Consider the following 144,179-nt stretch of genomic DNA (forward strand, 5'->3'; position numbering starts at 1 on the left):
ATGGTGCTCCATTGAATGTTCAGAGTTTGGGAAAAAAAATTATAACCCAACCCTGATCTGTACTTCTCCACAACTTTGTCCCTGACCTGTTTGGAGAGCTCCTTGGTCTTCATGGTGCCCCTTGCTTAGTGGCGTTGCAGACTCTGGGGCCTTTCAGAACAGGTGTATATATACTGAGATCATGTGACACTTAGATTGCACGCAAGTGGACTTTATTTAACTAATTATGTGACTTCTGAAGGTAATTGGTTGCACCAGATCTTATTTAGGGGCTTCATAGCAAAGGGGGTGAATAGATATGCACGCACCACTTTTACATAAAAAAATAATAATTAAACAAGTTATTTTTTTCACTTCACCAATTTGGACTATTTTGTGTATGTCCATTACATGAAATCCAAATAAAAATCTGTTTAAATTATAGGTTGTAATGCAACAAAATAGGAAAAACGCCAAGGGGGATAAATACTTTTGCAAGGCACTGTAGCAGCAATTATTGTGTCCACCGCTGATTGCAACTGATGGAAAACAAATGCTGTATTTTTCAATGGGGTTCATTGGAAAATAGTGGCTGGGCCACTCAAGGACATTCAGAGACTTATACCGAAGCCACTCCTGCATTGTCTTGGCTGTGTGCGTAGGGTCCTTGTCCTGTTGGAAGGTGAACCTTCGCCCCAGTCTGAGGTCCTGAGTGCTCTGGAGAACGTTTTCATCAAGGATCTCTCTGTACTTTGCTACGTTCATATTTCCCTCGATCCTGACTAGTCTCCCAGTCCCTGCTGCTGAAAAACATCCCCACAGCATGATGCTGCCACCACAATGCTTCACCGTAGGGATGGTGCCAGGTTTCCTCCAGACGTGACGCTTGGCATTCAGGCCAAAGAGTTCAATCTTAGTTTCATTAGACCAGGGCATCTTGTTTCTCATGGTCTGAGTCCTTTAGGTGCCTCTTTGCAAACCACAAGAGGGCTGTCATGTGCCTTTTACTGATGAGTGGCTTTCGTCTGGCCAATCTTCCATAAAGGCCTGATTGGTGGAGTGCTGCAGAGATGGTTGTCCTTCTGGAAAGTTCTCTCATTTCCAGAGAGGAACTCTGGAGCTCTGTCAAACATTGTTGAATCTTATTCCTTAAAAAGTTAGGCTACAGTATATTCTAGGACTAGCCATTTTTATAGTGTCACTTTCACAAAGTGGGAAAGCAGATACTGGCAAGGAACAACCTTCACGCCACAACCCATCCAAACGTCAAAGGTCCAAAGTCATGCAAGAATAGCGTACAGAAAAGGTTTTTCAAAAGAAAAGCCATGACTATAAGGTATTTTCCCTCCTGTCCCTTCTCTTGTTCCCAAATTAACACAGTACTTTCAGTTATCAGAGCTCACGTTTGCAGCCCATGTTGTAGTGTTTATTGGAATCCTTATCAATCTTGCTTTATCTGACAGCATTGTAAGGCTGTTTGGGTTAATTTTGGAGTTAGGAGTGTAGCTAGAGTGCATATCAGAGTAGGTCTTGTGACTCAGACGTATCATCAGATAGAAATCATGATTCTAATTATTCAACCAGTAAACAACAGTATTTGCTTATCTTTCTGTCTCTGCAGATAGACACAACAAACTTGGGGAGATGGAGGACAGTGCTTTGTCAGATTATCTGCCGAACTATGGGGAAAGTTGCCACAAGGCGTTTTTGGACTGAGTCCACAGTGAGAGATGCCAAAAAACTGTCCTTTTTGAAACACTGAGAAAGATAGTGAACTGGGATCTAAAGGGGTTTAAAGAGGCCACAGCATCAGAGGACACTGTAGAGCCGCGTTCCAAAAGGTCAAGGGCGTACTTGAGGAGCAACAAGCTTACTGAAGAAAAACCAAGAACAATTGAATTAGGGTGGATACACGAGGTGAAACAAGATAGGAAACTGTGTTTTGGGGGGACCAGAGTTATCAATGTTCCAAAAACTTTCAGTAAAAAGGAACTTTTGTGTCAAGCAAAATAACAGTTTTTCCCACAGTGGGAATATAATAAATGTAGGGTGTTGAGATGTTACCTCATCACCAAGGAGCTGAAACAGGAAGTTGTTCATAATGCAAAACAGAACAGAACAGTTACCGTCACTTTAACCAACACTGAAGGGATTGATGTTAGCTGTCTCTCAGACCTATCAGACATATCAGAGATACAGTTTGCACCATACCTGTGAGAACTCCTTCCGTATCAGCTGGATGACACACTGGTATTTACACATAGCCACCTGATCGCTTTTACACTTGATCCTTCTCCAGACAACAGATGTCACACCACATGCCCTGCAGAAGACAGAAGTCACGCCACAACCCCTCCAGACTTCAGAAGTCATACCACAACCCCTCAGGACGTCATAGGTCAACTCCACAACCCTTCCAGAAAACAGAGGTCATGCCACAAGTCCTCCAGATGTCAGAAGTCACTTGACAACCCCTCCTGGACATCAGAGGTCACGCCACATCCCCGCCAGACGTCAGAGTTCATGCCACAACACCCCCAGATGTGAATGGTTATGCCACAACCCCTCCAGGAGACAGAGGTCAAGCCACAACCCCTCCAGAAGACAAAGGTCACTCCACAACCCCTCCAGATGTCAAAGGTCTCACCACAACCCCTTCAGATGTCAAAGGTCACTCCACAACCTTTCCAGACGTCAGAAGTCCCTCCACAAGCCTGCCGGACATCAGAGGTCACACCACAACTCCTCCAGACATTGGAGTTCATGCCACAACCCATCCAGACGTCAAAGGTCAAGCCACAACCCCTCCAGAGATCATGTCAGAAATAAAAATACATGAGTCAATCTACTTAGAGATCAATTCACTATTAAAAAATCCCCAAATTGTCGATCTCCTTGTAAAGTTCACCTTGATTGATGAGAAAGGAGATCATGCACAAGGTGTCTCAAGGGATGTTAACTCTGGATTTTTTGGTGAGTCTGAATTTTTGGGTCTGAATTTTTTGACAGTGCGGCTGATGGCGAGGATATGAGGGTCCCGTCCCTCATCCTGAGATGGCAAGAAGATGAATGGCAATCTATCGGCAGAGTACTGGCAAAGGGATTCCAAAGGAAATGGCTATTTCGCAAACCGACTTGTATCTGCCTTTACTGAGGCACTCATTTTTCATAAAGAACTCATTCAGAAGTATGCTCTTGATAACATATTGGATGCTGCAAGAGAAGTGCTGTCACAAACTCTCCAGAGGAAAGAGGCTATTGAGAATATTTATGCAGAGCAAACGCCGACGGCTAGAACAGTTTTGAAATTACTGCAGGCATCCCCACAAAACCAAGCAGAGATTCAACATTTCCGGTATTTCCAGCAATATATCAGAGGGTTGGATGAGGTTGGACTCAGGAATAAAAGGAGATTCATGACGGGTGCTGATGTAAATGGTGTCAAAGACCGGTATCACTTCTTTATTTATTTTTTTCTCTGACCAACTCTCTCGCTATCTCTCTCAGAACGATCTTCTTGACCCTGACCAGTCAGGCTTCAAGACGGGTCACTCAACCAAGACTGCTCTTCTTTGTGTCACGTATTCTCACTACTAGTGTTCCCCAGGGCTCAGTTCTATCCCCTCTTCTCTCTATACACCAAATCACTCGGGTTCATCATATCCTCACATTGTCTCTCCTTTCATTGCTATGCGGATGACACACAACTACTTTCTCTTTCTCCACGCATTTCTGTGTCACCTGCAGATATCTCAGCTTGGATGTCGGCCCACCACCTCAAGCACAACCTCAACAAGACAGAGCTGCTCTTCCTCCCGGGGATACAACACCCTGTCGTTCTCCCCACACACTCCACTGGCTTCAAGTTGAAGCTCGCATTCACTGCAAGAGCATGGTACTTGCCTGCGGAGCAGCAAGAGGAACTGCCCCTGCCTACCTTCAGGCTCTGCTCAAACCCTACACCCCAACCCGAGTACTTGGTTCTGCCACCTCTGGTCACTTGGTCCTCCCACCCCTTATGGGAGGACAGCTCCCGCTCAGCCCAGTCCAAGCTCTTCTCTTTCCTGGTGCCCCAGTGGTGGAACCAGCTTTCATCTGAGTCCCTGCCCATCTTCCCGAAAAACATCTGAAACCCTACCTCTTCAAAGAGTATCTTAAATAATCCCCCCCCATAAAAAAAACACTCGCACTTGACTCTTTTCGCCCTTACTAGCTCTGACTTTGCTTATAGCTTTGCTGATAGCTACTTTAATGAGGACAATTTTACTTAATTTTATTTTACTTACTGTGATATGTGGTTGTCCCAACTAGTTATCTTATTAAGATGAATGAAGATCTTGATGAATGATGAATGAAGATCTAAGTCGTTCTGGATAAGAGCATCTGCTAAATGACTAAAATATAAAAATGTAAAATAAGTATACCTGAACTTTGAAACATGCTTCTCTTTGTTGGGCTATTGGCTACAGCGCTTTGCAGGGTGCGACCATTTCAGCGACGCAAGCAGTGACACTGAGACAGCTGGGACACTTTTTTCGTATATGAACCCAGCATGAACTGGCAGAAGTTCACCCATTGGTTGATGAAATCCAATGCCTGAGCAGGGGAGCACGGCCCTACTGTTCCAAGCGGGTCCTTAGTGCAGAGCTAACATTGCAGCTTGTTTGGTGAGAGCACATTGCAGTTAGTTGCTTAGTTTGCTTAGTTGAATTAGTTGAATCACGAAACAAAATGTCCACAGGCCTGCTAGACTGTGCCACTTCCTGTGTCCCATTTTGTTTTCTGTGTGTTTTGTACAGTATGTTTGTGATTTTAACCAGAATGATTTTTAAAGTAAAAGCCGAATGGCAATAGAGTAACTGACAAACGTGAAAGCAAAGCAAAGGTTGCAGAATGAAGGAACCAGTGGTGTTCGGAACTTGATTGGAATGTTTCATTAAGACAACCATGTCCTAATTGCCTCTACTTCATGCTGCCCTGCTCAATCCAGATCCAACATTTCACAATGTGTGTTCCCCGTACAGCCCTGTGTTACAGGACCTGAATTACCTTTGACTCTGGAATGGACCCATTTATCTTTAACCATGCAAATAATGTTCATTTTATGTGAACATAGATTTCATGGAACATACTGTACATACTGTATACATGAGGATGTCAAAGTACAGACCTTTCAGCATTCCTGTCAAGTCACCGACTCGGACAGGCTGATAGTGATCAGTACCTCTCATGGAACCAAACACGAGAAGAGCAGGGACCGCCACACAATAATGACATCGTCATTATTTGAGGAATCTTTAAAAGGTATCGGGAACAGAACACCATCTTAGCAGCACAACACTGCAAACAGACATGTATGGGTATCCCTGAACTGCGATGGAGGCTCTGATAAGACAAGACACACTACCAGTGAGTGTTCCAAAGTGGAGATGAGATGGGCGACTTTGTTTCACAGACATTTCACATCATTCAGAGATATAGGGTTTCACAGAGCCCAGTGGGATACAATGAGATAGAGGCAGCTTTTGTCCCTGGTCTGGTGTCCCTTTCTTGTATGTATGAGGACAGAAGGACTGGGGGAAAGTGTCCTAATTGACCCCTCTCCATTCATATTTAGTCAGCTATTATGATGGCCCGTAACATGCTCCTTACAGGGTTTGACATTCCAATTCAATTCTTGAGCTCACTCATGACGTTGAACACATTTTTTATTACCACAATCTTCAAGTTATGACATTTTAATTGAAATTAGACTGTTAGAATTGGAATTTCATTGGATTTGTAAAAACATTTCATATTTTAAATTGAATGGTATTGGAATTCAATATTTATGCATTTCCCAGTTAATGGAATTAATGCATTTAGTATAAAACATGATTTGTTTTAAATAATTTCAACTTGAATTTCTATATTTCCAGCTAGGCTGTCTGAACAGTGACATGATCAGCCTGAAAGGCGGAGGTAATTGAATTTGAATTTGTGAAATTGTTGGGGATAATATTGAATTGGGAATTGAATTATTGGAATTTACTTAACATGACTGACCTGCAATTTGAATTGAATTCAAATGGAATTTAGAGTGAGAGGGAATTTAATTAAAATGGAATTCGTAGAATTAACCCCAACCCTGGTCATAACATTAGGTTTGTCAAATGTTTTGAGACCTCAAAAGCAGTTTAATGTCTACTTGCTAAAGATCCTGAATGGCTCAGTTGATAGAGCACAGTGCTTACAACACCAGCATGGTGGGTTCAAATCCTGGGTCACTCATTTGTAATCTTTGGATAAAAGGGTCTGCTAAATGGCATATAATTTATGATTATATATAATGTGGGATCGAGACATAGCTGGATCCACACAACCGATGGCTTGTGTTGTGGACTTGAAATGAGATGACTACGTGATAAATAATGTCCCTTTTACCCCTGGTAATGAAACGCTATCTCAATTAAAAAATCCTATTCTGAACAACTATCGTCTGGTATGACAGAATAGGCAATTTCCACTAATGAAGTGTAAAATGATAGGAGCGGATCAAGACACTCCTGTCATTCATATACCAGTTTGGGAAACATTACAGTGCTATTGAAGAGGCATCGCTGGCTGCATAGCGTTAGCATTAGCATCAGAATAGAGCATTGGGGAATTCTTGGAGGGGGATTCATGGAAGATACAAATCAGAGGAAGGGTCAGGGGACAGGTAGAGTTACAGCTCTTTAGCCATGCTAACAATGAGAAGCCCCCAGATTCCATCATGTTATGTAAGGTTGGCATCCCACACTTCCAGTCGCAAAAACATGCTAGGTGATCTACAAAGAGCTAAGAAGAGTGACCGCGTGTGTGTGTGTGTGTGTGTGTGTGTGTGTGTGTGTGTGTGTGTGTGTGTGTGTGTGTGTGTGTGTGTGTGTGTGTGTGTGTGTGTGTGTGTGTGTGTGTGTGTGTGTGTGTGTGTGTGTGTGTGTGTGTGTGTGTGTGTGTGTGTGTGTGTGTGTGTGTGTGTGTGTGTGTGTGTGTGTGTGTGTGTGTGTGTGTGTGTGTGAACCTCTCCCTTTCAGAGCATCTAACTTCCATAGAATCTTTAAGGTGAGAACATGCTTAGAATCAACACAATACTGATTCAAATATGTCTCTGGACGCAACACAGTCATGCTCAAGCCTTGATTATCGAATATAAGTTAGAAGTATCAGAATAGAGTAAGACATAAAAGGAATGTTAAAAGACTAACGCAATGTTGAGTGTGCTGCAGTGATCCCCTGAGTAATTTGAAAGTCAATGTCGTTTCCTTCACAGAGAGCTTTTGTGAGTAGCTCAACAATGGGGTTACCAATTTGCCAAGTAGGGGACTTGAGATAGAGGAGAGGTGAGCGGGGTGGGGGAGTTCCTCTTACCGGTAAAGGTATAAAATCCACCCTCTTCGCTGTCTAGCTGTCAGTGGTGGCTAAAGTTCCCAGTCAGTCTATACAGACCACGAAGACCCTCTGACCGAAACCTAGCCAGACTAGAACTAGCCGCCTACCCTTCATGAATCTTCTATGGTAAGGTTAAAGAGATGGTTCACTTAGGTTTAACCTTATTTAGGCCTTACCTAACGTGTTGTCATTTCATTCCATTTTTAAGTCTCTTAACTTGTTTTTTTTTAAACATCCGACATCTCCCTGCGAGCATTTTTAGACCATGTAGAAATCCTAATGGGAACGGACGTTATCAGCTCATGCTAATTAATACTAGAACTATGTATTGGTCATGTCTGTCTGTGACTGTGAAGCGGTTGTGAAGGAGTGGCTGGTTATTAAACCATGATTAAACAAAACAATGGCTTGGGATCTGACTCCCCTGGCTGCTATTGTGATCTCCGCTCAGAGACCAACGATGCTTCATCCCTCCACTCCAGTCCCTAACTTAATTTCACCCTAAAATCTTCTTATTTTTCTTTCCTTTTTGTTTGTACACTGTAATTCAGCTTTTAGCTGTACATGTGTACTAGCTCAAATAAACGTTATTATATATGGGGAGATTATACAATTTTATGTTCTTATTGACTTATCATAGCAATGTGTTACAATTAAATTCTGATATTTATTTTCAGCCTTTGAAAATGGCTGCTGTAAGCGCTCTACTACTGCTACTGCCTGTAGCGTGGACTTGTGCCCCCCAGAAAGCAGGTGAGTATTTTTTCCCTTAAAGAGAGTGGAATCGCTATCCATATGACACTATGGAACAGGTTCTACCAGCATCCTCTAAGATCGGCTTTTCTCTGTGCTTGTTGTTCATCAGACTATGTGATGGTGTCGTGTTTCCCCAATGCCATCATTGCTAACGTCCCGGAGTGTCCATACGGCTGGGAGATCGGCCAGCTGTCCCTCGGAGGGCTGTGTTACAGCGGTGTCAACAGCCCAGGGTACTTTCGCTTCACCATCCCTGACCTGACGCCCAAAAACAACTCGTACTGTGGCACTCACGCCGAGGTGAGACACTGAACGTACTTTTAATGGAGGTGGTAAGCTTGCCTGAGACATGAAGAGTTGCAGGTCTGAGCAAGGTATTCCAGCTAAATGCAAAGCGATGGGCCTAAAGAATCAACAACCCATCCTCATTCTTTGGCATGTCTGCAATTTTTTCCCAGTATATTGGTGGTAAAGACCCCAAGTATGTCTTCTACAACTCCATTGTGTCCAATGACACTTCACTAACAGTCAGAAACCAGCCGGTCAACTACACGTTCAGCTGCACGTACCGGGCCGCCTACTTGGTCAACAACGCCGTCTTCAGCCAAAGGTAAGCACCGATCCTGGCATTTAGGTCACCGCTGGTACCTTCTGGAAAGCGTTTGCATTCTAACCCAATGACTTGCAGCGTTTTTACTAAACCCTTTGCTTCTTCCAGAGTGGCTACAGTTTTTGTCAACAACGGGAGTTTAGGCACTTTTAGTTCACAGTTGTCTATGAACGTGTTCACGGTGAGTACGTCAAGTTTAGGTTCTCATCAACTTCCCGGACACAGATTAAGCCTAGTTTTGGACATTAAATGGAGATTCTCCATAAAGCATGCTTTTTAGTCCAGGACTAGGCTTAGTCTGGCCCCGCAAAACAGGTTCTTAGCTGCTTGAGTGTAAATCGTAATGCTAACATTAGTTTTGTAATATTATGGAGATAATAATTTGTCCATTACTTGTAAGGATCACTCAAGTCGTAAAAGTCACACTTAATGTGAAAATAAATATAATTGACTAACCTGTGTTCATGTCTTTAGAATTCCAAGTTCCTGTATGCCAAAGACGCCCCCTATGTGATTGACACATCAGAGATTGGCTCTGAAGTGTTCATTGGGATTGAAGCCAAAGGACTCAGCAACAGGTACTAAAAATATAGAGTATATACAGTTGAAGTCGGAAGTTTACATAAACTTAGGTTGGAGTCATTAAAACTTGTTTTTCAACCACTCCACAAATTTCTTGTTAACAAACTATAGTTTTGGCAAGTCGGATAGGAAATCTACTTTGCGCATGACACAGGTCATTTTTCAAAAAATTGTTTACAGACAGATTATTTCACTTGTAATTCACTGTATCACAATTCCAGTGGGTCAGAAGTTTACATACACTAAGTTGGCTGTGCCTTTAAACAGCTTGGAAAATTCCAGACAATTATGTCATGGCTTTAGAAGGTTCTGATATGCTAATTTACATCATTTGAATCAATTGGAGGTGTACCTGTGGATGTATTTCAAGGCCTACAGATTACTGATTAAACTCAGTGCCTCTTTTCTTGACATCATGGGAAAATCAAAAGAAATCAGCCTATACCTCAGAAGAAAAAAAAAGTCTGGTTCATCCTTGGGAGAAATGTCCAAATACCTGAAGATACCACGCTCATCTGTACAAACAATAGTACGCAAGTATAAACACCATGGGACCACGCAGCCGTCATACCGCTCAGGAATGAGACATGTTCTGTCTCCTAGAGATGAACGTACTTTGGTGGGAAAAGTGCAAATCAATCCCAGAACAACAGCAAAGGTCCTTGTGAAGATGCTGGAGGAAACAGGTACAAAAGTATCTATATCCACAGTAAAACGAGTCCTATATTGACATAACCTGAAAGGCCGCTCAGCAAGGAAGAAGCCACTGCTCCAAAACAGCCATACAAAAGCCAGACTACGGTTTGCAACTGCACACGGGGACAAAGATCGTACTTTTTGGAGAAATGTCCTCTGGTCTGATGAAACAAAAATAGAACTGTTTGGCCATTATGACCATCGTTATCTTTGGAGGAAAAAGGGGGAGGCTTGCAAGCCAAAGAACACCATCCCAACCGTGAAACACGGGGGTAGCAACATCATGTTATGGGGGTGCTTTGCTGCAGGAGGGACTGGTGCCCTTTACAAAATAGATGGCATCACGAGGAAAGGAAAATGATGTGGATATATTGAAGCAACATCTCAAGACATGAGTCAGGAAGGTAAAGCTTGGTTGCGAATGGGTCTTCCAAATGGACAATGACCCCAAGCATACTTCCAAAGTTGTGGCAAAAAGGCTTAAGGACAACAAAGTCAAGGTATTGAGTGGCCATCACAAATCCCTGACCTCAATCCCATAGAAAATTGGTGGGTAGAACTGAAAAAGCGTGTGTGAGCAAGTAGGCCTACAAACCTGACTCAGTTACACCAGCTCTGTCAGGAGGAATGGGCCAAAATTCACCCAACTTATTGTGGGAAGCTTGTGGAAGGCTACCCAAAACCTTTGACCTAAGTTAAACAATTTAAAGGCAATGCTACCAAATACTAATTGAGAGTATGTAAACTTCTTGTAACGTTATTCGTCGTCGGATGAAGAGTAGTCGGACCAAAGCGCAGCGTGGTAAATGTTCATGTTATATTTTTATTAAAACAGAACACTAAACAAAAATAACAAAGAGAAGGAACGAAAACTAATCAGTCCTGTAAGGTGCAGCAACACAAAACAGAAAACAACTATCCACAAAACACAGGTGGGAAAAGGCTACCTATGTATGGTTCTCAATCAGAGACAACGATAGACAGCTTCCTCTGTTTGAGAACCACACCCGGCCAAACACATAGAAATAGAAAACATAGAACAAAAACATAGAATGCCCATCCCAACTCACGCCCTGACCAACCAAAATAGAGACATAAAAAGGATCTCTAAGGTCAGGGCGTGACACTTCTGACCAACTGGGAATGTGATTAAAGAAATAAAAGCTGAAATAAATTATTCTCTCTACTAGTATTCTGACATTTCACATTATTAAAATAAAACAAATTTTTACTTGGATTAAATGTCAGGAATTGTGAAAAACTGAGTTTAAATGTATTTGGCTGAGGTGTATGGAGACTTCCGACTAACTGTATGTATATATATTTTGCACATTTTTATTTATACTGAACAAAAATCGAAAAGCTTTATGCAAAAATGTCAACAATTTTACTGAGTTACAGTTCAAATAAGGAAATCACCAATTTAAATCAATTCATTAGGCCCTAATCTATGTATTTCAAATGACTGGGCAGGGGCTCAGCCATGGGTGTGCCTGGGAAGGAATATGCCCACCCACTGGGAATGAGTTAAGAATGAGTTTTTCAGAATGAGTTTTTCCGCTCAAAAGGGCTTTATTACACAGAGAAATGCTCCTCAGTTCCATTACCTGTCCGGGGTGGCTGGTCTCAGATGATCCCACAGGTGAAGAAGCCAGATACAGAGGTCCTGAGCTGGAGTGGTTACATGTGGTCTGCAGGTGTGAGGCCGGTTGGAGGTACTGCCAAATTCTCTACAACAACGTTGGAGGCGGCTTATGGTAGAGAAATTATCATTAAATTATCTGGCAACAGCTCTGGTGGACATTCCTGCAGTCAGCATGCCAATTGCAAGCTTTATGTTTTGTGACAAAACTGTACATTTTAGAGTGTCCTTTTATTGTCCCCAGCACAAGGCGCCCCTGTGTAATGATCATGCTTCTTAATAAGCTTCTTGATATGCCACACCTGTCAGGTGGATGGATTATCTTGGCAAAAGAGAAATGCTCACTAACAGGGATGTAATCAAATTTGCGCGCAAAATTGGAGAGAAATAAGCTTTTTGTGCGTATGGAACATTTCTGGGATCTTTTATTTCAACTCATGGGACCAACACTTTTCATGTTGCGTTTATATTTTTGTTCAGTATAGATATTCCTCACCCTGCATAAAGCAAATACACGTGACCAAATACGACAATATGTGAAAGTGGGGGAAAAACATACAGTTGAAGTCGGAAGTTTACATATACCTTAGCCAAATACATTTAAACTCAGTTTTTCACAATTCCTGACATTTAATCCTAGTAAAAATTCCCTGTCTTTGGTCAGTTAGTATCACCACTATATTTTAAGAATGTGAAATGTCAGAATAATAGTAGAGAGAAGAATGTATTTAAGCTTTTATTTCTTTCATCACATTCCCAGTGGGTCAGACATTTACATACACTCAATTAGTATTTGGTAGCATTGCCTTTAAATTGTTTAACTTGGGTCAAACGTTTCAGGTAGCCTTCCACAAGCTTCCCATAATGAGTTGGGTGAATTTTGGCCCATTCCTGCTGACAGAGCATGTGTACCTGAGTCGGGTTAGTACGCCTCCTTGCTCGCACACGCTTTTTCAGTTCTGCCCACAAATTTTCTATAGGATTGAGGTCATGGCTTTGTGATGGCCACTCCAATACCTTGACTGTGTTGTCTTTAAGCAATTTTGCCACAACTTTGGAAGTATGCTTGGGGTCATTGTCCATTTGGAAGACCCATTTACAACCAAGTTTTAACTTCCTGACTGATGCCTTGAGATGTTGCTTCAATATATCCACATCATTTTCCTTTCCTCATGATGCCATCTATTTTGTGAAGTGCACCAGTCCCTCCTGCAGCAAAGCAGCCCCACAACATGATGCTGCCACCCCCGTGCTTCATGGTTGGGATAGTGTTCTTTGGCTTGCAAGCATCCCCCCTTTTTCCTCCAAACATAACGATGGTCATAATGGCCAAACAATGGCTATTTTTGTTTCATCAGACCAGAGGACATTTCTCCAAAAAGTATGATCTTTGTCCCCATGCACAGTTGCTAACCGTAGTCTGGCTTTTTTATGGCAGTTTTGGAGCAGTGGCTTCTTCCTTGCATAGATAGCGGCCTTTCAAGTTATGTCAATATAGGACTCGTTTTACTGTGGATAATGGATACTTTTGTACCTGTTTCCTCGAGCATCTTCACAAGGTCCTTTGTTGTTGTTCTGAGATTGATTTGCACTTTTCCCGCAAAGAGGCACTGAGTTTCAAAGTAGGCCTTGATATACATCCACAGGTACACCTCCAATTGACTCAAATTATGTCAATTAGCCTATCAGAAGCTTCTAAAGCAATGACATAATTTTCTGGAATTTACCAAGCTTTTTAAAGGTACAGTCAACTTAGTGTATGTAAACTTCTGACCCACTGGAATTGTGATACAGTGAAATAATCTGTTTGTCAACAATTGTTGGAAAAATTACTTGTGTCATGCACAAAGTAGATGTCCTAACCGACTTGCCAAACTATAGTTTGTTAACAAGAAATGTGTGGAGTGGTTATAAGACGAGTTTTAATGACTCCAACCTAAGTGTATGTAAACTTCTGACTTCAACTGTAGGTGTTGGAGAGAAACAGTGCCTTCAGAAAGTATTTATACCCTTGACTGATTCCACATTTTGTTGTGCTACAGCCAGAATTCAAAATGTATTAAATTGATTCATTTTCTCTCACCCATTTACACACAATACCCCATAATGGCAAAATTAAAATATGTTTTTAGAAATGTTGCCAAATTTATTGAAAATGCAATACAGAAATATAGTATCTAATTTACATAGGTATTCACACCCCTGAGTCAATACATGCTAGAATCAACTTTGGCAGTGATTACAGCCGTGAGTCTTTATGGGTAAGTCTCTAAGAGCTTTGCACACCTGGATTGTACAATATTTGCACAATATTATTTTAAAACTTCTCCAAGCTTTGTCAAATTGGCTGTTGATCTTTGTTGGACAGCCATTTTCAAGTCCTGCCATAGATTTTCAAGTCGATTTAAGTCAAAACTGTAACCAGGCCACTCAGGAACATTCAACGTTGTCTTGCTAAGCAACTCCAGTGTATATTTGGCCTTGTGTTTTAGGTTATTGTCCTGTTGAAAGGGGAATTATTCTCCCAGTGCCTGGTGGAAAGCAGACTGAACCAGCTTTTCCTCTAGGATTTTGCCTGCGCTTAGCTCCATTCCATTTCTTTTTTTATCCATAAAAATTCCTCAGTCCGTAACAATTACAAGCATACCCATAACATGATGCAGCCACCACTATGCTTGAAAATATGGAGTGAGGTACTCAGTAATGTGTTGTATTGTGTCACACCCTGATCTGTTTCACCTGTCCTTGTGCTTGTCTCCACTCCTCCAGATGTCACCCATCTTCCCCATTATCCCCAGGGTATTTATACCTGTGTTTTCTGTTTGTCCGTGCCAGTTCGTCTTGTTTTGTCAAGTCAACCAGCGTGTTACTCCGTGCTCCTGCTTTTTTCCTTTTCTCAGTCTTTGCTTGTCCTCCCGGTTTTGACCCAAACCTGCCTTGACTCTGAACCTGCCTGCCTGACCATGCTGCCTGCTCTGACCTTGAGCCTGCCTGCCACTCTGTACCTCCTGGACTCTGACCGTGTTGTGATCTTTTGCCTGTCCATGACCATTCTCTTGCCTGCACCTTGGAAACTAAGACATATCAGTGATTTAAACCATCTGCCTCCCATGTCTGCAGCTGTGTCTCGCCCTGTGCCCTTATAGTACAAACTGGCCATGACAGACCCAGCAGACTTGGACCAGCTCCGCCACGCTGTCTCCCTGCAGGTAGCCACCATTGGGAGGCATGAGGAGCTACTGCTGGAACTTTTGGAAGGGCTTCATTCCCTGACTGAATCCCACGACCAAGGGTTCAAGGCTATTATGGAGCAAATCAGTGAGTTAGCTCATAAGCAGCCTGCCACCTCTGAGACCTCCCAACCACCCAGTAACCTGTCTACAATCCGTGGTGGGTTTGTACAGCCTAACCCGGCTCCCCGAGAACCCCGCTTACCTCCTCTGGAGCGATATTCTGGGGATCCTGGAACCTGCCAGGGTTTTCTTTCTCAGTGCTCCCTTATTTTTGAGCTACAGACATCTTCGTTCCCTTCGGACCGGTCGAAGATAGCGTATATTATTATGCTAATAATGGGAAGGGCCCTCTTCTGGGCTACGGAAGTTTGGGAGCAACAATCCGCCATTTGTCATCATCTGGAAGATTTCATGGCAGAGGTGAGGAAGGTGTTTGATTCTCCAGTATCTGGGAGAGAGGTGGCCTGAAAACTACTTGAATTACGTCAAGACTCCCATTAGTGTGGCAGACTACGCAGTAGATTTTCACACATTGGCCGCCAAGAGTGCCTGGGATCCGGAGTCCCAATTCGATACTTTCCTTCACAGACTTTCGGAGGAAATAAAAGATGAGCTAGCAGCTCGGGAGTTAACGCTGGGCCTTGATTCCCTTATTGCCCTTACTCTTAGGATTGATGGGCGTCTACAGGAATGCAGGAGTGAGAGGAGGTCTGGTCTTGGACACACTTGTTCATCCGCTGCTGCTCGTACATATCCGAAGGAATCCGGAAGTCCCCGAAGACCTGAAGCTACCTGAGTTCCCTCAAGAATCATCGGCGACAGGTGAGTCAGATACACCGGAACCTATGCAACTGGACAGAGCTAGATTATTGCCTATGGAACCTTCACATAGGCTAAGTTCCAACAGTTGTCTGTACTGTGGGGCTGCGGAACATTATATAGCCACCTGCCCGGTTATTTCCTACCTATTTCTTTAGTAGGTACAAGTACTCTGGTGAGCCAGACAAGGAATCCTTTATTTTCCATCAACCACATTCCTTTTTTTGTGATACTGCTGTGGGGAAACCAGTCTAAGTCTCTCCGGATGCTCATTGACTCTGGGGCGGATGAGAGTTTATGGACGCTACCCTAGTTTCTGAATTAGCTATCCCAACTCAACTCCTCTGTGTTCCCATGGACGCTAGAGCACTGGACGGCCGCTCCGTTGGTAGTTACCCACAGCACTTTTCCTGTTAATCTGCGGGTTTCAGGAAATCTCCTCGATGAGACCCCCGTGATCCTCTTGTGTTGGAATTTTCTTGGCTCCAAAAACACAACCCCGTTATTGACTGGACCACAAGTTCAATCCTGGTTTGGAGTCCGTTCTGCCATTCCCATTGCCTCAAAGCAACGCAGCCTTCCCCGAGACAGCCTCCTCAGGAGTTAAGTCAAGCCACGGATTTCTCTACTGTCCCCGCAGAATACCATGACCTCCTGGAGGTCTTCAGCAAGGCACGGGCTACTTCTCTTCCCCTGCATCGTCCCTACGATTGTGCCATTGACCTTCTCCCAGGCATCACACCACCTCGTGGTCGGCTATATTCCCTATCCGGCCCGGAGACCAAGGCCATGGAGCAGTATATTGAGGACTCTCTGGCTGCTGGAGGCATCCGTCCTTCTGTATCTCCTGCCAGCGTCCGTGCATTGACTATCGGGGCCTTAATGACATAACGATCAAGAATCGTTACCCCCTACCACTCCTTCTTCGGCTTTCGAACCTCTCCGGGGGCTACCATCTTCTCCAAGCTGGACCTTCAGAATGCCTACCACCTGGTTCGGATACGTGAAGGGGATGAATGGAAGACAGCCTTCAATGTGGACATTATGAGTACCTGGCATTGCCGTTTGGTCTCACCAACACCAGGGTCTTCCAGGCCCTGGTAAACAATGTGCCCCGGGACATGTTAAATCATTTTGTGTTCGTCTACCTCAACAACATCCTGTTTTTTCAAGTTCTGCTCAATAACACATCCTCCATGTTCGACAAGTCCTTTAGCTCCTCCTGGAGAACCAGTTATTTGTGAATGCAGGGATGTGCGATTTCCACAGTTTTACCCTCTCCTTTCTGGGATATGTCATCGCAGAAGGAAATGTCCAGATGGACCCGGAAAAGGTGAAAGCAGTAGTGGATTGGTCGCAACCTATGTTCAGGGTGCAGCTACAACGTTTCCTGGGGTTTGCCAATTTCTACCGGCGTTTCATTCGAGGCTACAGCACCCTGGTGGGCCCCCTCTCGGCACTCACCTCTCCAAAGATAACGTTCACATGGTCCCTAGCGGTTGACAGAGCCTTTGTGGACCTGAAGCATCGGTTCACTACAGCCCCATCCTCGTCCATCCGGACCTGTCCTGTCAGTTTGTGGTTGAGGTTGATGGTTCTGATGTTGGAATGGGGGCTATCCTATCCCAGCGATCCGTCCAGGACCAAAAGCTCCATCCCTGTGCCTTCCTGGCCCATCGTCTCAACTCTGCAGGAAGAAACTATGACGTGGGTAACCGAGACCTCCTGGCGATCAAGATTCAACTGGAGGACTGGAGACGCTGGCTGGAGGGAGCAGAACATCCGTTTTTGGTTCGGACCGACCACAAGAATTTGGAATATCTCCAAACAGCCAAGCGCCTTAACTCCAGGTAGGTCGGGTGGGCTCTGTTATTCACCAGGTTCAACTTCTCCATTTCCTATCACTCAGGGTCCAAGAATGTTAAACCTGACACCTTCTCTCACCGGTACAGTCCCGCTGCCACATCCTCTGACTCAGAGACCATCCTCCGTACCTCATGTGCGTGCGGTTGCTGTGGGCTGGGGTATTGAGACCCTGGTCTGGAAGGCACAACGTTCCCAGCCTGCCCCTGGAGGGGGCCCGGCTAACCGGTTGTTCGTCCCCAATTCAGTCCAGTCCTGGAATGGGCTTATTCCTCCAGGCTTACCTGTCATCCGGGTTCCCGTCGAACCCTGGCCTTCCTCCGACAATGTTTCTGGTGGCTCACAATGGTTCCTGACGCCTCTGCCTTTCGTTGCCGCGTGCACCGTTTATGCTCAGAATAAGACTCAGCGGCAAGCCCCTTCCGGCCTACTTCAACCACTACCTGTCCCTCATCGTCCCTGGTCCCATATCTCCCCACTTTGTTACTGGGTTCCCTCCGTCTGATGGCAACACCATCATTCTGACGGTAGTGGATCGGTTTTCCAAGGCCGCCCATTTCATCCCTCTCCCCAAACTACTCTCTGCCAAAGAGATGGCCCAGCTCATGGTGCAGCACGTCTTCAGGATCCACAGACTCCCGGTGGACATGGTCTCCAACCGGGGTCCTCCGTTCTCGTCTCAGTTCTGGAAGGCGTTCTGCACCCTTATTGGGTCATCGGCCAGCCTGTCCTCCGGATTCCATCCCCAATCCAACGGCCAGCCGGAGCGAGCAAATCAAGACCTGGAAACAACCTTAACCTTTCACGAGTATCTACCCCGGGTCCGGGTGCACCCCCCCCCCCCCCCCCCCCCACACACACTGAGTAGCATAGCCTAGCAGAGCATCACAATTAAATAGTAGCATCTAAATATCATTAAATCACAAGTCCAAGACACCTAATGAAAGATACAGATCTTGTGAATAAAGCCACCATTTCAGATTTTTAAAATGTTTTACAGGGAAGACAAAATATGTAAATCTATTAGCTAACCACGTTAGCAAAAGACACCACTTTTCTAACTCCATCAGTTTCTTACTCCATCAGGTGCTATCACCAATTCGGCTAAACAAAGATATTGATAGCCACTAACCAAGAAAAAACCTCATCAGATGACAGTCTGATAACATATTTATGGTATAGGATAGGTTTTGTTAGAAAAATGTGCATATTTCAGGTAGATATCATAGTTTACAATTGCACCCACCGTCACAAATGGACTAGAATAAATACATAGAGCAACGTGTTTACCTAATTACTAATCATCAAACATTTCGTAAAAATACACAGCATACACTAATCGAAAGACACAGATCCTGTGAATACAGACAATATTTCAGATTTGTCTTACAGCGTGTCTTACAGCGAAAACACAATAAATCGTTATATTAGCATACCACATATGCAAACGTTACCAGAGCATTGATTCTAGCCAAAGAGAGCGATAACGTAAACATCGCCAAAATATATACATTTTTTCACTAACCTTCTCAGAATTCTTCAGATGACACTCCTGTAACATCACATTACAACATACATATACAGTTTGTTCGAAAATGTGCATATTTAGCCACCAAAATCATGGTTAGACAATGACAAAAGTCGCCCAGCTGGTCAGACAATGTCGTGCGCCATATTAGACAGTGATCTAGTCGTATACATAAATACTCATAAACGTGACTAAAAAATATAGGGTGCACAGCGATTGATAGACAATTTAATTCTTAATACAATCGCTGATTTACATTTTTTAAATTATCCTTACTTTTCAATACAGTTTGCGCCAAGCGAAGCTACGTCAAACAAAATGGCGTCATAAGCGATTAACATTTCTCGACAGAAACACGATTTATCATAATAAATTGTTCCTACTTTGAGCTGTTCTTCCATCAGAATCTTGGGCAAAGAATCCTTTCTTGGGTCTAATCGTCTTTTGGTCGAAAGCTGTCCTCTTGCCATGTGGAAATGCCAACTGCGTTCGGCATGAACTGGAAACCTGCCCGGCTCTTCAAAAAGTCTCAGAAATAAATGTCCCAAAATGCGCACTAAACGGATATAAATTGCTATAAAACGGTTTAAATTAACTACCTTATGATGTTTTTAACTCCTATAACGAGTAAAAACATGACCTGAGAAATATTACTGGCTCCACTAATGCTTGGAAAAAGAACGGGTCGTGTCCACCGTGCGTCCGGCGCAGCTGGAAAGGAGTTCCTACCTACACGTGTTTTTGTTTTATAGTGGCTGTGATTGGGCAATCGATACCATTCAAAGCGTCATCACGTAAAGGCATCCAGGGGAAGACGTAAGCAGTGTCCGTATCCTTATAGCATTTACAGTGGCCTTTAAACTGACTCCAGATCAGGGGCCAAAATGTGTGAAATCGGACTCCATGTCAGGGAAATTGCTGTAGAATGAGTTCTGTTCCACTCAGAGACAAAATTCCAACGGCTATAGAAACTAGAGACTGTTTTCTATCCAATAATAGTAATAATATGTATATTGTACGATAAAGTAGGAGAGTAGGAAGCCGTTTAATCTGTAATGCAAATATGCTAATGAGTAAACAGCACCCCCTGTAGTCGCAAGAAGTTAAGATGCCTCATCTCGACCAACCCCACTACCTGAAGCCGACAACTGGTCTCGGCAGGAAGTCAACATACCCTTGGCCCAGATGTTCATCCGCCACTGTCGGCATACCTGGAGAAGAGCCCGGGCGGCGCTTCTCAAGACCAACTCCAGGTATCGTCGACAAGCGGACTGCCGCCGGACCCCAGCTCCTCGCTATCACATTGGGCAGAGGGTATGTCTAGCCACATGGGACCTGCCCCTTCGGGTGGAGTCCCGTAAACTTTCCCCCCGTTTCATTGGCCCTTTCCCCATCTCTAGAGTCCATTGTTCCACTGCTGTTTGTCTTTTGTTACCCTGTACCCTCCATATTCACCACACGTTCCATGTGTCTAGGATTAAGCCCGTGTCTCATAGCCCTTTGTCTTCTGTTTCCAGTTCCATCCCTACGCCCCTTGTCATCGATGGCCATCCGGCGTACACGGTGAGATGCCTCCTGAGTGTTCGACCGCGGGGCAGGGGTTTCCAGTACCTGGTTGACTGGGAGGGTTATGGCCTGGAGGAGAGGTGCTGGGTACCCGCTAGAGACATCCTGGACCCAGCCCTCATCGCTGACTTCCACCGCCGGCACCCCGGTCAACCAGGTATGCGCCCAGGTAGGACACCAGGTGGCACCCCTAGATGGGGTGGGGGGTACTGTCACACCCTGATCTGTTTCACCTATCCTTGTGCTTGTCTCTACCCCCTTCAGGTGTCACCCATCTTCCCCATTATCCCCTGGATATTTATACTTGTGTTTTCTGTCTGTACCAGTTCGTCTTATTTTGTCAAGTCAACCAGCGTGTTACTCCGTGCTCCTGCTTTTTCCTTTTCTCAGTTTTTTGCTAGTCCTCCCAGTTTTGACCCAAGCCTGCCTTGACTCTGAACCCACCTGCCTGACCATACTGCCGGCCTTGACCTAGAGCCTGCCTGCCACTCTGTACCTCCTGGACTCTGACCTTGTTATGATCTTTTGCCTGTCCACGACCATTATCTTGCCTGCCCCTTGGATACTAATAAATGTCAGAGACTCGAACCATCTGCCTCCCGTGTCTGCATCTGGGTCTCGCCCTGTGCCCTTATAGCAGGGGTGTCAAACTCATTCCACGGAGGGCCTAGTGTCTGCAGGTTTTTGGTTTTTCCTTTCAATAAAGCCCTAGACAACCAGGTGTGGGGAGTTCCTAACTAATTAGTGATGTTAATTCATCAATCAAGTACAAGGGAGGAGCGAAAACCCGCAGACACTCGGCCCCCCGTGGAATGAGTTTGACACCTGTGCCTTATAGTATTGTATTTTTCAAAAACAACACTTTGTATTCAGGACAAAAAAGTTAATTTCTTTGACACATTTTTTGCAGTATTACTTTAGTGGCTTGTTGCAAACAGGATGCTTGTTTATGAATATTTTTATTCTGTACAGGCTTCCTCCTTTACACTCCGTCAATTAGGTTAGTGTTGTGGAGTAACTACAATGTAGTTGTTTTATCCTGTCACACTCATTAAACTCTGTAACTGTTTTAAAGTCACCACTGGTGTCAAGGATTCCCCCGGTACTGCTGCTCATTCCGTGCACCAGCTCCAGAGGAGTACGTCATCGGCCTCTAGGCATCACTGAACTGTTTCATTATACACACCTGGTTCCCATTCCCCCTGATTAGTAGTTGTATATGTGCCCTCTGTTCACCATTGTTTTGTCGGTTATTGTTACCATGTCCGTTGGTCCTGTGCGTACCCGTGCTGTTGTATCGGCTTCCATGCTGCGTGTATTATGTACTCGTTATTCCAGGTCTCGTCCCGTGTATTTGCGGTTTAATCTCGCTCTTTTGTTTGGGTTACTTACCTGTTTTGTATACGTGTTTGTTCTGGGCTTTGTCCCCGTGGCTTTCATGGCATGTTGTATTTTTGGGTGGAGTATTAATTAACTGGACAGTAGCGTCCCACCTGGCCAACATCCGGTAAAATTGCAGAGCGCAAAATTCAAACTAGAGAATTATAAATATTTAGCTTACATAAAATCACAAGTGTAATATATAAAAATAAAGCTTAACTTCTTATTAATCCAGTTACTGTGTCAGATTTCAAAAAGGCTTTACGGCGAAAGCACACCATGCGATTATCTGAGGACAGCGCCCCGCATACAAAAGCATGAAAAACATATTTCAACCAGGCAGGTGCGCCACGAAAGTCAGAAATAGTGATATAATAAATGCCTTACCTTTGATGATCTTCTTCCTTTGGCACTCCAAAAGGTCCCAGATACATCACAAATGGTCCTTTTGTTTGATAATGTCCTTTATATCCATAAAAACTCAGTTTAGCTGGCGCACTTCAGTCAATAATTCCCTCCATCAAAATGCATACAAAATTAACCCCAAACGTTACTAAAAACTTTTCCAAACAAGTCAAACAACGTTTATAATCAAACCTTAGGTACTCTAATACGTAAATAAACTATCAAATTTAAGACGGAGAATCGTTATAGTCTTTACCGGAGAAAAACACCAAAGAACGCGCTCTCTTCCACATGCTTGGAAACACTACAGCCAAAATGGGAGCCACCTAGAAAAACTACAATTTCTGGCTCATTTTTCCAAAAACCAGCATGAAACTCTTTCTAAAGACTGTTGACATCTAGTGAAAGTCCTAGGAACTGCAATCTGGGAGGATTTTGCCTTATAATAAAAGTGACAGCTATTGAAAATAGTGGTAGGCTCAAATATATTTTTTGCGTTGGTTTGTCCTCTGGGTTTCGCCTGCCATATCAGTTCTGTTATACTCACAGACATAACAGTTTCAGAAAATGTTGAGTATTTTCTATTCAAATCTACCATTTATATGCATATCCTAGCTTCTGGGCCTGAGTAACAGGCAGTTTACTTTGGGCACGATTTTCATCCGGACGTGAAAATGCTGCCCCCTACCCAAGAGGTTAAAACCCCATATTATGTATTCCTGCGCCTCTCACCATTCCTTTATACAACGTATAAATTGGCCTCATGGTGATTCTCTGAGTGGTTTACTTCATCTCCATTTTTCACATTTAATTGATTTGTAAAAAGTTCTAAACATAATTTCACGTTGACATGGGGTATTGTGGGGTATTGTGGGGGGTATTTGGGGTATCATGGGGTATTGTGGGGTATTATGGGGTATTGTGTGTAGGCCAATGATGTAATCCATCAGTCTGTAACACAACAAAATGTGGAATAAGTCAAGGGGTGTGAATCATTTCTGAAGGCACTGTATTTGTATCATGCAACATTCATTCACCCTTAAAGAGAACACCTCTCTGGATAGAAATTAAGAAAAAGAAGGGGATGATAACACAAAACAGGGGGATGTGCCCCCAGATCCCCCTCTCTTGACTATAATTGTCCAACATTCTTTGCTCCCCCAGATTCAAAGTGGTGATAAGCAACTGCTGGGCGACACCCACTCCTTACTCAATAGACAAGAAGAGGTGGAATCTCATCATCAACAGGTATTTCAGTGGGAACCAACCTAATTCGCACTGCTTGCTGATCAAAACCCAACTTTGTGGAATAGACAAATTCATACTGAATTGCATTGAACTTTCGTACAGGTGATACAGCTTTTCCTATATTTTCCAAACATTTTATCAAACATTCAATCAATTGAGGTCTCTCGTTCACAGCTGCTCGTATGACAAAACTGTGACCGTTTTCGAGAACGCCAAAGACAGCCGCTCCATGTTCAAGTTCAACTCATTCCGCTTCCAGCGCCAGGAGAAGGTGTCCACTGTTTGGCTTCACTGCGAGGTTGGGGTTTGTGACGGGGAAAAACTCTCATGTCTGCCAGTAAGTATGACATTTTACCATTCTACATATGTAACATGGGACATTTGTGATGAATAAGCAAAACTAACGGAGTCATTACATTTGCGTAGTCGCCAGGAAGTCGATACTGGACAAGGGTCTTTCTATAAACTAGGGTACCAGTGAGCGTAGTATGTGGACAACTGTTTAGAGCTGTTACACAGTCATTAAAAATAATTAGCTAAACAAATTCATTTGAATACATTAAGACATAAAGGGGGAACATAGATACATTCAATTTAATTAATGAGTTGAATCAAAACCTTTCTCATGCTTGGCATCTTCACAGATTTGGCAAATATCATGTGATAAAACATGAACTTTCTCTCCTTATATTTATGAAACTATTAGTCGTTATCATATACTAATCATCTAATAATTAAATTACACATTGAACTTGATTCTGTAAAATTCCTGGATAATGCTGTTGGAGTCAGTTTATGGACATATCCAAAATATTTATGCGATTGCAAAATTGAATGGTTCTAACAGAACGAGTAACTTTATCATGACTAATAAAACAAATCTATACTGTCATTAAGGGGGTTCTTCAATAACTACGCATAATAGTTGTTTGATGTCTAGCTGTTTAGTTGTGGGGACATTATTGCGCAATACCAGCTGATTCAGGAAAGGCTTTTATGAATGACAGTCAAGTGATAAAGAGCTTGTGTGATACTGCTCGTGTTTTGAACAACAGCCAAAGTGAGGGAATTCATGTGGATCTTGAGGATTGACAGAACATTGGTGTCTATGTTAGGCGGTCAAGATAGTCTATGTCATAGCCAAAATTAGGTCAAGATTCCTGAGGTATATTTCTGCAAATATGTTATGCACGCCTCTTGGAGGGAACGTAACACCCTGCTACACTCAACTCCCCGTGGAGTGAAAGAGGTATGTGGCTGCAGGTGCGGGTAAGGATGACAAAGACAGAATATATTACCGTTTACAGGGAATATATTTCCTTCACGCGGTAATTTGGGGAAAAGGGGCTGGTCGGAACCAAAGCAAAGAAAGTTAAAGTTAAAGAGCTCCCTCTCCTACCTTACGTACCCACCCACAACTTACCTATCTTGCACCAACTGGTGCACTAACCAAAACACAGGGGATGGTCCGCCCAGGTCTTACCTAGTGTGGATAGACATAGTACGTACTACGGGTATATGTATGCCCCCAGGCCTCTTGCCTAAGCACTCCCAAGGTGCCTTACCATTCCCCCCAGGAACAAATTAAACAAAATAATACACACTTAAAGTGAACAATTTCACTAATCAAAATCACAGTCCTACAGCATACATCAGCAGGACCAGCTACAAAATACTTTACAATAATTCATAAATCCCAACAACACAGGACATACCAAGAAGCTCTCTCCTCCTAACAAAGGAACACTGGCTTTTAAAGCTGCAGAAGGAGTCGGTAATTGAAAACAGCTGTATCTCCTAATGAGAGCTCCGATCATCAATGGGGCTGACCAATCAGTTGCTTAGTACTTCAGGAAGCCATTTCCTGAAATACACACATAAACACATACAAACCCAAAACAACACAGAAACTGGGGAACGTAACAATATAAAACCAAAAAACAACTTGATATGGGGTGGTTGGGGTTAAATTTGAACTGTCTGTCATTGGTCAGGTGCACAGCCAATACTTCCAGTCCTTTCAAAATAGGAGGTAGCCTAGCGGTTAACCTCTTCCAGACAGTTGTACAGAGCAGATGTTGAGGGGCTAGGGGTTGTTTTTGGAAGCCATGGGTATTTTGGTAGCTCAGTCTCTCACTGTCTAAAAATATCTCCAATCTAAAAATATGAATAGCTGTCAACTACTTGCATCCTCTGTCCTTGAGAATCTCAATTGCATGATTCATCGCATCCTCGCTCCTCGTATCCTTCTCAAAATCCATTGGATGAGAAGGTCAGAGGTCCCTCCCCTCAACTTCTTATGTAATGGGTATTGAGAAGGAGAATGGGTATCGAGGGGAGATTATGTGAGGAAATGCAATTGAGATTCTTCCCTTGTTCCCTCCATTCCTCACCTCCCTCTCAAAGTACATTGTGGGAGAGAACTAAGGCTTCCTCCCCTCGGGCTCCAATGCACTTTCAAGGAGAGGCAAGGAGTATTGGAAAAAGACAGAGGAAGCAAGAATTTGATGATTAGGTTTCAGATACAGACTCACTCACACCACACACACACAGACAGGCTTGTACAGCTAACCTTGTGGGAACACACAATTCAGTCCCATTCAAAATCCTGTTTTCTCTAACCGCTAAACCTAACCAGTACACTTACCCTAAACCAAAAACCTAACACTAACCCTAAAACTAACCCTACCCTTAATGTAATTCTAATTTTAACCTTAACCCTAAACCCCCTATAAATAGCATTTGGCCTCATGGGGACTAATAATGTCCCCAGTTGGTCAAATGTTTGTTAGTAAACTATTATTGTGGGGACTTCTGGTCCCCACAAGAATAGTTAAAACACGTCCACACACACACACACACAATATTGAAGAGTTTACTGATTTTGTGGTGTCCATTTTGAATGTGACATTTTTAATATTTTGTTGGTGCTAGGTGGAGTTATGGCATCATTGTGCTTATCTAGAATCTTATTTAAAAAAATATATATTTCACCTTTATTTAACCAGGTAGGCAAGTTGAGAACAAGTTATCATTTACAATTGCGACCTGGCCAAGATAAAGCAAAGCAGTTCGACACATACAACAACACAGAGTTACACATGGAGTAAAACAAACATACAGTCAGTAATACAGTAGAAAAATAAGTATATATACAATGTGAGCAAGTGAGGTGAGATAAGGGAGGTAAAGGCAAAAAAAGGCCATGGTGGCGAAGTAAATACAATATAGCAAGTAAAACACTGGAATGGTAGATTTGCAGTGGAAGAATGTGCAAAGTAGAGATATAAATAATGGGGTGCAAAGGAGCAAAATAAATAAATAAATAAATACAGTAGGGGGAGAGGTAGTTGTTTGGGCTAAATTATAGATGGACTATGTACAGGTGCAGTAATCTGTGAGCTGCTCTGACAGCTGGTGCTTTAAGCTAGTGAGGGAGATAAGTGTTTCCAGTTTCAGAGATTTTTGTAGTTCATTCCAGTCATTGGCAGCAGAGAACTGGAAGGAGAGGCGGCCAAAGGAAGAATTGGTTTTGGGGGTGACCAGAGAGATATACCTGCTGGAGCGCGTGCTACAGGTGGGTGCTGCTATGGTGACCAGCGAGCTGAGATAAGGGGGGACTTTACCTAGCAGGGTCTTGTAGATGACCTGGAGCCAGTGGGTTTGGCGACGAGTATGAAGCGAGGGCCAGCCAACGAGAGCGTACAGGTCGCAGTGGTGGGTAGTATATGGGGCTTTGGTGACAAAACGGATGGCACTGTGATAGACTGCATCCAATTTATTGAGTAGGGTATTGGATGCTATTTTGTAAATGACATTGCCGAAGTCGAGGATCGGTAGGATGGTCAGTTTTACAAGGGTATGTTTGGCAGCATGAGTGAAGGATGCTTTGTTGCGAAATAGGAAGCCAATTCTAGATTTAACTTTGGATTGGAGATGTTTGATGTGAGTCTGGAAGGAGAGTTTACAGTCTAACCAGACACCTAGGTATTTGTAGTTGTACACATATTCTAAGTCAGAACCGTCCAGAGTAGTGATGTTGGACATGCGGGCAGGTGCAGGCAGCAATCGGTTGAAGAGCATGCGTTTAGTTTTACTTGTATTTAAGAGCAATTGGAGGCCACGGAAGGAGAGTTGTATGGCATTGAAGCTCGTCTGGAGGGTTGTTAACACAGTGTCCAAAGAAGGGCCAGAAGTATACAGAATGGTGTCGTCTGCATAGAGGTGGATCAGAGACTCACCAGCAGCAAGAGCGACATCATTGATGTATACAGAGAAGAGAGTCGGTCCAAGAATTGAACCCTGTGGCACCCCCATAGAGACTGCCAGAGGTCCGGACAACAGGCCCTCCGATTTGACACACTGAACTCAATCAGAGAAGTAGTTGGTGAACCAGGCGAGGCAATCATTTGAGAAACCAAGGCTATCGAGTCTGCCGATGAGGATGTGGTGATTGACAGAGTCAAAAGCCATGGCCAGGTCAATGAATACGGCTGCACAGTATTGTTTCTTATCGATGGCGGTTAGGATATCGTTTAGGACCTTGAGCGTGGCTGAGGTGCACCCATGACCAGCTCTGAAACCAGATTGCATTGTGGATGGTGGGATTCGAAATGGTCGGTAATCTGTTTGTTGACTTGGCTTTCAAAGACCTTAGAAAGGCAGGGTAGGATAAATATAGGTCTGTAGCAGTTTGGGTTCAGAGTGTCCCCCCCTTTGAAGAGGGGGATGACCGCAGCTGCTTTCCAATCTTTGGGAATCTCAGACGACACAAAAGTGAGGTTGAACAGGCTAGTAATAGGGGTTGCAACAATTTCGGCAGATAATTTTAGAAAGAAAGGGTCCAGATTGTCTAGCCCGGCTGATTTGTAGGGGTCCAGATTCCTGTAACTACACATGTGAAGCTGCAAGAAAATCATATTTAAATGTTTATCCAACAATTTTGAAATGTTGACGCTGACGTTGGCCCCTTTATTTATAGAATGACCCATAAATGCAAACTCTGTCATTGCACCTAAAAACTGCTGAAGTGCAATGCCTTCCACTCACTGTCCAATTAAAATGCATACTTTTTACTTATCTGCAAATACCAGTTTAGTGCATTCACAACACACCTAACCCATTACATCTATCAGGAGTTGGTTGTATACAGCGCTGATCAGCAAAGAGGTCATTAAACACTATCTTCTAATCTTTTTAAGGGCCCGTGCACTGCCAGAAGCCTCCCTTCTGAAGCAGAGCCAAGTGGCGGTATCCTCACCACAGAGTTCCACTTTAAAGGTATGTCTTTTTCATCTTGACGTAACATTTCCTGACCTATCACTTGTGGTTCCCCTTTTCCTATGTAACAACTACGGGGTGGTATAGTCTATACGTGCAATATAATGTAACATAGCATTAGAGGCTCCTTTTTGTCTTTGTTTCACGTTTTTATTTTTTAATAATTGAAAATCAGTTCATAAATTAGTCATTGTTTTCAATATTCATAACACCAGCAAGGTGCCAAGGTCTTGCTTGTGCTGTACGGTGTAACGTTTAACTTCCATCATAATTTGCTGTCTGCCTTTCTATTATGTCTCACTGTTTCCCACAGCTAATGAATCTTCCAATAATGAACACATCACAGGTAATTATCGAAGAGCCGATCACATGGCATAATTACATAAAAAAATCTATATTGCCTATTTTCAATAAGTTGACATGTAACCTTTGAGTTTAATGTTGTGTTAATAATGCTGCTGCTGAATCCGAAATAGGATGTTTGCTGAAGTGACGCATTTATGCTGAAACAGTACATTTATGCTTGAAAAAAGGCTCCGTAACTTTTTTTATTATCCCAGAAATTAGCACTATTCTAGTGTATTGTAAGTGCATTTATGATGTCCTCCAATTTGTGATTCTCTTATCTCTTTCCTGTTTCTCCCAGGCACGTCTCTATGTATCCTGTGTATAGTCCTGGTAAACACACTGTTGGGATGTGTGAATCTCCCCAAATTGTAGAATATATAAATGGATTAGAACTGTATGTGTGGAAAAACTACTACACTTTCGGAGACGATATGAAACTACATAGACATGCTGGACACATATACTGACAAGGATATAGACTACCGGTCTAAAGTTTGGACACACCTACTCATTCAAGGGTTTTTCTTTATTTTGTACTATTTTCTACATCATATAATAATAGTAAGGACATCAAAACTATTAAATAAGACATATGGAATCATGTAGTAACCAAAAAAGTGTTAAACAAAACCAACTATATTTTATATGAGTTTCTTCAAAAGCCACCCTTTGCCTTGATGACAGCTTTGCACACTCTTGGCATTCTATCAACCAGCTTCACCTGGAATTATTTTCCAACAGTCTTGAAGGAGTTCCCACATATGCAGAGCACTTGTTGGCTGCTTTTCCTTCAGTCTCCCAAACCATCTCAATTTGGTTGAGGTTGGGAGATTGTGGAGGCCAGGTCCTCTGATGCAGCACTTCATCACCCTCCTTCTTGGTAAAATAGCCCTTACACAGCCTGGAGATGTGATGGGTCATTGTCCTGTTGAAAAACAAATGATAGTCCCACAGAGCCCAAACCAGATGGGATGGCGTATCACTGCAGAATGCTGTGGTAGCCATGCTGGTTAAGTGTGCCTTGAATTCTAATTAAATCCCAGAGTGTTACCAGCAAAGCACCCTTACACCATAACACCTCCTCCATGCCTCACGGTGGGAAATACACAGGCGGAGATCATTCGTTCACCCACACCGCGACTCACAAAGACACGGTGGTTGAAACCAAAAATCGCCAATTTGGACTCCAGACCAAACAACAAATTTCCACCGGTCTAATGTCCATTGCTCGTGTTTCTTGGCCCAGGCAAATCTCTTCTCATTGGTGTCCTTTATTAGTGGTTTCTTTGCAGCAATTCGACTATGAAGGCCTGATTCACACAGTCTCCTCTGAACAGTTGATTTTGAGATGTGTCTGTGACTTGAACTGTGTGAAGCATTTATTTGGGCTGCAATTTCTGAGGCTGGTAAGTCTAATGAACTTACCCTTCGCAGCAGAGGTAACTCTGGGTCTTACATTCCTGTGCCAATCCTAATGAGAGCCAGGTTCATCATAGCGCTTGATGGTTTTTGCGACTGCACTTGGAGAAACTTTCAAAGTTCTTCAAATTTTCCGTATTGACTGACCTTCTTGTCTTAAAGTAATGATGGACTGTCATTTCTCTTTGCTTTTTTGAGCTGTTCTTGCCATAATGTGGACTTTGTCTTTTACCAAATAGGGCAATCTTCTGTATACCCCCCTACCTTGTCACAACGCAACTGATTAGCTCAAACGCATTAAGAAGGAAATAAATTCCACAAATTAACTTTTAAGAAGGCACATCTGTTAATTGAAATGCATTCCAGGTGACTACCTCATGAATCTGGTTGAGAGAATCCCAAGAGTGTGCAAAGCTGTCATCAAGTTAAAGGGTGTCTTTTTGAAGAATCTCAAATATGAAATAGATTTTGATTTGTTTTAACACTATTTTGGTTACTACTTGATTCCATATGTGTTATTTCATGGTGTTGATGTCTTCACTCTCGTTCTACAATGTAGAAAATAGTAAAAATAAAGAAAAACCCTTGAATGAGTAGGTGTTCTAAAACTTTTGACCGGTAGTGTATTTACGTGCTATCACACGTGGAAACAAAGAAACATACATGCTCATCAGGTCTCAGGGAGTGTACGTACACATTCCTCTTTATTCATACTGTACTAAGCTTTACAAACTGTGCAGTACATTCACAGTGGCATTACAGTAACATCCACCCATGTTCTCATCGCTTCTAGTTATCAGTACATACTTTTACAATTCTAACAATATTCATGTTTAATGTAACCTACAGCACAAATATTCTGTTTCAAAATAATAAAAAAGTACAACAATTGTTCCCCATTAGTCTCTATTATATATGAAATTAATTCTAAACTTGTTGACAAAAAGTACACATCTCCACATACAGTAATTTACATGTAACTACATTCCATTCAAACCTCGTATAACAAAGGCATGTGACAACGAAGATCAGAAACATGTCTGAAAACATGTAAAAAGCCCTTTCTGCAAATAAATTATTCTGCTAAGAAAGTACCAGTTTTTGTGTGTACAAATCCAGAAACCAGTAATGTGTTGACTAATTCATCTTTGTATTAATGTACTAAACAAGATCATTACTAGAAAAATAGCTGCCATTAACAACCATGTTGGCAAAAAAAGAAAGACTTTCAGTGTGGCCTGAATTCGCCTGTAGGTCATCCTCTTCCTGCGGTCAGCGTGCGTGCCTTGGTCATATGACTGTGGTCAGAGTTCTCTGTCCTCTTCCCCTCGCTTTGCTCTCTTGGTCTTTGGATGTTGCTGGTTTGACCTAACAAAGAAATGACCAGGGCTCTATTTAGAAGGATGAAATGTTACAAAGCATTTAGATATCATAGAACTGTATTGTGTAGAACATCTTTATCGGAAATCATGTTAGCTCTATTCATTACATTTCAAACTCACATCATTGAATACACGCCAGGATTATCACCATGCGCTTATTTCATTTGGTTCACATCAAACATCTACATTTACTCAAGAAAGGTGTGACCATAACATTTCATATAATCATCACGTGTGGTCACTAGGGACCTTTTCAGACCGGAGATAAGTTGCCTTATCACGGACTTAAAGGCCCAGTGCAGTAAGAATGATGTTTTTCCTGTGTTTTGTATCATATTGTACAACAGCTGATGAAACTAATACTGTAAAAGTGTGAGGAAATTTGATCAGTGTTATTTCCTGATAGTTGCTGGTTAAAATACAATCTACACAGGACCTTCTAATCGGCAGGTTTGCAGGACGGGAGTTTTGGCTTTCCATGGTGACATCAACATGCGGTAAATGACAAAGATAGGAGCCCTTCATTCCAAATGACGGTTAAGATTTTAAGTTGCAGTTTCTTTTAATTTTTCACTTCCAAACCTCTCTGCCAATAACAGCTACACTGCCTTCAGAAAGGATTCACACCCCTTGACTTTTTCCACATTTTGTTTTGTTACAAGGTCAGATAAAATGTATTTAATTGTCATTTTTTTGGTCAATGATCTACACAAAATACTCTGATGTTAAAGTGGGTGAAAAATGTGTAACACAAATCATGAAAAATAAAACACTCATCTCTTGATTACATAAGTATTCAACACCCTGAGTGAATACATGTTAGAATCACCTTTGGCATCGATTACAACTGTGTGTATTTCTGGGTAAGTCTGTAAGAGCTATGAAAACCTGAATTGTACAACATTTGCACATTATTCTTTAAAAACTTCTTCAAGCTCTGTTAAGTTGGTTGTTGATCATTGCTAGACAGCCATTTTCAAGTCTTGAAATAGATTTTCAAGTTGATTTAAGTCAAAACTGTAAGTAGGCCAGGAAAATTCAATGTCATCTTGGTAAGCAACTCCAGTGTATATTTGGCCGTGTGTTTTAGGTTATAACCTGCTTAAAGGTGAATTAATTAACCAGGATTTCCTAATAGGATTTTGCCTGTGCTTAGCTCTATTCCTTTTATTTTTAACCTAAAAAATTCCCTAGTCCTTGCCGATGAGAAGTATACCCATAACATGATGCAGCCACCACCATGCTTGAAAACATGAAGAGTGGTCCTCAGTGATGTGTTGTGTTGGATTAACAAAAGTTAATTTCTTTGACACATTTTTTGCAGTTTTACTTTAGTGCCTTATTGCAAACAGGATGCATGTTTTACAATATTTTTATCCTGTACAGGCTTCCTTCTTTTCACTCTGTCATTTAGGTTAATATTGTAGATTAACTAAAATGTTGATTCATCCTCAGTTTTCTCCTACAACAGCCATTAAACTCTGAAACTGTTTTAAAGTCACCATTGGTCTCATGGTGAAATTCCTGAATGGTTTCCTTCCTCTCCAGCAACTGAGTTAGAAAGGACGCCTGTATCCTTGTAGTGACTGGGTGCATTTGATACACTAGTCAAAGTGTATTTAATGACTTCACCATGCTCAAAGGGACATTCAATGTCTGCTTTTTTAATATATTTTTTTACCATTAACATGATTTTTGAATAACTACCTCATCTCTGTACCCCACACATATAGTTATCTGTAAGGCCCATCAGTTGAGCAACGAATTTCAAACACAGATTCAACCACAAAGACGAGGGAGGTTTTCCAGTGCCTCGCAAAGGGCACCTATTGGTAAAACACTATTCTTGGACACAGAGAGAGTCCATGTGACTTGTTCAGAACAATTTTACTCCTGAACTTTCACTGAGTGTACAAAACATTAGAAACACCTGCACTTTCCATGAAATAGACTGACCAGATGAATCCAGGTGAAAGATATGATCCCTTATTGATGTCACATTTTATATCCACCTCAATCAGTGTAGATGAAGGGGAGGAGACAGGTTAAAGAGATTTTTTAAACTTGAGATGATTGAGACATGGATTGTGTATGTGTGCCATTCAGAGAGTGAATGGGCAAGACAAAATATTTAAGTGCCTTTGAAAGGGGTATGGTAGCAGGTGCCAGGCTCACCGATTGTGTCAAGAACTGCAACACTGCTGGGTTTTTCAAGGTCCACCACCCAAAGGACATCCAGCCAACTTGACACAACTGAGGGAAGCATTGGAGTCAACATGGGCCAGCATCCCTGTGGAATGCTTTCGACACGTTGTAAAGTCCATGCCCCAATGAATTGAGGCTGTTCTGAGAGAAAAATGGGGGGTGGGGGTGCAACTCAATATTAGGAAAGTGTTCCAAATGTTTGGTATACTCAGTGTAATTGCATAATGGAACTGTATTTGATTTGTATGTGAACTGTATGTCCAATTACAAAAAACCTTGATCAGTAATCATCTCACTTGTTAGCTGGTGGTGAACTATTTGGCCATTGAGGACAGCAGTGTCGATCAGATGTAAAAATATGTTCTTATACCACTTCTAAGCGCATGCCACCAAACTGTTTATCATGTCCATCTTATCCACTGCCCCCATTTTGCAATTATAGTCAAGCACATCGTTTGGTTTGATCTTTCTCTCTGCCATCAGGTGGCCCACCTTCACTGTGGCTCTCTCTTCTCCTGTAGCTCCAAGGCATAGTGTTTGGTCTCCTCCACCATGTCTCTCAGCTTGAAGCACTCTGCCTCAGAGGGAGTTGGCAAGAGACTTTGCACTCCAGACTGGGACTCATTATAGGCAACAGCAGGGCCAGGAGGGGTGAAATGGCTGGCCGCCTTCCAGCTACCGCAGACCTCCTCTACTTCACCCACTGTTGGCCTGCCTCCGTCACCACCAGCATCTTCAGAGGGATTTCGTCACTGGGCACGGGGTCCTCAGATTCAGGGTTCTCAATGGCCACAAATGTGGGGGACAGCTTCTCACTGTCACTGTTAGAATCTGATTCCTCACTTTCATACTTAAACTTGTCAGAATCTACAAAAATCTCCCGAATTTCCGCATTTGTGAGTTGTGTCCTTTTGAAAGACATAAACAACAAAACTGAATGGCTTTAAGTGAGTGTCAGGGTTGACGTGATTGGCTGCCGGTGTGATGATACTGATGATTTACCTACACAGATGGTTTGTTTACATATCAGGTTAGGATAATTTATGTGGCATGATAGGCTCATTATTGTGGCAGGTTAGGTGAATTAACGTGACAGGTTAGTAGAACTAACGCAGCAGGGTGGTGAATTAACATAGGAGGTTAAGAGAATGAGGTTAAGGTTAGGAAAAGGGTTAGGCTTAGCTACAATTCTACAGTTGTCAACAACTATTGTCCCACTAGATAGAGCTGTTGTAGGCCTAGCTACTCCATTTACCCACAACAAAAGGGCCGTAAACAAACCATCTGTGGCGACAATTCATCAGTTTCATAACTCCACCCACTGTCGGATTACTTTCAACTTTTAGAATGTGTTTTACTCAATTACTTAGATCACTGGGGGCTCACCCGTCATGTGATAAATTGTAAATAGTAATTGCTATTAGCTAATTCATATTATGGTTTATGTCAGCCGAGAGTTAGTATGACTGCTTGTGTTAGATCACTCTTTCCTAAGTTAGCACTAGAACTAATGTAGCCTACATTTTCTGATTTGGATGAGAAATGTCTTATGCTGTTGCCACTTCTGTGAATGTCTGAACATCTGCATCCAAAAATAAATTGCTCACATTGAGGAAATAAAGTTGAAAAGATTGTGCAAAATGTCTGTGAAAAAACAGAGTGGTCAGCGCAAACGTCAATCGTAACTAGACGTTCTAATCACACCGATTTGAGCTTATGCTGCAGAGACCATTGTAGAATGATCGCACCCGTGTCCTTGTATGCGTCAAAGGGTTAACAACTTAGGTCCATGTTAAGTCTACTTATCTCAAGTCTGAATCGGGCTCTAAGAGAAACATATGTCATGGATGGGATCTGAACCCCAGTCTCCCGCTCGGGAAACCAATGTTAATGTCTTACCATTAGACATCCGCTACACACAGGGCTCTAAATTTAAAAAATGTAATTGGTAGCACTAGTGCTCCCAAATTGTAAAAGTTAGGAGCACAAAATTACATTTAGGAGTACCAGAAAATACGAAATTTTAAATTGACTGAGATTTAGGCTCTATGAATTATAACTACTTCTGAAGCACTACTATGTAAATCAAATCAAATCAAATGTTATTTGTCACATGCGCCGAATACAACAGGTGTAGACCTTACAGTGAAATGCTTACTTAAAAGCCCTTAACATACAATGCAGTTTTAAGAAAATACCCACCCCACCCACCCAAAAAGTAACAGATAAGAATAACAAATTATTAAAGAGCGGGGGGGTGGGGGTGCAGTACCTGTCATTGAAATTAAGTCATATGTGGAGTATTAGGTTGTAGATTATGTAAATGCACTATTTTCCAATTGCATTGCATTATATTAAAGATGCTGTGTACAATTTTCAAGTGTCAAGTTTGTGATGACTACACAAGATATCAGTCATTCATTCATTGCTATGATCATTGATCTCCTGAAGAAGCTATCCCTTTTCCTTTCATTCTGTGCCCCCAAATTTTCAGATATACTAGTAAAGTTGTCAGGTTGTTAACTAGCTAGCTAATTAGGTAACAAACATGACTGAACAAGGTGTAAAACAAATGAGGACTGCAAGTAGTTTTAGAACATGATTTATGAATGTAAAATGTGCCCCCCTCCAATCAGTGACAAAATAATTGTTTAATAATTGTGCCGATAATATGTGTCAGATCTTTTGAACTGTTTGGGTTAGCAACAAGTGGTTTTCATTGTATTAATGGTGCAAGTATGACGCGAATAAATCTGTGCTTGGGTAACAATAGTACAGCGAAGCCTTATCGTTACAACAATTATCAACAAAAACTAAAATATTGGATTTTCACAAAATTTCCCAAATTAAAACTCCAGGTGCAAAATAAATTGGCTCACTTTAGAGACCTGCAGAGGCATGTATTCTGTTGAAAAGCAAGCAGAGGAATCAACTTGTAAGTACCTCAGTTGGTGGTTTGAGACATGAAGCTGGGGGAGAGGTGTGAACTGGTAGAGGAGGGTTGAAGCCTTCTTTACCCAACAGCCAGAAGGTCTTCTGACAGCCCTTTCCCTTATGGCATGGATGGATACACACAGAGTTTGTGTCACTCACACACATTACGTTGAGGTAACACTGTATTTGAAGGGTACCTACATAAGGACATAATACATTTATAATCAATCCATAAGCCAAATAAGCATTAATTATACTTATGCCAACTTATGTCAACAACCACAAGCTAATATTTGCGTCATGTCTTCCTATAACATTTGCTGATATAGATAACAACAAATTAAGGTGTTGTGTATTAGGGTTGTACTATTTGCACCTCCATACTTACTGTAGTTGTATACGCAGAGCATCATGGGTAATATGTGTTGAGATGAGCACGTTCAGATAAATGGTTGAACTTATTCCTGTCTCCTGTTTATCATTATTGAATTGTTACAAAGACCTGGTTATGAAACCCACGAGACATAACAAAAGATTGGCGAAGAGTTAGTTTGAAACCTACGGAAACTATTCTGTCTGGAAGAAGTTGGTTTTACAAGTTTAAAACTGTTATTTTCTGTGGTAAAGTCTAGGCTAATGTTAGCACAGTGTATTGCTAGCACAGGCAAGTGCATAGTCGAGCTACCTAGAAATAGAGTTAGCATCGTCATTACCAGCAGAAAGGGATTCAGGAAGAACGTCGAAGTGGGAAAACAACGTGATTAAAAAAGGAGGAATAAATATACAGTTAGTAAAGGAAAGGACATTTATTAAACTGTGAAGACGAACTTTGGAAATAAAAACTGCTAAATGAAGAAACTTGATGATATAACATCAGTGAGAGAAGTGAATGAAGATCATGTGAGTGGGGAAAATATTGCCGGGGTTGAGGACAAAATTGAAGTGAGTGACAATCAAGAGGCTAATGAGAAAAGAAAAATGTCTGGAATTGTTGGTTACATTGGACAGTTTGATTAAAGTATTGAGCAGTGGAACTCATGTGCAGAACGGTTTAAATATTTTGTTTTTGCAAATGACACTAACCACGTTTAAATCCATAGTTATTATGTGAGTAAAGTCAAAGTGAAAACAAATCATGACAGCTGTGATGTTTCGGTGGAATTTTATAAATGCCGGCAGATCATTTGTTTGTTTGACATGGTGGGATCTTTTTATGTCTATAAAATTAATAAGGCGGGAAATGTCGGTGGAAATGCCTTTGTTCCTTCAAATATTAATATAATAACCATCATATCGAAGTAAATTTGGAGTCTCGTGATGATATGGTGTGTGGTCCTCCCACTATGACTCAGGAAACCATACAGTTTATTAGGCTACAGATGAAATAATTTATGATGAACTTCACAGGGTGGTGAAAGTGCACGGTGATGAGCTTGATGCTGCTTTCCAATAAACGTTGAGGGTCTTATTCTGGCGACTACACAACTACACAACCCGCACAGCTTACCCACACTGAATCTGCAGCACTGAATCTGCGAGCTGTTGGCTAGAGCGCAGGTGCCAAGACCAGAGTAGGCACATTTGCTATCGAGCGCAAAAGTTTTTGTGGCAAAACTTTTGATTTTTATTCGGTACATGAAAACGTCATCACTCACAAATGTTTATCTGCAACAAGTCCATTTGGTGGAAACATAGAGTACCACTGGTGGGAAAATGCACATATTTTCCTTATGCATATTCTAGAATATTCGCGTAAAAATCTGTCACATTTGGATGGGAACCTAGCTACTGATGAGGACAAAATTGTACCTACATTTTTTGGTGTAATGGGCTAATTTCATTTAATACGCAGCCTGCTACAGCCAGACAGGCCAGGTAATCAGACATATTGGGATATTGTGGGAATACTGAAAGGCCCCTTTCCAGAAAAACACTAGTTATTGCTGAAAGTCTATTCAATATAGCAGCAGCAAACATTGTCCCTGATTCTCCCTCTTCCTGATTTCTTCTGTGGAGCCTAAACCCATCTGTGAGTTTAATTATGTTCTAAATGACACCATTAGAGACAGACTAGTATGTGGGATACACAGTGAAGCTACACATAAGAGGCTATTGATTGAAAGTAACCTGACCTTGGCAAAGGTTATTGAAGTCAGTGTGTCCAGGGAACTAGCTGCTAAATAGGCTCAGCAGTTGAGTTCATTGGGAAAAGTGTACAGAGTTTCAACTAAAAATCAGAGACAGGGAAATCAAGGTACATGCTTCCGCTGTGGCAAAGCGGGAGATCAGGCGTCTACATGCTGGTGTAACGACATGGATTGCCGAGCTTGTGGTAAAAAAGGGCAACAAGAAGAACTCAGAGAAAACATCAAAGACTGAATACAAGAAAGAGACATTCCAACAAAAGAAAGAGACAAATTCACGCTATTGATCTGGAGAACACTGAGGTGAGTGACTCATCAGACAAGGAAGTCCCACTGAATATATTGACCGTTGCTGGGGGGCCACACGGCTACCATGTCTCTCCCTTGCTAGAGGGGCAGCCGGTGCGTATGGAGATTGACACAGGGGCAGCTGTATCTCGTGTCAGGCACAGTCTACAAAAAGACACTGAAATACGTTACACTTCAGCCAGCACACATCGTGTTAAAGACCTACACAGGTGAATCTGTCGCCGTGATAAGCATCACTGGGGTCACACTTCAGTTAAACGGACATACTGAAAAGCTGCCACTACATTGTGAAAAGAGACAATCCATCACTACTGGGATGTTCGTGGCTGGAGAAAATCACACTGGACTGGCGTACAATGACACACGGAGACACAAGCCTACCCTCCATCTTATAGAAACATGGATGAGTATTTAATGGAGAGCTGGGTAACATGAAAGACATTACAGTGAAGCTTAGCATTAAGCCAGACAGTAAACAAAAAATTCTGAAAGCACGACCCATACCTTATGCTATCAGACCAAAAGTCGATGCCAGTCAGCATGAGTGAATTGGCGACACCCATAATACCAGTCCTTAAGAAGGATGGTAGAATCAGGATATGTGGAGATTTTAAAGTTACAGTTAACCTTGTGTTGTCCACTGAGCAGTATCCACTATAACACATCAACAACCTTTTTAAGGGTTTAGCTGGGGGTCAAAAGTTCAGCAAAATCGACCTCAGCCAAGCCTACTTGCAGATGCACGTGGATGAAAAGTCAAAGGAGCTGCTGACCGCCGTAACACACAAGAGGCTCTTCAGGTACTGTCGTTTACCGTTTGGAATCACAAGTGTGCAGCGTTGTTTCAAAGGGCGACGGACCAGCTCTTCAGTGGATTGCCAGGAGTACAGTGCTACCTGGATGACATCCTCGTGACTGGAAAGGACAAAAATTACCATCTCCAGAACTTGGATGTGACCTCACAGAGATTGAATGACTATGGACTGGGAGTTCGTTAAGAACAAATGTGCATTCTTCCAATCATTGGTTGAATACCTAGGAGCTCACAGTCACGTTCTCAGGACACTGACTCAACCGCACCCACACCAGTGTGTTACATTGTTGTTGGGATTCAGTTTGACCACTGTTACCCTACGAGTGGCGTGAACCTAGAAGCTTGGACTTTTATAACAGATTCTCCCTACAGTTCATGTAGGATGGGAAGAGTTGTTGTGTATTAACCTGTTTGGGCTGCAGGGGCAGTATTGAGTAGCCGGATAAAAGGTGCCCATTTCAAACGGCCTCGTACTCAATTCTTGCTCGTACAATATGCATATTGTTATTACCATTGGATATAAAACACTCTCTAGTTTCTAAAACCGTTTGAATTATATCTGTGAGTAAAACAGAACTCCTTTTGCAGCAAACTTCCTGACAGGAAGTGGAAAATCTGAAATCGATGCTCTGTTCTAGGGCCTGCCTATTAATGTCCTTGATATTTATTAGTATAGATGCACTTCATACGTCTTCCACTAGATGTCGACAGGCAGTGAGAGAAGAAATGGAGTGAATAACTTGATCTGGGGTCGAACAAAAGCTCTTTGTATGACCTGTCACCAGTTTCCTGTTTTCTGGAGAGCGCGTGAAGGGACCTGGATTTGCCTTCTGATAAGCTGTTGTTATGGACGACTAATATCTCCGGCTTTGATTTTATTTGATACATGTGACAATATCATCGTAAAGTATGTTTTTTCAATATAGTTTTATTAGATTATTGAAAATTTTTCGGGACGTTAGGGGTGTTGCGTTGTGTGCCTTTGTTCAGGAAGGAGAGCTTCGAGCCACTTTGCTAGCTTTCCGTGCTAATTGACTGGAGAAGAGGACATTCTAAATCCAAACAACGATTGTTCCCGACAAAGGACCCCTAGTACAACATTCTGATGGAAGATCGTCATAAGTAGGACCCATTTTATGATGCTATTTCATATATCTGTCGAACATGTGAAATAGTCATTTGCGCCCAGATTTTGGGTACTCTCTCGCTATACCTAAGCTGGATGTCGTAATGAAGTTATTTTTAGAATTCTAACACGGCGATTGCATTAAAAACTAGTGTATCTATCATTTCCTTAATTTTTTAGTAACGTTTATGTATAGTTATTTGGTCAGAATAGTTTGAGTGTCATAAAAATATCCGCACATTCTGAGAAAAAGATGCTACGTTAGCATAATGGATAACCACTGATTCCAGCTCTAAATATGCACATTTTCGAACAAAACATAAGTGTATGTATAACCTGATGTTATAGGACTGTCATCTGATGAAGCTTATCAAGGTTAGTCAAAAATTATATATTTTTTGCTGGTCTATTCACTATCGCTAACGTGCCTATTGCTATCACTAACGTGCCTTGATGAATGAATGCAGTAGTGTGGTAGGCTATTGTAGTAAGCTAATATAATGCTATATTGTGTTTTTGCTGTAAAACACTTAAAAAATCTGAAATATTGTCTGGATTCACAAGATGTTTGTCTTTAATTTGCTGTACACCATCGATTTTTCAGAAATGTTTTATGATGAGTATTTAGGTATTTGACGTTGGTGTCTGTAATTACTCTGGCTGCTTCGGTCCTATATGTGACGGTAGCTGTGATCGTAGCTGCAATGTAAAACTGATTTATACCTCAAATATGCAAATTGTTCGAACAAAACATAGATTTATTGTATAACATGTTATAAGACTGTCATCTGATGAAGTTGTTTCTTGGTTAGTTTGGTTGGTTCTTGGTTAGTTAGGTTGGCTTTGTGCATGCTACCTGTGCTGTGAAAAATGTCTGTCCTTTTTTGTATTTGGTGGTGAGCTAACATAAATATATGTGGTGTTTTCGCTGTAAAACATTTTAAAAATCGGACATGTTGGCTGGATTCACAAGATGTTTATCTTTCATATGCTGTATTGGACTTGTTAATGTGTGAAAGTTAAATATTTCTAAAAAATATATTTTGAATTTCGCGCCCTGCACTTGAAGTGGCTGTTGTCATATTGTGCCCGGCTTCGGGCTTGCAGCCCAAAGAAGTTATTAAGGTTGTACCAATTGCAGATAAATGGTTAGAACTAATTCCCGTTTCATCATTATTTCATTGTTATAAAGCGTGGTTATGAAACCCACAAGACAAAACAAAACGGTCAAATGTTCACCTTAATCTCAATGTCTCCTCTTTCCTCCAGCTCAAAGGATCCTATCTGAGTGAGGATCTCAGCTGTGCTCTGGGATATGTGGATTTTCAGGGCTGTGGAATATTAACAGATCAAATCAATAGGAGGGAAAAACAATTGCTATGTAGCTAATACAACCAGATCATTACCAATGAATGGGATGGGGAATGCACAATAGTATAAACTGGAGCTACAGCTAAGTGGAGTTGGGATGACACAACACTATTCACACACAAACCATGTTTGAGGAAATTCAATTACATTCAATTCAATTTGATACAACTTTATCGATCCCTGTTGGGCAACTATGAATTTGAACATAGTCCAGAGCCACCAAAATGAAACTTAATATAATGTGGTTAAGACGATGTTGTATCATTTGAATTGACATCAATAGCTCTCCATTGGGTTTCAGGAGCAGGTGTTGGATCTCACGCAGGCTGTTGCTCTCCATCCTGGAAGCAGTGTTCACTGTGTCACCAAACAGACAGTAGCGAGGCATGGTTGTGCCCACCACTCCAGCAACTACTGGACCTGCATACGTGCACGTACACACACACACACACACACACACACACACACACACACACACACACACACACACACACACACACACACACACACACACACACATCAGAAACTTGCAGATTTTTGGCACTAATGTCCCATTGACATCAATGTGTGATTCCTGCAACAGTCCAAGTTAAAGGTTAACTGCCCCTTAGAACCAACTTCTCTGGTTTTAAACGGCCTATGTGACATTGATATGAGTCCGAAACCTTAATTATAGTGTCAATGGACTACAAAGTGTAAATAGGATGATTTTGGTCATAAAGTCCTTCTCATCCAAAACTGATTTTTGCAAGTGAGTTTGTCACGACTTACTGGCTGGGTATGGATCATTTGCATGCCCACTTTTGCCAATGATGTGTGATTGCCCAGAGACAACACGTTGTGGTTCATCCCCAGCTGCCATGCGGACATTTGTTGTCAATTCCCAAATATGGGTGGAACGCACGCACATTTCGCTCAGGCAATCGGAGTGAAAATGGGCATCCATAAAGTTGGTGCAAACTTCCAATGCATGTCAACAATATTGACAGATGGCCAGGAATGGATTGCATACAACACGGTCCCTTCTGCTGCCTGTCAACCGTCAAACCACTGGTGGTGAGTACATTAGGTAAGTAAATGGGTGGTACTAGCTAGCTAGTAGCTACTTTTGATTATGCAACATTATTTGACAATGCTAGCGAGCCAGGCTAGCTAGCTATGATACCACAGATGAAAGGGGAATGATACTGTAGCTAGCTAAATGCATCAAGCTAACATGTAATGTGATGTAGCATGTCAGAGGAAGATGTGCATAGCTCACGTTAGCTAGCTACCTCGCTAACAACAGCTAACTGTAACCCATTGGCATTTGATCTGGTCAATGGTCAAAATACTATCTGTGCTGGAAGTCACCTAACCAACATTGTCAAACATGTCAGGGAAATCCTGTCTTATACGGGACACCATACATGAAGGTGTGATATTTTCACTTTGTTATATTAGCAGAACACACGCTTCTACAGTATAATGTGAAGTATGGGTTATTCTACATTGAACTGTTACACTTGAAAGTTACACTTGAAGGTTATGAACACACTCTAGTCAATCTGTATCGCTGAAGCATTACAGATTGCGCGCTACAAAGTATAGGTCATTTACGTTGGCTGGCCCTCGCTTCACACTCGTCGCCAAACCCACTGGCTCCAGGTCATCTACAAGACCCTGCTAGGTAAAGTCCCCCCTTATCTCAGCTCGCTGGTCACCATAGCAACGCCCACCCGTAGCACGCGCTCCAGCAGGTATATCTCTCTGGTCACCCCCAAAACCAATTCTTCCTTTTCTTGGTCACCCCCAAAACCAATTCTTGCCGCCTCTCCTTCCAGTTCTCTGCTGCCAATGACTGGAACGAACTACAAAAATCTCTGAAACTGGAAACACTTATCTCTCTCACTAGCTTTAAGCACCAGCTGTCAGAGCAGCTCATAGATTACTGCACCTGTACATAGCCCATCTATAATTTAGCCCAAACAACTACCTCTTTACCTACTGTATTTATTTATTTTGCTCCTTTGCACCCCATTATTTCTATCTCTACTTTGCACCTTCTTCCACTGCAAACCAACCATTCCAGTGTTTTTTTTACTTGCTATATTATATTTACTTCGCCACCATGGCCTTTTTATATTTTTATTTATTAATATATTTTATTTGCCTTCACCTCCCTTATCTCACCTCACTTGCTCACATTGTATATAGACTTATTTATCACTGTATTATTGACTGTATGTTTGTTCTACTCCATGTGTAACTATGTGTTGTTGTATGTGTCGAACTGCTTTGCTTTATCTGCTTTGTCAGGTCGCAATTGTAAATGAGAACGTGTTCTCAATTTGCCTACCTGGTTAAATAAAGGTGAAATAAATACATTTACGATTGAGGGGACATATGCAGCATTTACCGTGAATGCAGTCTCTGCTAATACGGGATCGTTGCCTTTAAATTTCAATCACGCTGTAACGGGGAATTTCCGCGATACGGATTGAATAGAGACCTTAGTTTAGAATATCTTCATAAGCTAGCAACTGCACTCTTTTGATATTACTCTGTAGGCTTCTGACCGATGCTGAATTGGCCAGTAGCCTACAGAGTGGTATGAGAAGAGTGCCATCCTCCTGCATCTCACATCTACCTGTAGTTATTTAGTTCTGCCTGCCGGATCCATGGGTTGAGGCGAACTCTGTCTTATCTAGAATGGCGTATCATGACGTCTTTTTTTCACCCAACTTTTAACCTAAATCAAATGACAGTGTGACATTTTTGGTTGATTTCACATTGAATTCATGTTAGTTGACAACTTATCCAAATGTGAATCAAATCTAGATGTTGAACTGACGTCTGTGCCCAGTGGGGTGCATGTCAGTGTGTGGTTAGACTGCCAAATTCTAGTTCTGGTTAGACAGCTGAAGTTGTACTTCATACACACAACTTATTTGTATTTGCTAGGTAGGTGTGGGCATACTGTCTTTATAAGCACATCGATATGATATTTACAGCACAGAATGTTTTGTCTTTGTATCATAAACACACTCATCGATTTTTTGCTGTTGTTAATAAATGTATCTACACTCAAGCTGGGTGACGTTTGAGCAATGTCCACATGTAGCCTACACCTGTTGTAGGGATATCAGTAGTTCTGAGATATGTCCCCTGGGAAAGACCTTACAGCAGACATAAGGAGAGATGACAATAGACCAAACTAGCCAGTAATAGCATATTGTGTTGTAGGACAACTGATTTGACTCAAGACCAGGCATACAACTCACAGTTGATACCGTTTCCACAGTAACATGTATTTACATGATATGATGAAACGCTGAAACTAAGGTGCAAGCTACTTTTGAAGCAAGGTGTTATAGAACGAGTGTCTTATAAAACACATTCGACACTGGCTCTTGTTATCTTTCCATAACTGATTTGGCAGTGAAATATCAGCTAGATAGAATAGCCAGCTGCTGCTGTCACCAAGCTATGCTAGCTAGCTGTTGTCAGCTTGGCTAAACACAAGATCAGTACAGGCTTTAGGGTTAGCCTACACATAGAACGGAATTAGCTGACCATCTTGAGATGATGAGTCAATCAGGAGGGGAGAAGTCCTCAACTTCAAAACTTTGTTCTCTCCATAGCAAAGCTAGCTCAGCTTACCTCGCCGTACTCACTACTGGCTTTCTTTTTTATGTGATCGAACGGCAAAAACACACCCAAGAAACTCGCACATTATACCACACCCCCAAGACAACTCTCGTTTGCCTTCCGTCACGGCTGCTAGCATTTCTTCATGGGCAACTCCATCACTTTTCAACATCATTTTCATTATCTCCAGCACAAACCAGTGTAAAAATATGTGAAAATGGTGCATTTCTATGTTTCGTAGAAAAATCATTGAGTTAAAAACTGATTTTTAAAACACTATGAGATTCAAGGTGATGTGAGGAGCAAGAAAATACCTTTCCTTGGGCTAGAAACTCATTGCATGTTTTGAAAATCACAGTTTATTCATTTTAATGTCATTTGACCTTATGACCATTTGACCTTGACCATTTGACCAATTCTTTTGACCTCATCTTTTTAACCACAGATCATAGCAACGCGCTGTTTTCACATATGTAGACACTGTTTTTGTGCCAAATCAGGAAATGCAGTCACCCTTTAAATTATACACACAGATCTCGAGTTAGGATTCGTTACTTCATGGCTGACAGCCGCTGTCTGGGTAATCGATTTGATAGGTTGTTCGTACATACTGACCTGAGTTGATCCCGATGCGGAGAGACAAGCTCTGATTGGGCAAGTGGCGAATCTTGAAGAGCTTGATGGCACACAGGAAGTGAAGAGCCATAGTAGAAATCTCAGATGCGTGCTTCATGCCGTTACTGATGGGTAGCCCGCTAGCTACCATGTACGCATCCCCTATAGTCTCCACCTGATACACCATACACATTAATGCCCACAATATACACCGTAAACTTTACAATATACACTGTAAATTTTACAAGGCTACCTACTGTACAGTGCCTTCAGAAAGTATTCACACCTGTCACGTTCCTGACCTGTTTCTGTTAGTTTTTGTATGTGTTAGTTGGTCAGGACGTGAGTTTGGGTGGGCAGTCTATGTTTTCTGTTTCTATGTTTGTTTAAGGGTGACCTAATATGGCTCTCAATTAGAGGCAGGTGTTTTTCATTTCCTCTGATTGAGAGTCATATTAAGGTAGGTTGTTTCACGTTGTTTGTTGTGGGTGGTTGTCTCCTGTGTCTGTGTATGTCGTTGCGCCACATGGGACTGTTTCGGTTTTGTTTGTTCGTTTTATGTAGGCAGTTTTCGTGTTCATGCGTTCTTCGTGTTTCATGAGAGTTTGTCGTTCAGGTCTGTCTACATCGTTTATTTGTTTTGTATTTCAAGTGTTCGTTCGTGTTTTCTGTTTTGTTTAATTAAAAATCACGTCTTATTCAAACGCTGCGTTTTGGTCAAATCCCTGCTCCTCCTCTTCGGATGAAGAGGAGGAGGAAAACCGTTACAACACCCCTTGACTTTTTACACATTTTGTTGTGTACAAAGTGGGATTATAATGTATTTAATTGTCCGTTTCTGTCAATGATCTACAATAAATACTTTGTAATGTCAAAGTGGAAGAAATACATGTTAGAATCACTTTTGGCAGCGATTGGGTGATTCTCATGAAACTAGTTTTAAAATGTCTGTAGCAAATTGTGATATAAAACCATGGTGCATCTGCAAAAATCCACTATCATTCTGAGGACTAAGATCTTTAGTTTTTGGGAAAACGTCTTATTTTAAATCCATTTGAAAATTTCACCAGAATTTTGAACATTTTTACCACAAATTCTCATTACCGAAATGCATCCAGATTAAATTCTTGGGTCATTTTATTTTAAAATCATTAAAAATAATAATAATAATTGAATAAAACACAATATTATGCATTGTTATTATTTATTTAACCTTTATTTAACTATGCAAGTCAATTAAGAGCAAATTCTTATTTTACAGTGACGGCCTACCCCAGCCAATTATCTAGAGGGATATTCCTTAGATGAGCACAAATTAAGTCAATTTATTCACTTATATGCCTTCAGAATGAGGTTCTTATTCTCAAACACCCCCTTTACCTCACTTGGCCTTCTCATTACTGAAACAGCTAAAGAGCTCAAATTGTGAAAAAGTCTGATTTAATTTGATGATATTTTTGTATAATTTCATTTGAAATATTCATATTTTCAGTGTTATGTTTAACTCAGACATTTCTATTAGGGGAGCAATGTAAAAAAAATATTGGAAATATTGATTTGTTTATTAATTTGTTGAACTTTACATTTTGTAAAAAAAAATGTAAAATGCTTAATATTTAATCCAAAAACATAACTATGAAATTATGAGACCAATTGTTTTGTTAATGACGTTTTTTAAAATGTATTTTACAAGATTATGTTTAATTCTGTTAATGCATCGAATAAGGTTTCTCAGTACTTCTCAGTAGAACCTACAGCCTGCATTCCATTGAATGATTTGTATCTGTGTGTTAAGGAGAACATAACCCTGTATAAACGAGCAGTAAATGACCTAGAGACAGAAACCTGGCGCAATGTAAATCTCGCTGTCTGTTGCTTGATAGCATAATGTACCTTTGTATAAACATCTGTTGTTTGTCATGAACATTCAGAAGGATATACTTTGCTATAAAGAGCTGTAACCCAAATATTCTCGTTGGGTTCTCAACGATTACCGATGGGTGGTCATTGTTGCAATTCTTAATCGATAATAAAGATTGTAAAGTAACAATAATAGTAATAACAAAGTCTCTCTCACTTGGTTAGAATTTCCACCACACCTTACTGGGGGCTCCTGAGGGGTGCAGCGGTATAAGGCACTGCATCTCGGTGCTAGAGGCATCCCTACAGACCCTGGTTCGATACCAGGCTGCAACACAACCAGCCATGATTGGGAGACCCATAGGGTGGTGCACAATTGGCCCAGCGTCGTTAGGATTTGGTGGGGTAGGCCGTCATTGTAAATAAGAATTTGTTCTTTAACTGACTTGCCTAGTTAAATTACAGATAATTGTATGTGTGGGGTAAAGAGATGAGGTAAACACTATTTTTGCACACAGAGTGAGTCCAGGCAACGTATTATGCAACTTGTTTAGCAAATGTTTACTACTGAACTAATTTCGGCTTCCCATAACAATGGGGTTGAACACTTATTGACTCAAGACATTATTCCACTTTGACACTAGGTGGTATTGTGTGTAGACCAGTGACAGAAATCTAAATGAAATCAGTTTTAAATTCAGGCTGTAACACAATTTTGGGGGGAAAAGTCAAGCGGTGTAGGCACATGCAGTAGGCACATGCAGAACCCATAATGTATTCATAAACATTAGCCTACATCAGCATTTCATAAGTTATTTATTAAAAGGCGTATTTACTGCTTATGCATTATGTAGGGGTTATGAATTCCTTATGTATGTAACCGTCAGTAAAGTCTTACCATGCCCTAATAACTATGTAAGTTAATGGTGTCACTTGAGGTGAAGTGGTACCCCAAAAAACTGGGGTCTGTCTAACACTTTAAAATGACTGTACAGGTGTAATGTACCTTGTAGACATCATAGAGCTTGATGATCTCATCAAAGAGACTGTAGAGGTCATTGAGGACGGTGACCACCTCCAGGGCGGAGCTAATGGAGCACATGGTGGTGAAGCCCACGATGTCCGAGAAAAAGATTGTCACCATGTCATAACCCTGAGGCTCCACCGACTTCCCAGCCATCAGATGGTCCGCTATGTACCTGTCAGTCAAGCCAGGGAAGTCAATGGAGTGGGTTAAAAATATATATTAAGGGTATGTTACACCAATGTTCTGTCCACAAAAGTTTCTGTCCACAAAACATCACTGAATTCTGCAAAAAAAATATCTTAAACATCTCAAATATTTGTAGCGTAATTATCTTGGAACGTTTAGTTTTTACATAATCCAAAATGCTTGTAGGAACAAGGCCTGTGTTACCTTGGTAACATGCTGGAGAGAAGCTTGTCCGACCGGGTCTTCTCTGCTGTAAGCTGTTTGGTTCTCTCTTCAACCACCTCCTCCAGGTGGTTGGCATAGCTCTCCAACTTGTTCACCATGTTGTCAAGGATATTCGCATGACTGAGAAGCATAAAAAAGATGAGTCGATAAACGGTATAGACTGATATTGTGTGAGGTGAGGGAAACAATAATCATAGTGAAAACATCCTTAGCTTAGGCAAGGGATGCCTGGGACCAAAAATCGTCTCTTGCATTGCTAACACACCAGCCCATTTTATTCATTGAGGCCCCATTATTAGCCAGATAATTATAATTTTGCGCAAAAAAACAACAAGTCAGGCCCACTAAGCAAAAAATTGGACCAGCCCTTCTGACATTTGCCTGAGTTTAGTAGTGACTAACTGAATGTTAATGTTTATGCTAATTATACCTTTGTTTGCATTAATGAGTTAAGTATGGCCATTGTAATGTGAATTGGCTGAGGCCTAATGGAAGTGGCTGCGAGGGGAGGAAGACACCATTGACGCTACAGCTGTCATCATTGAGTTACTCAGCCAGTCCTGCCATTCATCACAACCGGGTTGGTGTAAGTCCTACCCTACTGATTTGCCACGCGAGGAGTACCACCAAGTGCAGTTGTTTCTCCTGGAGTTTTCAGGAGGTGGCGCCACCTGCTTGCACATCGGATTGTGAGTGGGCCACCCCAGTTCCTGGCGTTTCAGACCTGCAGCTGGAGCCGTCCGAGGCTCTGGTTTCCATTGTTGGGTTCTGATTTCTTGACTTATGAAATCATGAAATACACTTTATTCCTTTCACTGAGGGAGAGAGGATGATTTATAACATTTACATTATGTCAGGATATGTTATTGTTGGCCATCAGGGATCCTATGGGAGAAGGAAAGACACCGTCTGGTACGAGTCAACATGACAGCCGCGAGTTGGGGAGGAGTGAGCACTTTGGGGCAGAGGTCAGGTCAGATGAAGTGAGGAAGTGCAGGTTCTGTCTAGCAACAGAGATGCATTGGCTGTTGAGATGTGTAGGAGGAGACTAGGAGAAATAGCATAGGAGAAAGGGTTAAATATCAGTGCTTGTGTGAATATGTATTTTGTCTGATGCATCTGTTTTGACAAAATGGGCGAAAAAATTTGGTTTAAGCTTTCATAGTGTCTGTTGAGTTCTTACTCTGATAATTAGAACTAACACCATCGAGGAGACACCTTCTCTTGAGGGAGTGGTGGCCCCTACTCTTCCAGCTGAGGAGGAGCTTCAACTACTTCCTTTTGTCTAGGGCTGTGGCAGTCATTAAATGTAGTCAGATTGTCAAGCAAATCACTGCCGGTCTCACGGTAATTGATCGTTAATTAACATAAACACATTTTGGTGTCTACTGGCTTCCACGCATAGCCTACAAGCCACTGACGCAGACCTTTGGAACATCTACATTTTAAAAAGTATAATAAATCCATATCCTTACCGCTCACAATCAATCCATTAGGTATTTTAGATAGGTCTGAAGATACATGGTATGAAGAAAATGTAGTCTATTTCAGAAGAACAGAATAGCATACTCTTTGTCCTGATGTTAGGCCCTGGTTTGGCTACGCCATATGTCTGTGGGCTACACTAGTTCATTTAGCAGACAAGATTTGCTTAGAATTCCGTGGCATTATTTTGTAGTATGAAGAATACAACTGAACATAGCTGAATAAAATACTGTAGAAAGGATGTTTTCTCCAAAAGATTTCTGAGTGAGAGCGCACATGCGGCTATTCTGTGTTGAGCGGTTAACAAAGAAATAGGTCTTAAAATATACGCTTAATATAGAGTTATTTATGCAACTTTATTTGTGATCAAAACATATAGCCCAACGTTTGTATTTTTAATGCAATTTAAGTGTGCGACTCTAATAATGATTTGAAAAAAGTCCTATGAAAGGCACGAGCCCTGCTTTGTTATTTGCACAGGCTGCACATCATTTCATCTCTCATTCACAATTTGACACGCACTTGATAATGCCTTGAATATCCCGACAGCATCCCCCTTGTGTGGCCGCAATGCCCCTTAAAAGAATCCATCCCTTTTGCGGCCAGTGGCCATTGTGCCCTTGGGCTGAATAAAATAATTCTAATTCCCTTCTCCAGGCTGATTTCTCCGAAGCGCCTCTCACTCACATGGCTCTCTCAGATGTACTTTTTGTCAGGCTAAATATCAATCTACATATTTATGATGAAAAAATGAACTTTGTGGAAAAAAGCTTTGTGGAAACTACAAAGTTTTTTTCCACAAAGCTTTTTTCCACAAAGTTCATTTTTTCATCATAAAGATGTAGATTTGAAACTTACACGCTGCATATGTATGCCAATTAGGCTCTACACCCGTTGTAAACTGGATTAATGTGCTTAATAAATCTTCTTGTCAATAGGGGGGCACTGTTTTCACTTTGAAAAAAATCGTGCCCAAATTAAACTGCCTCCTACTCTATTCTAGATCGTACAATATGCATATTATTATTACTATTGGATAGAAAACACTCTCAAGTTTCTAAAACTGTTTGAATTATATCTGTGAGTAAAACAGAACTCATTTTGCAGCAAACTTCCATACAGGAAGTGAAAAATCTGAAAACGATGCTCTGTTCCAGGGCCTGCCTATTCAAATGCCTAATATTTATCGATATGCATGCACTTCATACGCCTTTCACTAGATGTCAACAGGCAGTGGAAGGTGGAATGGGGTGTCTAGCTTGATCTGAGGCCGAACAAGAGCTTTTGGAGTGACAGGTCTGGAAATGTCTTTGTCTTCTCTGGCGAGCGAAGTACGTCGACATTGGCTTCTGAAAAGCGTTCGGTATACACGGCGGATATCTCCGGCTCTGATTTTATTTGATACATGTGATAATAACATCATAAAGTAGTTTTTTTCAAATGAGTTGTATCAGTTTATTCAACGTTTATTGGGACTTTTGGAATTTTCCGTTCTTTGCGTCAAGAGAAGATGTGCATGTTCGCGCCACGCTAAGGTTTCTAATTCGACAGGAGAAAAGGACATTCTAAAACCAAACAATGATTTATTCTGGACCTAGGACTCCTTGTACAAGATTCTGATGGAAGCTCAGCAAAAGTAAGAACAATTTATGATGTTATTTCGTATTTCTGTGGAAAATGTTGATTCCTATTCTCTGCCGTTTTGGCGGGCGCTGTCTCGCAATAACGCAAGCTGTTTGTTATGGTAAAGTTATTTTTTAAAATCTAACACGGCGGTTGCATTAACCTCTACCGAGCACCTACCCCGGGTCCGGGATCACCCCCCCCCCCCCCCCCCACACTGATTAGCATCGCTAGCATAGCGTCACAATTAAATAGTAGCATCTAAATATCATTAAATCACAAGTCCAAGACACCTAATGAAAGATACAGATCCTGTGAATAAAGCCACCATTTCAGATTTTTAAAATGTTTTACAGGGAAGACACAATATGTAAATCTATTAGCTAAACACGTTAGCAAAAATCACAATTTTTCTTGTCCACCATTTTCTCTCAACACCAGTAGCTATCACCAATTCGGCTAAACTAAGATATTGATAGCCACTAACCAAGAAAAAACCTCCTCAGATGACAGTCTGATAACATATTTATGGTATAGGATAGGTTTTGTTAGAAAAATGTGCATATTTCAGGTAGATGTCATAGGTTATAATTGCACCCACCGTCACAAATGGACTAGAATAACTACATAGAGCAACGTGTTTACCTACTTACTAATCATCAAACATTTCGTAAAAATACACAGCATACACTAATCGAAAGACACAGATCCTGTGAATACAGACAATATTTCAGATTTTCTAAGTGTCTTACAGCGAAAACACAATAAATCGTTATATTAGCATACCACATATGCAAACGTTACCAGAGCATTGATTCTAGCCAAAGAGAGCGATAACGTAAACATCGCCAAAATATATAAATCTTTTCACTAACCTTCTCAGAATTCTTCAGATGACACTCCTGTAACATCACATTACAACATACATATACAGTTTGATCGGAAATGTGCATATTTAGCGGCACAAATCGTGCTTACACAATGGAAATACTGTCCAACTACTCAAGCATTCTGCCCGGCAGCATCATGATAATACAACTATTTTTATCGAAAACTATTCATAAACTTGACAAAAAAAATACAGGTTGGCCATGAAATGAAAGATGCATTAGTTATTAATGCAACCGCTAAGTTAGATTTTTAAAATTAACGTTACTAGACATACAGTGTGCGTTACAGACAGACTAGTGCCGCAATAACGGCGTCACTATTTACCATTATTGAGTTTACATTTTTCCACATAAAAATGGAATAACATCATAAATAGCTCTTACTTTTCGACGAGCTTCCATCGGAATCTTGGCCAAGTGGTACTTTTGTCCAAAAGAATCGTTGCTTGGTTGTAAAACGTTGCATTCAACTTCTGATATAGCAGCTAACTATAGCTAACAATTGCTAACATTAGCTAACGTGTCCAAATCCTCATTACGCAATACTGAGGAAATTCCGAAAAATAGCAATATACTCGCATAATCTGATATAACTCGGTTTCAAATAGCTTCGTTATGATGTTTCTAACACCCATATCAAATTAAATTACAGACTGATATATCTAAAGTTCATTACTAAGCGTTCGAAAATGGCATCCCGGGGTCTCTCTCTGCGTAAAGTTCAACGTCGAAAAGATGGCGTATCTCACTCCTTGGTGTTTTATAACCTCTGAGAGCTACGCAGGAAGCCCATTCCACTTCTCATTGGTTACTGACATCCAGGGGAAGGCGGGTGCAGTTCGTGTCGTTCCATAGGATATACACACCCCTTTAAACTGAACTGAGATCAGAGCTTTGCTCTCAGACCTTCGCAAAACCTGTCATGGATTTCGCTGTAGAAAGAGTTATGTTCCACTCAGAGACATAATTCAAACGGCTATAGAAACTAGATAGTGTTTTCTATCCAATAATAACAATAATATGCATATTGTACGATCAAGAATTGAGTAGGAAGCCGTTTCATCTGTAGAGACAATTATGCTAATTTGAAACAGCACCCCCTATAGTCGCAAGAAGTTAAGAACCAGTGTATCTTTCATTTGCCATACAACAAGTATTTTTATGTAAAGTTTATGATGAGTTCTTTGGTGAGATTAGGTGAGTATCCAAAATAGCTCCGGACATTCTGGTGAATCGATGCTACATATTCACAATGTATAACCACGGTTTGCAGCTCTAAATATGCACATTTTCGAACAAAACATAAGTGTATTGTATAACCTGATGTTATAAGACTGTCATCTGATTAAGTTGGTCAAGGTTAGTGATTCATTTTATATCTTTTGCTGGTTTTTGCGAATGCTATCTATGCGGTGAATAAATGCGGTTGTGTTTGGCTATTGTGGTAAGCTAATATAATGCTATATTGTGTTTTCGCTGTAAAACACTTAAAAAATTAGACATTTTTGCTGGATTCACAAGATGTTTATCTTTTATTTGCTGTACACCATGTATTTTTCATAAATGTTTTATGATGAATATTTAGGTATTTCACGTTGCTGTCTGTAATTATTCTGGCTGCTTTGGTGATATTTTTGATGGTAGCTGCAATGTAAAACTATGATTTATACCTCAAATATGCAAATTTTCGAACAAAACATAAATTTATTGTATAACATGTTATAAGACTGTCATCTGATGAAGTTGTTTCTTGGTTAGTGACTAATTATATCTCTATTTGGTCGGTTTTGTGATAGCTACCTATGCGGTAGAAACATGGTGAAAATATGCGGTTGAGTCTTTGGCTATTGTGGTTAGCTAATAGAAATACATACAGGCTATGCTAGTCAGCTTTTACTGATGAGGATGCTCCCGGATCCGGGATGGGTGTTAAGTAAAGGTTAATTTTTAACCTTATCAAAACATATAGGTCTATGGGCAAAGCTACATGAGGTGAGACTATGATTTGAAAATGTCGCCAAAAAAGGCACGCTCTGTTTCTTGCCTTATTGCACACAAGTTTGGCATCATTCACAATTAGTGATAGGCTAATATTTTCACCCATCAGACTGTTCTTGATTTAATCTTGTCTTTATACATACTAAATAATATATGTGTGAAATTTGTTTTGATTTAGAAGGGACCAATATCATGCACCTGTCTCGAAACAAGGTAGTGGGAAAAAAGACATGTCATCTACAGTATGCACTTAAATAGTGAATGGAGGACACTTTTCCCGTGGTTCATTTTCATGCTAGCCAGATAGGGTATACTCCTGTTGTAAAGAAAAGCAATGTGCTTAATATTAGGAAAGGTGAGAAATAATTATAGTAGGCCTAACCTATAGTAAGCTGATGGGGATCCTCTTGTTTTATTAGATTTTCGATCGCATTTGCATTTGTGTCAGAGTGATTAGAGGGACAATAGAGTGCTGAGTACCAGGCAGTACAAGGAAGTTAGCAAGTTTGTTAGGCTACTAATGACCATCAGCAACATCAGAGCTTGGAGAAGCCTAGTTACCATGACTAAACGGTCACGTAGAATTTGACTGCCATCATGACTCGTGACCGCCAGTTTGGCGGTAATACGGTCACCGTAACAGCCCTACTCCTGTGACTGTTCCTGTCCCAAAAGAGGAGTGCCTACTTTCCGAAGCACAGGGCCCACTGGAGGGTCCTACTATACTGTAGGGTATTACAGAAGGCCGTCCTGTCTTAGAGGTGGATGTTTCCATCTCCCCTGAGTCGCCAGTGCTGACTGGTGATTCCCCAAGTTCCTCTCTCTGTGTCCTGGTGGAGCCTTGTGCTAAAATCCCCACGTCATCACAGGTGAGCTCTGGTTCACCTATCCTGGTTCCTGCTGTTAGGCAGAGGGGCAAGCCCTTCTCTGACCATGGATTGCTTCTTGCTCCCCATCTACTCTACAAACATTGTGCCCATTTCCACCCCTGAACAAACAATCTACAACCCCATTGGCAATCAAGGCTGGGCCCTGGTTCACAGGCTGTCTGAGCCTTGGTACCCAAGTCCTGTGCTCAGCTACTAAAGAAGCTGAGACTTAAGGGGAGGGGTGTATGACAAGGTGCCTACAATAGCAGAACCGCCCGTTCTGGCTTACTTCCACCCAGGTCGAATTATGTTCATTACCTGCAACGCTTCAGTAGCCCATGTGTCACGCCTGCTCCCGCTTGCCCTCTCTGGCGCTCGAGGAGGCCAGGCTGCCCATCATTACGCACACCTGTCACCATCATTACACGCATCAGCCCTCATTGGACTCACCTGGACTCCTTCACTTTGTTGATTGCCCCTCTATATCTGTCTGTTCCTTGGTTGGTTCTGTGTCAGCATTAACGTCATAATGTCGTTTTGTTCCCGCTGTCCAGACGCTCTTCTTGTTTCATTAAATAAATCGTCTCCAGTGTCTGTTGTTACAGAATGCTGACACCCCTATTTGAAGCATCAGGGAGTTCGTGTTTTTTGGTTTTGGTGGTGACGTTGGGTCCGGATGCCGCCGCCGATGGAACCGGGGGGGCCTCAGCTGGCTCCCACGCCTCAGAGAAATCGTCAGGTTTCACGCTTCAGCCGGATCGTCAGGCTCCCACGCCTCAGCCAGCTCGTCGGGCTTCTATGCCTCGGCCGGCTTGTCAGGCTCACCCAGGTGGGATGCTGGGTGGCGCCCCTAGAGGGGTGTACTGTCAACATACCTTCATTGAGAAGTTACAAGCAGCCATCACACCTGAAAAGCACTCAAGAGACGCTACAAGATCCAGTACTAAGTGAAGTGCTACCCTAGATGGAAAAAGGATGGAAAGGTCCACCAAGAGAATGTGCTCACCGGAGCACATGAAGGACACCCAGCAACAAGAAAGATTAAGAAATTCCTTTGCAGCAAAGTATGTTGGCCAAAGATGGACGACATCACCAACTTTTTGAAAAACTGTGTGCCATGCGCACTGAGTGAAGAATTGCTCAGACCAGAGAAACCACCACTACAACCAATACCATGACCTGAAGAACCTTGGGAAAAGATTCAAGTGGATATCTTCAGAGAACTACAAGCAGCTCTAGCTCACCAGAAGTACCTGATTGTTGTGACAGACCTGTACAGTAAAAGGCCTGAAGTCATAGCCACAAGCAATGTGACCACAGCAACTGTGATCAATTGACTTTAAGATCTGTTCACACAAAAATGCCTCAAGTTCTAGTGACTGATAATGGCCCGCAATTCCAAGCTGACTTCACTTCCTACAAAAAAAGATGGAATGGTGCTCCAGAAGACCCTGTTATACTATCCATTAGCCAACACAGGTGTAGAGAGGTTTAGCAAATTCCTGAAGTGTTGTCTTCGTGCCCAGCTCCAGGAAGGAAAACTGTTCTCTGGCGGGAAAAACACCCGTCGAGCTCATGATTGAAAGAACCTGGAGAGTCCCGCTGGATACAGTCCGTCCACCCTTCATGGCCGACAAACCACCTGATGACGAAAAGCTAATGACAGAAGTACAGAAACATCAGGATGCTCAAAATAAGTACTACAACAAAAGGAACAATGTCAAGGAGGATCCCTCACTTCAAGTTGGAAATTGTGTCTGGGTAAAGAGATCACTGAGAGGACATAAGCTGAAAACCAGTTTGTCTGGCCCTTACAGGATAATCACTCAACCAGGCAGACAAACCTTTCAGCTACAACATGGAACCTTCTGCAACTCAAGAAGATTGTTTTGTACATACCAGCCCACCGTATAAGACATTTCTGGGTTGCCTGGGCTGGTTAGTTCCTGTCTAGGCTGGTCTCTACCTGTCTGGGCTGGCAGGTCTCTCCCTGTCTAGGTTTGTGTTTGTATTTTTATTTATCATGGATCCCCATTAGCTGCTGCCAAAGCATTACAATACATTCACAGATTTCACAACACACTGTGTGCCTTCAGGCCTCTACTCCACCACTACCACATATCTACAGTACTAAATCCATGTGTATGTATAGTGTGTATGTTATCATTGTGTGTGTGTGTGTGTGTGTGTGTGTGTGTGTGTGTGTGTGTGTGTGTGTGTGTGTGTGTGTGTGTGTGTGTGTGTGTGTGTGTGTGTGTGTGTGTGTGTGTGTGTGTGTGTGTGTGTGTGTGTATGCATGTGTCTGTGATGTTTGTGTTGCTTCACAGTCCCCACTGTTCCATAAGGTATTTTTGAATCTATTTTTAAAATAAAATTGTACTGCTTGCATCAGTTACTTGATGTGGAGTAGAGTTCCATGTAGTCATGGCTCTATGTAGTACTGTGTGCCTCCCATAGTCTGTTCTGGACTTCGGGACTGTGAAGAGACCTTTTGTGGCATGTCTTGTGGGGTATGCATGGGTGTCCGAGCTGTGTGCCAGTAGTTTAGACAGACAGCTCGGTGCATTCAACATGTTGGTCTCTTCCTGTCTGGGCAAGTCTGTCCCTGTCTGGGCTGGTCTCTCCCCGACAGACCTTTCTGGGCTGGTCTCCTTCAGCTGTCTTCTGATGGCGCCAAAAGGAGGTCTGTAGTCAGGGTTCTCACTCCAGCAGGCCTTCAGAAGGTCGACCAGCCCCTCGTTGCACATCTTGGGGCACAAGGTCGGCCTGAGGGGCTCCCCTAAGAGAGGGACCCGCAATTGCTTGATAATCTCTGGAGAAAACCAATGAGACACAAACACTTTCTACACAACGTGATACCAAGTACAACAAAACTACCATGTCCCAGTCCCAGTTTCTAATGGACTTGATACAGAACAATACAGACAGATTTCACACATTCTTAGATCTACTTCAGGTTGCTCAAAATCCAACGTTTTACCACTTTACATAATTATTTTCCCCACAAAGGACGGATTATTATTTGTGGTGTTTTCGAGGACCTTCTAGAAACAATTAATAACGCACCTTTTGGCTCCAGCTGGATATCGTGGTATGGACCCAACTCTGAGCTATAGATCAGCTCACGCATAATCATTGCAAAGCTGTAGATGTCCCCCTTGGGTGTGCCATTGAACGGAAGCTGGTCTTGCCTCAGAAGTTCTGGAGCCGTCCAGTACATCTCTGGACAAAGTGGCATCAAACTATGGTTAATTCGACTTGTGGTAAGACTTTACTTGAGAGGGGCATACATTGATAAACACATTCATAAGCTCTGTCTCAAAATTCATAATATACATAAACGTTAATATAATATTGATATAATTCATGTCCATTTAAGGTCCCACAAACGACAATTGATAAAGGCGTCATAGGGCATTCATTAAGTCTTCATAAGCCCTACATAGGTGCTTCACAAATTATTTTAAGCAAAGTAATACTACATAATGGTTAATATAAAAGGTCACTACATCTGTTGCTTTGCCAAATGTGGCATAACTCTTTTGCCCTACTTTATATAGCATGATATTTGCTTATGAATGATTTCTGAAGCATCTATAAAGGTCTTATAAAGGAAGGCCTCATAAACATCTCCAAACACTGGTCTGAATAGTGATTACATCAAACTACTCAGTTCTACTCCCGTGATCAATTGAACTATTAACCTTCAAATTTGGGATTTTCCAGAGGGATGACTTTGTGTTTACTGCCGTGTTTGAACTCCCACAGTCCAAAGCCAGAGAGTTTGACCTGAAGTCTGCTGTCCACCAGACACGTGCTGGGTTTCAAGTTGCCATGGGACTTCAGGCTACTCTTGTGGATGTACTCCATCCCCTGCAAGTAAATCAACAGTGTCAAACTAAACCGGGGAAAAGTCTAGCCCTGTTCACATAAAGGACGTACCAGTCTAAAGGGCTTTTTACTCACATTAACAATATCGTATGCAAAGGACAGTTTAAACATCCAATCCAGCTCAATGTCAGTGCATTTCAGAACATCCTGCAGTCACAAACAACAAAAAGGATACATTTTGTGGCAATCCTTACAACCCAATGCTTGACATCTGGGTCGTGTCCATTAGGGAGGGTTTATTTAGAGATAAATGAGAAAGTACAATCTGAACTTTCATTTTTTACTAAACACAACGCACCACATAATATGATCCCTCATATAGAGTGGTACAAGAAAAGCAGCAGAAGAAAAGTACAACCTGAACTTAGTACCACTTTCGATTCGGCTATACACAAGTTATGTTCTAGGTCAATTTGATTCGGGTACAGTGAACATAAAAGGTACGGTGAGTACAGTTCCCCTTATCTAAATGTTGCTGAGAATGTCACCTTTCAGATTTTGTTTTTTTCAGACCTTTCTAAACTTAGACCCAAATGTTTGATGCATGTAAAAAGTCATAAATCCGTAAGATCGTATAATCATCATTTGTCAAAACTCAGTTGTAGCTCAACTTCAGATCAGTGTTGCTCCGCTTCAAGAGTAAGAAAATGATCAAGTTCAAGGGTCAAATTGCGTGTCAAATTGACTTCAGATCTGTGTTGCTCAGCCTTTGAGCATCATACGGAAGTAATACTGTGATCAGCATGGTTGCACCATTCCTATGCAGAAAGCAGCTTAATTTCTAGGACATAACTTTCAAGAGATATATAGACCAAGTTCACGGTCAAATTCCGGGTCAAACTGACACAGAACATCATGGATGTCACTTTTCTTGTACCGGGTAGGGTGTGTAAATGACGCGTTTTACAAGTTTGAGACTCATACCTAAGAGAGTAGATTAAGTATGTTAGTGATTTTTTTTTTTTAAATGGGTCAAATTGACCCGGAACATAAGGGATGGGTTAAAAACTTTATGAAGCCTTTATGAACTGTTTATATGGCATTCACAGATGTTTGACAAATAGCTTTCTGTATACATTGTTGTAACAGAGTTTATATATTATGAATTTGCTTACAAATCAGTTGTGAAGCATCTACGAAGGACTTATAAATAGTTTATGGCGATCTCATGAATTACATTTGTTGTCATTTCAATCCGGACCATCACAGTCCTATGCTGTTACCTTCAGGCTGCCTTTCTTGCAGTACTGCATGACCATACAGACCTTTGGAGGGTCAATGCAAACCCCAAAGAACTGCACCAAGTTTTCATGCTTCATCTCTCTCAACTGTTGTATAAAGGAGTACAGAGCATTATTTACAGAAATACATACAAATGGGTTTTTTTCAATAATAATTCATTATTAATAAATATTAAGATTACATTTTTTTATTGAATTCGTTGTGCGATTTAAAAAATAATCATAAGCATACAAACTTCAACTCCCAGCGGTTGCTTTGGACTCTATATATATATATATATACAGTACCAGTCAAAAGTTTGGACACACCTACTCATTCAAGGGCTTTTCCTTATTTTTACTATTTTCTACATTGTAGAATAATAGTGAAGACATCAAAACTATGAAATAACACATATGAAATCAAATAGTAATCAAAAAAGTGTTAAACAAATCAAAATATAGGTAATTTCATGCAGCACTCCATCACTCTCCTTGGTCAAATAGCCCTTACACAGCCTGGAGGTGTGTTGGGTCATTGTCCTGTTGAAAATCAAACAATAGTCCCACTAAGCACAAACCAGATGGGATGGCGTAACGCTGCAGAATGCTGTGGTAGCCATGCTGGTTAAGTGTGCCTTATATTCTAAATAAATCACTGACAGTGTCACTAGTAAAGCACCCCCACACCATCACACCACCTCCTCCATGCTTTATGGTGGGAAATACACATGCGGAGATCATCTGTTCTCAAATCTCTCAAAGACGCGGCGGTTGGAACCAAAAATCTCCAATTTGGACTCCAGACCAAACAACAAAGTTCCAATGGTCTAATGTCCATTGCTCGTATTTCTTGGCCCAGGCAAGTCTCTTCTTCTTATTGGTGTCCTTCAGTAGTGGTTTCTTTGCAGCAATTCGACCATGAAGGCCTGATTCACGCAGTCGCCTCTGAACAGTTGATGTTGAGATGTGTCTGTTACTGAACTCTGTGAAGCATTTATTTGGGCTGCAATTTCTGAGGCTGGTAACTCTGATGAACTTATCCTCTGCAGCAGAGGTAACTCTGGTTCTTCCTTTCCTGTGGCGGTCCTCATGAGAACCATTTTCATCATAGAGCTTGATAGTTATTGCAACAGCACTTGAAAAAACATTCAAAGTTGAAAACCACCCCTACCAGGTCACAAATGATTGGCTCAAACGTATTAAGAAGGAAAGAAATTGCACAAATTAACTTTTAACAAGGCACATCTGTTAATTGAAATGCATTCCAGGTGACTACCTCATGAAGCTGGTTGAGAGAATGCCAAGAGTGTTCAAAGCTGTCATCAAGGCAAAGGGTGGCTACTTTGAAGAATCTCAAATATAAAATATATTTTGATTTGTTTAACACTTTTTTGGTTACTACATGATTCCAGATGTGTTATTTCACAGTTTTGATGTCTTCACTATTATTCCACAATGTAGAAAATAGACTCCCTGGTCTGCCACAAGTGGTGGAGAATGCGGGCAATCTGATAATGTGGTCAGATCAGGGTGACGTTTATGCAGCATCAGCATGGACGAGTTGATAGTTCAGTTCGTCTGGGCCCAACAAGCACAACTGTCGGTTCAGGAATGAACGCTGGAGGAACAGTCTGCCTTGTTGAGGAAATCAGAAAGCTACAAGGAGGAACGCCTACTGAATCGCATCCAAACGGAAAACGACGAAATCAAAAGATACCTCTGCACGTTTGAACAGACAGCACTACGGGAAGGATGTCCAAGGCCGAAATGGGCAAGTCTGCAGGCCCCGTTCCTCTCCGGGAACGACCAAAAGGCATATTGGGACCTTAATGACGAACAGGCGGCTTACTACAACAGACTCAAACGGGAGATACTCAGACGCTATGGGCACAGCCTGGACCACCGGGCCCAATCGTTCCACAACTGGAGGTTCATGGCCGACACATCCCCCCCGAGCCCAGATGCGTCACCACGGTATGGCTCCTATCCAACGTATCCACCCTCTCCATCCTAGTCAAAGTGGACCTGGATCGCTTCTTATGGGCACTACCCCACGACATGAAGAGTGCAGCGAGTCTATGCGCACCCCAGACCTTGGAGGGCCTCCTGGGAGCAGTGGATACGCATCAGAACACTGAGTCCCAGCTGAGTGGGAGCCGGGCCGAGTCGGGGACCCGTCCGAGCGGACAGAAGGACAGCCCCACCGCTGTACACCCCGAAACGACAGTCGGCAGGGCCAAAGGGCCGCAGACCCCTGGAGAGACCAAAGGAGGTGTTTTGAGTGTGGCGCCCAGGGGCACCTTGCCTGGAATTGCATGGCTCAACAGGAGTCAATGCCATCAGCAAGCCCCAGAGGCGAGGTGGGCCATGCAGTGAACTATGTTACCTCCTGTTGGGCGCACTACAAACCAATGTCACCCATGGTCCCGGTGAAGGTTGACGGAAACGACACAGAAGCTCTATTAGACTCCGGAAGTATGGTTACGCTCATAACCACGAGCCAGCTGAACCAGGGGACCGGACGTGGTTGGGAGATGTGACACAAAGCGGCATCCAACCGTACGGGCCAATATCGTGATGCCACAAGGGAGCTGCCAGATGATGGTGGCTGCCATACCGGAGTTGCCGGTACCCCTCCTCGTGGGACGAGATTGTTCGCTGTTCGCACCACTGTGGAGGCAGGAGCTGAGGAAAAAGGTGCGAGCCGGCCGAAGACTAGAGCGAGGAGGACCCTTCGCCTGCATGTCCGGAAGCAAGCGGTTGACAAACCTGTATCTACGGGTCCGGAGTTGGAGGGGGCGCCAGAACCCGACCCCACTGGTGAAGCACTGGAGGTGAAACCCATCCTCCCCCTCGATTTCGAGGGACCAGTCGAGACACCCGCTGGGGGTCAACTGAGCGGACAATTTGGGACTGCCCAGTGGGAGGATCCGAACTTGAAAGACGCTACAGTCCAAGTGATAGCAGTGGATAGAAAAAACTTTCAGAGGTGAGTGACAGGCGATACCCCCATTTCCAAATTAAGAATAACCATTCTGTTGCTGTTGCTGCCCCGACGGTACATGGGAACCGTTCTTCAGCTGGCCCACACCCACCTGTTGGGGGCGCACCTGGGAATGGAGAAGACCCGGGAACGGATACCTGCCCGGTTCCATTGTATGAGGAGGGCCGTGGAAGACAATTGTCACAGCTGCCCGGAGTGTTAAATCATTGCCCCAATAGCACACTTCCTAAACCCGCTGGTCCCCCCTACTGATGATCGGAGTCCCCCTTGAACGCATCACCATGGACATAGTGGGACCCCTGGTAAAAACAGCATGAGGACACCGGTACATCCTGGTATTAGTAGATTATGCCACCCGGTATCCCGAGGCCATTCCCCTATGGGTGGCGGTATCCAAGGGAATCGCCCAGGAGCTGTTCCATCTCTTTAGCCGGGTGGACATCCCGAACGAGATCCTGACAGACCAAGGCACTGAGTTTATGTCTCGTCTAATGAAAGATGTGTGTGCTCTCCTGCAGATTAAGCAGATCCGGAACTCCGTCTTTCACCCACAGACGGATGGCCTCTTCGAGCGGTTCAATAAAATGCTCAAACAAATGCTGTAGAAGGTCATCGAGCAGGACGGGAAGAACTGGGACCAGCTACGACCCCACATAATGTTGGGAGAAGTACCCCAGTCCTCCACCGGTTTTTCCCCTTTCAAACTCATCTATGGGAGAAGGACATGCGGCCTACTGGACCTCACCAAGGAGATGTGGGAAGCCCAACCGACCCCCTTACGCAGCATGGTAGAACATGTGGAAACGTTGAAGGAGCGGATGACAGCCCTATGACCAGTGGTAAGGGAACATATGGAGAAGGCCCAACACGCCCAAGCCCAGGTCTACAATCGGGGGAACCCAGCCCAGAGAATTCCAGGTGGGAGACAAGGTGTTGGTCTTAACCTGTTTGGCGTGCAAGCCCGACGTCGGTACACTTATGACAACAGCCAGCTCAAAGTGCAGGGCGCGAAATTCAAAAGATATTTTTTTTAAATATTTAACACATTAACAAGTCCAAGACACCAGATGAAAGGTACACATCTTGTGAATCAAGCCAACATGTCCGATTTTTAAAATGTTTTACAGGGAAGACACAATATGTAAATCTATTAGCTAACCACGTTAGCAAAAGACACCACTTCCATACTCCACCATTTTCTCACTGCATCAGTAGCTATCACAAATTCGACCAAATAAAGATATAAATAGCCACTAACCAAGAAACAACCTCATCAGATGACAGTCTGATAACATATTTATTGTATAGCATATGTTTTGTTAGAAAAATGTGCATATTTCCGGTATAAATCATAGTTTACATTGCAGCTACAGTCAGAAATTGCACCGAAAGCAGACAGAAAAATTACAGACACCAACGCCAAATAATTAAATACTCATCATAAAACATTTCTGAAAAATACTTAGTGTACAGCAATTGAAAGACAGGCATCTTGTGATTCCAGACAATATTTCCGATTTATCAAGTGTTTTACAGCGAAAACACAATATAGCGTTATATTAGCTTAGCACAATAGCAAACATAACAACAGCATTGATTCAAGGCAAAAATAGCTATAACGTATAAACCACCAAAATATATTAATTGTTTCACTAACCTTCTCAGAATTCTTCAGATGACAGTCCTGTAGCATCATATTACACAATGCATATAGAGTTTGTTCGAAAATGTGCATATTTAGCGGCACAAATCGTGCTTAGACAATGAGAATAGTGTCCATAACGTCAAGCAATCTGTCCGGCGCCATCTTGTAAAGGCACCTTTTGTTATCGAAAACTATTCATAAACTTGACTAAAAAAATATAGGTTGGACAGCAATTGAAAGACAAATTAGTTCTTAATGCAATCCCTGAATTACATTTTTAAAATTAACCTTACTGCGCAATACAGGCTGCGATAACGCAAGGCTACACTGCAGGAAATGGCGTCTTATGCATTTGACATTTTTCAACAGAACAATTAATTATCAGCATAAATAGTTCTTACTTTTCGATGAACTCCCATCAGAGTCTTGGGAAATGTGTCCTTTGTCCAAAAGAATCGTTGCTAGGTTGGAGAACGTCGTCTTCAACGTTGCAATTAGCAGTAAACAATAGCCATGTGGGCCAGAGATACCCAACTTCCTAAAACGTCACGAAAATAAATTCCCGAAAATCGCAATATACTGACATAAACTGATATAATTAGGTTTAAAATAACAACATTACGATGTCTTCAACACCTATATCGAATAAAAACAGAGCCGGATATATCTAGGAGCTAATACGGGAGCTTCTAAAATGACATGCCAAGACCCTCCCTGCGTCAGAGCGAAGAGTGGAAAGATGGGACACTTCGGTTCCAAGCAATATATAACCTTTGGGACCTACGTAGAAACTCCATTTCAACTCTCCCTATTCGCTGACACCCAGTGGAAGGTGTATGCAGTGCATCTCAACCAATAGAGGACAGGCAAATTAATACACAGGTCTCAGAACAGCCAGCAAAATTCTGCATTCTGACATACACATAGGAAAATTGCTCTATGTCCAGTTCTGTTTCACCCACAGATATAATTCAAACGGTTTTAGAAACTAGAGAGTGTTTTCTATCCAATAGTAATAATAATATGCATATTGTACGAGCAAGAATTGAGTACGAGGCCTTTTTGAAATGGGCACCTTTTATCTGGTTACTCAATACTGCCCCTTGAGCCCAAAGAGGTTAATCCCCACGGCCGAAAGTAAGTTCCTGGCAACATGGCGCGGGCCGTACGAGGTGATAGAGAAGCTGGGACCCGTCAATTACCGCGCACGGCAGCCGGGGAGACGGAAACCCCAACAGATTTACCACGTGAACCTGTTGAAGAAGTGGTACCAGAGGACAGCCTTGGCCGTATTATGGTTGGGACCCAAGACGCCAACGATACCAGTGGTGGTTCCGAGCAATGAGGACCTCGACCCGGCACAAAAGCAAGCGCTCAGGGAGCTCGTCAATCAGAACATGGCGGTGTTCTTCGAAAAGCCATGCCGCACGACCCTCATTGAACACCACATCCGGCCCGGGGAAACGGTACAAAAGAGGCCATATCGGCCGGCCCGGGGAAACGGTACAAAATAAACCACATCGGATTCCTGAGGCCCGAAGGAAGGCCATGAAGCAGGAAGTGAAGGCTATGCTGTGAATTGGGGTCGTCGAAAGAGTTCCACAGCGCATGGTGCAGCCCCATCGTGGTAGCTAGCGCTTCTGTAAGAACTTGAGAACTTAATTCTCCTAACAGAACGACATCAGATTGTTCGACACATACCCCATGCAGAGGGTGGACGAGCTCTTCGACCTGACCAAAAAATATTGGCAGGTACCATTGGCAGCCTCCTCCAGGGAGAAGATGATGTTTTCGACACTGGACGGATTATATCAGTACCGGGTGCTCCCATTCGGTCTCCACAGAACCCCACCCACATTCCAGCACCTGATGGACAAAGTACTTCGACCCCACCAACAGTATGCAGCGGCCTATTTGGATGATATCATCATCCACATGCGGTGCTGGATGCGCTCAGGCAAGGCGGGTTGACAGCGAACCCCAAGAAATGCAAACTAGGGTTCGAGGAGGTGGAGTACATGGGGTATTTGATCGGACAGGGGAACGTCAAGCCCCAGGAGAGGAAGGTCCACGCGGAACGTGACTGGCCTGTTCCACGCACCAAGACACAGGTCAAGTCCTTCCTACTACAGCCGGTTTATCCCCAACTTTACGGCTATATCCTCCCCCTTACCGATCTAACCAGGGCCCGCCTTCCGAAAACCGTGAAATAGACGGAGCGAGACCGAAGTGGCGTTCAGGCGCCTGAAGGAAGCGCTGTGCTCCCATTCGATTCTCATAATGCCCGATTTCCAGGTGCCAATGTTGGTCCAGATGGACGCATGCGACACGGGACTAGGGGCCATCCTGCCCAGGTACACAATGGAGAGGAGCACCTCATCATGTACATAAGCCAAAAGCTGATACCCAGAGAGATAAAAGTACTCTATTGTTGAGAAACAGTGCCTAGCGGTGAAGCTAGACACTCTCAAGTACTACGCGTTGGGTACTCACTTCACCCTGGTCACCTACCATGCTCCCCTGGTTTGTGCCAGGGGAAGGGACACAAACGATTGGGTCATCAGGTGGTTCTTGTCCCTTCAACGATTCTCTTTTTCTGTGGTGCACAGGTCAGGGGCTAAGCATGGGAATGCGGATGCCCTATCGAGAAGGGAGACATACGTCGCACTGACGACAGCCCCCTCCCCGAGGGAGATGATTTTGTTTGTATTTGTTTTTTAAATAAACACCCTTGAAACCGAGCTAATCCAACTCTGTCCGTGTCTGATCTGTGTACGTCTTGACCAAACCCCCTGGTCTGCCACAAAATATAAAGTATATTTATATATATATTTTTTTTTTTACATAGGCTTACCATTCCAAAGCTCAGTTCTTACCTTTCTAAATGTACTAACCATGTGTTTGTTGGATTTATACTCTAGAAATGGTTAGAAGTTAATTAAAAAGGCATTGTACTAATTCTCGTGCCGTTTGAAAATGCCACAAAAGGGCTTCAGTCTAGTGAAACCCAACTTACCATGTTGAACTCTGCGATGATGGATGGCTTCCTGATATCGCTGACAGATTGATTCTCCATGTATTTGATGGCCACTTGATTTCCCTGAACGCAATAGAGGTAGGTAGTAACACAGTGGCAGTAGCACATTGGCAGGCACACAGTGGCAGTTAAAACCTCTATTCTATTCTAATCTATTAGATTGTATCAGTTGCAGGTAGAGGCCTTTATGGATAACACTTTATTTGAAAGGGTTATACATTATGCATTCATAACACCTGACATGATAAACAGTTCAAAACACATGAGTTTTGGTTCAACATTCATAGCGGCTGTCATTTATGACATGGCTGTGGAACAGTATGTTAATTTAACCAGCAGAGTCATCCTGCTGTAGAGTGAATAGATTGTATTCTGTCAATGTATACCTGGAAAAGACCTATAGTGGAGTAGATGTACTCTTTCCCTGCGTTGTCTCTCAGTCCGTAGCTAGTGGAGGAGAGGATGGTCTGATAGGAGCCTCCACTTCCAGTCTTACTGGCGGTCGTGCTCAGAGATAGGGCCGGCACTCCCTAGACGTTAACCATATTTTTGTTAGTTACATACATACGTTGAATACATTCAGTTAGACAACTGACTAGGTATCCCCTTTCCCTTTCCCTTTGCTTTCCATTTACACCATGTTTCAGATGAGAGGAATCTCAGACATATCCATTGTTGAATTGGCTCATACTTTAGGCTCTTTGATAATAGTGATCTCATTGTAGCTGATGATACACCAGCAGGAGCCGGCCAGCCTGTTCTGCAGCCGGAACTTCTGCAGCAAAAGGAAGCCAATGAAGACCAGGGCTGACACACCAATGAGAGGGGACACCACCAGCAAGATCACCAGGGATATATCTGTTTAAAAAAGCCCAGGTTTAGCTTTAAAGTTACCATTTAAGGGACAATTCAACATAAAAAGTTTCCAGATATTTTCAGACATTACCACGTCCCAGGTGTGTAGACACACTTATGTTTCTATCTTAAATACATGTAAAACATAAGCACCATATAATTTCCTGATTTTATTCTGCGCTGATCTTTTCCATTAATTTCAGGTTGAGGCATATAGCTGGATCTATACACAGAATCAAAGACATGGGACGTGGATTCATTTTGACATTAGAATATTTTTGAGATTTAAAAACATTTGATCATCTTTGATTATGGAGTGTAATGTCCTTTTAACAGCAAGACCACAATGTACAGCTATGGATATATACACTGATATGAGTATATATATAGTATAATACTGTTATAGGGGCATGGAAAGACTTTAGGAGGTAAGGCTAAGAAAGTAGATGTATTCAATCCACGAATATTAAACGTGCATTTTACATAGAAACTTCTCTATTTTTAGATTTTGAGCTTGAACAATGGTTTATTAGAGGTATGGGTAGCACCATCTTGAATTTACATAATAGCGACTGATGCCAATGTGTCATTGGTGGGCTTGACCAAATTGTGATTTTTAGCACCGTGACTGAAAGTGAATGCTGCCACCAGGAAGCGCCTCACCTCCACTGGACCTGAAAGGTTTCTCACAACTTTGACAGCTCCGCTGTTGAGATCAGGACGACAACATTAAGGTAAGAAACTGTGTACGATTAGTTTCTATGATGGTAATTATAATATTTACATTTTAGAGGATAATAAATAAATAATTTGAGACATGTATTTTACATTTATTTTAGAGGCTATTTATACAGATTATAAAACCTGTATAAACTGTATTTATAATTATATGATCATATTTTAGCTTGATAATAATTATATTACACAATTTCTGATGTGTCTTACTGCCATTCATTCCAATTAGACTGATTTGGATTTCCCCCTGACCAATACGGCTGCCATTTGCACCCCATTTTGGAACTTTGAAGGTTCATGACATTACATTTTACATTTACGTTTTAGTCATTTAGCAGACACTCTTATCTGAGCGACTTACAGTAGAGTGCATACATTTTATTACATTTTACATACTGAGACAAGGATATCCCTACCGGCCAAACCCTCCCTAACCCGGACGATGCTATGCCAATTGTGTGTCGCCCCACGACCTCACGGTTGCGGCAGGCTGCGACAGAGCCTGGGCGCGAACCCAGCCCAGCCTGGGCGCAAACCCAGAGACTCTGGTGGCGCAGCTAGCACTGCGATGCAGTGCCCTAGACCACTGCGCCACCCGGGAGGTCGGGTGGGGCGACGCACAATTGGCATAGCGTCGTCCGGGTTAGGGAGGGTTTGGCCGGTAGGGATATCCTTACATTTTTTTATACGATCTATATGATCTTCTCCTACAATTTTTGCACAGATATTCTTAATTTTAGGCAAAAAAAAAAGTGTCATCCTGTTACATGTCACTAGCCACTCTATATTCTGCTGTCTTTTGGATTTTTGTTTATTTTTCCAGTTTTTGCTTTTGGAATGCCACGGTTGCCATGGGTAACAGTGCTGTCACAATGCAGAAGATGTATGCATTTGTAGGACAATTTGGAAACTGTAGAATGACTACATTACCCACAATGCTCATTGACTGAACATTCCAAATTACAATGGCAATTTTGTATCACAAGAGCAATTATATTTATATGGTGAAGGGCCTTCTATGACGTAGGGCAGGCTAGTAACTGATTTTACTGTGCATCACAATAGTCATCCTATTTCTATAGTAAAGGGCCAGTCATTTTTGTAAACAAAACTTCTTATTGTCACACAAGATGCCACTGGTGGATTCAAAATGAGTAGCTTAATAATTATTTACAGGTCCCAAGTTGCATTTGCAAACAAATACTTTTTCTGTATACATAATGTGAAAAGTGAGCAATTGACAGTGAGCAATGAGCAAAATAACCATAGACAGCAAATTGACAATGTATAAATAGTATTTCTATGGTTGCAGTCCTCAAAGAGTGAATTGCATAGAATTTTAATAATCAGATCCAATGATTTACCGCCTGTAGGGTGGGATGCCATTAGTGTAGATTATTGTTGGATGGTGATATTGGGAATTACCATTGGAGAGCCATTGACAAAGCTTGTTGTCAAAGCCACAGTCAGGATTATCAGTCGGAGGCGTTCCCTTTGGCCAGATCACAGATACAAACTTTGGGGTCGGTCTGCAAAGGAACAACGTGACATGTATGCTACAAACCTACTATCCAATATTCATGGCGGTCACAATTCATTGTATGATACAGAAATGGCCAGGTATTTACAAAGAAATTACAAGGTAAAATGGCAATTTAATTGAAATTAACTTATACATTGTGTCACCTGATAGATTTTGTGTGGCTGTCAAAATGAAGGATGGGCACAAATGTGGTGCTGTCATCAGTATGCTGCAGATCAAAAATGGAGTAATCCAAGTTCCTCTCGCCCTCCTCATCAAACTGCACCAGTCCAGAGGCTCCTGTAATACACAGGTCACCACATACAATGATTATGCTTACATTACGCTCATTTATAAATCCTCCATAGCAGTGCAACATCAATTATTAATACTCTATAGATGGGTTAGCTGACAACGTCACGAAAAACAATGTGCACGCTTCAATGGGGCAAAAGGCAGTGTGTTGATATGATTCTGGATGGCCAGCTAGCAATAATGACAAGCAGCTGCCTTGTGGGGAGTTGTAGGTGGCTCGTTTGAGCTAGTTTTATCTTGTTCTTGATGCCATGTCTTGTTTTGAGGTTTTTTGACTGATGTCATGTCTATGCTAACATGGCAAAACATGTAGCTAGCTAGCTTACCAACAACTGTAATGATGTATTTGAGAGACAACAAGTGCTGATTGTGCAAATGTATGTTTTCAATAAACATTAGAGCCGGCATATCGTTACATGCCGTCAACAATCTAAGCCAACCCTGTTCAGTTTGGTGCAACAGGTTCTTATTGACAATGGCAGCTGCTTCTCAACGGAAAAATCTGTAAACAGGTAAATTCATTTAAATGATTGGATGAAATAATACAATTTAGCATATGCTCTTCTGTAGAGTGACTTACAGGAGCAATTAGGCTTAAGTGCCTTGCTCAAGGGCACATTGAAAGATGTATCCCCTTGTCAGTTCAGGGATTCAAACCAGCAACCAAAACGCGCTTAACTGCTAGGCTACCTGGCCACCATTACTATGCTGTCCCATAGACTTGAGTGTAGACAGGTGCTCAGGGCTTGGATTTCTGAATGTCACTGCATTGTAATGGGACCAAATAAATTAAAGGTTTAATTTATTTGACAGGGACAATGATCATTCCAGAATTCAGACGTAAATGTGCTGGAGTTTTTTTTTTGTCTAGTCATGAATGAATAGAAGCTGAATTGAAGCTACCATAGAAGTGGATGTTGTTCTTGTTCCTCAATCTCTGGAGCAATTCACCGCTGTCATGGGGGTCTTTGCCATCTTTGAGGACTTCCTTCAGTCCCATGGCGTAAAGCAGGACTGCATCGTGCAAGTAGGCAGAGTAAGGGCTAACCTGGAACACAACATCACCCACAGCAGAATCTCATGCTTTTACTAGATCTCAATGAAAAGGGTAAGACTTGCTTGAAGGGATTTCATAAAGCATTCATAAGCAATACATAAACAATGTGTTGTGTATTGAGTTACTTTCTGCCAAGCTATAAGGGGTTAACGGGGCATGATTTTGGACGTCAAAGTTGAGACTGTTCTAAAAGTGATCTTACTACACATGTGAATGTAATGTTGATCTGAAGTTTTTAGTAAAAAACCCCTGTCTTAATAAGCTGTCATTTTTTTTACTAGTTGAGAGATGTGATACAATGCTTATTGTCAACATCTGCAAGACATAACGAAATATCAACTTAAGTTGAAAAACTGCTAATGAATATGGTTAAAATGCTCATGTATGCGATACGTATGAGGTATGAATGTGTTACGAAGTCCTTATGTAGGTACTCATCAAGTAAAGTGTTACCTTAAAGATATCGGGTGCATTTGAGTGGTAACACTAATGCAACCGACTGTAGACGAAAGTCGAGGAGTGAAGTCAGACACTAATGTGGGTTTCCAACAGCAAGGCTCAGATCAACATGGCAATGTTTCCATTGTTTATTTATTAAGTTTTCCTTATAATGTTGAAATGAAATGTTTTCAACCCCATATCACACAAACTGAAATATATGTGTGTGTACATTGTACAATCAATTAGTGAGAGAGAGAGACAAAAATATCACTTTCATTTGTATATCCACTGTAGCCTGCTATAAATTATGGCAAAGTTGGTTCCTGTTCCAGTCGTGTCTTCTGTTATGTTCCCGTGAGTCAAACAAAAACTCCCTTATGATTGGTTTACAATAGAGCCTCCCACAATGCAGGTGAATGAAGTTGGCGAAGAGCAACTGCAGAAACTTGCAGTCGACTGTAGTCAAAACGTCATGACCTTTGATCACATGACTTTTGTAAAGTTCACGCAGTTGACTTTTTTGGGGGACAATTTTTATCCCCATAACAGTGGCGTCAGTTCAGCTCAGCTAAACCTAGGGTATGGCTAAACCTAGAGTATGGCAAAGTGGGGTGTGTGGGAGTTGGAAGTTGAAGCTCATTTACTGCATTTTTTACACAGTTTACAAACTCTAAAATGCTATTTGGAGAACAGAAAAAAAAATACAGAAAAAATTGACCCCAGCCATTAATTATCACCAAAAATAAAAGGTTTAAATATATGTGGAACGGCATATACAATGTTAACAACTACTGAACCTCATCATAAATTGACTAATTTACTCTTGAACGGTGCATGCGGCGCAATGTGAAATAGATGCATAATACATGCAAGTCACAACAAGGGTGACTTCACATGCTGACATCCATAAGCGGTGTGTCACTTTAAAGCTATTTTTCACCATGAACTTTCACCTTTATAATAAAGGATTGCATGCATCCATCATCGCACTTGCTAACAAATGTAATATAAGCTACTATTCCTAATGTGATGAGTAGATTGCATAGTGTAAGGAATTGTATTAGATATTGGTAACTTGATTTAACAACTTCTCAACATTAGCTATGGTTGACACAATATACACACTCCCTTTTATATTGGACATATGCGGGACTCATTGGACACATGCACGACTCCCACAACTCCCCTCCCCCATGACAATCACTCAGACACACACAACTCAGGGTTGGAGCTCCAGACAAAGAACTACCTCAGGAACCAATGGAACGTGGACACCAGGCCTGTACAGGACTACCCAAGACCCAGACCGACCAATCGGAAGGCCAGACTTGCAGATCAACCTACTTTGCTTGTTGTCTATATATAAAACTGTACGACTGTGGAAACTCCCTCTTTTCCTGACGACCCCATACGGATCCGATAGAAGGAGCCGTGCTGCACGCTTTGCATAATATTTTTACACTTGAATAAACCTGCCTTATTATAAAATTATCCACCTCGTCCTATGTCTCCACTTGGTCTCCTGTCTCAAGTAAAACGAATTATCAACAATAGTCATAATTTAGGCTAATAACATAACTCAATCATTGTTAGCGAAACAGACTGTTCTGAACCATGCATGCCTGAGCACTTAATGACAGAGTAAGCCTGCAATTCTACTACACTTTATATGACTGTAGACATACTGTAAGCAACATATTTTTTACACAAATTAGTGGCCTACTCTGCTGACACTGACAAACAGATCAGTAAAAGCTACCTCGTCTTGAAGGCAACCATCTAATCTAGAACTACGAAAAGGAGAGAAACAAATTGTACAATATGACGTCCATCTAGCCTGGAGGAAGAAATTAGTGTCCCCAAAAACCTTTCCAGTGGTACTGATCCAATGATACAGTGCATTCGGAAAGTATTCAGACCCCTTGACTTTGTCCACAATTTCTTATGTTAACGCCTTATTCTATAATGGATTTTTTTTTTACACACTATACTCCATAATGACAAAGTAAAAACAAGTTTAGACATTTTTGCAAATGTATTAAAAATAAAAAACAGAAATACCTTATTTACATAAGTATTCATACCCTTTGCTATGAGACTTGAAATTTAGCCCAGGTGCACCCTGTTTCCGTTGATCTTACTTGAGATGTTTCTAGAACTTGAATGTACCACCTGTGGTACATTCAATTGATTGGACATGACTTGGAAAGGCACACACCTGTCTATATAAGGTCCCACAGTTGACAGTGCATGTCAGAGCAAAATGAGAACAAAGGAATTGTAAGTAGAGCTCTGAGACAGGATTCTGTCGAGGCACAGATCAGGGGAAGGGTGCCAAAACATTTCTACAGCATTGAAAGTCCCCAAGAACACAGTGGCCTCCATCATTCTTAATGGAATAAGTTTGGAACCACCAAGACTCTTCCTAGAGCTGGCCTCAGTAAAAGGCACATGACAGCCCTCTTGGAGTTTGCCAAAAGGGACCTAAAGGACTCTCAGACCATAAGAAACAAGATTCTCTGGTCTGATGAAACCAAGATTGAACTCTTTGTTCCGAATGCCAAGCATCACGTCTGGAAGAAACCTGGCACCATTCCTACAGTGAACCATGGTGGTGGCAGGATCATGCGGTCGGGATGTTTCTCAGCGGCAGGGACTGGGAGACTAGTCACAATCGAGGGAAAGATGAACGAGAGAGATCCTTGAGATCCTTGATGATTACAGAGAGATCCTTGATGATAACCTGCTCGAGAGCACTCAGGACATCAGACTGGGGCAAAGGTTCACCTTCCAACAGGACAACGACCCTAAGCACTCAGCCAAGACAACGCAGGAGTGGCTTCTTGACAAATCTCTGAATATCCTTGAGTGACCCAGCTAGAGTCCGGACTTGAACCCGATTGAACAATTCTGGAGAAACCTGAAAATAGCTGTGCTGCAACGCTCCCCATCGAACGTGACAAAGCTTGAGAGGATCTGCAGAGAGGAATGGGAGAAACTCTCCAAATACAGGTGTGCCAAGGTTTCTAGCGTCATACCCAAGAAGACTTGAGGCTGTAATCGCTGCCAAAGGTGCTTCAACAAAGTACTGAGTAATGGGTCTGAATACCTATGTAAATGTGATATTTCAGTTTTGTATTTTTTTATAAATTTGCTACATTTTCTACAAACCTGTTTTTGCTTTGTCATTATGGGGTATTGTGTGTAGATAGATGAAGGAGAAAGAGATGCTATACATTTTTGAATCAGGCTGTAATGTAACAAAAGTGTGGAAAAGGTTAAGGGGTCTGATTAGTGTCTGAATGCACTGTAAATAGTTAATAGCTGCTAAATAACTTTGAAATAAATAAATAACTGCTAAATAGTTAACCAAATAGCTATCCGGTCTATCTGCATTGACCCCATTTGACTCATCACATACACTGCTGCTACTGCTCATTATCTATCCTGTTGCCTAGTCACTTTACCCCCACCTATATGTACATATCTACCTCAATTACCTCGTACTGCTGCATTGACTCTGTACTGATACCCCGTGTATATAGCCAAGCTATCGTTACTCATTGTGTATTTATTGCTCGTGTTATCATCTTTTCAATTATTTTTATAACAACTGGCCGTGATGGTTACAAGGCCGCGTTCAAATGCCGACATCAAATTCAAAGCAATTGGTGCACTACCTAAACGGCTAAATGGCAAAGCAAACTGTCTGACACTGTCTCTGCTCTCTGCTTTCTTAACTCGAGAGAAAGGCTGGAGGTTTCTCTCCGAGCGATGTTTCGCATGGTCCTAAAGCCAGCCGGTTAAAACTCTAAAACAGCCATTACATTTGATTTGGGATTGGAATGATTTTAGTCTACTTTTTTGTAGCCTACTTTAACATTAATGGTGTTGAGCTAGGGTATTACGAGGGTATTAGTATTACGACTGCCATACCCAACTGACACCAATGCTCCATAATGCAATACACTTTGAAAGACGATTTGACAAAAGTAATCCGCTCAAATGCACCAATTATGATGGATTATGCAAAAAAAACTGGTAACATTGAGAAACTATTGTCTCTCACCTCTTTTTCTGATTTAAGCTTGGTGTGAAAAGGGTGCGTCTTCAGCCTCTCATAGACCTGCTCAAAGAAGTCGTAGTAGTCGTAACCCTCGTTGGACTTCTGACCAATGACAAAGGCCATTTCGAAGGCCCTCATGGTCGCCAGGTCTGTCCTGTTGTTCATGGCATATTTCCACAGGTTGTCCTGTTCAAACCAAAAGTGGTGGACAAAGATGGGTTTTTAGGGCTGCATTCCAGTGTAAAAAGTTGTTCCCCTCTCCTCTGCTCTTGTTTATCGTACCTCTAAAATTTGAGTAAAGTAAAGCCAGTACTGAGCTCGGTATCGGTATGAGACATACACCTAACGACACATACAGTTGAAGTCAGAAGTTTACATACACCTTAGCCAAATACATTTAAACTCAGTTTTTCACAATTCCTAACATTTAATCCTAGTAAAAAGTCCCTGTCTAGGTCAGTTAGGATCACCACTTTATTTTAAGAATGTGAAATGTCAGAATAATGATTTATTTCAGCTTTTATTGCTTTCATTACATTCCCAGTGGGTCAGAAGTTTACATACACTCAATTAGTATTTGGTAGTATTGCCTTGATATTGTTTAACTTGGGTCAAATGTTTCGGGTAGCCTTCCACAAGCTTCCCTCAATAAGTGCGGTGAATTTTGGCCCATTCCTCCTGACAGAGCTGGTGTAACTGAGTCAGGTTTGTAGGCCTCCTTGCTCGCACACACTTTTTCAGTTCTGCCCACACATTTTCTATAGGTTTGAGGTCAGGGCATTGTGATGGCCACTCCAATACCTTGACTTTGTTGTCCTTAAGCCATTTTGCCACATCTTTGGAAGTATGCTTGGGGTCATTGTCCATTTGGAAGACCCATTTGCGACCAAGCTTTAACTTCCTGACTGATGTCTTGAGATGTTGCTTCAATATATCCAGATACTTTTACTGCCTCATGATGCCATCTATTTTGTGAAGTGCACCAGTCCCTCCAGGAGCAAAGCACCCCAACAACACGATTCTGCCACCCCCGTGCTTCACGGTTGGGATGGTGTTCTTTGGCTTGCAAGCCTCCCTTTTTTTCCTACAAACATAACGATGGTCATTGAGGATAAACAGTTCTATTTTTGTTTCATCAGACCAAAGGACATTTCTCCAAAAAGTACAAGCTTTGTCCCCATGTGCAGTTAGTCTGGCTTTTTATGGGGGTTTTGGAGCAGTGGCTTCTTCCTTGCTGAGCGGCCTTTCAGGTTATGTCGATATAGGACTCGTTTTACTGTGGATATAGATACTTTTGTACTTGTTTCCTCCAGCATCTTCACAAGGTCCTTCACTGTTGTTCTGGGATTGATTTGCACTTTTCACACCAAAGTACGTTCATCTCTAGCATACAGAACGCGTCTTCTTCCTGAGAGGTTTGATGGCTGCGTGGTCCCATGGTGTTTATACTTGCGTACTATTGTTTGTACAGATGAACATGGTACCTTCAGGCGTTTGGAAATTGCTCCCAAGGATGGACCAGACTTGGCTGATTTTGTTTGATTTTCCCATGATGTCAAGCAAAGAGTCACTGAGTTTGAAGGTAGGTCTTGAAATACATCCACAGGTACACCTCCAATTGACTCAAATGACATCAATTAGCCTATCAGAAGCTTCTAAAGCCATGTCATCATTTTCTGGAATTTTCCATGCTGTTTAAAGGCACAGTCAACTTAGTGTATGTAAACTTCTGACCTACTGGAATTGTGATACAGTGAATTATAAGTTAAATAATCTTTCTGTCAACAATTGTTGGAAAAAGTACTTGTGTCATGCACAAAGTAGATGTCCTAACCGACTTGCCAAAACTATAGTTTGTTAACAAGAAATGTGTGGAGTGGTTGAAAAACGAGTTTTAATGACTCCAACCTATGTGTAAATTTCCGACTTCAACTGTATATATATATTTTGTTTTCTCTCAAATGTAGTGCACAGATGTGTTTACATCCCTGTTTGTGAGCATTTCTCATTTGCCAAGATAATCCATCCACCTGACAGGTGTGGCATATCGAGAAGCTGATTAAGGTTAGGTTTGGGGGAGGAGATTCTGATTGCTGATCCTAAATGTATAGATAGGGTGTAAACATTGACAATAATAAGGTCTGGATATAAGGCCTCAAGGTCCGGGAGTTTTTCTTCTGATGGCATGATCTGAGCAGCCAAAACTAACTCATATTTTAATTAACCCTAAGTTTAACCCTAAGTTTAACTAACCCCAACTGTGGCATCAAGCTACACACTCACGCACAATGACACTCCAACACACACACATAATAATATGCACACACATTTATACTGACTCTACACACACGCACACACACTCACATACAATCATAATTTACGCTGCTGCTACTCTGTTTATTACATATCCTGATGCATATGTAACAGTTTAACTTAAGTCCGTCCCCTCGCCCCAATCCGGGTGCGAACCAGGGACCCTCTGCACACATCAACAACAGTCACCCACGAAGCATCGTTACCCATCGCTCCACAAAAGCCGCGGCCCTTGCAGAGCAAGGGGAACCACTACTTCAAGGTCTCAAAGCGAGTGACGTCACCGATTGAAATGCTATTAGCACGCACCACCGCTAACTAGCTAGCCATTTCACATCGGTTACACATAGTCACCTTCCCCTTATACATATCTAGTTCTATCACTCCATGCACATTGTAAATATGGTGTTGGAACTGACCCTGTATATAGCTTCTAACATTCTCGTGTTCTTCTTAATTGTATTTATTGTGTGTTTTTGTTCTACCTTACGTTATTTTTAATGCTACATTGATTTTGATTACTTCATCGTTGGGTTTGGAGCTTGCAAGAAAGGCATTGCACTATATTTGTGGACGTGACATTAACAACTTGAAACTTGAATTAAGAAAGGCTTACTTACCAAATTGCCACTGACCTCAAAATGCTGCAGAAGGAAGAAAACATACTCTCCAGCCATTAGGTCTTGCCTCTCCGCCTCCATTAAAAGGTTAATTGCATCCTCGGCGTTGGTCATCACCACAATCACTAGGAGAAGACGGGAAATTATGGTTTCGGTAACTTGGGATTCAGTAAGCATTTTTGGCCAGTTTCCTTGACAGATAAAACCTAGTCCTGGACTCAATAGTGCTTTTCATGGAATCCATTCAGAATGCTTTTTAGTTCAGGACTAATATTAATCTGTTTCTCGGAAACCGGCCCATAACGTACAGCTGGTTGGTGGTAGGAGCTTAGTCTCGCAAAATGAATAGACCTGAGTAAAATTATGTCAGGTCAATACTTTCAATTACTTTAGCTGTGATTGATTATGTTCAGTGCATAGAGCGAATTAAAAACAAATAACAACGTTTTGTGTGAAGTAGGCATTGGTCTGAAGCCGAAAAAGAAAGGAAACTCACGCAACGCCTATTCCACCCATGCTCTACCAAGGTTTTCCAGCAGACAGCTCTGGGCTACTAAAGTATCTATGTTGGTATTGTCTTTCAAACTATGTGTAGGCAGGTTGTAGATTTTTTGTAGATTTTCCAGAGGGAAGCGAAAAACCAGAAGCCAATTTAAACCAACATGGAGTAAAGACAAATGAGCAAGCTCCTGGAAAATACACAAATAATCAACATGTACACATTAACTATTTACAGCGCATTCAGAAAGTATTCATACCCCTTGAAATATTTAACCGTTTGTTGTCTTATAGCATGAATTCACCCATTTATACACAATACGCCATAATGACAAAATGAAAACATGTTTAAAAGACATTTTTACAAATTTATTGAAAATGAAATAAAGAAATATATAATTTACTTAAGTATTCACACCCCTGAATCAATACTTTGTTGAAACACCATTGGCAGTGATTACAGCTGTGAGTCTTCTGGGTAAGTCTCTAAGAACTGTCCACAGCTGGATTGTGCAACATTTGCCCATTATTCTTTAAAAACATTATTTGAGTTCTGTCAAATTGGGTTCTGATCATTGCTAGACAACCAACTCTTGCCATAGATTGTCAAGTAGATTTAAGTCAAAACTGTCACACGGCCACTCAGGAACATTCACTGTCTTCTTTCTAACCAGCTCCAGTGTAGATTTGGCCATGTGTTTTAGGTTATTGTCCTGCTGAAAGGTGAATTAATCTCACAGTGTCTGTTGCAAAGCAGGCTGAACCAGGTTTTCCTCTAGGATTTTCCGTTCCGTTTCTTTTTATCCTAAAAACTCCAGAGACCTTAACGATTAAAAGCATACCCATAACATGATGCAGCCACCACTATGCTCGAAAATATGGAGAGTGATACTCAGTAATGTGTTGTATTGGATTTGCCCCAAACATAACACTTTGTATTCAGGACAAAAGGTTAATTGCTTTGCCACATGTTTTTGCAGTATTACTTTAGTGTCTTGTTGTAAACAGGATGCATGTTTTGAAAAAGTTTTGTTCTGTATAGGCTTCCTTCTTTTCACTCTGTCAATTAGGTTAGTATTGTGGAGTAACTACAATGTTGTTGATCCATCCTTAGTTTTCTCCTATCACAGCCATTAATTAAACTGTAACTGTTTTAAGGTCACCATTTTAGTGTGCGTGTACTGTGTCAATTTGAATTGACACAAATCGTTTTTCAACTCTACATGGGAAAGCTTGCATTTCTCTGTGACAGACTCATGCGCACAATCCTCCACTCTGCCATAAAGCACTCTGTCTCTGGGCAGTACCATTGGGATGTTGTTCATTTCAAGGATGAGGGCAAGACTTCTTCCTTTAGAGTCGGAGCCGGTCTCTACGGAAGTTCTAGCAAGACAGACGCAGTACTACACACCACCACACTCACTGCCACTTGCCTGCCACTCCAGAAAACCAAAGGTTATTTTAAGAGCCCACTAATACATTTCAATAAGTGTGTGTGTGTGTGTGTGTGTGTGTGTGTGTGCGTGCGTGCGTGCGTGTCGGCAGGGGGCTCACAAAACTATAAACTGAATCATGGTCAAAATGTATCCTTCAGGAGGCGAACCCACAATCTTCAGATCCACAGGTGGTAACTCTACACTACAAACCCTGTCCCCAAAATATATTTTTTTTTTATTAGAATGAATCACTTTTGCATGTGAAATAACAGAATCCTTGTATTATTATATATTTTGTTTCTCTTTTGTAATACAGTGGGGCAAAAAAGTATTTAGTCAGCCACCAATTGTGCAAGTTCTCCCACTTAAAAAGATGAGAGAGGCCTGTAATTTTCATCATAGGTACACTTCAACTATGGCTGACATTATGAGAAAAAGAAATCCAGAAAATCACATTGTAGGATTTTTAATTTATTTATTTGCAAATTATGGTGGAAAATAAGTATTTGGTCAATAAAAAAGTTTATCTCAAAACTTTGTTATATACCCTTTGTTGGCAATGACAGAGGTCAAACGTTTTCTGTAAGTCTTCACAAGGTTTTCACACACTGTTGCTGGTATTTTGGCCCATTCCTCCATGCAGATCTCCTCTAGAGCAGTGAAGTTTTGGGGCTGTTGCCTTGTTGCTTGACATCATGGTAAAATCAAAAGAAATCAGCCAAGACCTCAGAAAATAAATTGTTGACCTCCACAAGTCTGGTCCATCCTTGGGAGCAATTTCCAAACGCCTGAGGGTACCATGTTCATCTGTACAAACAATAGTGCGCTAGTATAAACATCATGGGACCACGCAGCCGTCATACCGCTCAGGAAGGAGACACGTTCTGTCTCCTAAAGATGACCTTTGGTGTGAAAAGTGCAAATCAATCCCAGAACAACAGCATAGGACCTTGTGAAGATGCTGGAGGAAACAGGTAAAAAAGTATTTCCACAGTAAAACAAGTCCTATATCGACATAACCTGAAAGGCTGCTCAGCAAGGAAGAAGCCACTGCTCCAAAAACCCCATTAAAAAAGACAGATCACGGTTTGCAACTGCACATGGGGACAAAGATCATACTTTTTGGAGAAATGTCCTTTGGTCTGATGAAACAAAAATAGTACTGTGGCCATAATGACCATCATTATGTTTGGAGGAAAAAGGGGGTGGCTTGCAAGCCAAAGAACACCATCCCAACCGTGAAGCACGGGGGTGGCAGCATCGTGTTGTTGGGGTGCTTTGCTCCTGGAGGGACTGCTGCACTTCAGAAAATAGATGGCATCATGAGGCAGTAAAATGATGTGGATATATTGAAGCAACATCTCAAGACGTCAGTCAGGAAGTTAAAGCTTGGTCGCAAATGGGTCTTCCAAATGGACAATGACCCCAAGCATACTTCCAAAGTTGTGGCAAAATGGCTTAAGGACAACAAAGTCAAGGTATTGGAGTGGCCATCACAAAGCCCTAACCTCAGTCCCATAAAAAAGTGTGGACAGAACTGAAAAAGCGTGTGCGAGCAAGGAGGCCTACAAACCTGACTCCGTTAGGAGGAATGGGCCGACATTCACCCAACTTATTGTGGGAAGCTTGTGGAAGGCTACCCGAAACGTTTGACCCAAGTTAAACAATTTAAAGGCAATGCTACCAAATACCAATTGAGTGTATGTAAATGTCTGACCCACTGGGAATGTGATGAAAGAAATTCAAGTTGAAATAAATCATTCTCTCTACTATTATTCTGACATTTCACATTCTTAAAATAAAGTGGGGATCCTAACTGACCTAAGACAGGGAATTTTACTAGGATTAAATGTCAGGAATTGTGAAAAACTGAGTTGAAATGTATTTGGCTAAGGTGTATGTAAACTTCTGACTTCAACTGTAACCCTTTGCATCCAGATTGAAATAACAGAGAGATCCTTGCATAATGTTATGATGATTTTGAGAGCTTTGACTCATTCTAGGAGGAAAACTATCAGCATTTCGTTAAAATTCCCTGATAGAATCAGAAAAACATTTGAGTATTTGTTGCGTCAATCCTGTAATTTTCTGTTAAATTTGGCAAAAAGGGTCTTATTTGGAGCACGTAACTTATGTCCATACACATTACAGATGATGAAAATAGAATTGTCACGTTTAACCATTTATGTGACCCATCTCCCATCCTGTGAAGATGTGGATTCTAGAATGTCGCCTTTAAACTTGTGGATAAGCATCAAAACACCAGAAGAATGTTTGATCCATGACTATAATAGGCCATGTCTCCCCATTGTGACTTCCAACATTTCAAGTCCCTTTCACGTGAAAGAGTTTCCTGAAGAAGGATAAAAATCGGTGTTATTGCGTTTACAATATAAAAATAAGGCTTTCCTTTTTGTAAGATCTCTCAAACCCCAAGCATTCAGAGTAATGATATTGAGTGAGTTGAAAACAAACTCCTGCATTAAAAAAGAAAGAGACCCAAACTAGACAACAGACGTAGTAATGTGAACAATAAAGCAAAACAGTCAACCTTGAGAGCGTTACTTCGACGGAAATCTACGCTCAGCTGAGGTGGTTTAACAGTATAACAAATCTCTTTTTCTTTTTCTTTTTTTGTTGGCAAGTGTTCCTAAATTGTAGTTCGGACAGTACATTTACTCGTGGCACCACAGTAAATGTACTCTTGGCAGTACTCACAGTTCAAGTGTGGTTCATGTCATCAGAGTTAACCAGTAATCTTTCTTCTTTTGATGAACACGTGTGGACCCTTGAACCCAGCCTTCTTTCCCTCTTGTCGTGCCTTTTGTATAAGCCGCCACAGTTTCTCCCTGGCAGTCTGATCCTGCGGTATCAGAGCCTCTGGTGGCCAGAATACGTCACAAGCTTACAGTTGGATTTTTGCATGGAATCGACACTGAATTTCACTTTCAATGTTTTAAAGTCTCTCACAGATAAGATAAGACGTTACAGTGAGCTCCTGTATAGAGCGTAACAGTATGTTTCTCGATGTTAATTTTCAGTCTTTCTGTCCACTGCTCTTTCTCAGTATTTTTCTCATTGACATTCACTAGCTGAGCTACACATTGTACTTCACTCTGTTTCACTTCAATTGTCCCACTGAACATGTCCTCATTTTCTGCTGTTATCCCCTGTCTATGCTGTGAATCCTCTGATTTTCTGCCCGTGTGTGTGCGTCAGAAGCACTTTTTGGCATAATTATTTTTTCTGTAACAGACTTTGCATATCTGACCATATGCTGAACACTTTTTTGGTTCATGTTTGTACCCACAACATGAGCATTCTCCCTGTGATCTTTCTTTTACTAGCTGTGCACTGTCTTTGTCTAACTCATGAAGCATTATCAAGTGGCTCTGGCTCACTTCACTAGCACGGCAAATGTCTATTGGTCTAGCTAGCAGGAGATCTGGTTCTCTGAGTAATCTGCCATCGAACTTGGTCCTTTGTGATTCCGCACACAATTCTGTCCTGTATCAGTGACTCGGTATGTTGTTGAAACTTAGTCTCTTGCTTTATTTTTTAGATCAGTCACATAAGCATCAATTGATTCTGTTTGTCCTTGCACTCTCGTAAAAAATATATGCCTCAGGTATGTCCAGTTTTTTCGTGGCTCACAGTACGTTCGGAAAAGCTCTTACATCCAAGTCATCTACATCATTGTCAAAATTGAATACCTTGATTGCATCTTTCTGGCTACGTGCAAGAATGTGGCACATTTCACTTTTTCGGATTCCTCTGATGCCACTGGCGATGATATAAAGGTTGAATTTCTGCATCCACACTCCAATTTCCCTCTAGGTTCAGAGTAGTTGGTGGTCTCATTTGTTCCATGTTTTGTAATGTTGAGCTTTCCTTTGTATTACTTTTTAACATCACACCACGTAATATATTAGCACACTGAGGCAGGGTAACAGCGCCACCCTCAGGCACTCCAAATAAGTACATGTACAGTGCATTCGGAGAGTATTCAGACCCCTTGACTTTTTCCATATTTTGTTATGTTTCAGCCTTCTTCTAAAATTGATTAAATAAAAATGTTTTCCTGGTCAATTTACACACAATACTCTTTAATGACTAAGCGAAAACAGGTTTTTAGAAATGTTTGTAAATGTATTTAAAAACAAAAACAGAAATACCATATTACATAAGTATTCAGACCGTTTGCTATGAGACTCGAAATTGAGCTCAGGTGCATCCTGTTTCCATTGATCATCCTGAGATGTTTCTTTATTGGAGTCCACCTATGGTAATTTAAATTGTTTGGACATGATTTGGAAAGGCACACTCCTGTCTATATAAGGTCCCACAGTTGTCAGAGCAAAAACCAAGCCATGAGGTCGAAGGAATTGTTCGAGCTCCGAGACAGGATTGTAGACAGCAAAAAATGTAGACAGCATTGAAGGTCCCCACAGTGGCCTCCATCATTCTTAAGTGGAAGAAGTTTGGAACCACCAAGACACTTCCTAGAGCTGGCCGCCCGGCCAAACTGAGCAATCGGGGTAGAAGGGCCTTGGTCAGGGATGGCTCCAGAGTTCCTCTGTGGAGATGGGAGACTTTCAGAAGGACAACCATCTCTGCAGCACTTCACCAATCAGGCCTTTACGGTAGAGTGGCCAGACAGAAGCCACTCCTCAGTAAAATGCACATGACAGCCCGCTTGGAGATTGAAATGAGGCACCTAAAGGACTCTGACCATGAGAAAGAAGATTCTCTGGTCTGATGAAACCAAGATTGAACTCTTTGCCTGAATGCCAAGCGTATGGAGGAAACCTGGCACAATCCCTAAAGTGAAGCATGGTGGAAGCAACATCATCCTGTGGGGATGTTTTTCAGAGGTAGCGACTGGGAGACTAGTCAGGATCGAGGGAAAGATGAACAGAGTAAAGTACAGAGGGATCCTCGATGAAAACCTGCTCCAGAGCACTCAGGACTTCAGAATGGGGTGAAGATTCACCTTCCAACAGGACAACGACCCTAAACACACAGCCAAGACAACTCAGGAGTGGCTTTGGGTCTCTGAATGTCCTTGAGTGGCCCAGCCAGAGCCCAGACTTGAACCCGATCTAACATCTCTGGAGACCTGAAAATAGCTGTGCAGCGACACTCCCCATCCAACCTGACAGAGCTTGAGACTCCCCAAATACAGGTGTGCCAAGCTTATAGTGTCATACCCAAGAAGACTCCAGGCTGTAATCGCTGCCAAAGGTGCTTCAACAATGTACTGAGTAAAGGGTCTGAATACTTATGTAAATGTAATATTTCATTTTTTAAATTTTGTATTTTTTTGCAAAAATATCTAAAAACCTGTTTTTGTAATGTCATTATGGGATATTGTGTGTATATTGATGAGGATTTTGTTTTTTAAATGAACAGAATGGACTAAGTTTTGCAGACTTTTTAAAAAATCGTGCTTGGCTCTTCCCACCTCCTTGCTTGTTCTGCCACTATGACTAATTTGTTGCCATTAGAAACGACAGGCTGGTTTAGCTATACAAGTCTTTGCTAATGTTAGCTAACGTTAACTAGCTACCTAGCTAATCAAAATATCTGTTTGCATTTATTGATTTACCTCAGCTTGAATACAACCATATAGCTAGCTATCTACAGTAGCCTAGGTTTGTTCGCATACACTTTATATGACTGGCAGCCTGGTGAAAGCAGCTGTGTTGTTGCCGAGCAACCGACCCGGTGTTAGAACTCTGAGCGAGCTTTGTCAGAAATGCTACAAAAGGTAGCACATCATTGGTTCTTAATGGACAGAAATGAGCAAGTAAGAGAAATAAATTATACGTTTAATCAAATCTGTTGCCCCTACAAACGTATTCAGTCCGAAAGGTCCGCAAGTCTAATGGTCACTTTATGGACGCTGTAGTCTCGTTCTCATCCAATGCCTAAACATTGAATTAATTCTGGGCAAAAAGTTGTCTGGAAACCCTAACATGCTGACCACACCGCTCACGCGTATGTTGATTCTGTCCCCCCACACCAGACGCGATCAGGACACGCAGGTTGAAATATCAAAATTAACTCTGAACCAATTATATTAATTTGGGGACAGGCCGAAAAGCATTCATGGCAATTTAGCTAGCTAGCTTGCTGTTGCTAGCTCATTTGTCCTGGGATATAAATATTGGTTTGTTATTTTACCCGAAATGCACAAGGTCCTCTACTTCGACAATTAATCCACAGATAAAATGGTAAAGCAAATTTGTTTCTCGTCATCTCTCCTCCTTACTTCAGGCTTCTTTTTCTTCTTTGGACTTTATATGGCGGTTGGCAACCAACTTTACGGTGCATTACCACAACCAACTGGAGAGTGGACCTCAGTTCATCTTTCAATCACCCATGTGGGTATATGCTCCTAAAAACCAATGAGAAGATTTGAGAGGCAGGACTTGCAGCGCGTTGAGCATCACGAATAGAACCAATATCTATTTTAGCACCCGGCTACACAGACGCTCGCTGACACACGCGAGCAGTGTGGGTGCAATAATTGAATAACATGTATGTGTACATTTATTTTGCAATGCTCGCGCACGCGATGCGAGCAGTGTAGTCAGCATGTAATGCTAACGGCCCTGTTACAAATCCAGTATATGGTTCTTGGTAATGGACTGGATGGCTCATGACGAGAGGTGAGAGTGTATTGTGTACCTCCAATCAAGTTGATTTGCAAGTTTTTTTATTGAGATTGGTGTCATATTGGCTTAGATATGATGGTAGGGAGATCTGAATTTAACATTGAGCTTCAATCAATGCCTATGTAATAGAATAGGGAGATAATGCAAGTCTTCGGGTCTATGGCAAGGTTACTCATCATGCAAGCATAGTTCATCAGGCCATCTGCAATACAATCCCACTTACCACATTAAAAGACAATACAGCACTACAGCACTATATAACTGAGTAACAGAGGAGGAACATTTGTTTGCTTACCTCTTGCCACTGTCGAGATGTACTTGACATTCCTGTGGACAAGTTCCAAGTTGCTGGTGTCAAACTTAACACTTGCTGTCACGGTGAGTTGAGCTCTGAGCTGATCCTCGACAGACTTCCATAAAGCATCGACTTTGTCCCAAGTGTTTGAATCTAACCCCCCTCCAATCAGAGCCACATGGTCCCACCCAAAATATTGCAGTGTCCTAACTAAGACCTCTCCACTTCTTTTAAGGGGGGGCACAACTTTGATGTAAGTATCGTAAATGGCAGTATTGTCCATCTTGGGGGATTGTCCGACAAAGCCAAACATCGGGATGTTCCAAGTAGATGCAATAAGACCGGTGACCTGTAAAACAAAGAGTAAAATGATTATTATATTCATAAACATTGTTCATGTTTGACCGTGAAAAATGTATACATTTTAAAGGATACTACAGTGCCTCCAAAAGTGAATACATAGTCATTAGGGACTGTTCGATAATTACTGGGGGGGGGTCCAAAATAGTGTAGTGGGGTGCAACATGTTTTTTTATTTGGGGAGGGTTGCGTGTTTTTCTTTTGGGCATAGGGGAGGGATGTGCATTTTTCCCCCGGTTTAAAATTCACCGTTTTGCAGGTTTTCCTATATAATTTATTCCAACCTAGCCAAGTTTACCCATATACTTGCATACCTTGGTTTGACCATTAGAAAGTGTTCTCTGGGACAAGTGTTCTGTCACCGACAGGTCCGTTGTTGAATGAATGAATTTCTCTCTTTTCTCATGTAGGCAACATTTATAATGCATCAGTACTGCAATGTACTGTACCAATGCATCACCACTAGCCTATATGATCACATTAGTCCTACACCAGAGCTACACACTCTGGCCATTCAAACTTCCCCGCCAGTTCATTGCCAAAGATTCAACAAACAAGAGTACTTCTTGTCCTCAAACATTAGTTTGAAAAATTCCTCAAAATAAGTGACCAAACTATAGGCCTATTCAGTGCTATTCAAGTCTAATGCAAAACAGACTGATATTTCAGGCGGTCTTTTCAAACAGCTCTTACACTAAAAGGGCATTATCATAATTTTCACAATTTCACAGTATTATTCCAACCTTATAGTGTGGAAAAATATATAAAACACAGGTAAATCATTTTTTTACTGTACTGGGCCTTTCATTTGTAAATTGGGAGGTGCAGGACTACAAAGTGTGCACAAGAGGGGGGTTGACCTGGGGGTTCAGAGGTACCGGAATGCATAAGAAAAAAAAGTTACCCACACAATGTTCAGCGTACAAATCACAAGAGGCAACTATCTATGGTAGACGTACTGTAATGGACAGCAATCTCTAATGCGCATATTAATTCAAAGCTTTTTAGATATTACTACAAAACACACATAAACCCAGAATTCAAGCCTGAACCTACCGGAGTCCTTCCTACATGACAAATATTTGATGTGCCCATGCCAGAATGATAAAACCTGATTGTGCCGTTATACACTGCTCAAAAAAATAAAGGGAACACTTAAACAACACAATGTAACTCCAAGTCAATCACACTTCTGTGAAATCAAACTGTCCACTTAGGAAGCAACACTGATTGACAATACATTTCACATGCTGTTGTGCAAATGGAATAGACAAAAGGTGGAAATTAAAGGCAATTAGCAAGACACCCTCAATAAAGGAGTGATTCTGCAGGTGGGGACCACAGACCACTTCTCAGTTCCTATGCTTCCTGGCTGATGTTTTGGTCACTTTTGAATGCTGGCGGTGCTCTCACTCTAGTGGTAGCATGAGACGGAGTCTACAACCCACACAAGTGGCTCAGGTAGTGCAGCTCATCCAGGATGTCACATCAATACGAGCTGTGGCAAGAAGGTTTGCTGTGTCTGTCAGCGTAGTGTCCAGAGCATGGAGGCGCTACCAGGAGACAGGCCAGTACATCAGGAGGTGTGGAGGGGGCCGTAGGAGGGCAACAACCCAGCAGCAGGACCGCCACCTCCGCCTTTGAGCAGGAGGAGCACTGCCAGAGCCTTGCAAAATGACCTCCAGCAGGCCACAAATGTGCATGTGTCTGCTCAAATGGTCAGAAACAGACTCAATGAGGGTGGTATGAGGGCCCGACGTCCACAGGTGGGGGTTGTGCTTACAGCCCAACACCGTGCAGGACGTTTGGCATTTGCCAGAGAACACCAAGATTGGCAAATTCGCCACTGGCGCCCTGTGCTCTTCACAGATGAAAGCAGGTTCACACTGAGCACATGAGCACATGTGACAGACGTGACAGAGTCTGGAGACGCCGTGGAGAACGTTCTGCTGCCTGCAACATCCTCCAGCATGACCGGTTTGGCAGTGGGTCAGTCATGGTGTGGGGTGGCATTTCTTTGTGGGGCCGCACAGCCCTCCATGTGCTCGCCAGAGGTAGCCTGACTGCCATTAGGTACCGAGATGAGATCCTCAGACCCCTTGTGAGACCATATGCTGACACATGCACATTTGTGGCCTGCTGGAGGTCATTTTGCAGGGCTCTGGCAGTGCTCCTCCTGCTCAAAGGCGGAGGTAGCGGTCCTGCTGCTGGGTTGTTGCCCTCCTACGGCCTACTCCACGTCTCCTGATGTACTGGCCTGTCTCCTGGTAGCGCCTCCATGCTCTGGACACTACGCTGACAGACACAGCAAACCTTCTTGCCACAGCTCGCATTAATGTGCCATCCTGGATGAGCTACACTACCTGAGCCACTTGTGTGGGTTGTAGACTCCGTCTCATGCTACCACTAGAGTGAGAGCACCGCCAGCATTCAAAAGTGACCAAATAATCAGCCAGGAAGCATAGGAACTGAGAAGTGGTCTGTGGTCACCACCTGCAGAACCATTCCTTTATTGAGGGTGTCTTGCTAATTGCCTTTAATTTCCACCTTTTGTCTATTCCATTTGCACAACAGCATGTGCAATTTATTGCCAATCAGTGTTGCTTCCTAAGTGGACAGTTTGATTTCACAGAAGTGTGACTGACTTGGAGTTACATTGTGTTGTTTAAGTGTTCCCTTTATTTTTTTGAGCAGTGTACATATTACGAAGAAAAACATAAAAGCCCATAGATTTAGGATGTCTTTGGTAAATATTTAGTCTACTGCCAAAATTAAACAAACTCCAGGAATCATTTTAGACTGTGAACTGTATTATATTATACACATACTGTATGGAATGGTTAGGTTCTATCTATGAGCATAGCCACGGAAAGGGTTGTGCAGCACCCCCTGAAAAATCGGAATGAAAAAATAACAATAAAAATTGTTGTTCACATAAGTAGTGCACCGAGCCTTTAATGGTCCTGTGTTAGAGGACCGATATATCCGTCTGCAGTTCTGTGCACAATAAGCATTTTCTTAACAGTTTCTATAACTTTCATATATCAACCAAAATTACTTCTATACATTTTCCGTACCATAACAAAATGGCTCTAACAGGTACTGTACATCATACAAATGAATAATTTCCTTTGTAAGTAAACCAAGCACATAGTAAGTAAACCAAGCACATAGGAGCTACATGTAAAACGCAGGACACTTAGCCTGAATTAACGCCCCCCCATCCCCTCCCGATGCAATATCTTGGCACGACTGAAAAAAATGTTGATAACATTATGATTGAGTCATATATTTAATCCATTATACTATGGGTATCCTTACATGCTAAATAATTAAAGAAAACAGAGAGTATGCACCCAATTCATTTTATTTTACAGGATAATAATGGTGCATGAAAGCAATCGTGGAATGTGGTAGACTAAAGTTGTCTGTTTTGCAGGTAGTCTAGTAGTTAGAGCGTTGGGCCAGGAACCGTAAGGTTGCTGGATCGAATCCCCGAGCTGACAAGGTAAAAATCTGTTGTTTGGCTCCTGAGCAAGGTATTTAACCCACTGTTCCCTGGGCGCCTGAAGACGTGGATGTCGATTAAGGCAGCCCCCCGCACCTCTCTGATTCAGAGGGGTTGGGTTAAATGCGGAAGACACATTTCAGTTGAAGGCATTTGGTTTCATCCTTCTCTGTCCCCCTGGTGCAGTGCAACATTTCTTATTCAGCCTCAGTAGCATGAATTCCTGAAAATAGTCAAATTACATTTAGATGTGTTGGGACAGTTTTCAGATTTGATCTGACATTTTGAAATTTGCTTCCTCATTAGAAACTGTAGGATAGAGTGGGGTAAGTTGCGAATTTGTTTACATTCAGCATCCCTCCATCAAGGGAAATAGATTATTATTTCTAACAAAGATATCTACGTATACACTGAGTATACAAACCATTAAGAATAACTGCTCTTTCCATGACATAGACTGACCAGGGGAATCCAGGTGAAAGCTACGATTACTTATGGATGTCACTTATTAAATTTACTTCTCTCCGTGTAGATGAAGGTAGGAGGCAGGTTAAAGAAGGATGTTGAAGCCTTGAGACGATTGAGACATGGATTGTGTATGTGTACCATTCCGAGGGTGAATGGGCAAGACAAAAGATTGAAGTGCCTTTGGGAAGTAGGTGCCAGGTGCACCAGTTTAAGTCAAGAACTGCAATGCTGCTGGGTTTTTTACCCTCAACAGTTTCCTGTGTGTATCAAGAATGGTCCATCACCCAAAAGACATCCAGTCAACATGTCACAACTGTGGGAAGCACTGGAGTCAACATGGGCCAGCGTCCCTATGGAACGCTTTCGACACCTTGTAGAGTCAATGCCCTGATGAATTGAGGCTGTTCTGAGGGCAAAAGGGGCAGTGCAACTCAATATTAGGAATGTGTTCCTATATTCAGTGTATTTCAGGATTTTGTGTATACCTGGAAATAATCAGAATTCATGTAAACATTACAGTTTTGAAAACATAGCTTGTCCATAAAAAGTGGCCTCTTGGCACAAGAGGCATGTATGGGGTAAGTTGAGCTGCCTACAAAAACAAAGATTACCACTACCTTTTAAAAACCATGTCTATTTTTATTTCCCAATCACAATCGCTTTTTGTCTAAGGTCTAAGGGCCCAGGTCTGAGTTTCTACTAATCTAACATATGGAATTGCTTTACGGTCGTCATACCAAGGATCATTTAGCTATTTTATTTTGAATTTTGAATTTTTTAAATACAAAAATGATTTCATGAAACGTTGACAGATTCATACATGGAACAACAGTCCAAAAATAAATTGAAAGAAAGTATGTTTTGAAGTGTCTTTCCTATATCTGAGAGACATAAGAAAGCTCAGAATATATATATATTTTTTTTTTATTTACTGTGGAATTATCCGTTTACCTTTGACGTGGCAATGCCCTAATCACTTCCATACATTTTTGGGCCGGTACCGGGTTACCTTCAGACGAGTCCCGTGACACTTGTGGGGGTCGTAGAGAAAAGCGGAGAACACCATCGTGTTCGTGAGAGTCTCATCTTTTCACAGAGATACATATTAGTGAGTTGCCCAAACTACACGTGACTTTGTGACAAGACCACTTCAAATTAGTGGATTTGGCTATTTCAGCCACACCCGTTGCTGACAGGTGAATAAAATTGGGCACACAACCATAGACAGCCATAGACTCCATAGAAAAACATTGGCAGTAGAATTGCCCGTAGTGAAGAGCTCAGTGACTTTCAACTTGGCACCGCCATAGGATGCCACCTTTCCAACAAGTGAGTTCATCAAATGTCTGCATTGCTGGAGGTGCCCCGGTCAACTGTAAATGTCTAGGAGCAACAGCGGCTCAGCCACGAAGTGGTAGGCCACACAAGCTCCCAGAAACAGGACCGCTGAGTGCTGAAGCGCGTAAAAATCGTCTGTCCTCGGTTGTATCACTCAATACCGAGTTCCAAACTGCCTCAAGAATCAACGTCAGCACAAGAACTGTTCATGAAATGGGTTTCCATGGCCACGCAGCCGCACACAAGCCTAGGATTACCATGCACAATGCCAACCCTAGGCTGGAGTGGTGTAAAGCTCGCTGCCATTGGACTCTAGAGCAGTGGAAACTTGTTAGCTGGAGTGATGAATCACGCTTCACCATCTGGCAGTCCGACAGATTAATCGGGGTTTTGCGGATGCCAGGAGAACGCTACCTGCCTGAATGCATAGTGTCAACTGTAAAGTTTGGTGGAGGAGGAATAATGGTCTGGGGCTGTTTTCGTGGTTCGGGCTAGGCCCCTTAGTTGCAGTGAAGGGAAATCTTAACATTGCAGCATACAATGACAATATAGACAGTTCTATGCTTCCAACTTTGTGGCAACAGTTTGGGGAAGGCCCTTTCCTGTTTCAGCATGTCAATGCCCCTGTGCACAATGCGAGGTCCGTGCAGAAATGGTTTGTCGCCGACTGCGAGCCAGGCCTAATCGCCCAACATCAGTGCCCAACCTCACTAATGCTCTTGTGGCTGAATGGAAGCAAATCCCCGCAGCAATATTCCAACATCTAGTGGGAAGCCTATCCAGAAGAGTGGAGGCTGTTACAGCAGCAAAGGGGGGACAAAATCCATATTAATGCCCATGATTCAAAAAGCAGGTGTCCACATACCTTTGGTCATGTAGTGTATCTATAGCTTAAACAGGTTAAACAGGGATTTTGATGGGGATTTATTTATTATGCTAAATCGATTTCCACAGGGGCGCGAACATCTACTCTAGTGTTAAAGCATCTTTTAACACTGGCTTAACACCTAACAAACACTTTGTACTTTTTAAAAACACTTTTAACATAGGCCAGGCCCTGCCCTCTAACCATTTACCATTAGGCAACATCTTTTCAGTGTATTTCTTTAGTCCTGTCCAGACCGGCGATATTTTGGGGTCGATTTTTGTTCTCCTCTGTGAAGGACGAAACCACATGGAAAAAGTGGTGAGCAAGTTAGGTCCAAAAAACAGATTCCGGGACTGTCCGGACCTGATCAAATCTGAACCAATCATAGACATCTGTGTTTTAGCCACATCAAGGACCCTCCGGAACGGACCAATTCTGATTCAATCATAGATGCCTATATTTGTTTCAGATTTGGTTCGATCTTGATTTCAACGTCCACTGACGTCTGGACCAGCCTATTTGGGCCAAACAAAGACATGTATAATTGTTTCAGATTTGGTCTGGTCAGTACACGGCTTGATTTGTCCAAACATAGACGTCTATGTTAAAACTGTTAAGATTTGACCCGGGCTCGGCCGGCCTTCATTTCAATGTCCACAGACATCCGGTGCTGACTGGCCTATATTTGTCTCACCCTGGGGGTCTAGAACCATTTGAGTGCAGCGTTGTGTGTGATTGGCGGCCAGCTGGCTTGGGTCACTGAGATCTTTTGTTGTCTGTCGTCATCCACAGCACCGTTCTGGAAGATATGCCCACTTATTTATCTTCTCTGCCTCCTGCAGTATATGAGAGAGAGAGACCACGATGCCAGTCGGCAGGCATTGCCACGGGCACCTGCAGTGGCTTCAGCTGCTGATGGATGGCGGGTATCAGGGCTGACACAGAGGGAATGTTTGCATACATGTAGGTGCTGTTAAGCTAAACCACCTCTGCCACTACTTCTTGAACTATTTGAGGAACACCTTGTTTCCATAAACCTTTCCATATTTCACTGTATTCCCCGGATGCATGTTTTCGAATATTTGTATTCTGTACCGGCTTCCTTCTTTTTACTCTGTCACTTAGAATTACAATTACTCCACAATACTAACCTATCACAGCCATTAAACTCTGTAACAGTTTTAAAGTCACCATTGGCCTCATAGTGAAATCCCTGAGCAGTATCCTTCCTCTCTAGCAACTCAGTTATGAAAGACGCCTGTATCTTTGTAGAGACTGGGTGTATTAATACACCATCCAACGTGTAATTAATAACTTCACCATGCTCAAAGGGACATTCAATGTCTGCTTTTATTATTTTTACCCATCTACCACTAGGTGCCCTTCTTTGCGAGGCATTGGAAAACGTCCCTGGTCGTTGTGGTTGAATCTGTGTTTTAAATGTACTGCTCGACTGAGGGAACTTACAGATAATTGTATGTGGGGGATACAGAGATGAGGTAGTCATTAAAAAATCATGTTAAACACTATTTCACACAGAGTGAGTCGATGCAGCTTATTAGGTGACTTGATAACCACTTTTTTTTTTTTACTCGTGAACTTTTGCAATGGTTCCTCCTGGCACCAGAGGGCAGCAGAGACCTCAGGTGTGTCTTATTTCATGATTGTGTCCCTGTTAAAAGAGGTGTGTTTTCTCTGGTCCTTTGCAGAAGCTTGAATTGTTAGCTGTGTGCATTCATTTCCTAAATGAGTTTTATAGACTTAGTTTTTGCTATTTTTTCAAGTATACTGTGATCCTGCGGCTACCGTATCTCAGTAAAGTATTATGTTTATCCTTAACCACTGATTCCTCGTCTGGTCTCTTCTCTGCACCTGGGTCCAACCTTACCATGTCACAGCAAGCTTCTGCCACAACATGGACCCAGAAGAGATCACCGAGGTCCAGAATGTGGTAGCCCACTGTTAGGACGGCAGCAAGAACAGCACTCCCAAATCTCCGGGACACTTCAGGAACTTGCCTTGTCCCTCCAATCACGGCACGCCTCCAACGCAGGAGGTGCCAATGCCCAGGTCTCATCATCCAGTGCTACAGACGTTGTTGTGGTTCCTGCAGGGAACCGGGAACCCAAGATCCCAGCCCCCAAGCGGTATGACGGTCACCTGGGAGGATGCAAGTGGTTCATCACTCAGTGTTCTCTGGTGTTCGAGCTACAGTCCTCCTCGTTTCACACCGATCGGGCCATGATCGCCTACATCATCTCTCTACTCTTGGGTAAGGCCCTGGTGTGGGAAACGGCGGTGTGGGGACAGCAGCCACCATCTTGCAGATCCATAGTAGCCTTCACTGCCGAGCTGCGATGAGTCTTCGACCACCCAGTCGGAGGACGAGAAGCGGCCAGCCGACTGTTCAACCTCCGCCAAGGGGCCAGACCAGCGGCTGACTTCACCATTGAGTTCTGCACCCTTGCCGCTGAAAGTGGGTGGAATACGGAAGAACTGGTTACCGCTTTCCACCAGGGTCTGTCTAACTCCGTCAAAGATGAACTGGCCACTCGGGAACTGTGAGAGGACCTCGAGTCCCTGAAAACGCTGGAAATCAGGGTGACAACCTCATCTGGGAACGGGTGAGACAGCGCTCTTTCGACACCACTCCAGCACAGAAAGCACTGAGCTAGGCTGAAGCACCTGCATTTTGGAGCTGCCTTACTCAAGAAAGCAAATAAGAGACAATGTTTGTATGCGGCATTAACTCTATACATTGTTTGCAAACTGATATGTGACATATCTATCTATATACAGTACAGTACTAGTTAAAAGTTTGGCCACACCTACTCATTCAAGGGTTTGTATTAATTTGGACTATTTTCTACATTGTAGAATAATAGTGAAGACATCAAAACTATGAAATAACACATATGGAATCATGAAGTATCCAAAAAAGTGTTAAACAAATCAAAATACATTTTAGATTTGTCAAAGTGGCCACCCTTTGCCTTGATGACAGTTTAACACTCTTGGCATTCTCTCATTCAGCTTCACCTGGGATGCTTTTCGAAAGTCTTGAAGGAGTTCCCACATATACTGAGCACTTGTTGGCTGCTTTTCCTTCACTCTGCGGTCCAACTCATCCCAAACCATCTCAATTGGGTTTAGGTCGGGTGATTGTGGAGGCCAGGTCATCTGATGCAGGATTCCATCACTCTCCTTCTTGGTCAAATAACCCTTACACAGCCTGGAGGTATGTTTTGGGTCATTGTCATTTTTAAAAACAAATGATAGTCCCACTAAGCACAAACCAGATGGGATGGCGTATCGCTGCAAAATGCTGTGGTAGCCATACAGGTGTGCCTTGAATTCGAAATAAATCACTGACAGTGTCACAGCAAAGCATCCCCACACATGAGGAGGTCATCCATTCACCTACTCTGCGTCTCACAAAAACACGGTGGTTGGAATCAGAAATCTCCAATTAGGACTCATTAGACCAAAGGACAGATTTCCACCGGTCTACTATACATAATATGGACTTGGTCTTTTACCAAATACGGCTAACTTCTGTTTACCATCCCTACCTTGTCACAACACAACTGATTGGCTCAAACGCATTAAGAATGAAAGAAATTCCACCAATTAAATTTTAACAAGGCACACTTGTTAATTGAAATGCATTCCAGGTGACTACCTCATGAAGCATGAAGCTGGTTCAGAGAATGCCAAGAGTGTGCAAAGCTGTCATCAAGGCAAAGGGTGGCTACTTTGAAGAATCTCAAATCTCAAATATATTTTGATTTGTTTAACACTTTTTTTGGTTACTACATTATTCTATATATGTGTTATTTTGGTCTGGTCCGGACCAAATCTGAACCAATCATAGTTGTCTATGTTTGGTTCAGATTTTGTCCAGTCTGGACCAGCCTTGATTTGGTCCAAACATAGACATCTACTTTTGAACTTTCATTCAGAACCAAAAATGTACCTGATTTCAACGTCTGGAAAATATGTACGTCTTCAGCCTCCTGGCCTCTCCACAATTTTGCAGATGTGCAAACAGTGTGTTTTCTCTACAGACTCTACCCCGGCATTTATAAAGCATGTGAAGAAACACATATATATATATTTGTCTGTGGGGTGTCTGAGAGCCTCTGCACTTTGAAAAACTGTGCCTCTTTAAAACCCACGTGTGTCGATACCACAAGCTAGCAATAACAACACAAAATAGAGAAAGAATGGAGGATGTGAATCTGACATGTCAACTTGATGGGTGTACTTTCATATCTCCCAACTTTTTCCATGTTTTGAGCACTGAAATGGCATATCAGGGATGTGACAAAAAAATACAATGTCATCATTGTATGTCATCACATTTGTACAGAAAACATAAATACTTGGTGGAGCACCCTGACTATGGGGATAGGGGTAGGCCCACAGGTAGTGGTAATCCGCATCACACTGAGACCATGCCTAAGCACAGTTGTGAGGGTGCAGGTGTAGAGACAAAAAGAAACATTTGTTGCCGTTGACAAGGAGGAGGAATATTTGGGAGGAATATTTGAATAATCATTTCTATCTTAGAATAGAAGCTAAAATGCTGTTCTCGGCCACCACCAGTCAAACAATAATACAGGAGTTCCGATAAATAATGATGGTGTGGCATGCACTATTGAAAAGCTCATGAACAACTGACAAAACTGAACACTTCAGACAATGATATCAGACAAATCATGAATGACAGAATAACGGGGATCAATATTTTTATTTTTTAAATTCCATCACTTTTTGTACATGGTCTCCCCATTTTAGGGGACCAAAAGTATTGGGATAAAATATGTGTTAAAGTAGTCAAACGTGTAGTATTTGGTCCCATATATAGCACCCAATGATTACATCAAGCTTGTGACTCTACAAACTTGTTGGATGCGTTTGATGTTTGTTTTGGATGTGTTTTAGATAATTTTGTGCCCAATAGAAATGAATAGCAAATAATGTATTGTGTCATTTTGGAGTCACTTTTATTGTAAATAAGAATAGAATATGTTTCTAAACATTTCTACATTAATGTGGATGCTAACATGATTACAGATAGTCCCGAATGATGAGTGAATAATGATGAGTGAGAAAGTTAGACGCATAAATATCATGGTGAAATGGAGACTGTTGAAAAGGCCATACAGAGGGTGCTGCCAAAACTGGAGGAGTCACTGCAGACTTAATTAAATGAACTAACTAAAGTTGGAGTGGAAGAGCCACAAGGCCTGTATTTGGTTAAGAGGAGGACATCAAAGACAATATCTCACCAATTCACTGTAGTTAAATGATCCATGCCTTCAAGGGAAAAAGGCTTGTGATAGAAGTCAAATAAATAAGTCAGAGTAGCAAATACTGCTGTTGTACACAAATATTTGTGCGCGCTACTATGTGTGTGAATAGGCTGAACTCTGAACCTGATAGTCTGGGACGTAATACTATGGAACTCTGTGCCCAGACCAGAGGGGTACAAACAGCCTTTGAAGTTGCTGTTTGTGCTCCCTCATATTTTATGACCTGTTACTACTTCCCTTATTTTCTAGATAATGGTGTTCAAGAAAGCCGGCAGCCAACTCCCTGTGTGTAATCCCCTGTTGTCTCAGACAGCCTCAGGCACAACCTACTCCCCAAGGCCTGCTGTCTGGTTGGTGGACAGTTTCAATGTCCCGTGGGACAGGATAACGATGGGTAAAGACCAGAGAAGCAAGATAGACTACACATGATTAGAGTTATTGTAAATGGAATCCAAAAAGTTTGCTTGAACCCTACACGCAACCAATGTGCAGTAATTACCAAGGCAATCATGCAAAAGCACACTGACAGCTTTCTCGACTAAACAGAAGAGGGGGAATTGGTTTTGTTAATGCAACAACAACAAAAAATGAGTAGAGAACAAAAACAGAACTAATACGGTTGCCCGTCTCCGAAGAAAAAAAGCGCACTAACACTAAAGAAATCTAGGCCAAACCTTCAAATTGTGCCTAAACGGACAGCTACAGTATGGGTGCATTAACTGGCAGCCTGAAGATCTGCCAGATGAAGAGAAGCATGACACCATGGAAGAGGATGGAGATGGTCAATATTTTTTCACGAGAGGCGCCCCAAAGGTGCGGACCAAAGAGTGGAGGAGCTCATGCAGATCACGTATGCACAGCAGAGTGAACTGCAATGGCGCAGTGGTGCAGGGATCTGAGCAGCAGGTATGCACAGCAGCACTGCGCAATAAATGGAAGCCCTTCACCGAGCTTAGAAGAACTGAAAAAGCTATGGCCTTTTCTGTTCACTGAGAAGTTTTTGGTTCACCACTTCAAGATCCACACAGGGATAGAGATGAATTCACAAATCGAAAAGGTTTCGATGGAGCAAGGGGGTAAAGATGGAATTGTAAAATAATGTAGAGACGGGGACAGGGCATGCCCACTGGGCGCAGACGTCATTTCAACATCTAGTTTTAATTTACATTTGGTTGAGTTTTCAACTAATCTGAATTCAATGTGAAATCAACCAAAACATTTCACAGTGTCATTGGAATTAGGTTAAAAGTTGGGTTAAAAAAATACGAAATGCACTTACGTTGAGGACTTACTGCAAATCCAAATCAGTTTTCAACGTTGATTCAACGTCATCACATTAGATCTTTTGGGTTGAAATGACATGGAAACAACGTTGATTTAACCCGTTTTTGCCCAGTGGGTTGGTACTATCTTGGCAATGATGGAATACTCCCAAGAGAATGAAGGACAACTATTTATTCTGTTTGATGCAAGTCGTTTTCTTTATTTATGTAGCGATAACCTTGAGATACAGAAAGATTCAATGTTTTAAGTCTTGTTGATATGAAATTTGTATGATATTTTTTATGTTTTGCAGGTCACCAGCAGAGGCAGAATTTGTCATTTTATTCATTTATATTATATATATTTATTCAGCTTGGCATATCAAGTTGCTATTAGAGTGGTGATATTAACATGTGTAATTAAAAGATAACTGTAGAATGACAGTAAATGCACGTTTTTCAGGCGATTCCATTTTGACTGCGAAAAAATGGTTGTTGAAGGGACAATTTCCATTAACCCAAGAGCCCTCCCTTCAGACTGTACGGCATCACTGTCAATCTTTGCATCCTACTTTGTGTTCAACATAGAGCTTCAATAGTCAGCCTCCATCACCTTGGAATTCATACAAAGGTAAGTGTATGCATTATGGATATTCACAGATTTGTAATATGGCGTGCAAGTGATGCGTTCCTACGTCATAGTTTCATGTTCATGTCCCTGGTCTTTTGAATGGGCTTGACGATTACATCATCAAATTCATGAAAACGCAATCACATAAGATATTTTTAAAATCATATTCGTGTTTGTGGGTAATTTATTTCTGCCAGATGCCCTTCATTAAGTTTTTGCGCTGAATACCATTGCTCTACAGCGACAAATTGAAGAAAGATAAATTCAGCAAAACCTGATGTGATTCACTTCTTTGCAAATTCCTTGTCAGGATCAACCCTGACAAGTTATAGATGAGAGGCAGAAACGACAAGCTAGTGCAGAGGAAGAGTTCTGCCATCAACCCCATGTGCTCTGAGTGATGCAAAAGATTGTGGGATTTGTCTGGACAAATGAATAAATGCAGGTAAGGCTTCATCTCTTTTTCTCTCTTCCCCTGCCTTTCCCCCCCTCCCACTGCGTTCCTCTCTCTGTGCACCCCCTCTATCTCCCTCTCCTACGATTGTGGCCCCCTCGCTCTCCCCTATCTTTCTTCCTTCCACTCTGTCTCAATTTTTCACGCTCTTTCTCTCTAATTTGATTGATGGCTAATTGTATACTATACTTTTCTTTTCAGGTTTCAGTGACCAGACCTACTTTTTTCCAGTGGTGTAAAGTACTTACAGTGCCTTCGGAAAGTATTCAGACCCCTTGATTTTTTCCACATTTTGTTAGGTTACAGCCTTATTTTAAAAGATTATGAATAAAAAAAAATCCTCGTCAATCTACACACATTACCCCATAATGACAATGCAAAAACAGGTTTTAATACATTTTTGCAAATTTATTACAAATAAAAACACTAAATATCACATTTACATAAGTATTTAACCCTTTACCCAGTACTTTGTTGAAGCACCTTTGGCAGCGATTACAGCCTTGACTTGTCTTGGGTATGACGCTACAAGCTTGGCACACTGCTATTTGGGGAGTTTCTCCCATTCTTCTCTGCAGATCCTCTCAAGCTCTATCAGGTTGGATGGGGAGCGTCGCTATTTTCAGGTTTCTCCAGAGATGTTCGATCGGGTTCAAGTCCGGGCTCTGGCTGGGCCACTCAAAGACATGCAGAGATTTGTCCCAAAGCCACTTCTGCATGGTCTTGGCTGTGTGCTTAGGGTCGTTGTCCTGTTGGAAGGTGAACCTTCGCCCCAGTCTGAGGTCCTGAGTGCTTTGGAGCAGGTTTTCATCAAGGAACTCTGTACTTTGATCCGTTTATCTTTGCCTCGATCCTGGAGGCCACTGTGTTCTTCGGGACCTTCAATGCTGCAGAACATTTTTGGTACCCTTCCCCAGATCTGTGCCTTCGACGCAATCCTGTCTTGGAGCTTCAGGGACAATACCTTCGACCTCATGGCTTGGTTTTTGCTCTGACATGCACTGTCAACTGTGCGACCTTATATAGACAGGTGTGTGCCTTTCCAAATCATGTCCAATCAATTTATTTTACCACAGGTGGACTCCAATGAAGTTGTAAAAAGATCTCAAGGATGATCAATGGAAACAGGATGTACCTGAGCTCAATTTCGAGTCTCATAGCAAAGGGTCTAAATACTTATGTAAAAAAGGTATCATGTTTTTTGTTTTTTATTAAAATTGCTTTGTCATTATGGCAACTTTTACTTCACCACATACCTAATGAAAATATATTTATTTTTACTCCATACATTTTCCCTGACAAACAAAAGTACTCGTTACATTTTTAATGCTTAGCAGGACAGGAAAAGGGACCAATTCACGCGCTTATCAAGAGAACATCCCTGGTCATCCCTACTGCCTCTGATCTGACGGACTCACTAAATACACACGCTTTGTCTGTAAATTATATCTATGTGTTGGATGGCGCCATCTGGTTTGCTTAATATAAGGTATATGAAATTATTTGTACTTTTGCATTTACTTTTGATACTTAAGTATATTTATAAACAAATACTTTTACTCAAGTAGTATTTTACTGTGTGACTCACTTTTCCTTGAGTCATTTTCTATTAAGGTATCTTTACTTTTACTCAAGTATGACAATTGGGTCCTTTTTCCATCTCTGCTTTTTAATACAAAGGGGGCTCTTTCAGTTCTGTTGTTGGTGAGCATAATCCTCAATTTTGTTCATATAATCTTCTTCTAATCTCCCTGTGTCACTCACTCACACACACACACACACTTCTCTCTCATACACATCTCCTGTCTCTCTCGCTTTCTTCCTTTTTCTCCCTCTCTCTCTAATTTGATTGATGACTAATTATATACTTTACTTTTTTTTAAGGTTTCAGTGACCAGACCCCTTTTTTTCTTCAAAGGGGGCTCTTTCAGTTCTAAGATTTCTATTCTGAATGTCAATGTCTTTCTCTCTCCCTGTGTATCTCTCTCTCACACACACACACACACACACACACACACACACACACACACACACACACACACACACACACAAACACAAACATGAATACACATGTCTATCTTTCTCTCTCTCTTCCTTTCATTTCCTCTCTGTCTAATTTGATTGAGGCTAATAGTATAATTTACTTTTATTTTCACGTTTTCTAAAGTGAGGTCTTTTTCTGTTCTGTTGTTGGTGAGTACAAACCTCAACCTTGTTCATATAATCTGTTCTAAGATTGACATTCATAATAGCAATGTCCTTCTCGCTCTGTCTCTCTCACTCACACAGAGTTGCAAAGCTACCGGTAATTTACCAAAGTTACCGAAACCGTCAGTAATTTTGGTAATTACCGGAAGATCTACGACAATCTATCGTAATTTTAGTAATTTATACTTGAATATGTTTGAAATGTATTCATATGTAGCATTCATTTATAACATCTGTGTCCATATTGTCTATGACTTTCTAGTAGATAGACTATATGGTTCCAGAGAAAAAACTTCTACCCAACAATGGCATTATTTTCAATTCAATTCACTCATTCAACTCTTCTATTGACTGTGTTCACAACTGCCACCAGTTTGACGGCAAAAACATTTGACAACAAATACATATTGTCACACCCTGATCTTTGTGCTTGTTTCAACCCCCCTCCAGATGTCGCCCATCTTCCCCATTATCCCCCAGTGTATTTATTCCTGTGTTCTCTGTTTTTCTGTTGCCATTTCATTTTGTTCGTCAAGCCTACCAGCGTTTTCCCCCTTGCACTTGTCTGTTTCTAGTTCCTGTTTTCTAGTTTTCCCGGTGTTGACCATTCTGTCTGCCCTGACCCTGAGCCTGAGCCTGCCTGCCATTCTGTACCTTGTCACATCACACTGGATTACCGACCTCTGCCAGCCCTTGACCTGTCGTTTTGCCTGCCCCCTGTTCTAGTAATAAACATTTGTTACTTCGATACTGTCTGTATCTTGGACTGCCCTAAAACGTGATAGTACGAACTTGCCATGACAGACCCAGCAGACTGGGACCAGCTCCGCAACGCCATCTCCTCCCAAGGAGCCACCATTGGAAGGCACGAGGAGTTGCTTCGTGGTATTATGGAAGGGTTCCAGACCTTGACCATACTCCATGACCGAGCGTTGAACAGCAATTCCGTGGTTGTCTGTTAGGCAGCCTACCACGACTGTAACCTCCAAACCCCTCAGTAACCCTGCTGTTAGCAACACCGCCTCCCCCGCCACCCCGCTTACCTCCTCCGGAGCGCTTCGATGGAGAGTCGGGGACCTGTTGGGCGTTTCTCTCTCAGTGTTCCCTCATCATCGAGCGGTTGCCCTCCTCCTTCCCCTCGAACCGCTCTAAGATAGCGTACCTCATCACACTAATGTCGGGGAGGGCTCTCGCCTGGGCAACGGCAGTATGGGAACAACAGTCGGCCGTATGCCTCAGTCTGGAGGAGTTTGTGGCGGAGATAAATAAAGTTTTTGATGCTCCATTGTCCGGAAGAGAGGCTGCCCGGAAGTTACTCTAGCTTCGGCAAGACTCGCGCAGTGTGGCAGACTATGCCGTGGATTTCCGCACGTTGGCATCTGAGAGTTCTTAGAACCCGGAAGAGCTATTTTACATGTTCCTGCACAGAGTTTTGGGGGAATTAAAGGACGCAGCCCGGGAACTACTCGGATCTCGACTCGCTCATTGTCTTGACCATTCGGATTGATGGGCGTCTACAGGAACGAATGAAGGAGAGGAGATCTCCCGCCCAAGGATTCCACCTCGCCTGCGAGGCATCCCGGAAGTCCCAGACGGCTCTGTTGCCAAAAGAACCCGAGGCTACCCAAGCTCCCCCGAGAGTCTATGGTAGTCTGCCGATTCACCTCTTCCCGAGCCAATGCAACTAGGCAGAGCTTGGCTGTCTCCAGCCGAACGGCTATACAGGCTTCACAGTTGCCTGTATTGCAGGACTACTGGTCATTTCGTCACCACCTGTCCACTAAAAGACCAGGCTCACCGGTAGGAACGAGTACTCTGGTGGGCCATATGGAGAACATTTCCTCTCCCCTTACTCACACTCCTTTTCATGTAATTTTGCTGTGGGGGAAAAAATCTAAATCTCTCTGGGTACTCATCGACTCTGGGGTCGGTGAGAGCTTTACGGACGCTACCCTGGTGTCCGAGCTGGGCATCCCCACTCGGCTCCTCTCCATTCCCATAGATGTTAGAGCACTGGACGGGCGCTCTATAAGCCGGGTCACCCACAATACCACCCCCATCAACCTTTGTGTGTCAGAGAAACACAGACGATCCAATTCCCGCTCATTAAGTCACCTCAGGTTCCCATGGTTTTTGGATTCTCTTGGCTCCAGCGACACAGTCCCATCATAGACTGGACTGCTGGTGCCATCATGGGATAGAGCCCGGGACGCAGCCTGCCCCGGGACGTCTTCCTGGGGGCTCGGAAGTTGCTCCGGACCTCTCTGCTATTCCAGCGGAATATCAGGACCTTCGGGAGGTGTTCAGTAAGGCCCGGGCCACTTCGCTTCCACCGCACCAACCCTATGACTGCGGGATTGACTGTCTCCCAGGCACCACTCCACCCCGGGGACGACTGTACTCTCTGTCGGGTCCGGAGACCAAGGCTATGTAGACCTACATTGAGTACTCCCTAGTTGCAGGGTTCATCCGTCCTTCTACCTACCCTGCCAGTGCAGGGTTCTGCTACTACTCATCTCTTTCAGCCTTCGAGCCGCTCCAGGGGGCCACCGTTTTCTCCAAGCTGGACCTACGGAACGCCTACCACCTGGTACGGATATGGGAAGGGAACGAGTGGAAGACTGCCTTTAACACGGCCAGCGGTCACTACAAGTATCTGGTCATGCCATTTGGCATTACCAACGCCCAGCTGTGTTCCAGGCTCTGGTTAATGATGTTCTCTGTGACATGTTGAACCAGTTCGTCTTCGTCTACCTCGATGACATCCTCGTCTTCTCCCGTACCGCCCATGAACACGTGCTCCACATCCGACGGGGTTTTGAATGCCTCCTGGAGAACCAGCTTTTTGTGACAGCAGAGAAGTGCGAATTTCATCGCTCCACCATCCCGGGCCTCCAGTTCGTGGTGGAGGCCGATGCTTCGGATGTCGGAGTGGGGGCTGTCATGTCCCAGCGTTCTGCCCTGAACCTCAAGATACATCCCTGTGCCTTCTTCTCCCATCGCCTCAACACCTGAGCTTCTTGCGGTGAAGATGGAGTTGGAGGAGTGGAGGCACTGGCTGGAGGGGGCGGAACATCTGTTCATTGTGTGGACCAACCACAAGAACGTGGAATATCTCCACCCCGCCAACCATCCGGCAAGCTAGGTGGGCCCTGCTTTTCACCCGGTTCAACTTCCCCCTCTCATACCAACCTGGATCCAACAATGTCAAGCCGGATGCGCTGTCACGCCGCTAAAACCCCACGGTCACAACCCCGGAACCCGAGACCATCCTTCCCACCTCGTGCATAGTGACGGCACTCAGCTGGGGAATAGGGAAGCAGGTTCGTGAGGCACAGCGTTCCCAGCCGAACCCCGGGGGGGCCCAGATAATCGGATGTTTGTTCCTGATGCGGTCCACTCCTCGGTCTTGAGTGGGCCCACTCCTCTAGGCTTGCCTGCCACCTGGTCTCCCGTCAGACCCTGGCGTTTTGGTGACCTGCCATGGTCCCTGACGGCTCCGCGTTCGTCGCCACTTGCACGATCTGTGCGCAGAACAAGACTCCTCGGCAGGCTCGGGCTGGTCTCTTTCAACCTCTGCCTGTCCCTCACCCTCCCTGGTCTCACATATCCCTATGATCCCTTATTGATGTCACTTGTTAAATCCACTTCAATCAGTGAAGGGGAGGAGACAGGTTAACCTCTCTAGGGTATGTGGGACGCTAACGTCCCACTTGGCCAAAAGCCAGTAAAAATGCAGCGCGCTAAATTCAAATAAATTACTATAAAAATCAATCTTTCATGAAATCACACATGAAAGACACCAAATTAAAGCTACATATGTTGTGAATCCAGCCAACATGTCTGATTTCAAAAAGGATTGACGGAGAAAGCACACAAAACGATTATGTTTGGTCAGTACATAGCCACAGAAAACACAGCCATTTTCCCAGCCAAAGATAGGAGTCACAAAAAGCAGAAATAGAGATAAATAAAGAAATAGAAATGAATCACTAACCTTTGATGATCTTCATCAGATGACACTCATAGGACATCATGTTACACAATACATGTATGTTTTGTTCGATAATGTGCATATTTAGATCCACAAATTTCGGTTTACATTGGCGCCATGTACAGAAATGCCTCCAAAATATCCGGAAAAATTGCAGAGAGCCACGTCAAATAACAGAAATACTCATCATAAACTTTGATGAAAGATACATGTTTTACATAGAATTAAAGATACACTTGTTCTTAATGCAACCGCTGTGTCAGATTTCCCCAAAAAATTTACGCAAAAAGCAAACCATGCAATAAATAAAACATTTCTCCGCCATGTTGGAGTCAACAGAAATACGAAATTACATCATAAATATTCCCTTACCTTTGATGATCTTCATCAGAATGCACTCCCAGGAATCCTAGTTCCACAATAAATTGTTGTTTTGTTCGATTATGTCCATTAATTATGTCCAAGTAGCTACTTTTGCTAGCACGTTTAGTACACATGTCCAAACGCTCGCGCAGGTCCAGGCGAACGTCGGACGAAAACTTCAAAAAGTTATATTACAGGTCGAATAAACTTGTCAAACTAAGTAGAGAATCAATCGTCAGGATGTTGTTATCATAAATATTCAATAACGTTCCAACCGGAGAATTCCTTTGTGTCTACAGAAGTAATGGAACGCAAGGCGATATCATGTGGAATGCGCATGACCAGGAACTGGCTCTCTGCCAGACCACTGACTGAAACACCTCCCATCCGGCCCCACATCACAGTAGAGGCTTCATTTTACGTTCTACAGACTGTTGACATCCAGTGGAAGGCGTAGGAATTGCAGACAGGTCCATATCTTACTGGGATTTGAATAGGCGATGAGTTGAAAATCGACATGCCTCAGAATTCTCACTTCCTGTTTGGATTTTTCTCAGGTTTTTGCCTGCCATATGAGTTCTGTTATACTCACAGACATCATTCAAACAGTTTTAGAAACTCCAGAGTGTTTTCTATCCAATAGTAATAATAATATGCATATATTAGCATCTGGGACAGAGTAGGAGGCAGTTCACTCTGGGCGCGCTATTCATCCAAAGTGAAAATGCTGCCCCCTATCCTAGAGAAGTTAAATACGGATTTTTAAGCCTTAAGACAACATAAATTGTGTATGTGTACCATTCAAAGGGTGAATGGGCTAAACAAAAAATTTAAGTACCTTTGAACGGGGTATAGTAGAATGTGCTAGGCGTAACGGCTTGTGTCAAGAACTGCAACGCTGCTGGGTTTTTCACACGCAACAATTTCCTGTGTGTATCAAGATTGATCCACCACCCAAAGGACAGTCAACTTGACACAACTGTGGGAAGCATTGGAGTCTACGTGGGCCAGCATCCCTGTGGAAGGCTTTCAATACCTTGTAGAGTCCATGCCCCGGCAAATTGAGGTTATTCTGAGAGCAAAATGGTGGGCTGCCGTGCAACTCAATATTGAGTTGTGTTCCTAATGTTTGGTGTACTCAGTGTATTTTACATGTGCTAAGACCACACGGAGTGCGAGAGATGATTACAGACACCTGTGATAATCTAAAGTACCCAAAGGGCCACTAGATGTCTTGTTATAGATACATAAAATCATTGAAAGACAGTAGTAGTTGGTAGTTTGCTGGTAAATTTGAAATGTTTCAAGTAATATACCCTTTCTCTGCAACCGTACTCACACACAGACACACACACACACCTCCCCCTCATACACACTCTTGTTTCTCTCTCTTTCGGTATTTTGATTGATGGCTATCATTCTCTTTTATTTTCAGGTATCAGTGTCCAGACCCCTGTTCAGGGCTCCAGACTAACTTTTCCCCTGGGTACACTTAACATTTTCAGTTTAAAAAAAAAGACTAATCGTTATTTACAGTGCTACTGAGATGGTATGCTTCAATAAATACGTTTCATCCAACATGTCCAAGCATGATCAAGATATTTTGATGTGCTACCTAAACCAGTGATTGTCATGAATTTGGGTTGATAATGAGGCTCGGTGCTTTATTTTACTCTCAAAATATTTATTTTGTTCAGTAGAGACTCATTTGCATACATATTTTTATATATATATGTACAAATATCACATAGGCTAAAATGTGTCTTTCCCGCGATTGCATTTTGAAATGTTGTGCATTTTTCTCTCCCTCTCGGAGGGCTCAGTGAGAAACTGGCACAGGGCAGGGCAGACACTTTCATGCAGAAATCAGGATATTAATGCACTTTAGGCTACTGTTTGACCGGACTAAATGATCGCACTCTGGAGCCCTTCTTGTTCTTTGTACAGAGAACAATAAATGCATCTTTTGAAGAAGGATTGGGACTCTTGTCTTCTGTGATTGACTCAAGGTATCTTTTCCTCAAAGTAATTGATCTGTTACTGTAAATAGACTACAGTCGCTGCAGTGGTAACGTACAATAGATGACAGTAACTGTGTTAGTACCGTACAAGAGATAACAGTAACTGTTTGAACCATAAAATATATTACAGTAACTGTATTAGTATGTACAATAGAGTACAGTAACAGTGTTAGTACCATACAATAGATTGCTGTGGGAGTATTGGTAGTAAAAAGACTACGGTATTATTAGTTGTACCGTAAATTATTAACAGTAACAGTATTGGATACTGTAAAATACTGTATGGTAATATACTGCATATTTATGTACGATAACATACAGGTATCTGGCTGCCAATAAGTTGCTGTAAAAACAACAGTCGAACAGTTTATGTGCAAGGAATGACGACAGGTGCCCGTTTTGCATTTCCTCTCTTCCTAAATGGGATGCAACTAAGGCAAACGCTCCTGTCATGATTTCCATTTTGTAATATCTTCAGTAACATAGATTATTTCTCTATCATTGCAGCGTCCTCTCTAGCCACTTTGAACAACATATTACATTGACACGGCTTTATAAAAGGCAGGAGGATTAGCACAGCAGCAACGTTTAGTTTGTTGATGTATGAATATTTCTGAAAGGTGGGTAGAAAACGCATCAGACTTGGTGTGAACATACATTTACTATAGTGGTAATCATTATCTCAAATTAATTCCATGATTGACCCCCCCCTTTCCCCCTTCAAAGTAGCCTACATTTCAAGTTTAAACCACGTCTCGGGTCGCGGGAAGAAAGCACCAAATACGATCTAAGGGGTGTGGTGCTTCTCCTTTCCGTTAATTTAGGGTAGCTGGATATATACACAACATACACAATGACCTAGGATGTGGACTTATCTCAATAAAAAACCATAATTGAGGTCTGAACATTTTAGACAAACTTTGATTTAAATGTCCCTTTAAACAGTGTTTTTTGTTGTTGTTTTATTTGGCCAGCCTAATGATCAATCTTATCATATCTGCATGTAAAAGTATTCACTTATTATATCTATGGTCCACTACATAGAAATATTATATAATAGTAAATTGTAAATTAATCTGAAAAAACAAAGTGTTACCAACTTGCACACGTAAGCTCTAACTATGCATTCAAAATCATAAAATACAACAAAAAAAATTTAAAAAATGCACATTTAAATTAAATAACATTTATTAAACTGAACTGAATTGATTTGAATTGTACCTCCGCCCCTTCGGGACAAGCCGGACCAAAGAGCGCCGACACGTTTTCTTTCCACACCTGTTGAATGAAGGCTCTGATGGAAACCTTGGCGTCGCACTCCGAGTCCGCGTAAACAAAATCCAGGCTGTAGTTCCCCAGAAATGATGGGTTGCTATTGACCTTTTCCACAGCAATCTGTATTGCGGAGCCTAACCGGCGGGCACTGAAGGGATAGGACACGTTCCAGGGAGCCTGGAAGCCAATAAGTAGCCGGTAAGAGTTGGTCTCATTCATGCCATTGCAGAGAACTGGGGTAGCAGCTATGAGCAGCAGCAGCAGAGGAAAATACAGGGAGCTATGGCTCAGGCTGCAGAGAGGTAAAGGCAACAGGGTGTGCATTCTCCCTGTCATCCTCCTAGTCCTAGGACAAGCAGAGTATGCTCTCTTGTGTATGGCGAGAGGTTTAAATACCCCTGACATTGCTCCCCTGACATTGCTCCTCTACCTTCACAGGGGGAATAATGATCGAACCCTCTCAGAGTACCTGTGAAGAGGGAGTGGTTAGCACTCAAGGTACACGTTTTGACCTGTTGTTGATACCCTAATGAGCATCCAAAAAAGGTCATTTTTATTTCATATAAATGAAACATCTCAGTGTGAAAAATGCTTCTAGCCTAGCCATAATTGTTTTCTCCCCCATTTCCTTTCCTTCCTGACCTTTCAGTGAATGATAGAAAACTGAGGTTGCACAGTAGGTTACATTTTTTATATTTTTCTCCCATTGTTGGTTACACACAAAACCACATTGCAGTCATGTCAGGTTGTACTACAATAAGTATCCCTATAATACCTGGTAGTTACATAGGCACGTATCGTGTAAACCTGTATAGGGTGAAATTACAGTAAGTCCACATTGCTACATACATAGTAACTGTTACAACTGTATGCAGCATGCAACATTCCAATGACTTAATAATGTAGTTATATATATTAATAAGCCGTTTAGAGCCTGTTGTGCATTATAACTCATTATGGAAAGCAGATAAGGGTTTAGAAATGCTTTTATTATGCATTATGGGGAGGGTATTCACAGGAATTGTTGTTACCAAACTTATTTTTTAAATAACAAACTGCTTTCCCATTCACATTGATTGCCTATGCCTGAGACGCTTTATGAATACAGGCCCTGGTAATATAAACTGAACAAAAATATAAACGCAACATGCAACAATTTCAAAGATTTTACTGAGTTACAAAGAGTTCTCCTACTGTATGAGGACAGCCAAAGAACCCTTTCAGGTTCTATATAGCACCTTTTTTTCTAAGAGTGTAAGCCTTAATCTATGGATTTCACATGACTGGGAATACAGACATGCATCTGTTGGTCACAGATACTGTGCCTTTAAAAAAAGGTAGGGGTGTGGATCAGAAAACCAGTCAGTATCTGGTGTGACATCCACTTGCCTCATGCAGCGCAACACATCTCCTTTGCATAGAGTTGATCAGGCTGTTAATTGTGGCCTGTGGCATGTTGTCCCACTCCTCTTCAATGGCTGTGCGAAGTTGCTGGATATTGGCAGGAACTGAAACACGCTGTCGTAGACGTTGATCAATAGCATCCCAAACACACTCAATGGGTGACATGTCGGGGGAGTGTGCAGGCCATGGAAGAACTGGGACATTTTCAGATTCCAGGAATTGTGTACAGATCCTTGCAACATGGGGCCATGCAATATCATGCTGAAAATTAGGTGATGGCGGCGGATGAAGGGCACAACAATGGGCCTCAGGATCTTGTCACAGTATCTCTGAATTCCAATTGCCATTGATAAAATGCAATTTGTTGTTTGTTGTCCGTAGCTTATGCCTGCCCATACCATAGCCCAACCGCCATCATTGGGCACTCTGTTCACAACGTTGACATCAGCAAACCGCTCGCCCACACAACGTCTGCCATCTGCTCAATACAGTTGAAACCGTGATTCATCCGTGAAGAGCACACTTCTCCAGTGTGCCAGTGGCCATCGAAGGTGAGCATTTGCGCACTGAAGTTGGTTACGACGCTGAACTGCAGTCAGGTCAAGACCTTGGTGAGGACGATGAGCACACAAATGAGCTTCTCTGACTTTGGTTGGTCTCAGAAGAAGCTGGGTGTGGAGGTCCTGGGCTCGCGTGGTTACACATGGTCTGCAGTTGTGAGGCCGGTTGGATGTATGGCCAAATTCTCTAAAACGACTTTGGAGGGAGCTTATGGTAGGGAAATTAACATACAATTATCTGGCAGCAGCTCTGGTGGACATTCCTCCAGTCAGCATACAAATTGCACATTCCCTCAAAACTTGAAACCGTTTTAGTAGATACACATACATAGTTACACGTACATACACACCTATACTGTACATACAGTACCTGTCAAAAGTTTGGACACACCTATTCATTCAAGGGTTTTTCTTTATTTTTACTATTTTCATGTGCCATAATAACAAACTTTTATGCCATCTGTAAATATGAATAAAGTTGTTAATTTATGAGCCTAGTTGGTTTAGCCAAAGAAAAAGTCAGGAACCTTCCTGCTAGCCATGATTGACTGAGATGATGAGTGTGCTGGACATGCCGAGAGATGAGTTTCAGATTAGCATCTTGTGTCTATAAAATGAGCTGCTCGTTATTCATACATAATCCTTTCTACTGCAGTTTTTTTAAAGATATAACGTTAGCCATGGAGAACTGCAAATATGTTGCTACTGCTCTCAATAACATTACTGCCCTGAATTTATCAGGCGCTATCGACAAATATCAGTGGGAAAAAGTTGTGATGGACTACTTTCTGGTGGACAATCGTGCCATTCTGACTCTGAAAAATGAATCAGACAATGAGGAAATCCCTGATTTAGGTAAAAACATTTTCATTGAAGAAGACATTGTAGAGTCTTCTGAGGACAGTGATGGGGAAGAAACAGTGATCAACGTGTATGAACTGTGTGCAACGTTAGTGATGTTTTCTCAGAATGCTATTTCGCATTGCTAGTTATAGCCTAACGTTAGCTAGCTAACTAGCTAACATTGAACCTATTTCGTTAAGTTTAACTAGCTATGACAATCAGTTTGTATTGCTAGTACTCTATGGTTAATCCGTCCGGTGCGAAAAAATGTCTTCTCCCGGTAGAAAGCTGACAACGGTACCTGCCAATATCCTTTTGTCAGGTCGAGGGTGCTGATGTCCCAATCGGTCGATGAGCTCGTCCACCCTCGGCATTGGGTAGGCGTCGAAACAAGCTGATGTCGTTCACATCCCGGAAATCATTACAGAAGCGCAGTGTCATGACGTTGCCCTCTTTGGGCACAGCGAGCACCATCCCCTTCTCTCTGCCTCCTACAACCAGGCTGCTGTGGTCAGAGAGGTCGTAAATTCCCAGGGAAGATCCTGCCTCATGGCCACACAGTATAGAGTCAGAGTGAATTTTCCTAGAGAACAAAGGAATTTCTTCCACCTCACAGAACTTGAGGTCCGAACAACATTTATGTTCCAGAGAAGGTTTAAAAGATCGGTGAAGAATCCAGCTAAGAACTGGTCCATTTGTTACAACTTGGTGAAACTCATGGGAGACAATAGGACCACATTACCATAACGCTGTTTATATAATAACCTCAGATATGAGGTTTACATCTAATTGTTGTATAAGATGAATGAGTGAGGATGATACTCTTTGTAAAATTGTGTAATGTCATTTTGGACTGTTTAATGAAGGAAACTCCAATTCCCTTTTGAGTTTAACTAAATCAGAGGACCGCCCATGAGCACAGTTATGGTCGGGCATCCTGGGACAGACCCTTTTCTGCCCTTCCGAATAAAACCTTCACTCAGGTTTTCTATCACCAGACCATGTTTCTCTCAATTACGAGAGGACAAAGGTTACAGACCAGCTTACCTCGATAACGAGAGGGCCAAGGTTTGAGACCAGACTGCTGAATCTTTAAATTCACTGTTCTACGGATCCCTTGTACGGGATCACTTTCCTAAACAACTGCTAGAATTGCAGGGCGCCAAATGCATAGATATTACAAAAAATATTTATAATCATGCAATCACAAGTGAAATATACCAAAACACAGCTTAGTTTGTTGTTAATCCACCTATCGTGTCAGATTTTGAAAATATGCTTTACAGCGAAAGAAATTTAAGCTTTTGTGAGTGTATCAATCAATGCTACAACAGCTAGCCCCAAATTAGTATGGACACGAAAGTCAGAAAAGCAATAAAATTAATCACTTACCTTTGATAACCTTCGGATATTTGCACTCACGAGACTCCCAGTTACACAATAAATGTTATTTTTGTTCGATAAATATTACATTTATAACAAAAAAACGCCATTTGGGTTGCGCGTTATGTTGAGAAAACTACAGACTCGTTCCGGTCCTGAAAGGAAGATGAAAATTCCCAAACGTATCAGATTAAAAAGTATTACTAAAAATATTTATAATCATGCAATCACAATTGAAATATACCAAAACACAGCTTAGCTTGTTGTTAACCATCAAACGTGGTTAAACTTTTAGACTATTGATACCGACAGAATAAGAACAAGTCTTTGATATTAATTAATAGTCTGCAGCTAGGAATTCAGTATCATTGAACGCGAAGAACGACAACCGCCGAAACACCTATCCATAACGACATGAATGAATGTCACTCTGAACAATCCACTCTAACCACGACAGAGAGAGAGAGGACGGAAATTCACCAACAGAAACTAACTTTTCAGCAGAGATCCCGACAACACACTGAGCGAAATATATATATTGATTGAAATTGTTCCCGAATGAGTGAGCATTCATGTGCAAACGATTAGCATTTAAATTGTTATAATTATCAACTCTGTAGTGACTTCTCATCTGACCCCCACACCCCTTTTGTCTAACAAGCCTCGATACCGGTTTAGCCGACTAGGGAAACTCCGTTATCATTTCCTTGTAACTATGAACTGTTTGTTTATGCATTTCTGTGAATTACTTAGTTAGTAAATAAATTATTTAAGACAATTGATGTATGGATGACTCATAGTGAAGACTGGGTTCGTGCAGATAACCAACAATTTACGACGTTTGGAATGAGACTAACGTGAGGTAAAGTAAATAATTCATTAATTCGAAGACTAATTGATCAGATATAAAATATCTGAAAAGTTATATTAGGAAAATTATAACTTTGTAATCTGAATATTTTCCTTGGTGCCACGACTTCCTAGTTAATTACAGTTACACGATTAATCAGTTTAATCGCGTAATACTAATTACAGAGAATCTTTGATAAAAACTAAAAGTCTTCATTTAATGGTAGTAAAGACACGACAGCAGGCTACCGTCCGGTTTGGGCCCCAACACGATAGGGCTGCACCATGTGCTGTGGGACTCTTCGACGACACACATCCTCAGCATAGCCTCCACTTCCTGCTTCACAGCCTTCCTTCGGGCCTCAGGAATCTGATATGGCCACTTTTGTACCATTTCCCGGGGCGGATGCGGACGTGATGTTCAATGAGGCCTAGCTTCTCAGAGAACACCGCCATGTTCCGATCGACAAGCTCCCTGAGCGTTTGCTTCTGGGCTGGATTCGAGGTCCTCTTTGCTCGGGACCACCACTGGTACCGTTGGTGTCCTGGGTCCCAACAATAACAAGGCCAAGGCTGTCCTCTTGTGCCACTTCTTCAACAGGTTCACGTGGTAAATCTGTTGGGGTTTCTGTCTCCCCGGCTGCAGTACGAAGTAATTGACGGATCCCAGCTTCTCTATCACCTCGTACACCCGTGCCATGTTGCCAGGAACTTACTTTCGGCCATGAGGATTAAGACTAACGCCTTGTCTCCCACCTGGAATTCTCGGGGCTGGGTTCCCTGATTGTAGGCCTGGGCGCGTTGGGCCTTCTCCATATTTTCCGTACCACTGACCATATGGCTGTCATCCACTCCCTCATCGTCTCCACGTGTTCTACCACGCTGCTTAAGGGGGTCGGTTGGGCTTCCCACACCTCCTTGGCGAGGTCCAGTAGGCCGCGTGGCCTCCTCCCATAGAGGAGTTCAATAGGGGAAAAACCTGTGGAGAACTGGGGTACTTCTCGGATCAAGAACATTTGGTGGGGTAGTAGCTGGTCCCAGTTCTTCCCATCCTGCTCGATGACCTTCCTCAGCATTTGTTTGAGCATTTTTTTGAACCGCTCAACGAGCCCATCTGTCTGGGGGTGAAAGACGGAGGTCCAGGTCTGTTTGATTTGCAGGAGAGCACACAAATCTTTCATTAGACGGGACATAAACTCAGTACCTTGGTCTTTCAGGATCTCGTTCGGGATGCCCACCCAGCGAAAGAGGTGGAACAGCTCCCGGGCGATTCCATTGGATACCGCCGCCTGTAGGGGAATGGCCTCGGGATAGCGGGTGGCATAATCTACTATTACCAGGATGTACCGGTGTCCTCATGTTGTTTTTACCAGGGGTCCAACTATGTCCATGGCGATACGTTCAAAGGGCACCCCAATGATCAGTAGGGGGACCAGCGGGTTTCGGAAGTGTACTTTGGGACAGTGATTTGACACTTCGGGCAGCTTCGACAATTGTCTTACACGGCCCTCCTCATCCGGGCCAGTGGAACCGGGCGGCGATCCATTCCCAGGTCTTCTCCATTCCCAGGTGAGCCCCCCAACAGGTGGGTGTGGGCCAGCTGAAGAACGGTTCCCAAGTACCGTCACGGCAGCAACAGTACCTGTCGAAGTTACCCCTGTTAGCGCGACACCTGATACAAAAGGTTATTCTTGATTTGGAAATGGGGGTATAGCAAGTCACTCACCCCCGGAAGTAGCTGTCCATCCTTCTCTATCACTCGGGCTGCGGTGGCTTTCAAGTTCGGATCCTCCCACTTGGCAGTCCTGAATTGTCCCCTCAGTTGGCCCCCAGTGGGTGTCTCGACTGGTCCCTCGAAATCAAGGAGGGGGAGAATGGGCTCCTCCTCCAGTTGTTCACCAGTGGGGTTGGGTTCCGGCGCCCTCTCCGACTTCGACTCTGGACCCGAAGATACGGGTTTGACAACTGCTTGCTTCCGGGCCGTGCAGGCGACGGGTCGTCCAACAAGAGATAACGTATTTCACTACATAGCCCACCTCGCCTCCAGGGCTTGCTCAGGGTATCAACTCCTCTTGAGCCGGGCAATTCCAGGCAAGGTGCCCCCGGGCGCCACACTCAAAAAAACTCCTTTGGTCTCCATTAACCTGGGGTCATCGGTGACGGGTCGGCTCTCCCCCAGCTGTCTCTCCACGGGTCTGCAGCCCTTTGGCCCTGCCGACTGTCGGTTTGGGGTATACAGCGGTGGGGCTGTTCTTCTGTCGCGGCGCACATAGACTCACTGTCCTCTTCATGTTGTGGGGTAGCGCCCTTAAGAAGCGATCCAGGACCACTTTGTCTAGGATAGAGAGGGTGGATATGTCGGTTAGGAGCCATGTCCTGGTGACGCGCAGTAGGTCGCACATCTGGGCTCGGGGGGTTGCATCGGCCACAAACCTCTGGTTGAGGAACAGTCGGGCCCGATTGGCCAGGCAGTACCCGTAGCGGCTGAGTATCTCCTGTTTGAGTCCATCGTAGTAAGCCGCCTGTTCGTCGTTAAGGTCCCAATACGCCTTTTGGCCATTCCCAGAGAGGAACGGGGCCAGCAGACTTGCTCACTTCGGCCTTGGCCATTCTTTCCGTAGTGCTGTCTGATTTCGATGTCGTCGACTTCCGTTAGCTTGATTAAAAACCGGTTTGGATGCGATTCAGTAGACGCTCCTCATTGTAGCCTCCTGATATCCTCAATGAGGCTGACATTTTGTAGCCGCTGTTCCTCCAGCATTCTTTCCTGATCAACCTGTTTTGCTTGTTGGGCCCGGACGAACTGAGCTATCAACTCGTCCATGCTGATGCTACATAAACATCAACCCTGATCTGACCACGTTATCAGAATGCTCGCATTCTCCATCCCTTGTGGCAGACCAGAGGGTTTGGTCAAGATGTTTACACAGATCAGACAATGATAGAGTTCGATAAGCTCGGTTTCAAGGGTATGTGATGAAATAAATAAAAGCTGAAATAAATCATTTTCACTACTATTATTCTGACATTACACATTCTTAAAATAAAGTGGTGATCCTAACTGACCTAAAACAGGGAAATTTTACTAGGATTAAATGTCAGGAATTGTGAAAATCTGAGTTTAAATGTATTTGGAAAAGGTGTTTGTAAACTTCCGGACTTCAACTGTACATAACATTCTATTGGTTGCAAGAATTTAGTATAATAATTTAAATTTAAAAATTTGAAGTTTTGAATCTGCCGTGGTTTTGCGTATCAGTTCATAAACCATGTGCCATGGAATTGGTATGTCAAAAATCTCTTAACTATTTTGCAATCTATGTGGCACGGCTGTCAATTTTTTGGTCCTTAAATTAAACTGGTACACTTTTTTAATTAATGACAATTTTCTTTAACCAATTATGGTCTTTAATGCAGGTCCGACAAAGAAGTTCCTTACTTTTTCCCCCTTCCGCTTTCCTCTTTCCTCCTCTTTTCCTTCCATTTTTGCTGTAATGCTGCACTTAGTTGGTTGTAATTTTGTGTGGAGCAGATATTTCCATAAGCTTTTGTTAGCTGCATGTGATGTGACATAATTCCACCAGTCCTATTTCTGACATCATTTACGAAGATTATAACTTTTTTAAACATAAAATAAAATAAAAAACATAAAATAAATCAATAAGTATATTTGAGTTCAACCACAATATTTGTTGTATTATTTGTTCTGTCATTTCTGCTGGATTAAATTGAAATTGCAACCAAATTTCTAAGGCTTGTTTTAAAAATGTTGTTATTTGGGAGATGATTTCCTTTTCAAATAACTGAAAGTGAGAGGTTGTAATCTGAATAAAAGGAAAAATGACATTCTGAAACAGGGTGAGATATTCTTACTAATTTTCTGGAGAACCAGTTCGGATTTAAGTATAACTTTTGTATGACTGAAGCCTTTAGTGAGAGGTTTAATGCTTTAATATTTAATCATTTCTGCCCTCCTAATTCATATTCCTTATATAAATAGGTACAACTAATTTTGTCTGGATTGCCGTTCCAAATAAAATGGAATATTTTTTTTTCTCATATAATTTAAAAAACTGTTCCCTAGGTGTAGGCAAGACCATAAGCCAATAGGCAAACTGGGATATGACTAAAGAGTTAATCAGGGGTATTTTTACACAAATAGACAGGTATTTACCTTTCCATGGTAGCAACTTTCTATTAAAATGTATTTGAGTGAGATCATTTACTTATTTCGGGATATGTATATCGAGTATATCCACATTAGACCATTTTATTGGTAAACTACATGGTAATGTAAAAGTTGTATTTTTTTGTGATCCAATACATATAGTACACTCATCATAATTTGGTTAAAATCCAGAGAGGTTAGAAAAAGTATCTAGATCCTCCATGAGGCTGTGGAGGGATCCAAATTGTGGATTTAAAAGAAAGCATGAATCATCCGCATACAATGACACCTTTGATTTAAAGCCCTGGATTTCTAACACCTTGATATTATTTTGGGATCTGATTTTAATAGCTAACATTTCGATGGCCATAATAAATAGATATGCAATCCAAGATGGCGTAGCAGTTCGTCCTCTCGGGAACTTTTGTATTTTTTCCTCTTTTTTGTATATATTTCAATTTTATTTTCAATCTCTTCTCCATTTTAGTTCAATTATACCTTCCGGTAACCTGCCTCACCCAATGTGATACGGAACCGCTATTATTTTAAAATTTTAGACCTTATAGCAAGTACCACCTAGCCATCAGAAGCTAACCAGCTAATTAGCTACAAGCTATTTAGTCATCGTTAGTCACTGCTAGCGGCCTTTACCTTCTGCACAGGTACCAGACCTTTTTTTTAGCCTGGATAATATTTGCCAGCCTACCAGTAACGGACTGTCTCTCCACTACAACGCCGGATTCCTGCCGTAATCCCTGGACCATTACTCCTGATCTTCACAGCTAGCTAGCACCCACCGAGTTACCCAGTACCGAAGATATCCCTGAGGCCCACCTCCCGGCCTACTCAGTTGTTCACCCGGACTCCACCCAAACACGGCTAGAACACACTACTCCACCGGATCCTTGCCGTAAGCTCTGGACCTTGGCACCGGATCACCGCTGCTACCGAGTGGCTATAGTGGCTAACGCCCCTGCCCCGAAGATAGCATCAGATAGCCGTGAGCCAGGCGCATCTCCCAGCTAGAAAACTAAATTACTACAACTACAATACCTCTTTCACCATCTGGCTTGGATCCTTAGTCGACACGGCGCCCCGCCGCACCACCACGACTGGTCTGCCGATGAATACTCCATCCGCTGTGCCTTCAACCGGCCTCCGTCGGACGTTGGTGCAGACGCTTCTACTAGCCCCGAGCTACTAACTTTACTACTAACTTTAAACGCTGTGTCGTCCGCGTGCTAGCTATTGCTGCCCCCTGGACCCTATGATCACTTGGCTACATAGCTGATGCCTGCTGGTCTGTCCATTAATCACGGTACTCCATTCTGTTATTTTATTATTATTATTTTTCCTCTGTCGGCCCCAGACGCAAACTCAGGCCCTGTGTGTAGTTAACAATCAACACCTGTGATTACTTTATGCCTCACTATATGTCTCTCTCATATGTCAATATGCCTTGTTTACTGTTGTTTAGGTTAGTTATCATTGTTTTAGTTTACAATGGAGCCCCTAGTTCCACTCATTATACCTCTGATTCCTCCTTTGTCCCACCTCCGACACATGCGGTGACCTCACCTATTATAACCAGCTTACCCAGAGATACAACCTCTCTTATCATCACTCAGTGCCTGGGCTTACCTCCGCTGTACCCGCACCCCACCATAACCCTGTGAGCACATTATGCCCTGAATCTATTCTACCACGCCCAGAAATCTGCTCCTTTTATTCTTTGTCCCCAATGCTCTAGGTGACCAGTTTTGATAGCCTTTAGCCATACCGTCATCCTACTCCTTCTCTGTTCCTCGGGTGATGTGGATGTAAACCCAGGCCGTGCGTGTCCCCAGGCACCTTCATTCTGTGATCCAAAATGCCTTAGTTTCATGCATGTCAACATCAGAAGCCTCCTCCCTAAGTTTGTTTTACTCACTGCTTTAGCACACTCCCCCAACCCTGATGTCCTTGCCGTGTCTGAATCCTGGCTTAAGAAGGCCACCAACAATTCTGAGATTTCCATACCCAACTACAACATTTTCCGTCAAGATAGAACTGCCAAAGGGGGAGGAGTTGCAAACTACTGCAGAGATAGCCTGCAAAGTTATGTCGTACTTTCCAGGTCTATACCCAAACAGTTTGAACTTCTAATTTTTTTAATTAACCTCTCCAGAAATAAGTCTCTCACTGTTGCCGCCTGCTATCGACCCCCCTCCGCTCCCAGCTGTGCCTTGGACCCCATTTGTGAATTGATCGCCCCTCATCTAGCTTCAGAGTTCGTTCTGTTAGGTGACCTAAACTGGGATATGCTTAACCTGTCTAGGATCAGCGTGGCGCTAGCGGCACACCCCCCCCCCCCCCCCCACTGAAAAACCAGTGCCGCGAAATTCAAAAAAAATATTTTTTTTAAATATTTAACTTTCACACATTAAAGTCCAATACAGCTAATGAAAGACACAGATCTTGTGAATCCAGTCAACATTTCCGATTTTTAAAATGTTTTACAGGGAAGACACAATATGTAAAGATGTACATCTATTACCTAAAAACACATTAGCATAATCCACCATCTTTTATTTGTCCACCAACACCAGTAGCCATCACCAATTCGGCTAAACTAAGATATTTATAGCCCCTAACCAACAAAAAAACTCATTAGATGACAGTCTGATAACATATTTATGGTATGGGATAGGTTTTGTTAGAAAAAAGTGCATATTTCAGGTAGATGGCATAGTTTACAATTGCACCCACCATCACAAATGGACTAGAATAATTACAATGAGCAACGTGTTTACCTAACTACTAATCATCAAACATTTCGTAAAAATACACAGCATACACGAATCGAAAGACACAGATCCTGTGAATACAGACAATATTTCAGATTTTCTAAGTGTCTTACAGCGAAAACACAATAAATCGTTATATTAGCTTAGCACATAGCAATTAGCAGCCCAGCATTGATTCTAGCCAAAGTGAGCGATAAAAGTCAACATCGCCAAAAGATATTAATTTTTTCACTAACCTTCTCAGAATTCTTCCGATGACACTCCTGTAACATCACATTACAACATGCATATACAGTTTGATCGAAAATGTTTATATTTAGCCACCAAAATCATGGTTAGACAATGTGAAATGTAGACAAGCTGGTAAAGAAAAAGTCCTTGCGCCACTTAGACAGTGATCTACTCTTATACATAAATACTCATAAACGTGACTAAAAAATATAGGGTGGACAGGGATTGATAGACAATTTAATTCTTAATACAATTGCGTTATTACATTTTTTAATTTATCCTTACTTTTCAATACAGTTTGCGCCAAGCGAAGCTACGTCAAAAAACATGGCGTCCTAAGCCACTAAAATGTTTCGACAGAAACACGATTTATCATAATAAAAATGTCCTACCTTGAGCTGTTCTTCCATCAGTATCTTGGGCAAAGGATCCTTTCTTGGGAGAAATCGTCTTTTGGTGGAAAGCTGTCTTCTTGCCATGTGGAAATGTCAACTGCGTTCGGGATGAACTGAAAAGCGTGCCCAACTTTTCACATCGTTGCAAAAATAAATGTCCCAAAATCGCACTAAACGGATATAAATTGCTATAAAACGCTTTAAATTAACTACCTTATGATGTTTTTAACTCCTATAACGAGTGAAAAGATGACCGGAGAAATATAACAGGCTAAACTAACGCTTGGAACAGGTGCGCGCCGGTGTCCTCTAGGCTCATGACGCAGCTCCCAAAGAATGACTAGCTTCAGGGTTTTTTCATTTGTAGGGCCTGTGAACGAGCAATCGACCCCGTTGGAATCGTCATCACGTAAAGGCATCCAGGGGAAGACGTAAGAAGTGTCCGTATAGTCATAGCAACGACAGTGCCCTTTTAACTGACTTCAGAAGAGAGGCCAACATTTCTCAAATCTGACTCCATGTCAGGGAAATTGCTGTAGAATGGGCTCTGTTCCACTTAGAGACAAAATTTGAACTCCTATAGAAACTATAGACTGTTTTCTATCCAATAATAATAATAATATGCATATTGTACGATCAAGGATTTTGTGGGAAGCCGTTTAAAAAATTAGCCAAATTAGCATAAATAGTCTAAACAGCGCCCCCATCCCCAACAGGTTAACACCCCGGCAGTCCTACAATCTAAGCTAGATGCCCTCAATCTCACACAAATCATCAAGGAACCCACCAGGTACAACCCTAAATCCGTAAACATGGGCACCCTCATAGACATTATCCTGACCAACTTGCCCTCCAAATACACCTCCACTGTTTTCAATCAGGATCTCAGCGATCACTGCCTCATTGCCTGTATCCGCTATGGGTCTGCGGTCAAACGACCACCCCTCATCACTGTCAAATGCTCCCTAAAACACTTCTGCGAGCAGGCCTTTCTAATCGACCTGGCCCGGGTATCCTGGAAGGATATTGACCTCATCCCGTCAGTCGAGGATGCCTGGTCATTCTTTAAAAGTCATTTCCTCACCATCTTAGATAAGCATGCCCCGTTCAAAAAATGCAGAACTAAGAACAGATATAGCCCTTGGTTCACTCCAGACCTGACTGCCCTTGACCAGCACAAAAACATCCTGTGGCGGACTGCAATAGCATCGAATAGTCCCCGCGATATGCAACTGTTCAGGGAAGTCAGGAACCAATACACACAGTCAGTCAGGAAAGCAAAGAATAGCTTTTTCAAGCAGAAATTCGCATCCTGTAGCTCTAACTCCAAAAAGTTTTGTGACACTGTAAAGTCCATGGAGAACAAGAGCACCTCCTCCCAGCTGCCCACTGCACTGAGGCTAGGTAACATGGTCACCACTGATAAATCCATGATAATCGCAAATTTCAATAAGCATTCCTCAACGGCTGGCCATGCCTTTCTCCTGGCTACTCCAATCCCGGCCAACAGCTCCGCCCCCCCCCCCCCCGCTGCTACTCGCCCAAGCCTCCCCAGCTTCTCCTTCACCCAATTCCAGACAGCAGATGTTCTGAAAGAGCTGCAAAACCAAATCAGCTGGGCTAGACAATCTGGACCCTCTCTTTCTAAAACTATCCGCCGCCATTGTTGCAACCCCTATTACCAGCCTGTTCAACCTCTCTTTCGTATCGTCCCAGATCCTGCCACGGTTGTATTGTCCCAGCTGCCGCGGTCATCCTCCTCTTCAAAGGGGGTGACACCCTAGACCCAAACTGTTACAGACCTATATCCATCCTGCCCTGCCTATCTAAAGTCTTCGAAGCCAAGTTAATAAACATATCACTGACCATTTCGAATCCCATCGTACCTTCTCCGCTGTGCAATCCGGCTTCCGAGCTGGTCACGCGTGCACCTCAGCCACGCTCAAGGTACTAAACGATATCATAATCGCCATCGATAAAAGACAGTACTGTGCAGCCGTCTTCATCGACCTGGCCAAGGCTTTCGACTCTGTCAATCACCGTATTCTTATCGGCAGACTCAATAGCCTTGGTTTCTCAAATGACTGCCTCGCCTGGTTCACCAACTACTTTGCAGACAGAGTTCAGTTTGTCAAATCGGGGGGCATGTTGTACGGTCTCTATGGGGGTACCAAAGGGTTCAATTCTCGGGTCGACTCTTTTCTCTGTGTATATCAATGATGTCACTCTTGCTGCGGGCGATTCCCTGATCCACCTCTACGCAGACGACACCATTCTGTATACTTCTGGCCCTTTCTTGGACACTGTGCTAACTAACCTCCAAATGAGCTCCAATGCCATACAACACTCCTTCCGTGGTCTCCAACTGCTCTTAAACGCTAGTAAAACCAAATGCATGCTTTTCAACCATTCGCTGCCCGCACCCGCCCGCCCGACTAGCATCACCACCGTGGACGGTACCGACCTAGAATATGTGGACAACTATAAATACCTAGGTGTCTGGCTAGACTGTAAACTCTCCTTCCAGACTCATATTAACCATCTCCAATCCAAAATCAAATCTAGAATTGGCTTTCTATTTCGCAACAAAGCCTCCTTCACTCACGCCGCCAAACTTACCCTAGTAAAACTGACTATCCTACCAATCCTCGACTTTGGCGATGTCAACTACAAAATAGCTTCCAATACTCTACTCAGCAAACTGGATGCAGCAAACACAGTGCCATCCGTTTTGTTACCAAATCACCTTATACCACCCGCCACTGCGACCTGTATGCTCTAGTCGGATGGCCCTCGCTACATATTCGTCGCCAGACCTACTGGCTCCAGGTCATCTATAAGTCTATGCTAGGTAGAGCTCCACCCTATCTCAGTTCACTGGTCACGATAACAACACCTACCTGTAGCACACGTTCCAGCAGGTATATCTCACTGATCATCCCCAAAGCCAACACCTCATTTGGCCACCTTTCCATCCAGTTCTCTGCTGCCAGTGACTGGAACGAATTGCAAAAATCGCTGAAGTTGGAGACTTTTATTTCCCTCACCAACTTTAAACATCAACTATTTGAGCAGCTAACCGATCGCTGCAGCTGTACATAGTCCATCTGTAAATTGCAGACCCAATCTACCTACCTCACCCCATACTGTTTTTATTTGATTTACTATCTGCTCTTTTGCACACCAGTATCTCTACTTGCACATCATCATCTGCTCATTTATCACTCCAGTGTTAATCTGCTAAATTGTAATTATTTGCTCCTATGGCCTATTTTTTGCCTACCTCCTCATGTCTTTTGCAAACACTGTATATAGACTTTCTTTTTTCTACTGTGTCATTGACATGTTTATTGTGTTATTGGCTTGTTTACTCCATGTGAAACTCTATGTTGTTGTCTGTGTCACACTGCTTTGCTTTATCTTGGCCAGGTCGCAGTTGCAAATGAGAACTTGTTCTCAACTAGCCTTAAATAAAGGTGAAATAAAAAAGAATACAAAAATATGCCGATAGTGGACAACCTTGTTTAACTCCTCTTGACAGTTTAAATCTTTCTGAGAAGTAGCCATTATTTACTATTTTACATCTACGGTTAAGATACATGATTTTAACCCATTTTATAAGAGATTCTCCAAAATTGAAATGTTCCAGGCATTTATATATAAACTCCAGTCGTACTTCATCAAAAGCCTTTTCAAAGTAAGTTATGAATAGCAGGCCTGGTTTCCCAGATTTTTCATTGTGTTCCATTGTTCCCAGTACTTGCCTTATTTGTGACCCCTTTCAGGAAACTAGGCAACTAGGAAGAAATGCCTTCTCGAACATGTGAACTTTAATATAGCTTAAAACCTGTTATGGCTGCAGGGCGAATATTGAAAAAACTGGAAAATGTGTGCACATTTTCAAACGGCCTCCTAAGAAACTTTTTATTTTCCAATATGCATATATTTACTACTGTTGGATAGATAACAGTCTGTAGTTTCTAAAAAGGTTTGAATTGTTTCTCTAAGTCGAACAGAAATATTTTTACAGCCATTTTCCCAGCCGAATTGAGTTTTCCAAAATGCGATGTGTCTCTTTAAGACCTTCTCTATAAAAGGCCCTTTGACTTAGGACCATAGGGACACGTCACAGGCGTTCGTCAGACTGTAATGCGGAAGTGAGAATTGAAAGGAGTCGAATATCTCGTCCATGGACTGAATAACACACCTTCTTGTGAGACCTGCGCAGTTAAAAAAAAAATCCGGGCGCGAAGGATAATTTGTTCTCGGCTTCTGGAACAAGGTAGATAACGTTGAATATGATGCCTGACTACGATATTATTTGATACATGTCACAAAATCATCCTAAAGTATGTTTTTTCAATATACTTTAATTATATTATTGCAATTTATTCTGGACTTTAGATGTGAAACGACGGAAGAATTTTTTGAAGAAGCGCTTTCTAGCTCCGCAATGCTATCGTGCCTGCTAACCCAAGAGGGAAATAATTCGTTCTGGAACCCAACTAAAGACTCTACTGGACATTGGACCCCGTTACAACATTCTGATGGAATATCAAGAAAGATAAGACCCAATTTGGGATGCTTTTTCATATATATGTCGAACTGTTGAATGCTAACTCTGCTAACTGTGCTAGGCTAGCGCTTGACTAGAATCAATGCTGCCTTATGCTAGCTTATGTTGTTAGCTAATATAACGATATATTGTGTTTTCGCTGTAAAACACTTCAAAAATCGGAAATGTTGGCTTTATTCACACGATATCTGTCTTTCATTAGTTATCCACCATATGTTTTTCTGAAATGTTTTATGAGGTGTAATTAGTAGCCGACGTTGGTGTATGTATTTTCTCTGGCTACTCCCGGCTGGATTCAGACTAGCTATGTATTAGCATTTTTGGGTAGCATCAATGTAAAACTGATTTATAGCTAAAATATGCACTTTTTATGAACAAAACATAGATTTATTGTGTAACATGTTAAATGACTGTCATCTGAGGTAGTTTTTTCTGGGCTCTTTAGGTTGGTTTTAGTTTATTTCGGTTGGTTGTGCATGCTACTTCAATCATAATTCATACTTCATAATCATAATTCATACGTGTCTGTCCACTTTTGTATTTGGTGGTGAGCTAACATAAATATATGTGGTGTTTTCTCTTTAAAACATTTAAAAAATCGGACATGTTGGCTGGATTGACAAGATGTTTATCTTTCAAATGCTGTATTGGACTTGTTAATGTGTAAAAGTTAAATATTTTTAAAAAATAGATTTTGAATTTCGCGCCCTGCAGGGGTGTCATTTTCGGCCGATTTCGGGCTTGCATCCCAAACAGGTTAATAACAAACGTGCATGCCATCTGTAAATACTAATAAAATTGTTCAATTACGAGCCTAGTTGGTTTAGCCACAGAAAAAGTGGGGCAGCCTTCCCGCTGGACGAGAGATGCCGAGAGATGAGTTTGGATTGGTATTGCCATATAGCGCGCTTCTGTTTATTTAAGATGGTCAGTATGTCTAGGTAATCCTGTCTAAAGCAGCTTTTTTTTTTTAATTGTAGCAATGAGACAAGACCGTTGGATTGGATACCACGAAGTTGGGGAGAGAAAAAAAAGCTTATAATTTCAAGTTAAAGTTTACTGTTAGCTAGCTAGCTAACGTTAGCTGGTTGGCTCGCTAGCTAATGTTACGGGTATGATCTTATTATTCGTATTTGCTTGACTAGTTATAGCATAATGTTAGCTAGCTAACATTGATCCTGGTTGGTTAGCTACCTGCAGATTCACGCAGGGTAGTAACATCATTGGGATTATGGTTCATTGTTTAGCTAGCTACGTGTCTAAAAAAAAGAGTCTCGTCTGAGTGTACCAGAACACTACGAGAACGAAACACTCTGAATTTACGAATGGACAATCTGACACCACAGTTGCAGTCCCAAACGCTCTGGATAACATAACAGCCTAACCAGCTCTGCTAGGGCGAGTAATGTTCAGTGAGCTTTTCTCTCATTTGTGTCTGGAAGTAGCTAGCAAGTTTGCTTGGGTGCTTGACTGCTGTTGTTAGTATAGAATGCTCGGATCAACCCTTAAAGAGATGGGTGGGGCTAAGGCTTAAGAGGGTGTGATCGATGCTGAATGGGTGCAGACGTAGAAGAGCTCTCCAGTAGTAGTACCAAAACATTCAAAGGCCATTTTCTCAAAAGTGAGTTTACAAGTTTGTCAACTTTCAAAGCAAAATTACTTTCACATTGTTCCTCAACTGTAGTGTATGATATACTGTTTTGTAGCTCTGAGTCTCTACTTTTATCCAATGTAAAAAACACACATTTTGCACGATTTGAGCCAGTCGGTCACATATTATCTCCAATGTATCGTCCATGTAAAAAACCTGTCTGATTAGATTGAAAAATACCCGACAATACCTTTTTAATTCCTTGCGCTATACATTTTGCTAGAATTTTTGCATCACAACACTGAATTGCAAGGGGCCTCCAATTTTTGAATGGACTGGATCTTTTATATTTCCCACTTGTATCCTGTTTCAGTAATAAGGAAATCAGACCTTCTTGTTGAGTGTCTGATAATCTACCATTTACATAGGGGTGGTTTAAAACTTCTTATGGCTGGGGGCAGTATTTCGACATCTGGATGAGAAGCGTGCCCAAAGTAAACTGCCTGTTACTCAGGCCCAGAAGCTATGATATGCATATAATTGGTAGATTTGGATAGAAAACACAAAAGTTTCCAAAACTGTTAAGATAATGTCTGTGGGTATAACATAACTGATATGGCCAGGTGAAAACCTGTAGAAAATCCATCCAGGAAGTGTCATTTTTTTGATGTGGGTAGTTTTCAATTTAATGCCTATAGAGTATCTAATGGGTTAGGACCCAGATTGCAGTTCCTATGGCTTCCACTAGATGGCAACAGTCTTTAGACATTGTTTCAGGCTTGTTTTCTGAAAAATTTAGAAAAATGAGAACTTCGTCAGTGGACTGTAGAATCATGCAGTGCTGGTTTGCGCGCATGACCGAGTGCGCGCCCTTTGTTGTTTTTCTTTTCTATTGAATACGCTATTGTCCGGTTGAAATAATATCGATTATTTAGGCAATTGACAACCTGAGGATTAATTATAAACAACGTTTGACATGTTTCAACGAACTTTACCGGTACTATTAGGATGTATTCGTCTGCATGTTTTGACTGCCTTTGAGCCAGTGGATCACCCAACAAAACAGAGTTTTTGGGATATAAAGAGGGACTTTATCGAACAAAGCAAACATTTATTGTGTAGCTGGGACTCCTGTGACTGCAACTAGATGAAGATCTTCAAAGGTAAGTGATTCATTTTATTGCTATTTCTGACTTACGTGACTCCTCTACTTGGTTGGAAAATATTTGTATGCTTTTATAAGCGGGGCGCTGTCCTCAGATAATCGCATGGTATGCTTTCGCCGTAAAGCCTTTTTGAAATCGGACAAAGCGGCTGGATTAACAAGAAGTTAATCTTTAAGCCGATGTATAACACTTGTATTTTTATGAATGTTCGTTATGACTATTTCTGTATTTTGAATTTGGCGCTCTGCAATTTCCCCGGATGTTGTCGAGGTGGGTCGCTCGCGGAACGCCTGCGCCAGAAAGGTTAAACATGTTAATAACGGTCCTCTGAAAATACTGTATTAAAAAAGGTTTAGTATACCTCCAACTGGTATGACATCCAGCCCTTGAGTTTTCCTGAACTTAAAGGCTTTAATTGCATCAAGAAGTTCTTCCTCTGTAATTTTGCCTTCACATGAGTAGTTCTGTACGGCTGTTAATTTTACATTATTAGTGAAAAAATAAGTTAAATATATAATATAATAATACAAAAAAAACATACCGACAACACACCAACCTCAGGGTTTGATGGTTTACAGCCCAAGTAATCCGGTCATAACTTGTGGACTTTACGTGCTGCTGTGCGGTTTGTTGCTAACGTTACTTTGCTACCTGTCAACTTTACGTGTTTTACTTTTAAATTGCTGTTTAATATTGATAAATTTTTCCTCGCTCAACTTTTTTAATTCAACTTTTTCACCTCGGACGCTTTATCTGGACATGGTTCGTCAGGACCTCCACCAGCCGAAGCTAAGTAGTAACATTAACATTATGCCTTCTAATTGCAGTCGCTGTACTTGTAATATACAGGAGAACGATCGCCTTATGGTGAGGATAGCCGTGCTGCAAGCCCAGCTTCAGACGCAATCATTAGGCAAGGGTAATTTAAGTGTAGGAAAGGATGAAACAGCGTCTGTGCCACCAATAAATACAGAGAGTAGTATAAATCCCCTCGCACGGTCCCCGCAGCCTGACAATTTTCTCATTGCTTCTGGAAGGAAACGCTGTAGGAATGCTCAACCGGTGTCGCTCATTCAGCCAACAGAAACTTCAACGAGTCGGAGTCAGAGGCCGAGGCTTCTCTGGTCTCTCTTCCACCCATTACGGGGTCTGAGACGCCAAAGCCTCCCACCATTAGCTCTGACACATTGAAAACCCTAGTCATTGGCGACTCCATTACCCGCGTTATTAGACTTAGTAAGAATCATCCAGCGATCATACACTGTTTACCAGGGGGCAGGGCTACCGACGTTAATGCTAATCTGAAGATGGTGCTGGCCAAGGCTAAAACTGGCGAGTGTAGAGAGTATATGGATATTATTATCCACGTTGGCACCAACGATGTTAGGATGAAACAGTCAGAGGTCACCAAGCGCAATATAGCTTCTGCATGTAAATCAGCTAGAAAGATGTGTCAGCATCGAGTAATTGTCTCTGGCCCCCTCCCAGTTAGGGGGAGTGATGAGCTCTACAGCAGAGTCTCACAACTCAATCGCTGGTTGAAAACTGTTTTCTGCCCTTCCCAAAAGATAGAATCTTTAGATAATTGGCCCTCTTTCTTAGACTCACCCACGAACAGGACCAAGCCTGGCCTGCTGAGGAGTGATGGACTCCATCCTAGCTGGAAGGGTGCTCTCATCTTATCTATGAACATAGACAGGGCTCTAACTCCCCTAGCTCCACAATGAGATGGGGTGCAGGCCAGGCAGCAGGCTGTAAGCCAGCCTGCCAGCTTAGTGGAGTCTGCCACTAGCACAGTCAGTGCAGTCAGCTCAGCTATCCTGTTGCGGTTTGTTTCCTTGTTCCTTGTCAACCATTGGCTCATTGGTGAAATTAGCATTATGACAATATCTTTAATTAAATCATTCAAAAACCTTTATTAATGCAATTGCAGACAGAAGTTGACACCAGGAACATAGCACGCATGTTTCCGAGTACATTATGCATCAAAGAAAAGGTCCCAAGTTATTTTATTAAACCCGAAGTCCAGCCCTAGTGATGTCACTGCCCACGCCATTATCTTCTACTCCTGAGACCAAACCATCCCTACTCAACACTAACACTCTTGTTTAAATAGCTATCTAAAAGATTAGCAGTAAATGTCCAAGTTGATTTATAGTGGAATGTCTGACTAATCTCTTATCTCTTACACTCCCCTGCAGAGTTCTGTCTTCAGTCACACATTTCTCAGACAGTTTCTTCATAAGAGGCAGAGAGCCTAGAAAAGTACTGTGAAACAATATTAAACCTCATAATGTATATATATATATTGTTAATCTGTAGTCTAGGACTCTATACATGTAAGGAGGGAGGGGTCTTATAACCCCTCCCTTTCTATTACTAAAACATAAGCATAATCAATTATTATAATACATCAAACATTACAGCCCCTATCATGACCCCTAGGTGAACCCCCTTCAATCCCCATTGAGACCGTGTCTGTGCCTCAATCTAGGTTGGGCAAAACTAAACATGGACGTGTTCGCTTTAGCAATCTCACTGGAATAAAGACAACCTCCATTCCTGTCATTATTGAAAGAGATTGTGATATCTCACATCTCAAATTAGGGCTACTTAATGTTAGATCCCTCACTTCCAAGGCAGTTATATTATAGTCAATAAACGAATCACTGATCATAATCTTGATGTGATGGGCCTGACTGGAACATGGCTTAAGCCTGATGAATTTAGTGTGTTAAATGAGGCCTCACCTCCTGGTTACACTAGTGACCATATCCCCGCGCATCCCGCAAAGGCGGAGGTGTTGCTAACATTTACGATAGCAAATTTCAATTTACAAAAAAATAAATGAATGCGTTTTTGTCTTTTGAGCTTCAATCACGTCTTTTGAGCTTCAATCACTTTTTAGAGCTACTGTTTACATGCCTCCTGGGTCCCCGAATCTTGGCTAGAAGCTGCACCTGCACCTTCCCCGAATACCTATCGGACCTTGTAGTCGTGGCAGATAATATTCACATTTTTGGTGACTTTAACAACAACACACACAACAACACAGAGGAAACGTACAGGAACTTGCGAGCTTCTTCTGTATCGTCGGACGGTACCCCCGTTTTTATTTCAGCTGTTAAAAAATATGACGTATGGAGGTACGTCATGACGATCATATGTCGTTGATAGGAAGGTGTGGGAAGAGGGTGAGTATAAAGTGATAAATGTGAAGGGAGGTGGAGGGGGAGCAGCAGCTAAGTAAAAATACATGTGTGTGTGCGCAAAGTAACATCATGCAGAACATTGTAAAATGGTTAAGATGGCGCCGACAGAGGGCGCCTCACACTCCGATAAAACATTGCAGGATTCTACACTTTTCAGCATGTTTTCTAGTGTTTTTCTAAAATGTTCTTCATCCGTGCATTGCTACATAGTTTCTTCAGTGAGGCGCCGATCTACTTGGGAGTCCTGCCAGAGAGTAGGAAGCGAAGACGCAGACAGAGGCAGACGTGGCAGGGTCTTTGTGAGATTAAGACGCTGGCGACCCGTCCTCCATTACCGAGCATACTACTCGCCAATGTTCAATCATTAATTAACAAAGTCAACGAACTCAGAGCGAGGATCTCCTTCCAGAGGGACATCAGATTCTGCAACATATTTAGTTTTTCTGAGACTTGGCTTTCCTCCAGTATCCAAACAGATTATATACAACCATCAGGTTTTACAGTTTTTAGAGCGGATAGGAGGCGGGCTCTTTCTGGCAAGAGCAAAGGTAGTAGACTCTGCTTTATGACCTACAATACAGAGGAAACGTACAGGAACTTGCGAGCTTCTTCTATCCCGACTTGGAATACTTGGTCATTAAATGTCACCCATTTTATTTTCTGAGAGTTCTCAGGGATTATCGCCATGGTTGTGCACATCCCGCCCCAAGTCGACACCAAAAATCTCTCAACGATCTCCATTGGATCCTGAAAAAACTGTAGACCGCATTCCTGGAGGCAGCATTCATTGTTGCGGGGGACTTTAAGAGAAGTAATTTGAGAACCGTGCTCCCAAATTATTACCAACACATCGACTGTCTAACTCCAGGAAATTCTACTCTCGATCACTGCTACAAGCATATTAACACAGGTATAAGACCGTCCTCCTTTTGGCACTCTTGTTAACGAGTACGCACAAAAACACAAGAAAGAGAGAGCGCTCAACATTACATTTAAACTACTCAATCAGTGTGAGGAGTGAAGTCTCTGATGGGCATTGACTAGAGCAGTGAAGTCAGGTATAGTTTCTGAAACTATGTGCAGGATCGCTGAGAGGTGAGAGTCAGTAAGAGATGATCTGTGCCTTGACTTGTTATATTTCATCACTGAAAATGTCTGTTCACGTACATAGGTTGACCCAAACAGTGCAAACACCTTCTGAGCATGACTCCTAATCTTTGGAAAGTTTTGTTCATCGAGAGATGCATAGAACCTTGTCAGTGACATTGTTTTGAATAGTTCTCCAATCACTGCATCAGACTGAAGATCGATAAACTCAAGTTGCAGGTCAGTGGGATTGTAATCCACATTGAAGGTGAAAGGAGAGGAAACCAACAGCATGTAATTTTCCAACACTTTGAAATCCTCACAGTTCAAAGCACGCAGCAGCGATGTATACGTCTCCTGCTGGTCATCTTATAGGGAACAGACTAGTAGTGGCGGGAAGGTGGGTGAGATTGTTGGCTTCTACTTGGCGGGTCAGGAGGAGTAATTTTCCCTTGAAGGCTTTGACAAGGGTGTACATCTGATGTGAAAAAAGGCCCTTCCCTTGTAGTTTAGAATTCAGTTCATTCATGAGGACCATGGTGTCCACGGTGAAGGCAAAATCAGCCAACCATTCTTTATCTTGCAGTTGAGGGAAATCCACATTTCACTTTCATTTTCAAAAACATAGCTTCTTCAACTTCAGGTCCCACACCCTTTTAAGCACCTTCCCCAAACTCAGACATCTCACGTTTGTGTGGTAGGGGAGATCTGCACTCTGTCTCTTCCAACAGTGAGACAAACTGCCTGTGGTTTAAAGATTTTGCTCTTATGAAGTTTACCACTTTAGTGACTGTATCCACAACATGGCTCATTTTCAGAACACATTTACAGAGCACCTCCTGATGCATAATGCAATGCAGGAAAATAATTTTCTGATCTGGGTTTAGCTCAGCTTCTTGATCTTGTATCCTTTTCAAAAGACCAATGTGTTTTCCTGTCAAGTTTGGGCACCCATCAGTGGGCATACTGGATAACCTTTCAAAACTCAGTCCCAGCTTCGCAACACACTAAGTAACCTCCTCCAATAAATCGGTGGTTGTGCTCTTCATTCGACTGCACTGAAGCAAGCTCCTCTGTAATTTCAAAATCTGGGGTTATGTCTCGTAAGAATATCAACTGCGCCATGTCACGTGCATCACTAATCTCATCCAGGGCCAAGGAGAAATAGGTGAAATCCTTTACCTTGTCTTTCAACTGTTGTTCCATATTCTCTGCGATGTCCTCAACACGCTGTGTCACTGTTCGTCTTGACAGGGAAACATTTTCAAACAGCTCTTTCTTGTCAGGGCAAAGTATTGCTGCATAGTCAATTAAACATTCTTTAATGAATTCGCCCTCAGCGAATGGCTTGCTATGTTTAGCAATTCTGTGGGACAGTACATAGCTAGCTCTCGCAATTCCGTTGTTTTCTGAATGCAGTTTTGTGAAAAGCCCTTGCTGCTTTTGCAACAGAAAGCAACTCTTTCGATGCACTTATCCTCTGCTCAGAAGACATATTCCTATATTTCTCTACATGCTTCATCTGGAAGTGTCTTGACGAGTTGTAGTCTTTCAAGACTGCGATGTTCTCTTTGCACACTAAGCACACAGCTTTCCCAGATACCTCAATAAAGAAATATTTTGATGTCCACTCTTGCTGGAACATTCATTGTCTACTTTCCTTTTCTTTGAAATCTTTGAAAAACTCATTTTTGCGCAATTACGAGCAACCTACTTTTCGTAACTGTGACGTGTGTGTCAGCCTGTCAGTCACTGTCTGTCCTCGTGCAGTTGTTATATATACGTGCCTTCAAAATAAATGTCCCACAAGCGGTGGGAGTTAAATCATTACACAAAGGCGAGTATTCATTGGGCTTTTAATTTGAAGAACAAATACATTTTTCTAAACTTTATTAACACAAATTTTTTATGTGAACTGAGCATGATTCCGTGGGCCGTATTGAATCAGGTAGCAGGCTGGCCTTTGCTCTGCCCTGAACAGTCTTTACTCAGTCTCCAACCCAATGGACAATTATTTATTCATCACTGTACAGTTATGATGTATACTGAACAAACATATGAACACAACATGCAACAATTTCAAAGATTTTACTTAGTTAAAGTTCATATAAGGAAATCAGTCAATATAAATCAATTCATTAGGCCCTAATCTATGGATTTCACATGACCTGGAATACAGATGTGCATCTGTTGGTCACACAGATATGATAAATAAAAGGTAGAGGTGTGTATCAGAAAAACAGTCAGTATCTGGTGTGACCACCATTTGCCTCATGCAGCGTGACATATCTCCTTCACATAGATGTCATCAGGCTGTTGATTGTGGCCAGTTTAATGTTGTCCCACTCCTCTTCAAAGGCTGTGCGAAGTTACTGGATATTGGCAGGAACTGGAACACGCTGTTGTACACGTCAATCCAGAGCATCCCAAACATGCTCAATGGGTGGCATATCTGGTGAGTATGCAGGCCATGGAAGAACTGGGACATTTTCAGATTCAAAGAATTGTGGACAGATCCTTGAGATATGTGCATTATCATGCTGAAACATGAGGTGATGGCGGCGGATGAATGGCATGGCAATGGGCCTCAGGATCTCGTCATGGTATCTCTGTGAATTCAAATTGCCATCAGTAAAATGCAGTTGTGTTCATTGTCCATAGCGTATGCCTGCTTATACCATAACCCCACCATGGGGCACTCTGTTCACAACGTTGACATCATCAAACCGCTCGCCCACGCAACACTATACATGTGGCCTGCGGTTGTGAAGCCAGTTGGACGTACTGCCAAATTATCTTCAACAACGTTGGAGGCAGCTTCTGGTAGAGAAATTAGCATTACATTCTCTGGCAACAGCTCTGGTGGACATTCCTTCAGTCAGCATGCTAATTGCACGCTCCCTCAAAACTTGAGACATCTCTTGCATTGTGTTGTGTGACAGAACAGCACATTTTGGAGTGGCCTTTTATTGTCCCCAGCAAAAGGTGCACGAGTGTAATGATCCTGCTGTTTAATCACACCTGTCAGGTGGATGGATTATCTTGGCTCACTAACAGGGACGTAAACAAATTTGGCCACTAAATTTGAGAGAAATAAGCTTTCTGTGCATGTGAAAATTAAGACTTTTATTTTTGTTCAGTGTATATAGTGGTATTTATATTGTTGTTGTTTTACCATTTTCATTATTTTATTTCACTTAATCCTGCATGTTGCACCTTCTACTGTATCCTGAAATCACACCTGCAACCCTGTACATGTGACTATTAAACACTCTGATTCTGAAGGATTTTTAGCTATAGGGAAGAGGCATCCTGGGGGGCGGGATGGGACAGCTCGATCAGTTAGTGCAGCCTCCGCCTTTTAATTAACCTAGGAATCAATTATCATGGTGGCACTTCCTGTACTGATGACGAGGGTGACAGCTATTGTGTTTCCAGGGTCATGCTGTGTCGCACTAACGATGTGTTAACCATGTGCTAACGACCAAAGGTGAATAGAACAGAATACAGGTGATGCTGATTGAAGTAGGTGTGCCTTAATCCCCACAGATTTCCCACCATGAACACTGTCCTGTTTAGCTAACGCTAGAATCGAGAATTTCCTAGTGTTGATGCTGGCAAGTAGCTTATACATTGCCTTCAGAAAGTATTCACACCCCTTTGCGTTGTGTTGTGTTACAGCCTGGATTTAAAATGTATTCATTGAGATTTAGAGTCACTGATTTATACACAATATCTCATAATGTCAAAATGGAATTTTGTTTAAAGAAAACGTTCGAAATTAATAAAAAATTAAAAGCTGATATGTCTTGAATCAATAAGTATTCAACCCCTTTGTTATGGCAAGCCTAAATACGTTCAGGAGTAAGAATGTGCTTAACAAATCACTTAATAAGTGTTTAACATGATTTTTGACTGACAACCCCATCTCTCTACCCCACACATACAATTATCTGTAAGGACCCTCAATTGAGTAATGCATTTCGAAAACAGATTCAACTACAAAGACCAGGGAGGTTTTTCAATGCCTCGCAAAGAAGAGCACCGATTGGTAGATGTGTAAAAAAAAAATATCCCTTTGAGCATGGTGGAGTTCTTAATTAGGCATTGAATGGTGTATCAGTACACCCAGTCACTACAAAGATACATGCGTCCTTCCTAACTCAGTTACCAAAGAAGAATGAAACTGCTTAGGGATTTCACCATGAGCACAATTAAGATTTTAAAACAGTTACAGAGTTTAGTGGTTGTGATATGAGAAAACTGAGGATGGATCAACAACATTGTAGTTACTCCACAATACTAACCTAAATGACAGAGTGAAAAGAAAGAAGCCTGTCCAGAATAAAAATATTCAAAAACATGCATCCTGTTTGCAACTAGGCACATACATAATGCTGTAGAAAATGTGTCAAAGAAATTAACTTTTTGTCCTGAACACAAAACGTTATGTTCTGGGCAAATCCAATGCAACACATCACTGAGTACCACTCTTCATATTTTCAGTCATGGTGGTGGCTGCATCATGTTATGAGTATGCTTGTCATCTTCAAGTACTAGGGAGTTTTTGGGGAATAAAAATAAACAGAAAACAGCTAAGAACAGGCAAAATCCTATATAAAAACCTGGTTCAGTCTTCTTTCCAACATACACTGGGATACGAATTCACCTTTCAGCAGGACAATAACCTAAAACACAAGGCTACATCTACAATGGAGTTGCTTACCAAGACGACATTGAATGTTCCTGAGTGGCCTGGTTAAAGTTCTAA

At 42.2% G+C, this 144,179-nt stretch overlaps 2 protein-coding genes across 2 annotated transcripts; one reads left to right on the top strand and one right to left on the bottom strand.

Annotated features, from left to right (window-relative positions):
- The first annotated feature begins 7,422 nt into the window (after nt 1–7,422).
- Nucleotides 7,423–31,659, top strand: tectb (tectorin beta). Its single transcript, XM_055922197.1, has 11 exons — nt 7,423–7,515; nt 8,067–8,142; nt 8,255–8,445; nt 8,604–8,755; nt 8,864–8,936; nt 9,230–9,333; nt 23,634–23,717; nt 23,892–24,054; nt 28,919–28,997; nt 29,311–29,343; nt 29,644–31,659. The coding sequence occupies exons 1-11, from the start codon at nt 7,513–7,515 to the stop codon at nt 29,715–29,717; spliced, it is 1,032 nt and encodes a 343-aa protein (XP_055778172.1). The 5' UTR covers nt 7,423–7,512; the 3' UTR covers nt 29,718–31,659.
- Nucleotides 31,660–31,719: 60 nt separating this feature from the next.
- On the bottom strand, nt 31,720–115,490 carry gucy2g (guanylate cyclase 2g). The gene is made up of 22 exons (XM_055922210.1): nt 115,105–115,490; nt 91,091–91,439; nt 82,182–82,306; nt 79,252–79,434; nt 74,588–74,732; nt 73,534–73,669; nt 73,273–73,376; nt 70,949–71,115; nt 70,644–70,787; nt 70,237–70,320; nt 62,572–62,676; nt 61,424–61,495; nt 61,162–61,330; nt 60,524–60,679; nt 60,092–60,269; nt 50,572–50,712; nt 50,161–50,353; nt 47,295–47,469; nt 43,371–43,469; nt 42,918–43,009; nt 37,295–37,402; nt 31,720–32,132 (listed from the first exon to the last, which is right to left on the bottom strand). The coding sequence occupies exons 1-22, from the start codon at nt 115,480–115,482 to the stop codon at nt 32,055–32,057; spliced, it is 3,381 nt and encodes a 1,126-aa protein (XP_055778185.1). The 5' UTR covers nt 115,483–115,490; the 3' UTR covers nt 31,720–32,054.
- Between the last annotated feature and the right edge of the window lie 28,689 nt (nt 115,491–144,179).

This window comes from Salvelinus fontinalis, chromosome 1 (genome assembly GCF_029448725.1).
Source record: "Salvelinus fontinalis isolate EN_2023a chromosome 1, ASM2944872v1, whole genome shotgun sequence".
NCBI classification, from domain to species: Eukaryota; Metazoa; Chordata; class Actinopteri; order Salmoniformes; family Salmonidae; genus Salvelinus; species Salvelinus fontinalis.

What these genes read in the sequence shown, in the direction of transcription:
- tectb (XM_055922197.1), top strand. An exon ending in AAAAACTCTCATGTCTGCCA is followed by an intron (nt 24,055 to 28,918) that starts GTAAGTATGACA and finishes AATCTTTTTAAG; the next exon opens with GGCCCGTGCACTGCCAGAAG. An exon ending in CACAGAGTTCCACTTTAAAG is followed by an intron (nt 28,998 to 29,310) that starts GTATGTCTTTTT and finishes TGTTTCCCACAG; the next exon opens with CTAATGAATCTTCCAATAAT.
- gucy2g (XM_055922210.1), bottom strand. Translation starts at nt 115,482, where the DNA reads ATGCACACCCTGTTGCCTTTACCTCTCTGCAGCCTGAGCCATAGCTCC. An exon ending in AGCTTAAATCAGAAAAAGAG is followed by an intron (nt 74,733 to 79,251) that starts GTGAGAGACAAT and finishes GTTGTGTTCCAG; the next exon opens with GTTAGCCCTTACTCTGCCTA. An exon ending in TATCCAGCTGGAGCCAAAAG is followed by an intron (nt 60,270 to 60,523) that starts GTGCGTTATTAA and finishes GGTTTTCTCCAG; the next exon opens with AGATTATCAAGCAATTGCGG.